Source organism: Gouania willdenowi, chromosome 12, assembly GCF_900634775.1.
Source record: "Gouania willdenowi chromosome 12, fGouWil2.1, whole genome shotgun sequence".
Taxonomy (NCBI): domain Eukaryota; kingdom Metazoa; phylum Chordata; class Actinopteri; order Blenniiformes; family Gobiesocidae; genus Gouania; species Gouania willdenowi.
In genome coordinates this window covers 28,380,710-28,524,888 of record NC_041055.1, presented here as the reverse complement: position 1 = coordinate 28,524,888, position 144,179 = coordinate 28,380,710, and the positions used below count along the sequence as shown (strand labels likewise).

At 37.0% G+C, this 144,179-nt stretch overlaps 5 protein-coding genes across 14 annotated transcripts in view; 3 read left to right on the top strand and 2 right to left on the bottom strand.

The window, feature by feature from the left end:
* The first annotated feature begins 43,139 nt into the window (after positions 1-43,139).
* On the top strand, positions 43,140-110,999 carry rapgef1b (Rap guanine nucleotide exchange factor (GEF) 1b). Of its 7 annotated transcripts, none has more exons than XM_028462102.1 (27): positions 43,140-43,455; positions 77,270-77,415; positions 79,635-79,813; positions 82,411-82,567; positions 84,060-84,148; positions 84,218-84,364; positions 85,575-85,625; positions 87,055-87,169; positions 87,260-87,440; positions 88,550-89,065; positions 91,133-91,335; positions 95,841-96,002; positions 98,307-98,453; positions 100,019-100,111; positions 102,147-102,232; positions 102,928-103,036; positions 104,548-104,623; positions 104,744-104,828; positions 105,984-106,076; positions 106,172-106,357; positions 107,153-107,237; positions 107,319-107,413; positions 108,042-108,120; positions 108,205-108,306; positions 108,386-108,483; positions 108,569-108,697; positions 110,295-110,999. In XM_028462102.1, the coding sequence occupies exons 1-27, from the start codon at positions 43,428-43,430 to the stop codon at positions 110,443-110,445; spliced, it is 3,588 nt and encodes a 1,195-aa protein (XP_028317903.1). In that variant the 5' UTR covers positions 43,140-43,427; the 3' UTR covers positions 110,446-110,999. The 7 variants fall into 7 exon arrangements, with proteins under 7 accessions (XP_028317903.1, XP_028317902.1, XP_028317905.1 ...); XM_028462101.1 differs by having other exon boundaries at positions 84,215-84,364; XM_028462104.1 differs by lacking the exon at positions 85,575-85,625.
* Positions 111,000-115,140: 4,141 nt separating this feature from the next.
* uck1 (uridine-cytidine kinase 1) lies at positions 115,141-119,688 on the bottom strand. The gene is made up of 7 exons (XM_028462108.1): positions 119,498-119,688; positions 119,108-119,267; positions 117,776-117,872; positions 116,675-116,817; positions 116,495-116,589; positions 115,744-115,792; positions 115,141-115,654 (listed from the first exon to the last, which is right to left on the bottom strand). Exons 1-7 carry the CDS (start codon positions 119,585-119,587, stop codon positions 115,458-115,460), a joined length of 831 nt encoding a protein of 276 aa, XP_028317909.1. The 5' UTR covers positions 119,588-119,688; the 3' UTR covers positions 115,141-115,457.
* dnlz (DNL-type zinc finger) lies at positions 119,584-123,163 on the bottom strand. Of its 2 annotated transcripts, XM_028462110.1 has the most exons (4): positions 122,815-123,163; positions 120,776-120,915; positions 120,511-120,671; positions 119,584-119,696 (listed from the first exon to the last, which is right to left on the bottom strand). In XM_028462110.1, the coding sequence occupies exons 1-3, from the start codon at positions 123,067-123,069 to the stop codon at positions 120,518-120,520; spliced, it is 549 nt and encodes a 182-aa protein (XP_028317911.1). In that variant the 5' UTR covers positions 123,070-123,163; the 3' UTR covers positions 119,584-119,696; positions 120,511-120,517. The 2 variants fall into 2 exon arrangements, with proteins under 2 accessions (XP_028317911.1, XP_028317910.1); XM_028462109.1 differs by lacking the exon at positions 119,584-119,696 and having other exon boundaries at positions 120,339-120,671.
* A 788-nt stretch (positions 123,164-123,951) lies between these two features.
* On the top strand, positions 123,952-142,755 carry lrrc8aa (leucine rich repeat containing 8 VRAC subunit Aa). 2 transcript variants are annotated; one of them, XM_028462813.1, is made up of 4 exons: positions 123,952-124,130; positions 124,464-124,539; positions 131,683-133,807; positions 137,355-142,755. In XM_028462813.1, exons 3-4 carry the CDS (start codon positions 131,693-131,695, stop codon positions 137,628-137,630), a joined length of 2,391 nt encoding a protein of 796 aa, XP_028318614.1. In that variant the 5' UTR covers positions 123,952-124,130; positions 124,464-124,539; positions 131,683-131,692; the 3' UTR covers positions 137,631-142,755. The 2 variants fall into 2 exon arrangements, with proteins under 2 accessions (XP_028318614.1, XP_028318613.1); XM_028462812.1 differs by lacking the exon at positions 124,464-124,539.
* An 843-nt stretch (positions 142,756-143,598) lies between these two features.
* phyhd1 (phytanoyl-CoA dioxygenase domain containing 1) overlaps positions 143,599-144,179 on the top strand; it is a 9,854-nt gene continuing 9,273 nt past the window's right edge. For both annotated transcript variants that reach the window (XR_003675266.1, XM_028463302.1), the window contains exon 1: positions 143,599-143,748. Coding sequence is in view for 1 of the 2 variants with exons in the window: in XM_028463302.1 (XP_028319103.1) it covers positions 143,716-143,748 (33 nt within the window). In the remaining variant the exon portion in view is untranslated. The remainder of the gene's footprint in view (positions 143,749-144,179) is intronic.

Below are 144,179 nucleotides of genomic sequence, written 5' to 3'. Positions count from 1 at the left end.
GCCCTTGGGGTCCGGCGGGCCTGGCCGGCTGGCCGGGCCGGTCCTGGCGGGGGTCTTCCGGGGCAGGTGGTGCGGGCCGTGCCCTACAAAAAAAAAAAGAATGTGGAGCTAGAATAGTGACATCAGTGCATTCTGTACAGTCACTGGGAGCAGTGGTTTTCAACATCTTCAGCTCGTGACCCCCAAAATAAAGGTTCCAGAGACCGGGGATCCCCACTGTACCTGAAGGGGTTGGAACACAGACAATAATATTGAAGAACAGTCATGTGGAGACAGGGTCATCTATAAGGCGGAATAAAGGGGAGAGATTTTTGGGGTCCATCCATAGAGTCAGCAAAATATATATTCTTTGTTTCTTGAAGGCATCTGGCAACCCACTCCTAGTGTCTTGCAACCCCAAATGGGGTCTTTACCTCTAGGTTGAGAACCCCTGGTATATAGAACCATTCTGCAGATATGTGCCTTTAATGCACAGTTGCAATGCATTAAAAAGAAGAATAACTTTCAACTATTTGCAAACTCTTGCTGGAGTATCATGACTCATTTCTATACGACAAGACTCGCAAACTAAGAAGCTACGACTTCCAACCACTGACTTCATCTGTGCTGTGAAAAGAATCTGTGGCTTTCACACCATCTAACGTAAGGAACAGATTTCACACTATGTTGACATAATTTTGGCTTTTGCTTGTCGCAAATGACACGCACAACAGTGAATACGTTTATCAGGTCCGTCTCATTTTAACAGATGGTGCCGAGGTTCACAAACATGTCGCAAAAACTTGAGGTGGGGTGTACAGAAAAAATCAAAAATGACTTCCTGTTTCCCTTTGCAATTAATGTTATTTAAATTTAAAAATGGTGGTTCTCGAACTTTTTTTGGTTCAAATACCCCCTTTCTCTTATTTCTGATCCTTTGTCCGACTCCTACATTTTTCTCAGAATACTATGAAAAAAGAACTATAGAACATAATGATGAAATGAATCAGTGATAATCCCATTGTAAATAACAGAATGAAACAGTATTTAGTGTCTCTCATGGGGCGCCGATTAAGTTGCGCATGCTAAAATAAACGGCAACTTTTTGCAATATTTAGCAACCAACCATGTTTAAAAAACATTACTGAATTTTTGACCAGATTTACAGTAATAACTGAAATTTGTGATATTTTTTGACTTGTAAAATTAATCTAAATCTTAATATTATATTTAAATATTAAATTTTACATCTAAATGGTAAATATAAATATAAATTAGCCCACTAATTGCATAACTAGTTTTACTACTTTTACTTTGAGTACTATTGAATTGAGCTATTATACACCTCTGCCCCTGGGGGTGCATGTACCCCCATTTGAGAAACACTGGTTTAAAAACAGAACAAATGTAAAGCTGTTTTAATTATTGAAAGCTTTAGCCTTACGTGAGCCTAATTACTGAAAGAAAAACGATGCATTATAAATAAATCACAGACACATTAACCTAATGCACAGAAGGATTATTTTGGCTCCGTATTTCTTCTCTGAATCATTTTAGAATTCCTTCTGTCTCCTCAGAGGCTCCAAAAAGCAACATGTAACGTTCATGTAGCTTTTTGGATGTGGCTTTTTTTAGGTTGGCGGTGTTTGTAGCAGAGAAGTGGGTCTGGCGAGGACACAGTGATAAGTGTGGGGTGGGGGGCTGGGGGGGTGAGGGGGACGGTTATCTGTCCTATGAGACAGATGGCGCGGGGGGCTGGTCCATGATGGGCTGCTGGTGCTGGACAGGCTCCATGTGCTGTAGTGGGTAACTGGGGGATGGGGGGTGCCAGGGTGGAACGTAGGCGGCACTCATGATCCTCAGCGCCGCAGTATTCCTCAGGCACAGGAGTCCACTTCCCCCGCCCATCTGTTCCCGCCATCGCAGCTATGGCACACGTTCCAATACCCTCATGATGCATGCACGTAAAAATATACACACACACACATACGTCAGATACCCCCCCAAAGACTGCTAAGCAGCAGCTTTGGGTTCAGCTGCAGTGCAACTTACAGAATTAGCCTCCGGGTTTAAATCCTTTTCCAAATCACACAAACTACTGTATATATACTGTACTGTATCACTTCACGTGTTTGCATAATTGCACATAGCATTACACACACAGTTGTAAAGAGTACAGGCATATCCTATAGTCACTCTACTAAGTAGAAGTACTGTTACTTGATTGAAATTTTACTCAAGTACAAGTAAGTCATATATCAAATACTCAAGTACAAGTAAAAAGTAGCTCAATTAAATAGTACTCAAAGTAAGTTACTAGTTACTTTCACCCTCCACATTTATTTTTGGTAATAAATCTTTCCACTGTTCCCTTGCATACAGTAAACATCTCGTGTATAAACTTAAAAGGAGAGACCAAATCTTACACAATTGGAACTTAATTTAATTGGTAAAACTTTACTTAGAGTTTTATACATAAAGGCTGACATTAAGCTGTTATTATTATGACATGACACCTGTCATTAGCATGAATAATGTGTCACGAAGGCTGTCATTAAGTGTTCATTACCCTAACCTTAAACTTAACCCTACCTAACCCCACTAGATCCCTCCACCTAACCCAAAAAAATGCCAACATAGCTCCAAAGGTGTCATAATTTAGCAAACAACACCTAATGACAGCATTCATGACACCTTATTCATGCTAATGTCAGATAATGACAGCTTAATGTCAGCCTTATGTGTAAAACTCCAAGTAAAATGTTACCATTTATTTTCCACAAATGCATTTGTATGAACTAAAAGGTTTGTCAAATGTATGAACTCTAAAAGTGTGCCAAGCCAAATGTGCCATGTGAGTAACAACATAATAGGTAGAAACCACAACCTGAACCAAAGAAAGTGGCTGGGAGTTGACTAAGAACATATTATGTTCAATGTGCCATGAAACAGAAATAAAAAATAAAAAAATCACAAAAAATAACAATTTACTCTGACGGTTGGGTGTAGAAATGTAACAAATTATTTACTTCCTTAAACACACTTAAATAGAAGCAAAATTACTGCTTTAGAAAGATATTCCAAGAACCCATAAAAGCAACTAAATTACAGTAACGTGAACACTGTACTCCCACACATACCTGTCATAGAATGCATCCTTTGCTGTAAAGTTATCCTGGTATCAGGGAATTAGTGTCTTAGCTCTCACCTGTGGGAGGTGTAAGTACAGGAGGAGAATGAGTACGTCTCTCAGACTGAGAGAGAAACGTTACTAGAGGGGAAACAGCTTGATTGTAAACAGCAGGAAAAACATAAGGTCACAGTGGAAGCCATTGTTGTCTTTGAGTTCCACATGCCTTCAGAGATTATCTGAATGTATTTAGCAATTTTCAATTACTAAATACATTATTCTCGTAGGAGTACTTATTATTTTTTTTTTCGGCAGCTCTTCTGCAACTCCTTTGTCCTGGAACTCCTCCTAGTATGTCATCTCATAGGAGCAATGTCAAGAATGTGCGGTACACCTTTTTTGGAGCCAAAAGGCCAAGGTCGCGTCAAGTATCAAAAAACTAAATTTTCCATATCTCTTCAAATATTGATCGTACAAGTTTAATGCTTACAATTATGAAAAGCTACGTCTTAAGTGGAGTATTTTATTTAACTGCACTGAAGCTGTACAACCTACCAGTAAAAAGATTGGTAGAGGTCAAAGTCCATGACGTCACAATAAAAATACTTTTTTCCCTATAACTTGGCCACAAATTGACTGCTCAGACTGGAACCATTGAACAACATTTCCTTTCAATGTGTGACCTTGACCTTTGCTCAAGGTCATATTTAAGGTCAAGGTCAGTCTTCTTTTTAATAAATAAATTGGAAAGTAATAATGCAGGAAAAACAGAACAACATAAAGGGACATTACTGAATAACAAAATACACACAATGAGATGGCTTTCACATGAATAATGCTATTTGCCAATTTTTAATTGCAGAATACGGGTCTTGCCTAGTTATAAATATTTTCATAATGACACCAATGAACCTGCGTTTACATGTAAACACTAGGTACAAGTGAGACACTTGCTATTTCTTGTTTTCTTTTCAAAGATTCATAGAAAAAAAGGAACTCTCTTGGTCACGCCATTATCCTTTTGTTGTCTCAATTAAAAAACTTCTTATTAAGAAATGTCTAATTTCCATGTTAATTCTCAATTTAAAGCTGCTATCCACCATAACTTTTTATTAGATAAAATCATAGTGTGGCTCATGGATCAATGAATCACATATCATTTACTCAAAAATAAGTTAAAAAAAAAAAGTTTGTTTTGATCTCCACAATAAACACTCTTATTGACATTTTTGGAAAAGTTTTGTCATTTGCATTGTGGGATGTGGAGTCCCATGAACGGATGAATAGACTTTATTCTTACCATGATTTCTTCTTGTTTTATGTCAGAAAAGATGGACAGTGATTTGCTTGACTTTTTTTTTTGTTGTAGTTTGTTCCTGGCGTTCCCCTTAATATCAATTCACTTCGCGAGATATTCAATTTCGGCCACATTCTAACCAATCGACGTGAACCCCAAAATAAATATCTGGCATTGCTTTGCCACAACCTTCATTCTGTAGAAGTTATTTTGGGGCCAATTTGGGGCAAACAAATCGCACTTGTATGCATCCGTCAATGGCACTCAACATCCCACAATGCAATCCATGAAACTATTTTTATTTTTATAAACATGCTAAGCATTATTCATTTTTGAATTAAAAACATTTGGCATGTGAGCATTTCACTCAAAGGATGAACTAAAAACTGCTGTTCTAGCAGTAGTTTTTTGGTTTTTTTTCAATGGTAACAGAGTTTAGCACATCCAAGGATCAAACAAGTACAGAAGAGGGAATAACAATATTACAAAGTAGATATGCACTATTAGGGATACTTTTCTTTGGGGAAAAAATACATTGGAAAGCATTGTGCTTATTCATTTATCTATTTTTCTTATTCACACACATTAACACACAAACAACATGTATGACATTCCTCTGACTCGAGTACTGGGCCTGACACGCTTTCAGAGAGCGGAGCCTAGCCAGCTGTCTGAATGCCAGTTAGGGAAACATTAGACCTTAAATATTAATACTGTAATATGGCATTGTTGGAATGCTTACTGAGCTGTGGGCTCCAGGCCTGCTGGGTTATTTGTCACACTCCAGAAAACTCACAGCAGCCAGAAAACAAACCTCCATGAAAGGATGATCACTTACACAGTTCAGAGAATAGCCTCGTTTTGTCAGGCTAAGAAGATAAATTGGGTTTTATTTTATTTTATTTTATTTTTGTGTAGTCTAACCTTGACTGTTATCTTTATCTGATTTTCATCTAAACCTTAACTATTGGTTTGCTCCTCACCATTTCAAAAGCAGAAGATGATACATGTTACTCAATGATCGAGGCTATTTTGCCCATTATTTTCTATCGCTGTGTGAATCTTTCAGCAACAGATGGCCAATAGAGAAATCAGCAACACATTTATTTTCTCAATACTTAGTTTTACCAAAAATGTGTCATCATTGGAAGATTACCCGAACATATATATTTCAGTTTCTAGAGATATTTTCATCTTACGTCTTTCGGGAAAACTGAACTCACACAGGAAGAAGCAGCTTTTGTAGAAATGTATTTTTGTGAACATAAAATGTCTTTTGTATTTTCATTGTAAAGTGTCTGAGTTAATGTTAATGATAGGTAATATTAGTTCATGTTAATGCTAGTTAATGCTTTTGCTAGCCAATGTTAATGTTAATGTTGATGCTAGCTAATGTTAATGATAGTTAATGTTAGTTAATGCTAATGTTAGTTAATGCTAATATTAGTTAATGCTAGCTAATATTAATGTTAGGTTAATGCTAATGCTAATGCTAGGTTAATGCTAAGCTAAAGCAATGCTAAGCTAATGCTGTGCGACGTAGGGCAGCCAGGGATTTTCTTCAGGAAGAGCAAATATTATTATTATTATTATCATTATTATAATTATTATTATTATTATTATTATTATTATTATTATTATTAATCACCACTAAACACAATCAGACACGAGAAGGCACACATGACAGGTTAAAAAAATAAAAAATCTAACTTTGGAGAACGCCTATAGCACAGGTTCGTATCGTATCCAAATGTTGTAGAAAAAAAAAACATTAATGAAACTATTTCCAAGATAATGGGACCATTTTTAATTTTTATTATTTATTTATGAAGTGAAGTTAAAGTCAGTCTTTTGACTAAAATGCAACTTTGTTTTAATCAAAATATAGTGATCAGGACTATTGAGTTATAATCTAGTTTTAGTCAATACATTTTAATTTTTTTATAGTTGTATTCTTGTTATTTTCACTTATGTAGTCAACTGACTTTTTTTTTTTTTAAAATAGAATTTATTGTCCTAAGACACATGCGTCAAACTCATGGCTTGGGAGCCAAATCCGGCCCTTTGGAGCATCCAATTCGGCCCAGCAGGGGAAAGTAAAAATGACAGAAAAAAACATGAATCATTGTGTAAATGAAACAAAATAATATTTTTGCAGGGCTCACAGTTTTCCCGGTGCTTATATCGCATGATTGTAGTCATTTTTAATGTTAAACAGTTTAAAAACTCAAAATTCTTACAAAATCTTTCAAATTTCTTCCAATTATTACATTGTATTTCTTTTAATTGAATAGAAACTGGTCACAAATCTAGAAAATGTACAGTAAAGATCCTGTTGGAACTGATATCTATCACTTATTGCTTGGATATGGTCGATTTCTTACACATTTTGTATTTTATGTATTAGTGAAGTGCAAACTAGGGCACAATCATGTTGCATAAAATCTGGTAAAGCTCCTTAAAGACAGGAAATAAGAATAGGAAATTATGAAGATTTTTCAAATGAGGAGAAAATAATTTATTTTAATTTGTTTTTTTTAGGTCTGTGTGTTTTAGGTTTCCATTCTGTTTGCGTGTTTATTTTGACATGTACTCTCTTAGATACTGTATGTAATAAAGGATGCTTGCATTGCAGCTGTACGTCATGTAGAAAGGTCAAGAGCAGGGGTTGGTGGGGTGAGGTTAGGAGGCACAAACGGCGAGGTGGGGGTCAGTGATGTGAAATGTATCGATTCCCGCCTTCCTGACAAGTGTTTAGTGATTTCCTGTCTGTGGCAGAAATATTGTGCTTGTTAATCCATTTGAGTCAGAGCAGCGAGGTGTGTGCGTGCGTGTGCATGCGTGCGTGCGTGTGCGGCTTCCAAAGACTACATTTGAAAGGTGGGGGTAAACTTAAACAGGATGGTAATGAATGTGCACTAATCAATGTGTGCTTAATCAGCTATTCAGCTCTGAGTGCTCACAGGAAGAACAGATGAGAGGAGCAGAGGGACAGTGTTCAGAGAAGTTCATGAGAAAGTGCAGGAAAGACCTCGGATTCACTCTTTTTGTTGAGATGATGTTTTCACAAACATTCCTCTGTGAATGCAGATTTATTTAGTGTTGGAGACTATGGCAGGAAACCAGGCTGTGGTGATGAGCTGTTAGAATTTAGAAGAAACTGCAGTTTTCTTACAATGTAATATAATTTAATGATACACCTAATACAGTCACATTTCAAAGGACATGCAATTGATGCAATTTACTTTAAGGATAGATGGTTGGAAAGACAGACTGACTGGATGAAAAACAACTAAATACTAAACATAATTGACTAAATAACTACATTATTATGTTGTCCTTACCTATCTTTAGCCTCCCATAGCCTAATTATAACTCCCTTTGCTTTAATTATATTTCAGGTGTATTTCAGAAGTGTCCTTGGGCAAGACACTGAACCCCAAGTTGCTCCGAGTGGTTGACTAGCGCCTTGCACTGTCCCACTGTTGTGTGCATGTGTGTGTGAATGAGTGGAATTGTGACCTCTGTCTGTCAAAGGTGCTAAAAAAATAAACATTACTTACTTATGAGGCAGCAGCAGCGGAGTCAATCAGCTGTTTTCAGAATCACTCACTAGAGCTGCTACGTCTCTTTTTCCTCCTGTCCTCTCTTAACCACAGGAATAGTCAATTTAAGGTGGTAAACATTTGTTTTGTACAATCAATGCGTCACATTGGGTCACAAAATGTCAGATCAAGTCAAAGGCGATACGAGGCAATATAACGGGTACTAAAAATGGAACTGCTCCGGAGGAGGAGTTTCCGCTAGGTGACGTCAGGTAGTGGGGAAAATCCAACTGTCCCGTTTGGGCACTAACGTTTTACAAAATGTGGATGAACAAGCTCAGGAGGAAACAGCCCTCTGAATGAGGCTAAAGGGATGTACTGTATTACTGTATCAAAACCTTTATAAAGTGATTTTTCATATTACCGCCCCACAGTTTAATCCATCTGTTAAGGCAGGGGTGTCAAACTAATTTTAATTCAGGGGCCAAATAAGGACCAGTTTAATTTTTAAGTGGACTGCAGATTTTAGGAGGGAAAAAGGAGCAATTTTAACATTATTGTGCTCTAATTTTCAATATCAGTCCCTGCAGGATATTTTCTTCATTCTTTATTTTGTAAATCATTTTTGTGTAATTTAGAGGAATTATTTGTGAGAAATTGCAAGATTTTTTTTGAAAAAATTTGATTTATTTCCATAATTTACAATGAAAAAACGGCCACATTCATGTGACGTACTAGTGGGAAAACTTCGAGCCCCTAAAAATATTGTGAGTTTCATTGAATTTGTGAACGTGACATATCTACAATTGAAATATTTGGTAATATACACAATAATTCATGTTTTCTTTCTTTTTTTGCTGTCTTCTGTGGTCCAAATTGGATGCTGTAAAGGGGCAGATTTGGCCCCCGGGCTTTGAATTTGACACGTGTGTTAGAGTAAGAAGTATATTAGCCAGTTAGTTGCAAAGGTTTGCAGTTTGATGTTGCTTTGCACCTTTCAGCACTTACTGTTGTTACAACAATCATTTATTCATTTTAAAAGCTTGTGTAGATTTTTATTTTTTTTATGTATCGGCACTGCCGCGATTGCATGTCTATCATAAGGAATTAATAATGCAGCTCTTTTGTTTATAAACTACATTATTTAACCCTCTTCCATCTGGCATTTTCTCAGCTTCTGTTTTCTTTTCCACTAACATGGGTTTTCCAAGGGACACACATTAATCCTGTGCTTTACCCACTCAGAAAAAAGCCATGGCTCAATCAGTTTTCTGTCCTCGGGAGCAGCAGCCTTTAAAAAATGACTCTATACCCCAAGTTGACAGCCCAAAGATGGGAAGTGAGGAATTAATCTCACACAAAGACCTGGGATATAAAAAAAAAGTAAGCAAGGGGGAAGGAGCTACACAGAAGCATGGGGAGGGTTTCTATGGGGAAAGCTGGCGTGTGCTTGAATTCCACACACATACTTTGGCACACAGTGTAACTGTTACACACTTCTACACACACACACACACACACCCATGTGTCGGCTTAGTGTAGCGATGAGGGGGTTGGAGGAAAAAAAGGAACAGGGATCAATCTGTATTATGTTCTAATCCGTATTGTTCGCAGGGTTTAGGGGCAACTTTATGAAGTTCTGTCAACATTTGGCCCCAAATAACATTGAGTTGTTAATAATCTGTAACAGGCAGGGTCAGCACACACACTAAGTTTATGGCAGACACTGTGATTTGTTCAGTATGACATAATCTACTGGAGAAAGAAAAACGAGGAATTTGATCGTAGCTGTAGATCAAGCTAACAGTGCTAATTTTGATTAAGTTTTAGTCAGTCTTTAGAATCAGAAATCAGGAATCAGAATCAGAAATGTTTTATTGGCCAAGTATTGTTTTTAAGACAGTACAATGAATTTGACTTGGTAGTTGGTGCGTGAAACAAAAAACAAAGAAACAAGCCAGCAACAATAATAATAATAATGACAAATATAAAGGATGAGGGATAAATAAAGGATATATAGAGAATAAAGAATAAATCTGATAATATATATATATATATATATATGCAACTTAGTTTTAGTGAAAAGTTAGTCATAGGAACTATTTCAGTTTTAATCGAGGGCATAACCATTCATCCATTCGATGAATTAATCAATTTAAATCCCTACGATCCAACTAAATTGATCTGTGCTCGGTAAGTTGGCCTGTATTGGAATTAAGCACAGGGGACTTTAAATGGATGTATTTATTAAAGAACTTTTGATATTATAGATGTTACCATCTTTGTTGGCTGTCTGTGACATCATTGCCATGCTCCAGCAGACATAGCGTAGCATGAAGGAGAAGCCGGCGAATGATAAATTGATCTTTGGACAAATTTAACCATTTACTTCTAAACACATTAAATAGGTCATAAATGTTTTCCTTAAAACATGTAAAAAGCCATTCAACCATTTATAATTTAATTGTGGAGCTAGGCTTCACAAACTGTTTCAAATTTCTGTGTTCAGGATTTAATGGACGGGTCAGAAATCATAGCTGTGTTAATTAACGGAGCCATCATTAGCATAAAGCCGACCCTGCTGCTGAAGCACACCAAACTCCCGTGGCTTCCAGCGGGCGCAATTCGGCCCCTAGCCAAAAACAAACCACATATTGGGACTCGGGGAATAAAACGTTTCCGCTGGTGCCACATTTTCCATGAAAGTAGCACTTTTTTTTGCACCGGGATTGTGTGTTTTGCCTCTAGCGAGCAAAGTTCTGATTCTAACCGGGAGAGATTCACATATTCGGATTCGGGCGGAGCAGATCTTTCCGCTGACATCTGGCTTGGCCCGATCCGAACACTTTTGGAAAACCAATGGGAGAAGCACTATCGACGGTGGAGCCACTTTCACACTGCTCTCTCCCATTGGCACAGTACACGGAGGCGGCGTCCTCTCGGCGTGTGGGCGTGGTTCCAGCACCTCTGGCTGACATGCCCCCAGCGTTTCAGAGCTGAGAGAAATGCTTGTTTTTCCATGATTTTGAGACCTGCTATTATGTACTTTGCGATTTTTTTAATCTTTCAAATTTGGCTCAGTGGTCACACATGTTTCTGTGGCGTGACAAACTCATAACACACATTTATTTCTGCTTAAAGCTTTTGCATAGTCAGAGATATTCTAAAGGAGTTGCACACTGTGTCCACCAGGCCCTTCTCCCACTGCAGCAGCACATGTTGCGTTAGCTCGTTAGCATTAGCTCTGTAGAGAGCATGATTCCCTTTCAAGAAACAACAGGAATCTATGAAAGCTCACCTGCACTGTCCAGTGTTCAGGTATTTATTTCACTCACACTGTTTGAGTGAAATCAACTGAATTGATTTGGATAGAATCGTTCTAAATGAACCAATATCATCCATGAATCTAATCGACAACAACAAATCGTAATTTGAATGGAATCGTTAAAATGAATCGTTACACCTGTAGTTGTGTTCTATGTGAACATTAGTTTATCAACACATTTTGATATAGTTTCTATTTACATGCATTTTTTAAATTAGTCATCGTCTCACTATTGTCACTTTAACAAAAACTGACCACTGCAAACAAGTGCTTTAAAAAGAGTTTTAGTTAGAAAGTGATCAGGAAACAAGAGTAGGGCTGATTCATGGAGGATGAATTGTAAAAAGATGCATCACAGGGTACAAAGCAAGAATCCAGAGTCACGGGAGGATAACATCAATCCAAGGGCATCGACTGTGAATCCCAAACGCCAAAAAAGTTCATCAGCTTTCAACATTCCTCATTTTATTCCATTGCTCTTTTTGATGATTTCACATCGTTTATACTGGGAGACATCAGCATGCACACACTGATCTCCATTTGATTCACTGTTTTGAAAAAAAAAAACATTAACAGTGGCTAACAGTTGTCACACACTAAATTCGTGACTGTAATATAAACGGCTCAGCTCTGATGGAACGTCGTTTGGCTTGTGCAAGAGAATATTTGATAAGGCTACATTATTACAAAGCCCGCTATCTATCCATGTTTCTATTTGGGAAAACGAGCCATGGTTTCTCGTTTTGAGTCGGGAAGCTGAGCTGTCATTAGTCCGTCTCCACATACACCCAGTAGCTCTAATGATGCAAAAACATGCCTGGCTATGCCTGAGCACGGAGCCTTTTTGAAGAGTGACGGGGAAAAATTAAATAAAATATTGAGAAGAAAGATAGATGTGGCAACTTGCATGTGTTTAGAGACGGGGATGGAGTACAGATGGTTGTGGTCACAGGTTGGTTTCTTTGATGTCCTGCTGTTTGTGTAAACCTTTGAGGGGGTTTGGGTATCATTAAGCACTTCTAATGACTCCCACATAAAATGATGACTGGATACGAAAAGTTTTTCATCATTAATAAAAACCTAAAGAATCACCAATGAAAATGTTTTTTTTTTATTTTTGAGTACAATCAGTTGCTTTGCACGTTATATAACAATTTAGCCATTTTCCTAGTGCAGGGGTTCTTTCTTTATTATTAGTGAGAATGCAGGAGGCATTCTCACTATTGTTATCTGTTTTTTCTTCCATTGTCGTTAACACCGTTTGTCCGATTTTGACAAATAAGCTATCAAAAAATTCAGAAGGTTCTCGAGATTTATGCTTGTACTTTTATAATTTGTAACTTTTACACTTTTTGACATATTACATGTTTTCTTTCTCATTCATTTCTTTTTCAACCTTTAACCCCTTCATCCCCAGCCATTCTTCAACTGATTTTGACCTTTCAAACTTTAACATGTTAAGTTACTACCTTCATCTCTTTTCCACTTTTTTCAACCTAATTGCTAATATTCAGCTATTGCTAGGTTAATGCTAAGCTAATGCTAGGTTTGTGCCAATGCGAGCATAATACTAATGCTCGGCCAATGCCATTGTTAGGCTAATGCTAACATTAGATTAATGCTAATGCTAGGTTAATGTCAACGTTAGGCTAATGCTAGCTAATGCTAACACTGTGTTAATGCTAATCTGAGCTAATGTTAATGTTAGCTAATGTTGCCTGTTATTAATGCTATTGTGAGCTAATGTTAATGTTAGCTAATGTTGCCTGATATTAATGCTAACTAATACTAATGCTATGCTAATGCAGTGTGACACGGGCCAGCACCTACTATACTCACTTGCATTTTCTTCAGGAATTGCAAATTATCTAGTTTAAAATTTTTTTTTTTTTTTTTTTTTTTATCAAAAAGTGCAACATATAAAATTCAACAGCTTAAAAATCAATAAGAACACTAAAATCTGCAGTAAAAACATTTAAAATCAACAATATCATTAAAAATCTCCCTCTCAATCATACGCAGATAGTGACTTTAACTTGGATTACACAAAATTACACCAAAAACACAAGCACTACGAGATAAAAATACTTACTATTATCAGCAACATACAAAACAACACAAAAGACACATTAAATGAGAGAAAAACACACAAGATCACTACAAAATACACAAAAAAAACAGAGAAACATACAAAATGATGCAAGAAAAAACCAAACGACACCAAAAACACACAATGATGATTAGAACATGATCTGAAAATATAAAGGTCAGTCTTGGTCCCACACCAGGTAGATGACCATAAATGATAAAAACTATTTATTCAGGAGGCATTCAATTCTGTTTCATTCCACTAATTTACAAAATTAGATTCTTTAAAATGTGTGTTATCACTCATTCGTTCCAACATTGTGCTCTATAGTTGATGTTTTTTCACAGAATTCTCAGCAAAATGTAGTAGTCGGACATAAAGGCGGTACTTGCATTCAAAAGTAAGAAAAAGGGGGTACTTGAGCACAAAAAGTTTGAGAACCACTGCCTTAAATCATTAGCGCCGTTGGGAAATTGTGCATATTTTCTTTTCTCTCAAGTTTTCTCATGATACAGCCTTGTATGTGATGCATAATGATGTGCAGATATTCACTGAATGGGAATGATATGAGGTTAATATGTGGGGAGCATGTGCACGCTTGTCACTATTAAAAAGGGAAAGCATGAGCAGAGTGAACCGCTGCTGAATCTGAAAGAGGGGGGTCGGTGGTGGTGGTGGTGGGGGGTGAGACATTAAATATTCTTTTTGATTGCATATCTTACCGCATATTCTCACAGAGGGATTCTGCTTTTAACTGAATATGCTGTACACAAGCACTTTGCAGTTTAACAAATATTTTTCCCCCCGGCAGTCGCAGCCCACCGGTAGCTAGTGCTCACAATCCTCTCCAACAGGTACACCAAGGGATGGGTGGGGATCTGACATCTGTACAAAGAAAATGATCCACACCATTAAAGACCCTGTTTAGGGTTGAAAGCAAGCAACAACAAATGTGTGGTTTTGATATTTTTAATCTATTATACATTCTTGTTTTATTAATAAAGTGACCTTGCTATGAAAATCAGGGAGAGCCGGTTTCAATGATGTAGATAGGAATACTCCGAGAAATACTAATGTTAGTTGAAGCAACATCTTAGGTCTCCTTATAGCCCTTTTTACCCCAGGTCTCCCCTATAATCAAGGGTCCTCTTCAAACTGCTTGGCCTCTCATCTTTGGCTCGGGTCTGAGAACTCATTAGGACCATGGATCAAAGGGTGGGCCAGGCTGCCTGTGTGCTGTACACCGTGGGCTATTTCCATCTATTTATCAATCATAAAGGGATAGCTTGGCACTAACTGGAGATCATGTACATAAAAATTGTGGTAAATTTTTCCTCTGTTGTGCTGACGTTTTGGTGACAACCATCAGCAATCATGCACCAATAGTTGTCTGACTTGTCTACTTTTTCTGTTTTGTTTAAGCTGTGGATGAGTAACATTTCATTTAAACCACCATTAAGCATGTTTTAAGTTATTGAGAATTTCATTCAAACCTCAGCCCGAGTCCGTTCAAATATGGAAACCTTGTTGACTTCCTCCGTTATTCTCTTCCACAAAGCGTTAAAATGAGTTCCTTAAAGCTGATATCTGGAGTTTCTGAGAAATGTGTTTATGTATGATTCATTTAAAATGTGAAAAAAAATACCTAACTAGTCTTTTACTATGATCTACTGCCGGGGGTCATTCATATACAATAATGTATATAAGTCCCTCCTTCGTCCTATAGACCCCTATCCAAATAGAAACGATCGCTGCGTGCACCCAGCCAATAGGCTTCGACTTCCTGGAGTGAGGACTGTCAATCAAAGTGAATGTGCGTGTTGCGTAAACTGTGCACGGAAACGAGGCCACACGTCTCAAACAAGTATCAGAGCGTCATAGAGGATCGCTCCCAAACTCCAAAGTTACCCTTTTCACATCGCCAACGTTTAAAGCTTCTACTAAAAGACAAAAGAAAAGTCTGGGTACAAAGCTTGTGGATAAACGTCTTTGTGACCACAACAGAGCTGCTTTTCAAATGGGGAGGGACTTGCTGATTCCGAATGGACCAGGATTTGGTGACATTGCACATGGACAGGTAATAAACATGTTTGAATCAAAAGTTATGGCGACTTTGTTATGTTTTGCAATGCTCGTGCACAAACGTAGAGGCGTGGCTTCTGGTAGACTGGTAGAGGCAGGGGAGGAAGTAGAGCCGTTGAGGGCGGGACATCGAGACGTTCTCTCAGCACGACCGAAAACCACATCTTTGTTTTTCTTTACCTCAGCTGTGAGGATGCAGATTTTTAGTTCGGAAATGTTTATTTTTTTGCCAATGTTTGTTTGACCTCAGTGGGCGGGGCCTGCAAACCAGGAATATTTAAGAGTGTAACATGTTAATGACGATCAAATTCAGCCGTCACATTTATCAACACCCAATCATTGGTACACTGTGATTGGTCAAATATGAACGTTTCATAAATCTCACATTGGTCTCGTCATATAAGACCAAATGTGAACTCAGATTTGCACCCGTTTTCATGCCAGGTTGATAAATGAGGGCTGTTCTGCATTGTTCTGTGTGGGTGTTGAATGTTTGTGTATAATTTTGTTGATTTGTGACTATTTCGATTTTTGTGGTAACAAAATCAAGTTTCTTAATATTGTTGTATTGTTTCTTCCTTGTCATCTGAGGGTCCTTCTTGTTCTTCATGCTGGATTCTTGGCATGGTTTAGTGCTGATAAAAGTAAACAAAAGAGACTGTGAGGATGTTGGTTTTAGTTAAATTTCAAAAGGTTTATTCTAAAAAAAATACAGCATTCTTCTAATTCTAACTGAATTTATTCTTTACTGTCCACTCCTAAGTGATAAAATTAGTTCTTGCCTGTACAAGGTACATGTAAGGAGCCAGGGTTGGGGTCAATTTATAATTGTAATCGCACAATTAATAATTAATTACAATTATTACAGAATTATAATTGTAGTTGTAATTGAAAAAATCTGTTAACGTTGTTTTTGTAATTGATTGTTTAGATAATTGACTTTGAATTTGTAATCGCCAAGAAAATTCTATAAAAAAAAATTGTCAATTTGTGTCAGTGGATTAGAGTTAAGATACAATGTCATTTAAATTGGGACGATACAATTTTGACAGAGTCACAATAGTGTGAATGCAACTGATGTTTATAGCTATTGCTAAATTTCAACTCTTGTCCCTAAACTGACACCATACATACACATACAATCATCACAAAATGACAAGCATATACGGTACAGCAAAATACAAACTACATGAGATAGTAAAGCGCTTTGGTGCCATGTGGGCTGCCTTTATATAAATGTACGTAATTGAACTTTTTAAATTGAGAAATTCATTAAATTTCAGGGGGAAAGTAATAATTGTAATTTAATTGTAATTGGAAAAAATGCATGTCACCGTAATCATAATTGAATTGTAACTAAACATAGATAATTGAAAACATAATTAGAATTGAAAAATGTAATTGACCCCAACCTATAATTTGCCACAGCAAATGCCTTAAAGCTTGACGTTGGGACAGGTGGTTCAACTAAATTAAGATACAAAACTAGCTTAGCAACTAGGCTAGGCTAATTAGCATGTACAAACTAAGAGGAGATAAAAACAAGGTACTAGGATATTTGCTCACTAAAAAGTTAAAAAACAAAAGAAACATTTTTCCACCACCAATAAAAAGTACAAAGTAAAACCTGGAAAATCCAAGTAAATTTATGTTTGGTTGGGGACAAACAACATCTAAGATGCTGATCCTAAATTAATTTAGAAATATATATGTATGCAAAGTAGATCATAAAGCAGCATGAAAATAAAAATAACAATTAGTTCTGCCATTTTTAGATACAGTTATTAATGGATATGAGGCCTGTAAATTCCTTTTTTTTCCACGGTCACCAGTTTGAAGGTTGCTGCAATTAATGCTCTGCCCTTTGGAAACTACATCATGCAACTTCTGTGACATTAAAATCACTTTTTTTTTCACAAGCTGACATTTCTAAAGGATGATGTCGAGTCAAAACAACTATAGGGGGAAAAAAACTGCAATCAATGACAACTTTAGTGGTTAGGATGCCCTATAAACTTTGATTTTTATCATTAACTTTACCTTGTGTCCATTATATTGTTTTCCTAGTTTCACATAAGTTATGAAGGCCACATTTATTTCATAATCACATTTCAGGTTTTTCCAAACCAACACACCTTGTTTGCAACAGCACACGCTTTCTATCAAAATATTGAACATTCCTCCAGACTCCGTCTGTTAAATGTAATAACTGGTGTTTGTTTTCCCAGATCTTAAAAGCTTCCTGCAGAGAAATGCATAAACATTATGCAACTGTTCATAAGCCGTCACCAAATAAATGCTATTTCTTTTTCAGTACAATCAGAACAATTTAGTCGTTTTCCTTGTGCAGGAGTTCTCAACCTTGGGGTCAGGACCGCATTTGGGTCGCAAGACACTGGGAGGGGGCCGCCAGATGATTCAAGAAACTAAGAATATTTTTTGAACAATTTCAGCCCATTTTTGCTTTTTCTGCACCTCCACCATACCCATTTTCATCACTTTTCTTGCCATATTTTGGCTCCTTTTAATGTATTTTTGCTACATTACTCCCACAGATTCTGTTCACAGCACAGATGAAGTCAGCATTGGTTGGAAGTTGTAGCTTCTTAGTTTTTAGTAGTTGGTCATAAAGAAATGAGTCACGATCCTTCGGCAATAGTTTACAAATAGTTGAATGTTATTCCTCTTCTTTTTAATGCATTGCAGCTACTGTATGTGTTTAATGCACAAATCTGTACAATGGTTCTGTATACCAGGGGTTCTCAACCTTGGGGTCGCCAGATGCCTTCAAGAAATGAAGAATAGTGCCCATTTTTGCTTATTTTTTTAGCCAGTAATATACTATATATAATATACTATAATACTACGCCAAACTTGCCATATTTTAACCTCTTTTCATTACTTTTTCTTGCCACATTTTTGCTCCTTTTAATGCAATTTTGCTACATTACTCATATTTCTGCCACTTCTACATCAAATTTCAATGCCTTTTCTGCACATTTTTTCCACTTTCAAGACATTTTTGGCACTTTCATAAATGCTTTCCACCACTTTTCCACCTAATGTCACACATGTTGACCCATTACTGTCACTTTTAATCTCATTTCACCATATTTCAGGCTTATTTTTGCAAATTTAATCACATTCACAATTAGTCATGCCCATTATTTGCCGATTTAAATTAATCGTTCCAATACTGACACTTTAAACCCTTTTTACCACTTTTTCTGTTCCTTTTTGCCCACTCGAATTTGCAGCTTTTAACCAATTTCTATGATTTTTAAAATACCATTTTACCACCTTTTCCACCTTTTTTGGTGACTTTAACCCATTTTTTTTTTTTTTTTTTATTAAAACAAGGATTTACAAATTTACATCATTAAAATGACTATATATTATGGCACAAACAATAATAAACTTCCTGGATGACTGGATATTATTCAGATCAATAAATAAATAAACAATGGACCATCATTTTACTGATTTTATGGATGGGCCCCATAAAGCTCTCCCCTTTAAACCCCTTATAGATGGTTCTGTCTCCATATGACTGTTCTTCAATGTTCATGTCTGTGTTCAACCACCTTCAGGTACAGTGGGGGTCCTCAGTCTCTGGGGTTACGCGCTGAAAAGATTAAGAACCACTGTCCTAGTGGATATAAATGAATAAGTGTTGAGTAGACTGAGTTTACCGTTAACATCTTACGTATATGGTGTAACTTAATGAGCTGTGGGGAATGAGGGCAGAGCCAACAATCTGCTGTATGTTTTCTACTGTTCTTCACCTGTTGACAAACCAGAATGCAGACGTGAATCAGTCAGTAAACGACGGCTCTGAGCAGGTGATGGGTACGCCATCTGCTCTCTAAGCGTGACCTTGAACATCCATGTCAAACCATACAGTGATGACAGGTGTGCTTTAACGTTCATTTGATGTTTCCTTCCTGTTCCTCAGTGCAAACACAGAGGAATAATAGGGATGTGCTGTACCAGGGGTGGAGCAGTGGTTTTAATAGTGAGGGTGTTCTAAGGGTAGGGTAACTGCCAATTTAGTTTATTAAATGAATTTACTAAAACCATGATAAAGCTAAGTCAGTGATGCTCAACATGTGGCTCTTTGTCTTTACTTTAATTATTATTCCCCCAGAAAACCTTAAACCTTTTTAACCCCTTTTTACCTTTTTTCTTTGACCATTTTGCATCTTCTTTTGTCCCATTTGTGCCCCTTTTCCAAAAAATGTCACACTTTTTTCTTTCAGATTTTAGCTTCTGTTTGCCAATAAATATCCATCCATCCATTTTCTTCCGCTTTATCCGGGGCCGGGTTGCAGAGGCAGCAGTCTCAGCAGAGATGCCCAGACCTCCCGATCCACGCACACCTCCTACAGCCATTCTGGGGGAACCCCGAGGCGACACCAGGCCAGCTCAGAGACATAGTCCCTCCAGCGTGTCATGGGCCTTCCACGAGGCCTCTTCCCAATAGGACATGCCTGAAACACCTCCCGAGGGAGGCATCCGAAACAGATGCCCGAGCCACCTCAGCTGGCTCCTTTCGATGTGGATGAGCAGCGACTCTACTCTGAGCTCCTCCCGGGTGACTGAGCTTCTCACCCTATCTCGAAGGGTGCGCCCAGCCACCCTGCGAAGGAAAGTCATTTCGGCCGCTTGTATCCGCAATCTTGTCCTTTCGGTCATTTCCCAAATCTCATGACCACAGACAAATAAATATCCCTTTTTCCTAATTTTTGTCCATTTCTGCAAGTTATTTTTGACACTTTTCATCCAAATATCTTTATTTCCCAACATTTTGCCTCTTTTTGTTCCACATTTTCACCCTTTTTTCACTATTTTGCTTTTTTTGTCTTTTTTGCCACTCTTGACTTCTTTTGGCCCATTTTAGTCACTTTTCGCTCTTTTCTTGCCACATTTTTGCCACTTTCGGACCATTTTTTCCCACCTGTCACTTTACTTACACTTTACTCATCGCTGTTAACTCTTTGTTCACCTTCTCGGAACGGCGGCTTCGTCAAATCGCTGGCTGTGAGGGTGGGATGAATAGAAAGTGAGGGAGATTTATTTTTGTTTTTAAGAAAGTGCGGCTGTCGCTTCCTCCACATCCCCCACATCCCCCACGGCTGTGCTGTATTCCTATTCTTTAATACGTTCTATTTCTCTGGCTTATCGTGTCCAAATCAAACAGAGAATGCACAGGCTGGTCTGAGGGGACTTAGTTGGATGACAGATGAGCTTTAAGGAAGCATCATGTGACAGACAGTGTCACACCGTGGTGACCTCTGAACATACATTATACATGACACACCTGCACTCCACATGCATATGCAGACGCTCACTCAGACCATTGTTTGTGGCGTCAACCAGGGTCGGGGTCAATTTTAATTGTAATCTTAATCTGTTGGTGTTGCATCGTAATTGGGTTCAGATAATTCACTTTGTAAATATAATTGACATGGATATTCTATAAAAACTGTCAATTACAATTTAATTAAATGCAAAACTGTAAAACCATGTTACGGTCCTATGGCTTACACATACAGTACGTAATTATTAAAATATGTTTTATATCAAGTTTGCCTATCAGTTCTCTTGAGGATCTTTTTACCATTTGAAAAAAAAAATTAAAATTGAAATCTACCAAAAATATTAATACCAATATTTTCATGGATGAGGAAGCCTAACAAGGTAACCAAGAGATGTAAAACAAATTGGATGATTGTGTATAGTACAGCTGATTTAAGACGTGGGTCAAAACCAGACCGTTATCATAAGACACTGTTTCTCAAATGAGGGTACGTGTACCCCAAGGGGTATGAGATGACACTACAGGATGTACTTGAAAGAGAGAGTGACTGGAAAATTACCAGATTGTGTCCCACCCCAGGTGTGAGAGGAACAGAAATGATTTAAAAAATAATCTATTTAGGAGCACTAAATTGGTGTTTTTCAACCTTGGGGTCGGGACCCTATCTGGGGTCGCCTGAAATTTCTAAAAATGTAAAATAGATTGTTGTAAATATATGTATTTTTTTATTATTATTTTCTTTAAATTGAAACAACACACAATCTGTATTTCTATACTTTAACTTTGTGAAATATAGATCTAGTTCAAATAAAATGCAGTTATACAGTATAGATATATGTAACACTTTAGTTTAGGGAACACCTATTAACCATTAATTAGTTGCTTATTAGAATGCAAATTAGTAACATATTGACTCTTAATTAGTCATTATTAAGTACTTATTAATGCCTTATTCTGTCTGACCTTATTATACAACCAGTAAGTCATTAACGAAGAGTTTTCCCTCATTAACTTCAGAATTATTGCTTATTAGTAGTAAGTAAGGAAGTTGTTGTATATGAGTTATGAGCTCAACATGCTCGGGTTAGGGTTAGGGTTAAAGTTAACCTTAATCCTAATCCTAATCCTAACCCTGTTTGGACTGAGGCATTAATAAGTACTCAATTAAGGGTTAATAGGTGTTCCCTAAACTAATGTGTTACTATATACTGTATATATATATATATGTATATGTATATGTATGTGTATGTATATGTGTATGTGTATGTATATGTATGTGTATGTATATGTATATATATATATATGTGTATGTATATGTATATATGTATATATGAGCTCAGACATGATCAAAAACTAATTCTAGAAAAAAAATGTCTTTGAGGTCGCCGGGAATTCTTGAAATCAAAATGAGATCACGATCCTAAAACAACAAATGCATTAAATACTGTTTTATTTACAAAATGAAATTCTTTAAAATGAATTACGCTCTATAATTGTTTTTAAATAGTTTTCTAAGCAAAATGTTGCAGTCGGACAAATAGGGGAGTCGTCAAAAAAGTTTGAGATGATATAATAGATGCTAACAAAGCTAACACAAGAGGGAGGTTACGTTTTATGGGCTTATTTATTTCAAGCTCAGTAATTGTGATTAATTAAATTTGAACTTTAGTAATTGAGAACGTATTTGTTCATGACTTTCAGGGGAAACGTAATAATTATCATTTTAATTGTAATTGGGGAAAAAATGCCTGTCAACTTAATCATAATTGAGTTGTAATTGGACATGAATGATTGAAAAACGACTCTATGTTTCCTACTAAGCTTTTCTTCAAAGCTTGACTGTAGACGCTGACAGCGAAGGACACAACGGGTTTAGTAGTGGAGTGAATTTCTGATTTAGTTGCAGTATTTCTGTTCCAATTAAACACACACCAATAACAAAACAATGCTGGAGTTTGGGAGTTGAGTGGCTCTCGGTTCCAGATTGCTGTCATTGCAGGAGGGCAGCACAAACTGGGTTACTCCGTCTACATAAAAAAACAATCCAAAGAAACAAGCTGATTGCAGAACATCAGAGCCAATGCAGCCAGAATAACACAGTGGCTGTCATTGGAGCACAACAGATGCAACTCGCAAAATCAGCTTTTGGAGTGTTGTCAACACAGCTTTGGCAGAACTGCTGCTTCTCTTCTTCTTCTTCTGCTTCTGCTGCTTCACCATATCTGTTAAAGCCGCCTTTTATCCCCTTGCTCGGACGTTTACTGTCTGCTGTCCGACTGAAGGGCCGATAATGAGGAGGATGTTGTTGCTTTTTCCCCCCTACGTCCTTGCCCTCCTTGAGTAATGCAGCACACATTTGTACTTTGTTTGTTTGTTTGTTTATTTATTTATTTGAGCAACATAAAAAACATGTTTTATGTGCAATACATCACACATATTCAAAAGAGAGAGTGCTCAAAAGGAGAAGGCAGAAGTTCAAGGAACTTACAGGTCTTTCAATATGTAAGAATACAAACATATACAGTGTGTGTATACATACATATTTTTATTGTTTATGTTCATTTGTAACAAAAAGTTATGGAAAAAAAACAAAATATTTTCTTTTTTATTGTTTTTGTTCATTTGTAACAAAAGCTAATGTGAAAATAAACCAGAATATTTTCTTTACCGTTTATGGTCGTTTGGAACAAAAAGTAATGGAAAAATAAACCAGAATATTTTCTTTTTTATCGTTTATGGTCGTTTGTAACAAAAAGTAATGTAAAGATAAAACAGAAGATTTTCTTTTTTACCGTTTATGTTCATATGTAACAATAAGTAATGGAAAAATAAAGCAGAATATTTTCTTTTTTATCGTTTATGGTTGTTTGAAACAAAAGATAATGGAAAAAAATTAACAAGAATATTTTCTTTATCGTTTATTTTTAACAAAAAGTAATGGAAAGATAAACCAATTTTTTTTTTTTTTTTTCTTACACAAAGTTTTATTTTCTTTCTTTTAACTTTTTAATATATAAATCTATGATATATCTGGTCTTCTAGATAGTTTTGTAGTGTGCCCTTCTTGTATAACTTTTTAAAGTGTTAAAAATGTGTACAGGCTTTGATATTTTCATTTAAGCTATTCCATAGGTCCATCCACATCTAGTGACACACACGCCTTTATTTACGACATACAAGTCAACACTTTTATTTCACGTTACCTGAAAACATTTGTGATAATTTAGTGTCACGCCTCTGTCTACCTACCATATGTCTATCAGCCCCTTCGTAATCACTACCATCTCCTGAGGGAAATATCCTGCCCGTTTTCAGCTAAACGCTTTGCTGTGTTCACTTGCTGGTCGTTAACTTTATGTCTGTCATTTGGTGCAGAGCAGGTAGCGAACAAAGGGTTTACCACGGTGTTTTATCTACAGACAGCTGCCAGTTCAAAGCACTGGAAACCAACCAGTGCAGCTCAATCCACTAAAAATATATTTACATTAATTTATTTTAACAGGGGTCTGTCATGGACTAGGATTTCAACATTAATGTGACCAAGTTTGCACGTCTTCCACATATACTAATTATTAGAGATGTAACGATTAATCGTAAGGCAGTTAAAAATCGATTCATAGGTATCACGGTTGATATTGATTTTCTGAAAATTGAATCGCACCGCCCACAAGTGTAGGCGGTGGGCGGAGTCTGCTAATACTTTCTTTCTGGCCGCCTTCTGCTCTTAAATATGTTAATAAATGATTCATTACCCCTTTAGCACCGAAAGAATATCTGTAATATTACTTGAATATCTGTAAAAGTCACGTTTTTTTATTAGCTCGGTCTGCTAGCATAGCTTCTCTTCTTCACTGAAAGATATCTGCATGCCAACCGACCACTGTATTACCAGCGCCCTCTGCTGGTCCAAACAAATATGACGTAAATCAGTGTAATCACGGTTTTTTTTTTTTTTTTTAAAGTCCAATTGTTAAGGCACAAAATACATTTTCAGTTGCACTTTTAAAAAGAAAAATAACTATTATGCAGTTTTGCATTGTTTATTATAGAACCAGAATTTAAATTAATAGGCTTCATTTTCATTTGTATTATTCCTTTATTTATTTCATTTAAGATTTATTTTTAGTTAAATTGCATTGTTTTGAACAGTTTATCAAGGAATTCTTTTGACAATGAAAAATAAAAGGAAAATAGTACAGTATTTTCTAGTTTTTTTCCCAAAAAAAAAATGTGTCTACAGTTCCATTTTGTAAAATAAATCGTGAGAGAATCGTATCGTGAATCGAATCGTATCGGGAGTTGAGTGACTCGTTACATCACTACTAATTATGTAAGGCGATGACGCTATCCAACAATAAGTAACAAATATTAGTCCCTGCTGGATCTTAAATAAAATTTCCTTGATTTTGCAACCAATTTTTCATTAATTTGAACAAGTATTTTAGCAAAATTAAGAGTTCATAAAACAATTAGATTAAAAATGACTGCCATCATGTGAAAGACACTGTGACCCCTGTAGAATTATGTGGAGTTTCATTGAATTTGTGTATTTGGTGAGACTGAGAAATCTAAAACTGAATTAGTTTACACAATAATTCATGTTTTTTGTCACATTTAATTTCTTCTGTGGGCCGAATTTGATGCTCTAAAGCAGGGGTCACCAACAGTCCAAAGGGCTACCAGTTTAAAAAGCACTTAATAAATACTAAATGTTCACATTTTTTACTGTAAATTTCAACATGCAACACTTTATTTCTCCTAATTTATGCAATTGTTTAATTTTCATTACGTTTTACAGGAAATCAACATGTTTCTTTTTGAGTAGCTGTACTAACAACTTTGAATAACCATAAAACATATAACGTGTTTGTACAATTTAAGCATTATGTAATATTTTACAAAAAATTACTTTTAATTTAAATACTTAGACTAAAATGTGAAGAGTGAGACTAGGATCAATAAACTACATTTCTTCATACCTAATCATACCTGTATATGTATTCAGCAGGGAAAAAAATAGTTTTAGGGTGGATTTACACTTTAACTATGGACAACATAAAGTTAGGCCATTGAAATTAAAAATGACAAAATATGGAAATCTAAGGGGGACCTACTGTATATGAATTAGTAAAATAGTTAAATGTTTGCTTTTACAATGATTTATTTCATCATTTCGACAGAGGTCAAAATAATTCCTTAAGTGAGGATAATAAAGTACATATTGTAATTTCTTATGTACACCATTAGAACTATCTATTGTTTAAATCGGTAAGCAAAATAAATTATTTCATTGTAAAAAAAAAAATAGATAAATGTATAAAATGAGTGGAGTTAATTTCGTCAACAGTAATTTTAATTTTTTTTTTTTTTTTTTAAACAGACAAAAACCAGATAAATGCATTGTGAGTAGAAAATAATACAGAAAAACTAATAAACAGAACTAAACTCAACTCAACGCAACAAGTTTCTAATTTTAATTCTATAAAATAAGTTTGCTTCATTTCTGGCAGTCAGGAATTATTGGATTGTCAAAATAAGAGCGCACCAGACAATGTCTGTCATTGGAAAGTAATAATGTCTTATGTTGTGTCACAATAAAATGCACTTGTTGCAGTTTCAAACATAATGAGTTACTGTAAATACATCACCTAACACTAATCTCTGATTCTTATGGATAAATAACATGTTGAATATACACTAAAACAGGTCTTTCAAACAATTACATAACTTCCATGAATGTTATTTGTGTAAATAACAATAAAGAAAATCAACAAACTATATATATATATATATATATATATATATATACATACTGAACGTGACAAAACGCGGCTCAACTTTTAAGGAATTATTATTCACCTCATTAAAAGTGTGTTGACATATCACTCTTGTTCCCTCTTCTTTCCACTGCTCACATGTCTGTACACATGATCCAGTGGATTAAAGATTCAAAAATTTCTCTCAGGAACGTGTACGTGTGTGTACATGAATGTGTATTTATCCTTCAATCTGTGTTAGCTCTGTGATAGAACGCCAATGTGTCAGGCTTACCATGCCTTCTGCTCCTTGCATGCATCACTTTACCACTTTATTACCTGCAAATATAATATCTAAGCATGGGCTAAATTCTTATTTCCCTCAAGAAGAAGAAGTTTTCTCTAATTGAGTTTAATATTTACACTGCTTACAACAAGCATAGATGCCTGTGTGTAAGTAAGTAAGTAAGTAGGACAGTCCTACATTAATAATATCCTGTCACTGTGTGTTTTTGGAGAGTGAGACGGAAATTATGCAGGGTTTAAACTGCCACAGTATAAATTACATTTACTTTTCCGCATGATAAATGATATTAATCCTGCCATAAATTTCTCCTCCAATGATGTTTTAATTGTTGCGTACCAACAGCAGAGTTGGGGTAAATAATAATTGTAATTGTGCAATTGATAATTACAATTATGATGTAATTAATTGTAATTTAAATTGGAAATATATGTTGCTGGTTTTACTGGTTATTCTGATATTTTTCTTTTACACATACTACTGTGTCATCTGGTTTACTAACTGGTTATACTGGTCTTTCCTGTTCTATTGCATTATCATTGCTATCGCTAGATTAATGTTATGTTAATGTTATTGCTAGGTTAATACTAATGATTTTACTAATGCTAAGTAAATGCTATTGTCAAGCTAATGCTACGTTATTGCTAATGGTAGGCTAATGCTAATAGTACATTAATGCTATTGTTAGGTTAATGCTAGGTTAATGCTTTGTTCGGCTATTACTAATGCTAGGTTATTGCTAATGCTAGGATAATGTTATTGCTAGGCTAATGCTAATAAATTAATGCTATAGCTAGGCTAATTATAATGTTAGGTTAATGCTAATTCTGCATTAACGCTATTTCTAGGCAAGCGCTAATATTACGTTAGTGCTATTGCTAGGCTAATGTAAATGCTACGCTAATGCTATTTCTAGGTTAATGCTAATGCAAGGTTATTGCTAATGTTAGGTTAATGCTAGGTTAATGCTAATGCTAGGTTAATGCTATTGCTAGGTTATTGCTAATGCTAAAATATTTTAAATGCAATATCTCAACTGTTTTTCCACCAATTTGCACCAAACTCACTCAGACCAAACCCTAGTCCCCAACAAAGATACGCGACATTGGGTTACCGACCTCAGCCACAATGTAACTGCACCCCAACCTTGATCAACAGTGCTGGCAATGAAACACCATTCAAACATCAAATGTTTTGTTCCAAACCGTATCAAACAACTGCAAAATGCATAAAGTTCGTACACAGAGCAAAAACCAAATTAAAATTGAGAGAATTCAAAGTATTATTGAGGATTAATTTAGTTGGCTGTGTAAATGTGACCATCTGTATTTGTGTGGATAATGCCATCTTGTCTTCAGAGTATGATGACAGCTGGGATTGGTTACTCTGACCAAAGTGTGTATAGAAGATGAAAGAAAAATAAAAAAGAAAGACGAATGGATTATATTACAACCCAAGCAAACAATTAATCCTCATTTGAAAAGAATAGAGACCAGGGACCCCCACTGTACCCGAAGGTGGTTGAACACAGACATGAACATTGAAGAACAGTCATGTGGAGACAGGACCATCTATAAGGGGGAATAAAGGGGAGAGATTTTTGGGGCCCACCCATAAAGTCAGCAAAATGATGGTCTATTGTTCTATGAATCTGTGATAACCACATTTATTTATTCGTCTGTATAATATCCACTGTTATCCAGGAAGTTTATTATTATTTGCACCATAGTATATAGTCATCTTAAATATGTAAATCATTGTTTTAATCAGAAATAAAATAGGTTAAAAGTGACCAAAAATTGTAGAAAAGGTGGTGAAATGGAATTTTAAAAATCACAGAAATGGGTTAAAAGTTGCAAATTAGAGTGGCCAAAAACAGACAGAAAAAGTGGTAAAAAGGTTTCAAAGTGTCAATATTGCAACAATTAAATTGGCAAATAATGGGCATGAGAAATCATGAATGTTGTTAAATTAGCCAAAATAAGCATGCATTTATGGTGAAAATGGGTAAAAATTACAATAATGAGTCAACATATGCAACATTAGGGGAGAAAAGTGGTGGAATGGGTTTATAAATGCTGAAAATGTCTTGAAAGTGGAAAAAATGTTCAGAAAAAGCATTGAAATTTGATGGAGAAATGGCAGAAATGTGAGCGATATAGCAAAAATGCATTGAAAGGAGCAAAAATATGGCAAGTTTGGTGTAGTTGCAGAAATAATTGTTGGAAAAAAACTCAAATCTTTTCCAAAATTATTTCTTCAAATTATTCCTCAAATTACTTTAAAAAAAAATGGCCACAAAATCAAACAATTAATTGAAAGTGAAGTGAGGATCCTGCAGGGACAAATATCTGTCAGTTATTGTTTTGATATTTATACGTGGAAGTGCAAACTAGAGCACCAGAATGATTGCAATTCTAATTTTTTCCCTAAAATCTGCAGCCCATTCAAGATAAACTGCACCCTATTTGGTCCCTGAGCTAAAATGAGTTTAACACCCCTGCTTTATGGTAATGTCTGTCCATCTGTTTTTACTCACACCAGAAGAAAAAAGAGTTAAATAATCTTTCCGCTCTTCAAAACGTCTTCATCGTATTCCACCCGAGTGTATCCGTGTTGGTTTTTGCTCGAGGCTGAACAATCCTAATTCAATTACAAGCCACTATAATCACTGATCCTGGTAAATGGCCCTTGTGTGGACTGTGAGTTGGATAGCTTTGCAGCTGAGCTTTTGCTGCAGGACATTTCAGGCCAGCGATACTGTAACCCTTTTTACTCAGCAGCTGGCATCAACCAAAGTGTGACACCCACGGACCAGACTGTCTCACTCCCCACCTAGTTCATAATAAGTGCTCCTGTCAAAACTGGGCCGAGCCAGTGTGAAGGAACGGTGACGAGTCATCCGCTATATTCACCGCTAACACCTGCCAGTGCAACCGACCAGCATTACAAACATGGGGTAGTGTGTGGACTTGTGTGAAAAGGCAATCAGAGGGCACATTTGTCAGAAGGAGACTGGAAAAGATGGATTCTTCTAGAAATATAACACTTAACTTAAATAACTTATTGAATAAAGATGCATGTAGAAGCTGAAACATAATAAGAAACCTTTTAAAAACAAAATATAAATTCCAACATTCAGCACTGAAATTAGCATTGGTGGGAGAAAGGAAGCTAACTGCCGTGTTGGAAATGTCATACTAACGTACTATTCATACTAAGTATGACGTTAGAATTAGTCTGTAGTGCGTTCACATTAGATAGTATGAAAAAGTTGAGTACACAAGAAATACCTACTGTATACTACATGTGGACATTTTTTAAGTATGCACAGTGGGCACACTAGTCATACTCAACCACCCCATGATGAATTGCAAGCGGAATGTAAAATCATCCAGGGACCGGCTTCAAAATAAAAGTCAAACATCTTATTTTCGAAATAAAAGCATCTCTTCTTGTCTTCCATTAGTCTTTTTAACACTTTGTAAATAGGGCTCTTGTTTTGAAGTTAACCGGAAGTTTTGTTAGTAGCTTAAAGCTGATATCTGGAGTTTCTGAGAAATCTGTTTATGTATGATTGTATGAAATGCGAAAAAGTACCTAATTAGTCTTTTACTATGGTCTACTGCTGGTGGTCATTCATATACATTAATGATTGATGTATACAAGTCCCTCCTTTGTCCTATAGACCCCTATACAAATAGAAATGATCGTCGAGTGCGCCCAGCCAATAGGCTTTGACTTCCTGTTTTTGAGACTGTCAATCAAAGTGAATGTGAAACTGTGCACGGAAACAAGGACGCGCGTCACAACAGCAAACAGGTAAATATGATTTTAGCTCTTACCTGTCCCATAGACCTATATCAATGCGACCCAATGGGACCTTGTTATGTTCTGCGATGCGCGTGCAGGGAAGTAGAGGCGTGGCTTCTGGTAGATTGCAGAGGCAGGGGGAGGAAGTGGAGCTGTTGAGGGTGGGATATCGAGACGTCCTCTCAGAAACTCCGGGTATCAACTTTAATGGAGGGTCTGAAATGAGTTTTATGTATCAAATGAGCACATGTTGATATTCTACTTCGTCACTTTCTCATTTCAAATGTTTCCAGAACTTTCAAAGGTGGAGATTCAACAGAAATAGTTAGCCTCAGTGTGATTCAGGTTTTTGTCGTTGTAGGTTCCAAATGCATCTTGGGAAACTTGGAAGTATACTGCAGTGAGAACGCTCATCATTGGTCATCATCCTAATCATACTTATAGAAGTATATAGTAGACAGTATATACTCATTGAGTTTGTGGAGCATTGTACGCAGTGTGCCATTTCAAACACAGCCTATGACTAAAAGAAAAAAATACATGTGAATGAAAACTGCATCAAAACATATTGATATTTTCCTCAACTAACAAAAAAAATCTATAACTTTGTCACATGGGACGAAATCCAATCAGAACTCATGTGATCATGTGATCTTACTCATTGATCACATCAAATCTGTCTGTGTGTATTTACAAACATTGATACCATCCCATATTATAGGTTGATCAATGGTAATTGAATCTTGGAAAAAATGCATCAACTTCTAGTCTTTTTATGATCCTAATGCCTACAGTTGACTAAAACTAGACTATAACTGAAATAGAGCCGATGGCTAAAACTAATTAGCATTTTAGTCAAAAGATGATGGCTGTGTTCGAAATGCCATACTGACGTACTATACACTACAAGCTTTTATTTTGAAAAGGGGGATGTTTGATCTTTTTTTTTTTTTTTTAAATAAATTATTTTCGTATGGAGCTCCTTCTTGTCGGTGTCTGGTGATTGTGTCCCCTTCACCATGAAGAAGATTAACTTGTCTATCATTTCTTTGTGGCGATGGAACCTCTCCTGCCTCGTATATTGAGCAGTTGTACATTTTTGTACAAGAAAATGAGCCATTCAGCACTCGTCAAATAACATTAGTTTTGAACCTTAGCTTTGAAATTAATTTTTTTTATCTCAGCACGGCAGAAGCAGAAAAAAGCTAAGCGGAAGTAGCATAAATTCATTTTCCGGAAGTGTGCATGCTCATAACCAATCTCAGACCGATGTGAACTCAGACCGTGACACCGGTCCCAGGATGATTTTACATTCCTCTCGCACTGCATCATGGGGCGGTTGAGTATGACCAGTGTGCCCACCATGCATACTTAAAAAATGTCCCCATGTGGTATACATCCGTATAGTATGCATCTCTCACGTACTCATTCTTTTCATACTATCTAATGTGAACGCACTACATACTACTACTTTGACATCAAACTTAGTATGAGTGATATGTTAGAAAGACATTTCCAACGGCCATAGTTTTTGACTGAAATGCAACTTAGTTTTAGCCATCAGAACTACTTCAGTTATAGTCTAGTTTTAGTCAACTACATTAAGATTATAGTGGACTAAATATTTTACAAATATAGTCGACTAAATTATAAACCAAAGGAAAATTAACAGTTTATGCATTTTTTAAAGATTCAATTATCTTGATAAACCTGATATGGGATGAAGAACACATGGTCACACGAGTTCTGATTGGAGTTCATCCCATGTGACAAAATTATAGATTGTTTTTGATTAGTTAAGGAAAATATCAATAGGTGTAGTTTTTGTTTACTTGTATTATTTTTTTTAGTCACAGTCTTGTTTTTGTCACTTTAAATAATGTAGTCCACTACTGCTAAGGCTGAAATAATCTATATTTAGCTATAATTGTTCCATGAATGCTGCCACATCACAGGGTTCCTCTGCACTCGTTTGGCTTTTTGTGCTTTCACACCCAGAGCTGTGGGTTCACCTCTCAGGCTGAGGGCCACACAGTCCCCTGGGGCTCCAGCAGCTAATGGAGGCACAACATGGGGGGGAGTGGTCGAGTCATGCTGTGCACTCAGTGGCCATTCTTATTTGATGCTCTTTGACCTTCTTTAACCTTGCCTCTGAGCTAAATGTCTACCAGCAGCAGTGGAATAACCGGAGCTATGAAAAAAAATAACTGTCCCACATTGAAGATGGGTTAGTTGACCTCGCCATTTTGACGTCCCATAGAAAATGGAGCGGGCATAAGGGAGAGTTTGGGCCGTTTGACCTTCACTGTCACAGCGATAGGACGAAGCGATGCTGAAAGACGAGCAGCTGTGTTTTCCAAAAGGCGGTACCGCTGCCCTGTAGTGCTGTAAAGAGCAGCACCGCAAAGCCCGTCTCAACACATAAATAATTCCTGTGTGTCGGAGCGTCCTCAAATGTGTGCACAGACACAATATGAGTGCACTCTCTCATATATACAAGCTTATTGTTACTTTATACCTCTGACACTGAGGGGAAAAGATTTGTCTTAATATACTCTTTTCATTATATCTGCAGCACCGTTTGTCGTCTGGTTCTCCAAACCTCGTCAGTATGTGTCAGGGTTGGGGTCAATTGTAATTGTAATCGTGTAGTTGATAATTAATTACAATTATTATGTAATTATCTAGTTTTTTTCTTTCATCTGCATTAACTCCTCATTCTCTGTTTGTCCGATTTTGACAAATAAGCTATCAAAACGTTCAGAAAGTTCCAGAGATTTATTCTTGTGCTTTTATCATTTCAAACTTTGAAACTTTTTGAGTTGTTACATTTTTTGTGAAACTGCATTGACTTTTCATCTCCGATCCCATGTTTATTGTGGACAGCTGTCAGTGACGTGCCGTGACCACTAGGGTTGGGTAGGCACATTGCAAATCGAGACCACCAATGACAATTTCATATGTTTCTGCTGGCAAGTGTTAATTCGATTCAAATCAACTTTATTTGTATAAAGCAATTTACAACAAAGTAATTTCAATGCGCTTATCAAAATATAAAATTCATAAGAAAGAAAAAACCCAACAAGATCCACATGAACAAATATTTAGCCATCTAACAAAATCAACATCATAAACACCATTAAAGAAACATAAACAATTATTTAATATAACCTCCATACTCGCCCAAAAAGATATATCTTATGACACGGCAGCGCATCCGTTGTTTGTGTTGGAAACACAGAAACACGGAGAAAATGACAACAACCACAACTCAGAAGAGGCGCATCCACAAAGTCAATCCATCCTTGTGTACCATTCACTGTGAAAAGTATGAAACATTTTTTGACCTTACCTTTGCTGAAGGTCTAAAGGCAGCGTAGAGAGCTGCCTTTGGACGTAAATGGTTGTCATGCGCAAACACATAAAAACACGCTATGGGAACAGAGGCAGAGCAGCTATGTGCTTTTGGGAGGGGCCGTGGCCTATGGTAGGTTAGTGTTAATTTTAGGCTAATGCTATTGCTAGATTAATGCTAATGGTAGGTTAGTGCTAGTGTTAGGCTAATGGTAGGTTAGTGCTAATGTTAGGTTAATGCTAATGGTAGGTTAGTGCTAATGCTAAGGGTAGGTTAGTGCTAATGTTAGGCTAATGCTATATGGTAGGTTAGTGTTAATGTTAGGTTAATGCTATTGCTAGATTAATGCTAATGGTAGGTTAGTGCTAATGTTAGGTTCATGCTAATGGTAGGTTAGTGCTAATGTTAGGCTAATGCTATATGGTAGGTTAGTGTTAATGTTAGGCTAATGCTATTGCTATATTACTGCTAATGGTAGGTTAGTGCTAATGTTAGGCTAATGCTAATGGTAGGTTAGTGCTAATGTTACGCGAATGCTAATGGTAGATTAGTCCTAATGCTAATGATTGGTTGGTGCTGTCAGTGCCCAATCATTTCACGGGCCAGATCTTTTCAGATCCCTTCAACGCATGAGCAAAACGCGTCTACGGCCTATTTTACTGCAGCTTGTGTATTAATTAAAAGGTTGAAACTATTTAAAAAGAATTAGAAATGTATGTTTTGAGTGAATTTGACTTATTTTGTTTTTTATTTTATTTATTTTTGATTGTTCTGTATTTTGTTTTGATCCGTTTTTGTATATACTGTATTGTCTTGCAGTGGGGTTTTTTTGTTTTTGTTTTTTTTTAATTAACAATTTAAAACACCGCAAAACAGTCACATATTTAAATGTGTACTATTAAAATATTTAACAAATGTCGTGTGGTCGGTTTCTATTCAAACATCACGTTCCAGCAGCTCTGCCGTAAGGACTGCGAGTGAAGGAAGTGACGTAGTCTACGCACATGCGCTGAAAGGATCTGAAAAGATCAGGCCCGTGAAAGGACTGGGCACTGACAAGTGCTAATGTTAATGCTAGCTAATGCTATGTTAATGCTAACTTAAACTAATGTTTGCTAATGCTAAAGCTAGAGAATGCAGTGTGACACAGGCCAGCACCTGCACCCTCACTTGCATTTTCTTCAGGAAATGCAAATATTCTAGTTATAATTATAATTGTAATTGGAAAATCAGTTGTAATTGTAATTGAGTTCAGATAACTGACTTTGTAATTGGCATAGAAATTCTATAAAACGTGTCTCTTTAGTAATTGAGAACATACTGTAATTGTAAGTGATTTTTAGGGGAAAATAATAATTGTAATGTTAAATATATTTGGAAAAAAGGCCCTTCACCGTAATCATAGTTAAGTTGGAATTGAACATGGATAATTGAAGACTTAATTATAATTAGAAAATGTAATTGTGTGTGTGTGTGTGTGTGTGTGTGTGTGTGTGTGTGTGTGTGTGTGCGTGTGCGTGTGCGTGCGCTTCAGTAACAGAGCGCTCTATTCTCATGCAGTATTGAAGATGTAACGACCTCGACATCTCGTCCTCCTCCTCATCTTCAGTCCCACCTTCTCACGTCCGACCCCGCTCCACGATATGTCTTCCTGTCCATCTCCATTCAGCTGTGAAAAAAAACTCTACTTTAAAGCACACATCACTTTGTGGTGAAAGGGCCAAAAAAACCACCAACAACAACAAGGAGCCCATTTGTTGTGAAGGTGTGTGTTAGCCTCTGTATGGGTTCAATATATTCAGTTTTTTTAAGCCTCTCTGATCTCCAGCTGCTTTCTGCAGCTTTCAGATGTGAGACAGACGAAGGGGCCCCGGCCGCAAGCCAAGGTTAACAGAGCCTTAAACTGTGTTTGAGCTCTGCGTCACACGCCCACCGCCGCACAGATCAAACGCTTCGCCTTTTTTGCAGCTCTCGCTCACAACTCTGGCTTAACAAAACTGTCTTCCTTCTCCTTTCTTAGCTCCGAGCAGACCTCAATGGATCCAAAACCCAGTGTGAAACACCCCAGTGGGAACTAGTTTGAACCTTCCCAAAGTCATTATAGATTTTAGTCCTAATTATCCAAATATAGTGACTGTTTGAATCCTGCAGGGGATTTTAGCTTTTATTATAGAAGTAAAGTATAACATTTTGTCACTCCGGCCATTTCTGATGGGGAAAATAGTTTTGGTCAAATCAAGAATGTGGTTGAAATGTTGAGATTAAAATTGAAATGCAGAGATTAAAGTCGAAATGTCAAAATTAAAATTGAAATTTTGAGATTAAAGTTGGAATATAATGTCGAGATTGAAGTTGAAAAGATGAGAATAAAGTCCAAAGGTCAAGATTCAAATTGAAATCTCGAGATTCAAATTTAAATGTCGAGATTAAAGTCGAAAGGTCACAATTAAAGTAAAAATTTCAAGATTAAAGTCAAAAGGTCAAGATTAAAGTTGAAATCTCGAGATTAAAGTCTAAAAGGTGAGATTAAAGTTGAAATTTCGAGATTAAAGTCAAAACCTCTAGATTAAAGTTGAAAACATCAGATTAAAGTCAAAATTTTGAAATTAGTCAAAATGTCAAGATTAAAGTTGAAATCTCGAGTTCAAACCATTTTGTTACTTATGATGGAATGACAAAAAGCAATAAAAGGTGTTTATCTATTGAATTTATGGGGTCACTACCTGATTATGGATACGACTTCCTGAAACCTGTACAAATGTCATCGTTAATTAACTTTAAATTTGTATATTGACTAAATCCTTAAACAACTGCTGTCATTCTGTCAATTTTGAAAGCACATTTTTAATGTAGTTTTAGTCTTTTGACTAAAATGCAATTAAGACAACTTATATGAAACTAACCTGATTATCATAGAGAAAAGCATCAAGATGGCTGTGTTTTGTTGAATAAAACTGTTTATGTATTTATTGTTTTAATAACAAGTCAAACAGATGGAGCTTTTCTTGATGGAAGCCTGTCAGGGTCAAAGGTCACAACTACCAGTTTATTGGTCCCTGCTGCTGTTGCACCCTCTACTGTCTGCTCGTATGAATGCATCTGGTGATGCTGCAGCACATTCATTGCACAATATTTACTGTAAGTAATTTATTCATCTTCTGTCCTCTCCTATTTTTACACAGGATCTTGATTTCAAGTCTATTTACCCATGTTGTCATTTAGATGCTGAGCTACTTTAAGTTATTCTTCTTTTCTTGTTACAATTAGTTTTGTATGGTTGAAGATAAAAGTGTTAGGAAAATGTCAAAATGTTTCATAACTTTATTATAAAATATGTAACATTTTAATCCAGGGGGAAAATCTAATTTTCTGTTCCCTCAGAGTCCTTTAAAATCTTTTTCTACATCGGTCAAATGAAATTTAAAGCAAAAGCACTTACTGCAAGACAAAATGAGGATCAGCAAGGTTGTGCATTCAGGGATTATTCTAAATATTTTGTCACATTCTCCTTTAGGCTTTCACACTTTTTATTCTTTATTTTTTTTATTCCCTTTGAATTAGCTTCAGTTGTTCAGAAGGAGGCCGCGACCTGCACACTTAGAAAAATAACAATCTGCCGTCTGTGAGTAAAATGTGCTTTTATTTTTTTGCTCAGAACGCTCCTCCAATGAGGGACCAAAGACACCTAAAGCTTTTAAAGGGAATAAGTAGAGCAAACAGTCAGCCTCGTCTATGATTAGGCTCCAAAAACTCAGAATAACGCAAGAATATAGTGGTTAAATGACAAGCCTCAGGCTCACCGCAAGCAAAACAAACCTAATTCATTTTTGACTTAAATACTACAATTTCTTCACAGTGCTAATGTGTATATCATATATTTAACTTGTTTTGACTCAGATTAAAAATAGATCCATGGACCTGCCAGGGTTCACTTCATTACAGAAACATGCTATTATATCTCCTCTGAGCATGAAAACAATGGAACATGAGCATTGAGCACTGCTCCTCAACTAACAAAAAGTAAACTCCCTTCATTTTTAACTACACTGAGGGGAAATAGATCATGATAAATATTCAGTAAATCTTCTTTTAAAGCAGCAGAAGGTACAACATACCTGTGTTTCTCCACATGCTGTGGTTAAAATTATTCAGATAGTCAATAAATGTTTTTTAATACAAATGATGTAGCTCAAAAAAGCAAAAATCTGTTTTAAAAAAAATGCAGAAAAGGGTAAATATAATAATTTAATTTTTTGTTTTCGTTTTGTAAAATTTTGATAGGCAGCTAATTCATCAGGTATCACTTCACACTTTATTTCATCACTATTTCTTGCCATATTTTTGCTCCTTTTATTTATTTTTTTTTTTTTTTATTTTTAAGGATTTTTTTTGGCTCTAGTGGCCTTTATATGACAGTTGCTTGACAGGAGAGGGGTCAGAGAGAGTGGGGAATGGCACGCAGGAAAGGGTCCCAGGCCGGGAATCGAGCCTGGACCCGCTGCGGGTGAGGAACTATGGCCTCTGTACATGGGGCGGGCGCTCAACCCGCTGAGCTAAACACCGCCCCTTTTTGCTCCTTTTAATGCATTTTTGCAACATTTCTCCAATCTCGGCCACTTTCCATCAAATTTCAATGCCTTTTCTGCACAGTTTTTCTACTTTTAAGACATTGTTGGCACTTATAAACCCTTTCCACCACTTCTCCCACCTAATGTTGCATATGTTGACCCATTATTGTCACTTTTAACCTCTTTTCATCATAATTCATGCTTATATTTGCTAATTTAACCACATTTAAGATTTGTCATGCTCATTATTTACCAGTTCAAACTAATTGTTCCCACTTTTAAGCCAATATTGACACTTTTTTTTCTTACCACTTTTTCTGTCTGTTTTTGGCCAATGAAATTTGCAACTTTTAACCAATTTCTGTGGTTTTTAAAATCCCATTTCACCACCTTTTCCACCATTTTTGGTCAGTTTCAACACATTTTATTTTGAATTAAAACAATTATTTGAATCTTTAAGATGACTATATACTAGGGTGCAAATACATCCTGGATAACAGTGGATATTATTCAGATGAATAAATAAATGTGGTTATCACAGATTCATAGAACAATGGACCATCATTTTGCTGACTTTATTGATGGGCCCCAAAAAGGTCTTTCCTTTATTCCCCCTTATAGACGGCCCTGTTTCCACATGACTGTTCTTCAATGTTCATGTCTGTGTTCAACCACCTTTAGGTACAGTGGGGGTCCCCGGTCTCTGACGCCTTTATTTTGGGGGTTGTGGGCTGAAAAGATTGAGAACATGTCAACTTAATATAATTCTGGTCTCCGAAAAGTCCAATAAATCTCTGTAGAATTCTATTTTTTACTCATAACGTCTAACTATACAACAGCAAATACCTCCTTTTCTGCATAATGTAATTAGTTTTGTATCAATCGATGCATACAATTGATTAAATTGACACATGTGCCAATAATATGATTTCTATCTTGCTGATTGGCATTTCATGGTTAACCAAGTCTTGAACAGATCAAAGCCATTGATTAGATGAGAACCAATGGCATTTGATTAGAGTTTAGCTCCAGGACATAAAACTGATTAGTAGCTCATGAGCCCCACCCTGTGGCACCATGTAAAATGAGATCAATGCTAACAAACATAGTGCTTTTACACTTAAGTGTAGAATTTAGATTACTGTGAGTCATTTTCTTTGATGAACGACTATTAAAGCTCAGGAGAGTTTCAAGAATTAAAAAATGTCTACAAACCTTAAGTTATAATTACTGCTTTTGCACATTTTCCCACTTGCATCATTTGTTTTCAATGACATCAGCTGCTGTCATATGCAAGAGGAGAAAAAATTACCTTAGCGTGCCAGAATTTCTAAACATTGGCTTTGGATTAAAGACAACTATAATCAAATGAACTAAATGTAAGTCAGGGAAGCCCAAAAGACTTGAAGTAAAGACCCACACTTTTCTAGCTGTGAGGTCGATTCCTGTCCTGACAAGTCTGGCCCATGCCTGGTACTTCATTGTCTGCGTTCTGTGACTTTATCATAGCCTCGGGACAGGTATTCCACTCCTTTTCTCTGTGCAACACACACACCCACACACACTTCTACACACAGCACTTTGCACTTGTTATCTGGGTGGGGTTTAGTGCTGTGCAAGCAAGAGCATAATGACAGCAAAAGCAAACAGGAATCTTTAGCCCTGGTAGTTTGATGGCTGATTAAATAGTGTTAGGGATGAGCTAAGCTAAGCAAAAGCCTAAAAGAATGCCACGATGTTGAGTATGAACCCATTATCTCAGTGTTTTGTTTTTTTGTCCATGCCCCCTTTTTTTCTTGACTGCATTGCTAGTGAACCAGCTGACCCAGATCACTCAGAGGATGTAGATCATTCTGTCAGTCGGATCAATTATTCATAAAAAGTTGACATCGTACGCTGACTTCTCCTTGATATGCCAGAGATGTAATATAGACGCTAGCTCCTTAATGGCTACGGGATAATGTGCAGCACTAAGTAAGCTTAAGCATGAGTCAGCAGTTTGTGAGAGTTGGGGTTTAGTCGGAAGTCATCAATTCCCCTTTCTTCTTCTTCTTCTTCTGTCTTCTTCTTCATGTCTTTTCTCCTCTTCTTCATCTTTTTTGTAGTCTCCTTCTTTATCTTGATCTTCTTCCTCTTCTTCTTGTTCTTCTTCATCTTTTTTCCTATTCTTCCTCTTTGTCTTTTTTTCTTCTTCCCCCTCTTCGTCTTTTTCGTGTTATCCTTTGTCTTCTTCATCTTTCTCCCCTTCTTCTTGTTCTTCTGCATCTTTATCTGCTTATTCTTCTTCCACTTTGTATTCTACGTTGTGTTCTTGTTCTTGTTGTTCTTCTACTTTGTATTCTTTGTTCTTTTTGTTTTTCTTCTCCTTGTTCTTGCTCTTGCTCTTGTTCATGTTCTTGTTCTTCTTAGTCTTCTTGTTGTTTTTGTTCTTCTTGTTCTTGTTGTTCTTCTTGTTGTTTTTCTACTTTGTATTCTTTGTTTTTTGTTTCTTCTTCTCCTTGTTCTTCTTCTTGTTCTTGCTCTTGTTCTTGTTCTTGTTCTTCTTCCAATTTGTATGTGTCTTCTTCTTCTTCTTTGTATTCTTCTTCTTGTTAGTTGTTGTTCTTCTTCTTCTTCCTCTTTGTATTCTTCTTGTTAGTTCTTCTTCTTCTTCTTCTTCTTCTTCTTCTTCTTCTTCTTCCTTCTTCCTTCTTCTTTTTGTTAGTTGTTGTTCTTTGTATTCTTCTTCTTCTGGCCATTATTACCGTAGATCAGACATGGGCAACTGACGGCCCAGGGCCCGCATGCGGCCCTCGGTCTTATTTTATGCGGCCTCCCAAAGTAAACACACAAAATGACAGAAAAACACACAAAACAAAAGTAAGAATGCATTTAAAAAATACAAAGAATTACAACATTGCAGGAAAATACAGTAAAAGACAAAAAACAACAACACAGAAAATACTTCAAAAACATACAAAACTACTATAAAAAATTAACAAAACTACAACAGTTATACACAAAATGACTCAAAAAAGTATGCAAAATTACAGAAAATGACAAGTAAAGTACTCAAAAATACAAAAAAAAAACACAAATGACTCAGCAAACCCACAGTACTAATAAACAAGCAAAATGACATAAACATAAAGACACAAAAATGACTTGCAAAAAATGCAAAATGACTCCAAAAAACATACATTTTACAGAAAAAATACACAAAATGACAACAGAAAGGCACAAAATACCTCATAACAAGCAAGAAAACAACAAAAATACACGGAATGACAGAAAAACACACAAAACTATGATAAAAACGCTGTTCTTTCCTGTGTTAATGTTCAAATTGGTCATTATTCTAAATACTGACATGAATGTTGATAATGTGGCCCTCCGATCAAAAAAACACATTTTTGTGTTAACATCGGTTAGGATGTTAACCGACTAAATCTGTTACAGATATAGTACAATAAAATATAAAGCATAAGAGTTTGTGAATTATTTTAAATAAATAAATATAATATAATTACCATTGATCAACCTGATATTGGATGGTATTAATGTTGAGATCAGAATCAGAATGTCTTTATTGTCATTATACAATTATACAACAAAATTATTTGGAATATAGAATATAAAAAAGCAACTTTAATTAAGGTCAGATGGACTATGTACGGTAGGAGTTATTTACAGGTAGCAGCACAGTAAATTATGAATAGATATTGCAGAATTATAAAATAAATATTTGCACAGTATGAAATGTAAACTGTAGCAGAAATATGAAATAAGAATGTTGCACAGTATGAAGTAAACTATAGCAAAAATATATATATTGCACAGTATGAAGAAAAATAACTATTGCCAAAATATAAATATTGCACAGTATGAAATGTAAAACTATTGCAGAAATATGAAAATATAAATATTGCACAGTATGAAATGTAAAACTATTGCAGAAATATGAAAATATGAATATTGCACAGTATGAAATGTAAAACTATTGCAGAAATATGAAAATATAAATATTGCACAGTATGAAATGTAAAACTATTGCAGAAATATGAAAATATAATTATTGCACAGTATGAAATGTAAAACTATTGCAGAAATATGAAAATATAAATATTTCACAGTATGAAATGTAAAACTATTGCAGAAATATAAAAGTATAAATATTGCACAGAACGAAATGTAAACTATTTCCAAAATATAACATCACATGATTACAAAAGTTCAGATAAGATTTCGTCATTTCTATGTGACGAAATTATAGTTTCGTTTTAATTAGTTGACGAAAGATATAAATCAGAATAAAAAATACTTTATTGATCCCAGGGGGAAAATACTCTCCTACAGAGGCTCCAGAAATATTTCGGGTGAGAATATATTTTGATATAATTTTTTTTTTTTTTTGTCGACCAAAACGAAAACTAAAACTTTTAGTCAACGAAATAAATTCTGACCCAAACAGAAGTGTCTGCTTTACTGTGAAGGGGAAACACGCCCATCCTCTTGTTGACAGACTGCTGTGTTTAATTCCTAACGGCAGGGGGCGCTTTAACACTGAATCACAGCTTTCTATGCTGGAGTCTGGGGTTCAAGCGTTAACGTGAGCGGTGTGTGTGTAGTATAGTGTGTGTTTCTGTGTGTGTGTGTGCGCTGTTTTGTAGCCACTGAAAAATACCCAGAGACGAACCAAGACAGTGTGAGCTCCGTAAATATGTGACATTTACTCCGGCTCAGAATCGTCTCCTGGACTCAACGGTGTAACGAAAATGAGGGAATAATTCTAATACTCGGAGGAAGACGCACACGGCGAGGAATCGTCTGTAGCTTCGGTTTTTTGTTGAACTGCGAGTGGGAATCACAGCTGCTGGCTACGAAAATGTCGAGAAAAATAGAGAGCAAGCAAGGTAAGGAATTCTGCCTTCACGGTCCTCCCGGATAACGGTCTTCACCTCACCGGGGTGCGGACGATTTTAAACGCAGTGTCTGTGGAAGCTCTACGCGGGGCGGGTTGTGTAGACTGTCGGGATGGTGGTTTAATAAATGGGCCTCATGGGTTGTTCTTAGCTCGGCTGTCCCGGTTCAAATATTAAGCCTAGCCGCTGCTGCCACCGCTGTGTAAGCGTTTAAAGCTCATGTTGAGTTTGTGTAATGAAGCTGTTAGCTCAGCCATTAGCCGAGCTACTCACACAGCTTCGTGCGATGAGCACTACAGGGAAGCTAGCACCGGAAAAAGCCATTTATTCCGTGCTAAAGCGTACACCCGGTGTTCTGGGTCTGGTGGGTCCACTGTTAGCTGGTGACCCACTTCCGGCTGCTAGTCGAAACAAGTGTTAAAAATGCGAAGAGAATGAGTACTTTTAGGTGTTTTCCCTGCGTTATTTCTGTTGTTTGACTGCTCCACTTACCACTACTATACTTTCCTATTGTTATTTACATGAATGAACATCTCTACTATGAGTGTGCAGTGATGTATTATACATGTGTCCATTTTATTTATCACATATTCAGACAGCCTTTCAACATTAACAGAGATGAGTGAGTTTGGGGTGAATAAACTTACAAGTCTGATCACTTTTAAAACAAATGTATTATTACTCTGGCTTTAGAACAACAATAGTTAGAATAGAATAGAATACAGTTTATTGCCATATGCATATACCACAAAAGAACAGGTACAATGAAATTCTTGTGCATGTCCCAGAGTCAGATTAAATTTACAAATGCAAACAACAACAAATCAGCCAAGACAGTATAATTAAATTCTAATTTAAAAAAAAAAAAAACTAAAAACTGTCTGGACATGATTGCTGTTTTGAAAACTGTTTTTTTATTTAGCCTGATTTCCTCAGATTTTTGTAGTCCTCCATACTAATTAAAGACTTGGTTTATATTAGTGGTTCCCAAACTTTTAACTTGAAGCCATGTACCCCCTACTCTTACACACTTAAAAAACATCATAATGTAATGTCAGATACAATGTAGCCCCTACAGGGAAATGTGTCTCTGAATTTTACCTATCCTGTTAAGGAATATAATATAATAAAAATCTGCAGGCACAGAATAAAACATCTTATTCTGAATTATCTCTTGATTTATTGAATTAATTAGCCTACTGGCATTTTCAGTCAGAAACAATCTTTTATTTTGGAAAAAAGAAATCTACCTATCATCTAATTAAATATATAGCAGTAAAACTTACATATATATATATGCGCATCACCCTAAATTTGTGTAATACAACTTGCTACAACTTTAATGAGAAGAGAGAGGTTGAGAGGATACACAGAACTCTGCAGTGTTTGGCTGAATTTGAGAGAGTTTGAGTCTTAAATCTAACTCCACGTTAAGTGTCTATATATATTCTATTCTAGTTTCCAATGTTGTCCAACTGTTTTTTTTTTCTTTCTTTGTCACGTACCTCCTATGATATTTTGCATTCCCCAGAGGTACCCGTACATACCCCACTTTGGGAACCTAGGGCCTATTTGTCTAGCATCGGGGCCAGACCTTTATACATCATATTTGTTGTTATAAAGTTGATAAATTCCCAAAATACTCTCCTAAACCTTGTTGAATGCCTGCAGCAGAGTTAAAACTGTTTGAAGTTTGCAAGGATAGGTCAACTCCATGTTACACTAGATTTTCTAATATTTTTTGGCAATGAAGGATAGCTCAATTTGTTTCCAACATGCTTAAAAGCAAGAACATAGACCTGTCTGGAATAGTGGTTGAAAGATGTTTAGTTCTGATCGGGTAGCACTGCTGTCTCACATCTCAAAGGTTTTGGTTGTGTTGAAGTTTTCTACAGGTCCCTGTGTTTTGTTTTATTTGTTTGTTCTTTTTTCTTAGTTCAAAATCATGTTCCTGTATGTTTGGTTTGGCCCATAATTGTTGTTACTGTGTTGCACATTTCCAGATATACCTCACGTTAGGGCTAGATGATTTGGACCAATATTCATATCTCAATATGTTTTCTGAAAATGGTGATAAACAATATAAAAAACAATTTTTTTTTTTAACTTTTACCCGTAATACAGATCAGGATTAAATTTTCTGATGCAAAATGCCACACAGGCACATTTATTAGAACCAAGTTCAAAATATGTGCCTCTTTTGGCTTTTTCTCCTGTAAGGGACAGCATGTGTGAGTGAGTAGTAGTAGTAGTGTGGCTTGTTTAGAGAAAGGTCTGGGTTAGGATGCACTCAGAAATCCATTTAACTGAGCTTTACATGCTGTTCTGAGAAGTAACAAAAGCAGTGACTCCTAAAACAAGTATTTATCAATTTATAATTTTACAACTTATTTTGTATTAGAGATGATATTATCTGTATTGCCAAAATAGAAACCTTGCTATATCTTGAATCTCGTTATATGACGATATCCAGCCCTTTAGAGCATCCAATGTGGCCCACATGAGAGAGACAACTTCGGATGAACTACGGCCTGGCCCGCAGAATGTCTCTGCGCCGAATAGCAAATAGCACGTACCATGTTCCCGAGAATTCAGTCAAATGACTCGGTTTCACCGAGTAAAAAATGTCTCAGAGAGGCTCTTGACATTCGCTCATAGAATATCCATGTCAAATTAAAGCCCAATTCAACGAGCATTAACAGAGGAGTAGTCATTTGAAAAAATGGGTAATTGGCCCCATTCATATATTGGTTTGTGTCAATGATTCGGTATTACCAACCGTCGCAATATTTGACTCACAAATAAATGAGAAATTGCCAAAAAAAAAAAAGGGTGAGGTGGGCCACCGGGCCCCTAATTGAATTATGCGAGGCATAATCGTAATCAACGTTAAATTAATTCGACTATGTGATAGTTGTGTGATATCTCACATGACTATGTTCCCATAAATTTGGAAATTACCGCAAATGGGGTTCCCATTGAAAAAGAAAAAGGCTCAAAGCGTCTCATATTCATTAATTAATTATTCATACCAAACTGCATTCCGATCTAACAAGAACTAACAGAGAAGTAGTCATTTGAAAAATGGGGCCCCCTGTGACACGTACGGTGGAATGGGCCCCATTCATATATTGGTATGTGCCAATGATTCTGTACCACCAACCGTCGTAATAAAGTGAGTGGTGTTTTGAGTCCGGTAGCCCAACCTAAAAACCTGAATTATGATTTATATTACCAAATTATTCAGGTGTAAATAACACCCATTCCAAATTCACAAATTCAATAAAACTCCTGAATATTTGCATGGCTTTAATCTGCAGTCATTTTTAATCGTATATTGTGTAAATAACTTAAAATATTTCTCGAATCTTGTAATTTCTTGCAAAATTGCCCTAATTTACACAAAAATTTGTCTCAAAATCAAAGAGTTTTGAAGTGAAAGTCCTGCTGGGCTGCGTTCTGTCACTTACCGATTACTTGGTGGTTCCTACATACTGTAGTGTATACAGTAGGGATGTTAAAAAAAATTGATTTGGCGATATATTGCGATATTACGTCCCGCGATTCTCGAATTAATTCAAAATGCATCCATATTGATTTTTTATTTATTTTATGTATTAAATTTTATTTAACTTTTATGTAACCAGGAAAGTCATTTCCACTGCAGGAGACATTGTAACTGGACAGAGAAGTGCTCTGAAACATGGGCATTTTGACCACTGTGACCAGCTTGTTTTTTTTCAATAAAATCTAAAAAGAAAGTACTAACTTTCTGCATTTATTTGTTGTTTTAGGCAAGTTGCACTAAAGTCAAAGTTGGTTTAAAAGCCACAGGCAGATTGTATGTTTTTTTTTAAGTTGTTGGCACATGGCATGTTAGAGCCAATGTTTTGAGTGTAAAATATGTCAATAAAATATATTTCATACATAATGTTCTCATGAAGGTATACACATTCAGCTGTTTTTTAAGTCATATATTAAAAAAGAAATCGCAATAATCGCCTTATACTTTAATATCGGGATATATCGTATCGTGATCTATGTATCAGGATACGAATCGTATCACCAGATGCCAGGCAATACACACCCCTAGTATACAGTATATCATTCTTTACGTGGAAGTGCAAACTAGGGCACAATAATGTTGAAAATGTTTTTTTCCAACCTAAAGGCCACGGCCCTTATGAGATCATCCTGGTCTGTATTTGGCCCCTGAACTAAAATGAGTTTGACAGCTTTGCTATAACACCTCAATGACCTCAGCAGGTCATTGTTGTGAGGAAGAGGAAATGATTGGTGGCTAGATTCATTCATGCATGTATAATCAGGTGAAATCTAAATACTTCCTGTTTTTAGGGAACTACCACATTTTTAGACAATGTTCCGGCAGTATTACTGTATCATGTTGACATATTATTTTAGTCTCTGTTATACTGGTTTTTCATTACTCAGTTTTGGCTGACTGGGTTTGATCACTTTTCTGAGAAAAATGATTCAGTAAAAAGCGCAGATGTTGTGCAAGTATGCAGTAGGGAAACTTTAAACCCCTCAGCCCAGCGACACGTGCATCTTGCTCCCCCAACTGTCTCATCGCTTCGCTCCACATATACAGTTTGGTACTACCCAGCCTGCAGTGAAATGGACTTGCACAGCTCCCAGTATCAGACTAAGAGGGAGCGTCATCCACCACGAGTTCAGCCATTCTTCACAGGCGTAAAAGTTTCCGATCCGTCTCGTGCCATGTGGACAGATGACTACATATGGTCACAATTAGAGATGCAACCTCGTTGTGAAGAAAATCGAACTGGAACTGTAGAGGAATTAGCGTTGCCATCAGTATTATTATTATGGTGTTGTGAATGATAAATGTCCAGCAGCTTTTATTGCATCTTTTATCATCCAAAGAGGATTATCTATGGATTTTATTTGTGACAGTGATACATGGCACTGTGTCAGCTTTGGCCTGTGTGGATGTGGACATCATAGATTCTCCTTTATAGACCAATAAAAGAAGAGAGGAACGCTACTTGTTTGTAAACATCTTCATACATCACACATCAGCATTTATTCTGTGAGCTTTCACTGGGTCACAACATAGCATCATGTACCTATTGGTTAATTGATTGAGCATAATGGGTGGGGGGTGTGTTAAGGCCAGACTGGGGCACCCATTGTAGCACTAAAAGCCATCAATAAATAGAAGTAAAGATTTGTGGAAACAGCCTGTTGTCTTGTTGTTACACAGGGGTTACTGGCAGGGTTGGGGTCAATTACATTTTTCAGTTACAATTACTTTTAAATTTACCCATGTTCAATTACAATTCAGTTTTGATTACAGTTACCAGCATTTTTCCCCAATTACAATTAAACTATAATTATTTCTTATCTTTAAAGTCGATTACACTTACGTTTTCATTTACTAAAGTTCAACCACAATGAATCTGAAATAAATAACCTAAGAAAAGTTAACCTTCCTCTCATGTTATCTTTCTGTTGGTATATCTTATGTTAAAGTAGTGCTGCATGATTATGGCCAAAATGATAATCGCAATTATTTTTAGCAATATTGTAATCACGATCTACTTTTAAACAAACAATGTGTGTACAGTTTCTAGTGCAAAATGAAGCTTTAAATAAGAATTATGATAAAAAAAGTGTTTAATAAAATTAACTCAAGAATTGAAAATGTACCAAAGGCTAACTGAATAAATACACTATTACAGAGTGCAGAGTCCGTATTATAAATGTAAATATTACAATCAGGTTTATTTCATCATGGCAACCAAAATCGTGATTAATTTTAAAATTTGTGTATTTTTGCAGTTCTATGATAACTGGTCCTAAATCAGCTATAAAACACACTAAAAACATCTATAATCATATCTATTGGTTACTGTGTTAGGCTTCCTAAGCAATTAACATATATGTAAAATATGGAAAAGCTTGATATGAAATGTATTTTAGTAATTACCTACATATGTGTAGAACTGTACATAGAGCTGTACACAGTTTTGCGGTAAATTATAATTGACAATTTAATTAAATGCAAAACTGGGGAACCATGTTACAGTTCTACACATATGTAATTAATTATTAGGGATGTCCTGATACAACTTTTCCACTTTCGATACGATACCGATATTGCAGCCTTGCATATTAGCCGATATCAGCACGAATCATACATACTTTTATTACTTATTTCGTAGTGTGGAATGTTAGAAAAGGCTTGATCAAGTGATGTTGCTCAAACAGAGAACAATAGTCAGCAACAGTAGGTATGTGAAAAACTGACCCATTTATTATTACCCAATTGGTTACATACATTTTAACCTTCAACATAATATCTATGGTATTCTACATTGAATGAATATAAGATATATTGGAGATGCACCTCTATTTAGACGCCCCATTCATTATGACAATGTGTTTCATATCAAGTTTTCTTACTACCCTTGAGAATGATTTTACCATTTAAAAAAAAAAAAAAAAAAAAATTGAATTTGAGGGGTATACAACAAAAACAAAATAATAAGTGAATAATATTTTTAGTGTATTTTACAGCTGATTTAAGTTATGATTAGAGTTGCTAACACAAGAGGATGATGATTGTGATTTATTGAATTTGAACTTTAGTAATTGAGAATGTAATTGGCTGTCAAGGGGAAAAAAATCTTTTATTTTTAATTGGAAAGAATGTTGATCACCATAATCATAATTGATTATTGACTTGTAACTGAACATGGATAATTGAAGGCGTAATTGACCCAAACCCTGATCAGCACACTCCTTAGTCACCATAGACTCCGTCCCCTCCTCTATAAAATAATGAACCCAGATGCACAGATGTGGCTTTTAAGTGTTGCCGCGGTGACAGCCAAAAAGAGTTAGTGGTTATTATTTATCTTAAAACACCCAAATGCATGCATTTTTTGCTCATGTGCTCATATGACCTCATCCCTCAGGCAGCCCCAACTGTAATCCATAAACAGATTCACCGTCTGCTAGTGCTACTGCAGCTCACAGCCAACTTTGAATCTCACAACCCTTGCTCAGAGAAAATGAGCTGTGTGCACTGTGAAGAGATATTTGGAAGGGTTGTGTGTTTCTGCTTCCCCTTGACACCCTGTTGTTGTCTAAGAAACAGACTGTAAAACAAAGGCTAACAGAGCAATGTGGAAATGGGCCTTAAACCAGAGAATGTTTTAGATGGGAATCTTTTGGTTAGTATTAATTTTTACTTTGTTTTAATGCACAAATGTTTGTGTTCCAACTTGTAGTTTTCCTACACACAAAAATGCCTGAAATGACATTTTCAGATAGCAGTCTTTCCTAAAACAGAAGCTGTGTTTGCAGTTTTTGCAAATGTTTCGACAAAGTAAAATTGCGCTTTGAACGTTTTCCCATTGAAGTTTGTTTTCGGAGCCTCGTAACTCATAATCTCATCCCGCGAGACTTTGTTGCAGATGGATGCAACGCTCCAAACCTCCTTATAACACTCCGCATTCCTTTGTTTGCCTTCTAATGTGGTAGTAATAATTTATTAAGTATAATGCTAAGAAATGTCTGTCTCACCATTGTTTCTCGGAGAGAAGTGGTCATGTGACCAGGTGTGTCACATTTTGTGACGTGTAATTGCGGAAAAAGTAATTCCATTACGCTTTCATGACACATTTCAATATTGAAACATCTGTAAAAACCTCCTCATGAAAACGTAAAAACGTTTTAGCGATATTTGATTGTTTTTTTCTCTCGAAATTAAGGCATTTCCATTACCAGTTTTTATTGCGCCATTTAGATTTTGCGCATTTGGAAACACAGCTAGGGATGTGCATTTTATCAGGACAGTTTTGTGCTTTCAAAATAGTTTATAAATAAAAAGTTCCCTACACATTCAATACAATGTGAGTATCTTGAAATGCATCTGTCCCACAGTGCTAAACCCACTTTATCATTCGGATTGAACAATCCTGTGCTAGGTGATCTTTTTTAATCATAGAATTAAGCAAGAGAGCCTAAGTCCATGAATCTAAATGCTATACAACTATGATTGCTAATCTGTGACAAGCCGGTAATCTTTGTTTTTAAGTCACTGTATTTATACAGATTATTGAGCAAGTTAAGCATTTACCGTTCGGTTTCATGATCTTTGTTCCCATAGTGAGTAGGTTTAGACATAGGCTGTGTTTGAAAAGTCACACTAACATACTATAAACTACAAACTCAATGAGTATATATCATCTACTATATACTATAAGTATGATTAGGAATACTTTCCTACTGAAGTATACTTTGAAGTTTCCCAAGATGCATTTCAAACCTACAGCGACAAAAACCTGAATCACACTGAGGCTAAATATTTCTGTTGATTCTCCACCTCTGAAAGTTCTGAAAACATTTTAAGTGAGGAAGTGACCAAGTAGAATATCAACATGTGCTCATTTCATCCATAAAACTCATGTATACATATTTAATTCCAATATGTCGGACATTAATCCATATTGTCCGCTGTTTACTACTGACAAAATTTCCGGTTAACTTCAAAACAAGAGCCCTACTTACAAAAGCGTTATTAAAGTAATGGAAGACAAGAAGAGATGCTTTTGTTTGGAAAAAGGGATGTTTGATTTTTAACTTGAAGCTGGTCCCAGGATGATTTTACATTTTGCTTACAATGCATCATGAGGTGGTTGAGTATGACTAGTGTGTGCCCACTGTGCATTTGTCCTGATATGGTATACATCCAGGTATTTCTTGCATACTCCATCTTTTCCTACCATCTAATGTAAACTCACCAAATACTCATTTTGACGTCAAATTTATTATGAGTAGTACTTTAGTATGATATTTCAAACACTGTCATTGTTAAATGCTAAAGGCCTAGAAGTAGAGAACTATATCTTTATCATGAGGACTCAGTGCTACAAGATGGTAAATGGTGGCAACCAGTCAATGCGTAACCAACCCATCAGTTCCAGTGCGGACGTGCATATTTTTCTGTTTGCCTTTGACAGGATTTAGGGGCAATAAAAAGTGTTTACTCTCCAAAGTTTACACCAAAGTGTAAGTTATTTTGATGGCTTTGTGTCTGCTTACTGGTCTTTGCAAAGCTTCTCTTTGAAACTTTGTCTGTCTCGTGTTCAGATATGGCAACCCCAGTGTGCCCTATAGTCATCAAGTTGAAGCACTTCTGATTACAAAAGGCGTCCTTCTGGGACAAATGGCTCTTTCCACATTGTTGTTGACGACTGATCCCACTGTTGCACAGGGCGAGCTCTGAGCCTCAGTTTGACATGCTGCAATTTAGAGGTTTGATGGCAGCAAGCATTTCACCCTCCTCCTACCACAGAATGACAGACTTGCTGTTTCCATATAGGTTTAGCTCTGTTGTAATTAGGCGTGTGTGTGTGTGTGCATGTGGGTGTGTGTGAGAACTGTGCATGGGAACAAAAAAGAGACAAGGCAAGGATCTCAGGATGAGCATTTAGGTGGAGAGAAGTGGCCAGATGATATGATCGGAGAACGAAATGGATGGATTACATGTTGTTGGGTAATGATGAGACCGAAGAAATCGATGTGAAGCGGAAGAATGCGAGAGTGGAGGGGGAATGATATGAATATTTTCAAGGCCATTCCAACCTTAAGATCTATAGCAGCATCTTCCAACGAGCTTAACACGGGACTACACATGGATTCAGATATCTCAAATGCAGTTCAGTACTACTTCTACGTGCAGATCATGCTCTTCGGAGCTTTTCTCCAGCAGGATCAAAGATGCAGCTTTATATGATTCCACTGATGAGTGTTGGCCTACATGCTAGACTGCGGATCATTTATTCCAGCAGGTGGCCTGCTGATTTCATTTGGGATATTGAGAATATTCCAACTTGGATACCTGTGGGCTGGAACTTGTTCAGGAACACAGTTTTTTTTTTCCTGTCCAGGACGATTTATCATTTCATTTTTTAAAGTGTTTATTAAAAAAACATGATTTTTCCCATGACTTCCTTCAGTTCTATTTGTGGGATCTTTTCCATTTAGGTGGCTGAGTCAAGTGAGTGTGGTCATGAGGACCTGATAGTTTATGACTAACTCTCAGCTGGGCAATAGACTGATTGCTGTAAAAATGCCAGCCTGACTAAGGACTCTCAGTATACAGCTGTTGAACCACCAGGATTAAATGGTGTAAGGAGTCTGGGCTTTTGGATGGGCAACATTAACTGGAGGAGCCAGTCCTCCTCAGAGAACGCAGACCCCTCTCTACAGGGAGATGTGGAGGAGGTCACAGGTAAAGATGATTTTTTTTTACAAAGAGCGTGAGATCTGTTGTTGCTTTTTAAAAATGTTTTTATGCTGAAATTATTCAAGTCTTCTGTAAAAGCTTTCCTCATGGATTAGATTTGTCATTTCCCTTTAAAATATACCGAAATTAAATGGATAAATAGGATTCTTTTCTCCAAAACATATTGCTCTCTTTCACCAGTGTGATTCCCAGAACAAGCTGCTTTTGTCCAGCGTTTTGTTTTAAATTCTTGCATAGGGCTGGGTGACATGAACCAAAATTCATATCTCAATATTTTGTTGTCAAAATGGCGATATACAAAAAATCTCAATAAATTTCATTTAAATTAAGTCTGACCAGAAAGACAACTTGCTGGGTTAAATTTGCTGATGCAAAATGCTGCAGACACATTTATTAACAAAAAGCTGCACATGATGTGGCACTTTTGCTTTTTTCTCCTGTAAAGGGCAGCACGTGTGAGTGAGTTCTATAATGTGGCTTGTTCAGGGGAAGGTCTGGGTTAGAACGCACTCAGAAATCCCTCTAACTGTGCTTTTCATGCTGTTCTGAGAAGTAGCAAAAGCAGCTATGCCTAAAACAAGTATTTTGATAGAAGTTAAGATATAAAACATATGTATATCGACATAGGTGATATTGTAATTTTCTATATCGCCAAAATAGAAATTTGATATATCTTGAATATTGATAGATATCGCCCAGCCCTATTAATTAGGATTCTCTTCTCCAAAACGCACTGCTCTCTTTTACTTGCATGATTCCCAGAAGAATCTTCTTGGATGGGGTCGATGTCCAGCGTTTTTTTTTTTTTTTAATTATTGCATACGTGCATTGTTTTTTGGGGACAATGTGGGCTCCTTTTGTCTCAGGTTTGTGTTGCTAGTTTTAGAGCTTTCATGTAAAACAGGATTGCTTGTGCTGGCAGGTTGAAATGCTAGGGGACATTCCTCCATGTGCTTTTTGTGTCGTGCGGTTTTATAGAAGGTGCTTATTTGCGCTACAGCAGCCTAAGGGTGGACCCAGGCTTTAAAGTATGTTGTGGAGAGCTGCAGTGAAGTCCTCACACACAGGCACAGACAGAGACAGCAGCTTCTTTTTGGCTTTAAACCCTCAATGTTTGGACAATATCAGGGTTAGGGTCATTTCATTTTTAAATTACAATTAAGTCTTTAATTATCCATGTTCAATTACAACTCAATCATGATTATAGTGAGTGGCATTTTTTTTACAATTCAAATTAAAATTATTTTTCCTCTAAAAGTCAATTACAATTACGTTCTCAATTACTAAATTTCAATTACAATGAATCACAATTACTACCTGGAATAAATAACCCCATAAAACTTAACCTTCGTCTTGTGTTAGCTTTCTGTTAGCATCTCTTATGATAACGGGTCAGTTTTGACCAATGTCTTAAATCAGCTTTAGAATATACAAAAACAAATATCCATCATCTAATTTGTTTTCCATCTCTTGGTTTCCTTGGTAGGCTTCCTAATCAATGAAAATGTAGGTTTTAATAGTTTTGGTGTGAGCGTCTGAGCCTTTTTTCTGTCTGTATACCCTTGATGTGAAAATTGACCATTTTTTTTAATATCTTTTCCATACCAATTACAATAACAAAATCAATTTTCTTAAGTCAATTACAATTAAATTGTGAATACAACAGCAGCAGTTTTTTCAGTTACAATTATAATTATGCCATAATTATAATGAATTATCAATTATGCTTTTACAATTGTAATTGACCCCAACCCTGGACAAAGTCGACCATGATAATCTTGCCTTGTCAGAGAAAATAAAGTTGTTAACAGAATGGCCTTGGTTATTGTTTGGCTCTAATAGTGTCATGTTAAAGCTGTCTGTGTCTGTGTTGCCTCTCTATATCAGCTGAGCGTGTTTGTTGACCCACATGATGGGTTTATCACAGCAACATGATTCAGAAATGTTTTGGTTTTTTTTTTGCTTGGGGATCTACAGTTAAGCTGTGTGCACACATCCATGTAGAGGCTCCATGATTCAGGTAGTTGAGTTCATCATTGTGTAATTACACAGCACCCAGCTAGCGCTATAATGCCCTGTTTGGAAAACACTCAGTGGTGTTTCGCTCCGTCTAATAAATCTTTACACTTCCATCCATCAGGCAGTTGGAGTTGGTGCTTAGCAGGGTGTGTGCTTTTTCTAGAGCTTTGATGACCCTCAGCAGGTATGGGTAATTTAGGCCAGCGTGCATTACATCCAATGCACTTTGGTCTCAAAACATTCTGACATTTTTACCAATTGTTCTGTGATTACTAGTGAAAAGCTAAACAACAAATTGTTTTTTTTCAATGTTTGCAAGTGGTGAAATAACCCAAAGTTGAGGTTCAAAAATAACAATAAAGAAGTCACGTGAAGAAGAAAAAATATATATATCCCAAGAAAGAGTAATCTTTATACTATAAATTAAAACACATCAGATTTTGTTTCTTGTATTCCCACATGCAGTTATGGGCCAAAATAGTAATTATTTGGATTTCAAGACACTGTCACCCAAGAACCAATGCATAAATATGACTTATCATTAGTGATGTGAACAGTCTATGTACATAGTTCAAAGCTGATCAAATTACAGGGAGCTGGGGCTTATGTAAAGTTGTTTACTGAAGGCCCAAACATGTTCCAGACCCAAACAACAAACATTTTTTCCTAATTTGAGGAGCTGGCATGTCCACCATATAGGATGTATAGCCAATGCTTTTTGTATTTTCTAAGAGAGTAGGTGAAGCTGTGTTACTATACTAAATTTAAATTTCCAATGTTATGTAGTTATAGATAAGAGATATTTGAAGCTGAAAATGGAAGAAAAATAACTACGCTAAATTGGCCATATCTCAAGAACTATTCATCCGATCAAACTAAAAATATAAAGTGTTTATTGAATAATCACGGTACAATTGGTACATGGAATGACTCGTCTGTAATGCATTTCATACAAATGATCTGAATACGGTGCAGATGTGGTGTTGTCAGCTCGGCCACTAATGTGCTGGGAATGAAAAGATGTGACACCATTGATAATTTTAAGCCATCTCTTAAACCAGACTTAGCTGCTTCTTTTAAAAAATGACAACACATGTTTCTCGACTGTTCTTAATGTGCTGAATCATTTACACACAAAACTTCTTTAAAAACCAGTGAATCTAAGTAGATGTGTGTTTTTTTTTTTATAAACTAGTTTATCTTTGCAGGATTTCATTGCTTGATTTAAACCTAAAATGTGTTAGAAGAACTGTGCTGCTTGCGTGATGTGTTGTAAGTCAGTCTAGTGTTTTTGTCAACACAGATGAAGTCATTGATGTGCAAAGTCAATAATTATTTAGATTTTAATGCTTTCACCCAATGATGTCCTGATGTCATCTAGGGGCGAACTTTAGAGCCATCAGCAAATCGTTCTGACCATCAATTCCACATTTTAATTTTTTTCAAACGAAGGTCCTGCAACCATTGGTTTCATTTGAGACATTCTGGAACAGCGTCAATAGCAATCCATAGCAGTATTACCAGTTGCATTTATGCTGGGTGGGAACTGGGAATAAATGTCGATGGTCTGACCGACACAAATGGAAATGTTGTTGGTCTGTCTGCTACTCCTTTTATTAAATGTTGGAATTATTTAATTTAAACAATGCACCATCTGTATGCCAGTGGGTGTATTTGCATTCATCTGCGTGTGTGTCTAGAGAGAGAATTTGCAGGAATAAACTAGGGAGAATTTGATTATCGGTAACCTTAAATGAATTTTTTTAATATAAATTTGATAAGAAAAAATGCAAATACAATTCCCTTCATCTTCTATGGTGGCATAGCATTAGCATCACAATAACTCTAGCTAATTATCTAAAGTCCATCTATCGGTTTTCTGACCCGCTTGCTCCTTTTTAATGGGTTCTGGGATAATTCTCTATATTGTTACTTTTTGCTGGTTTACGAGCTAGGAAAAGCAGGGAGGAGAGACTCAAGGCAGGAAATAGAAAGGGTGGGGAAGAATAGATTATTTTACAGTGAGAGTGAAATGTGAAGTTGTATTAGAACATATTGTGCTTATTATGTTGTGTAATCAAGCCAGTCTGTTGACAAGTGTGAAGCTTAGCTATAATGGTGGTGGCTGTGGACAGAGGGAAGGAGTGAGTGGGTCGTTTTCTGATCAACACCAATCTTCACCAATCTCTATTTGTTTTGAAGAACCCCAACAACATAGTATTTAAGGTTTATTTTCTCAAACTGTTTTCTGGAGTTTTAGCCCTCTGAAAAGTCACTTTCAGAGCGCTCCTAAAAACAGGCGGTTTTTGAGGCCTTCATGCACATGCATTAGTAGGTGTAAACACATATGCTACTTCAGCAAAACCATTATAAAGTGATTTTTTTCATCATACTGCCCCTTTAATGACAAATTTAGATTTAAAATATAATATGGGGTAGTAACCGTTAGCTAACATGAAGTTCATAAAAATCCTGAGTATTATAGCAGCTTTGATATTGGTGTTGTTGATACATGTAAGGATATCTGTGTGTGTGGCACATCTGCTTATTAAAAACTATGGATTCAGTGCAATCCCAGTAAGGCCATGGATAGGTCAGGATCCTGTACAGGGTGCGTCTCACACTCGCTCGTTTCTGACACCAGTCTAATTTAGATTAGAGGGAGAGAAGTTGAGATCTCTCTGTTGTTGTCAAACAGATGTGGATGTTTGCTCTCATATCCAGAGCTAACGACTCATATCCCTCTGATTTGATAGTTTTTAATGAAATTCAAAAAGTAATAATTGGTCCATTCATAGGCAGATGCACGTGTATTTCAGTCTTGACTGAATCTGGAGAAAGCAGATTCTGTCTGATTGTTTTCTTCCCACTTCGCTGACCCACTTCCTCAAGGATGTTCCTCCTCATGCCAACTGAATGAGTGAATAAGCTTTTGAAAGAGTAGTAAAACATGCAATACTGAGGGTTTATGAGCTTGTAAAACACTTTGCCAGTGAGAAATGAAATTGGTTCCTACAATCAGTGGTAAATGGTAAATGGACTTGATTTTATATAGCGCTTTATCCCCACACTGAAGCAGTCTCAAAGCGCTTTACATATCAGCTCATTCACCCAATCACTCTCACATTCACACACCAGTGGGACAGGACTGCCATGCAAGGCGCTAGTCGACCACTGGGAGCAACTTAGGGTTCAGTGTCTTGCCCAAGGACACTTCGACACATAGTCAGGTACTGGGATCGAACCCCCAACCTCTCGATCAGAAGACGACCCTCTACCACCTGAGCCATGGTCGCCCTGTGAACTTTGGTCAAGGTGTATTTCATTAATTTCACATGATTTAATTTTTTTTCTCCACGTATAGAATCTGAACCAGAAGGAGTCAACGATTAAAATAATTCTGTTTGTACACCATGATCTAACGGCACCTGAATTAGGTCAATGAGTACAGCTTTGGATCCTTTACACTGAGCACTAGCATAGTTCTATGCAACGACACAAACCTTTCACTGTTCCTGCTGTGAACAGAGACTCCTGTGTGCTTGACTTGTTTAGAGCGTTCGCTAGCTGTGACTTACGTAGTTAGCTTACAGCTGGAGAGGGAGCAGAACATGTGAATGCCATATTGTAACTTTCAACAATCACCATGTTTACATTAGCACTCAGTGTCTTTTCTCTATTTTATTTACAATGTTGCTTTTAAGGCTCGAATCTCCATAACTGTTTATGTTGTTTATTTCATTGACTTCATTATCAATTTATTACTAGATTAAGAAAGTGTAGTTTTAGAGTCCTTCAAATCCAGAAATGAAAAAGGAATACAAATATTTTTGGGTGATTATTTTAGCCCATCAAAAAGCCAAAAATGTTTTATTTGGATCTGTGGAACAACATGAAACTACCCTGAGGAAAACCTAAGGAACTTACAATTTTTAGCTAGAGGCAACATTTTTCTTTTAAGAAAGAAGACAATTAATATTTACATGTCATGATTTTAAATGTGCATAAATTCAGTTTATAATAAAGATGGTCAAACAAGTACTCTTTACTTAGCCGACTTACTCTCACATGGATTTACCTGCCATTGCCAGATTACAAGTCGTGATGCACCCAAAATTCGAGTTTTTGGCCGCAACACTTTAACTCACTGAAACAGGATGTTTTAAAGATGCAAGCTCACACCATAGACAGCATGCGCTTCTCTAGAAAAGGGCCAACTTGTCCGGACTTGCGGAGCGGCATTATTTCAATACATCTGAGCTAGTGATGCACCGAAATTCCAAATGAAACACTTTATTCACTGAAACCCCCCAACCGAAACAGGATGTTGTAAAGACGCAAGCAAAGACGGCGGACAGCGTGCGCTTGTCTGGAAACAGGCTAACTTGTCCGCGGACTTGCTGAGTGTCTGTATTTCATCACATCTGACCACTGCAGTTTCTTCTAAGCAGAGGTTGAGTGTGATTTATGTTTCTGTGTCACATGTGTAGCCCTCCATCAGCATAGACATATACACAGCAGACTGACACATGTCTGCGCATCAGAAGCATGGGTCCATCAGCGCACGTTTTGCTGAGATCTGCACTTTATCACGACTGTACTCGGTCCGCGCTTGAACAGATTTCACTGTGATAAAGCAGAGAAACTGCCCTTCATCAACAACTTCAATGCACTTTGTGTTTTAATGAGAAAACATATTTAATTTAACTCTCTTTCAGCAGCTCAGTCAGTTATAGTTATTATTATTTAATGTATGAGTGTGGTCAACTTAAACATTTTATAAATTAGTATTTTTATTGTGGTGCATTTTTGGTTTTCTGGCCGACACACTTTTCTCACTGAAAAAAGCCGTGTCATCACACAGGATGTTGTGATGACACGGCAAATAGCGTGTGTGTTTGTCTGTAAAACTTGTCCATGGAGTCATTTAGCGTCTGGACTTTATCACGAAAGTACTTCATCTGCGTTATAAAGATCATTACTTGGATGGGATTAAAATAAACCAGCGAGCGCAAGAAAAGATGCACGCAGCAGTCAAAGCACACGGAGCACACACTATGTGCGTCTCCAAGAACATGCTTGGGTAATAAATTAAAACGAAGTAGCTGATTTTCATCAATTACTTCAATGCACTTTGAGTTTTAATGATAGAACATATTTACTTTAACTCTATTTCAGCAGCTCAGTCAGTTATAGTCCTGTACATTAATATTGAATGTATGAGTGGGGTCAAGTTAAACATTTTATCATTTTATTTTATATTGTGCATTGTTGGAATGTCAGTGCTAAATATATATTTTCATAATTTTATTCTTTGAAGCATTAATATTCATTTATACAATTACAATGTTTTAATTTTAGTGAGGTTAGTACACATTTATACATATAAATGCAATGGTTTGCATAATAATTTGTTTCTGTTTTCTCCCTTGGTTTTTTTCGGTTTCGATTTTCGGTTTCGGCCGAGAAGTTTCATTTCGGTGCATCATTGATTTAAAGTGTTGACACCTTTGCTATCAAATCATGCTTTTAATAAGGTGTGAAAATGAAAATGAAAATGTTTTTTTTTTTTGTTTTTTTTTTTTATCCTTGGTGCTTTTGAGCTGCAATACGCTTGGTTCTCTTGGGCATCTGTATGCCTGTCTTGTCTGATAAAGATGTGTCGAGAGCATTACAAATGGTCCGCTGTACAGACGAGATCAGCTTTGTGCAGCTCATACTCAACACAGGCAGAAGAAATGGTAGCACTCCTCACTCCTCGCTGCTTTAGGCCGTTTACTGTCACCTTCGTTCCTCTGCCTCCTGATACGTCTTGTATACGCAGCAGCAGCGGAGTAATTGGTTCTAACTTCTCCTGTGGCTGTTTGCATGTTGGATCAGTTCTCTATCTGAAGTGCTTAAATGTGCCTGTTCAGTATCTAAACCACTGTCTCTAACAGCTGAATTGATCTTGGAAATATAGAGTTTTCCCTTCTGCGGTAATGTCTGTGTTTTGGTGCTGCTTGATGTTATAAATACTGACAAACTATCGGTATTTATATTTGTTTGTGATGTTATTGTAAGGACACCTTGTGTAAAGCAGTAGTATTTTAGGCTTTCAGGGGAAAGTAAGCTGTGTGTAGTTAACTGCCATACCAGGAAGGTCACTTGAAGGATCGCACTTCTCTAAATGTGTTTCTGCTGGGTCATTCTCTGCCGCAGTGCTCCTGTTTGTCTCATGTGACTTTATGTTGAGGTTTGCATCTGTTAAAGTAAGGCAGGGTTTTAGTGTTTAGTTTTTAAAGAAGGGCTGCAGGATTCTTTCCTGGCTGAGTACCAATAACCAGGTCTGAAACTTGATGAGGGAGGGGCTCCCAGTGAGATGGACATGGGACAGGAAATCACACCAGTGACCTCGGCGTCAATTGGGAAGGAACAGGAGGGGTACTTAGGATGGTGCGTGGATTGTGGTTTCCCATTTTCAACACTGCTTTCTGGCTACTAAAGCCTGTAGTCACATTTTTTTTAAAACATCTGCCAGATGTGGTGACCAACAGTTACATAATTGATGATTTAATTACAAATGATTGTGGGTCTGTTTCATCATAGAAGTGATGATAATTTGAGCTTCTAATACTGTCAAATATTTTATCCACTAGTGGTGAAATAACTGATGCATCCTTGTCTCAATTTATTTTTGTCTAATCATTACGGTCTGAAAAATGAAGTTAATTTAAAATAAATTGATCAAAACATTTAATAAACCATTGATCCCTGTGGGGAAGCTGGGTGACATTAATGCTACTGTAATAAATCTTTTTTAAGACAGTCAGGATAATCCCTATCAGTACATCTTTTATCTACAGTTACACATTGTTTTAAATTACATTTTTATTTTGACATGCATTTTTGTTTGATTATGGGTTTTTTTTTTGTTTCTGCACAAGAGTTGAAAACCAATATTTTCTATAAAAATTGAGAAAATATTTCTTTTTAAAAAAATCAGAATTAAAAAAAAATAATTGTCTGGAAAACACAGAATTTGGGAAATAAATACATTTATATATATATATATTGCAATATGAAAAGTCTGTCTGTGTTGTCTTTAGCTGTTTTTTTTAATGTTCTGGCTTTTGTTGTCTCACACTCTCCCTGACTTTACGCGTTTTGTACTTGTGTCAAAGTGTGTGGCTTTTACTGGTTTTAACATTTGGGGCTTCCCTTTGCTTTCAGCTCATGTTCTATTTGTTGTCAATGCAATGGAAAGCGGGCCCTGAGGCGTCCTTTCTGCATGCTTTTTACTTGTGGTTGAATAGTTTAGAGAGTCCCTTTGTCAGCTCATTTGTTTCCGTCTATAGACGTGAACAGGTCTGTGAATGCTGGTGCGTTGTGTGTACATGTGTTTCTGTTGTATATGGGACAATGGAATAAGCTGGACCTCAAAGTTTGCTCAATAATAGCTTTCAATAAACCCAGATGAACTGTATAGTTTTACCCACTACGACACATTAACCTCAATAGAAAATACCCTTTGGCTAAATCTACACATGTTTGGGATTCGTTTCATCTAGATTTTTTAGAATGAAGGTCAAAAAATATTTGCCAGCTGTGTTTTGTGTGAATTAACATCTTTAGGAAAGCAGCTGTTGTACAGTATATCCCAGAACAAAGAGGATAAACGTCGGCAAAAATGGCTCAAATTATTTGATTACTTAAACACATTAAACTAAACTTTTGGCATCTTTTATAACACACTCTCCGCTAAATCATTGAAATAAAATGACTTGCTTGCATTCTCAGCAAATGGTGCCACAAAGTCACAAAACAGGTATTAATAACACTAACAAATCTATTTCCATTTATGGTGGGGTTGCGAGTTAGAGGCTTAGGTTCAAGACTTGTGCAACAATGTAATACATAAACTGCAATCCTCACTGTCTGTCCCACAGTAGCTACAGTAACTGTATGCGTCACACTGCATTGCAGATATTGCAGTTTGCCCTGCTAGGGTGGAGTGTGTTGCGGGATTTGAATTTTTCTTTTTTCTTTTTTGAAATTCTTTTAGTTTTTTCTGCACACACACTGCACCAGTCTGACTTACCATAAGTCATTGCTTTTAAAACATGGCATGCATTGCCAGGCAGTGCACTAATCTTATTTGTTACAAACTCATCTGCTTCCAAAAATAGTTACAGAAGACAAAACAAAGCAGTTCCCTCATGTTTTGAACAAAAAGTAGGAGAAAACAGTTTTTTTTTGCTCATTGCTCAACACTCAGCACTGGTGGCATTTAGGCAGGGTTCACTTCTGAATAGCCTTTTTTCAGCATTACCACTTACTGGAGGTTGTTTCATTGCATCTTTTATTGTCTAATTTTACAAGTTATTGTTTATAACTTGTGGGAATTAGGTGGGAAAAGTGGTGGAAAGGGTTTATAAGTGCCGGAAATGTGGGAAAAATGTGCAGAAAAGACATTGAAATTTGATGGAGAAGTGGCAGAAATGGGAGTAATGCAGCAAAAAATGCATTAAAAGGATTAAAAAATATGGTAGGAAAAAGTGATTAAAACATGGCAAGTTTGGTGGAGTTGCAGAAAAAGGGGTTAGGGTTACATTTATTTATTTAACTGAACAATATCCACTATTATCCAGGAAGTTTAATATTATTTGTGCTACAGTATATAGTCATTTTAAAGATGTAAATCTTTGTTTTAATCAGAAATAAAATGGGTTAAAGGTGACCAGAAAAGGTGGTGATATTTTTTAAAACCACAAATTGGTTAAAAGTTGCAAATTAGGGCTAATGTAGGAACAATTAGTTTAAATTGGCAAACAATGGGCATGACAAATTGTGAATGTGGTTAAATTGGCAAAAATAATTAAGCAGGAAATATGGTGAAAAGAGGTTCAAATTGACGATAATGGGTCAAGAAGATATGAGACATTAGGTGGGAAAAGTGGTTGAAAGGGTTTATTATAAATGCTGAAAATGTCTTGAAAGTGGGAAAAATGTGCAGAAAAGGCATTGAAATTTGATGAAGTGGCATTAGTGGGAGTAATGGAGCAAAATGCATTAAAAGGACCAAAAATCTGACAACAAAATGTGATGAAAACAGGTAAAAATTTGGCCGGTTTGGTGGAGTTGCAGAAAAAGGATAGAAATAAGCAAAAATGTTTCGCAACCCCAATTGTGGTCCTGACCCCAAGGTTGAGAACCCCTGCCTTAGAGGAGGCCATACTCCCACTAGACTTATAAAAAGACAATATGGCTAAAAGCGTCTCGTCTCGTGGAGTCTGTTCCTCAATAAGACTATTTTGGGTGTTCTACAGTTTTGCAACATCAGCTGTGGAACAACATACCAGTTTCTGTAATGTAGGAGTCATTATTACTGCAGCAAATACACAAGAGTGAAGGAAACTTGTCTTCCTTAAGATAAAGTTTACAGTTGACTTCAAAATCAGCCAATGCCAGTTTTTTTTCTAACATAATCAGGGTGACACATGATTGTCGATGTACAACTTTTTCATTACTTCCTATGCTGACAGCCTTAGACTATAGGTCAGAAAGTATTGATTAAATGTGTAATGAAATGGAGAATATTGAATATCCATTTAAATCAGCTGCATTTTTAATTAGCAAAGAGGAGACTTTGCATTTTATGAATCCCACTGGAGTTGATCTAATGTAAGTCCAACTGCAGTCTGATGTGCTACTGTTTGGTTTTGGGTTTAAAGACTTTTCAAATTTTTCAACCTTGGGGTTGGGACCAAATGTGGGATCACCTGAAATTGAAATGGGGTCACCTGAAATGTCTAGTCATTGACAAAAAAAAGATCAATTTTGAATGGAATTTTTAAATTATTCTTCTTTATCAAATAAACAAGCATTAGATACTTTCACTTTCTCAAATATAAATAGTTAAAATAAAATACAGTATTTAAAAAATAAAATACAAATAGAATGCAGTATAAAAATATCTGAGTGTGCACAACTTGTCATTTATCCTGGTTACTCTTTATTTGCAACACATGATAATAAAAATATTTAAAAACTAATTCTAGAAAGAGAAAAAAAGTCTTTGGGTCACATTTGTGACATTGAAAAAAGGGTCACGATCCAAAAAAGGTTGGGAACCACTGGAGTAAAACCACTTCCTGTCAAAGTGGAAAAAAAATGTGACGAAGAAGAAGAAAAAGTAATTATGATAAGTTCTCTGTAATTTGCATTCAAGGGGAACAAAATCTAATAAAATGGAAACTGTTTTTTCCCTAGGCTGGTGGTTTTACGTCTTAAAGATCAAATCTGTGCTAAATTTAGAGCAGAATGAACGATGAGTGATGTGCATGAGTCGGGGGAGAGTAACCACTACTCACTGATACGTCATTCACCACATTTGTAACAATCTTTGTCATTTTATGCATTTAGATGCTTGAAGCAAGGGGGGTTGTAGTTAATTTAGAAACCTAACTACCAGATGTAACATTTATAACACGTACGCATCCACTGAGTGTGATTGTTTGTGTCCCATTAGTAAACCTTAAAAAGGAGAAGTTTTTTTGGAATTGTCTTAGAGAAACTGGTGTAAACTGGTTGCTGGTTTGGTCGTAGAATAGAGGAGGCTTTGAGGCACATGTTTATCACACCACACTCAACCTAATGGTCCACCTTCCTCTAAAACACCAGTTTTCATAGGGTACATGTGTAGCTTTGGGATGTTTTATTTTGAAAGTTTGAAAATGATATGCTCATGCTTAGGAATGGGAAATGGCAGTTGCCAACACTTTCAAGATTGTGTCATATACAGTAAGTCGGGCTGGGTGATATGGACCAAAACTCATCTTGATAGTTTTTTCTCAAAATGACAATATACAATATAAATCTTGCTAATTTTAATTCAAATAAACTCTTACCAAAAAGACAATTCTGGGTTAAATTTTGCTGATGCAAAATGCCACACAGACACATTTATTAACAAACAGCTGCACAATATGTCGCTTTTGTCTTTTTCTCCTATAAGGGACAGCACGTGTGAGTGAGTTGTGTAGTGTGGCTAGTTTAGGGGAAGGGTTAGGACTCACTCAAAAATTCATCTTCCGGTACCTTTCATGCTTTTCTGAGAAGTAGTGAGAGGAACGACTCCTAAAACAAGTATTTTGATACAAAATAAGCTATAAAGAATATATACATCGATATAGGCGATATTGTATTTTTCTACATCTCCAAAATAGAAAACTCAATATATCTTGAATCTCTATAAATCTACCAGCTCTACATATAAGGGTGTAAGAAAAAATGGATTTGGCGATATATTTGACAGTTTGATAACATACCAATTGTTTTTGATGGTTACCATTTACTTGTTCCCGCAAGTTTAAAAAACTTGAAATAAATTGTATTTCATACCATTTTCTACTTGTAAAGGTGAAATTTATAATTATTGATAACAATATATTGCAATATATATCGTATTGTTTAGTACCGGGCTATATCGTACAGTATCGTCAGATTTATGGCAATGAACACCCCTAGTATCATAGCAACTGTTAAAGATAGATAAACTATTGCTATAATCTATTGTTTTCAAAGTGAGTCAACCTCTGTTGTAGTTTTCTATCTTTGTGTTAAACTGAAAAACAGTAAACATTGAGGGTTTTTTGCAACATAAACATTCTGACCTATATTCAAATTGTTTTGTGTTGATATTATCAGATTTTACAAGCCTCCTATCATCACACTATATATTATTAATGTGCTTGAGTCAAAGGATACAAAGGATAACTTTAATAACTTCTGTTTAGCCTGGAATCGTGCATAATGCAAAAGCCCTGTGCTTTCCTGAGGTCGATGATGAATTGCGTGCCTGGATTTTTGGAGCTGACCTACTACCCCAAATTTTTATCTCCTCATCCACCACTTCTAATCTTCCCCATGTGTAGCCGTGGAGCTGCTTAGTCTCCTGTAATGCTTGAATCCTTGAATTTGAGCCCAGAAATTGATCATGAGTATAAGCATGACTGTAAAACGTAGTTTGGTTTCACAGCAAACTTTATTTTACGGCATTTGCCCCTTCATGGTTGTTAACATAGGTGTGAGACATTGCCTCAGCATTATCATTATCCCTCACCACAAATGTGGAAGGGGGATATAGGTTTGAACTCCCTCCGTCCGTCCGAGTTAAAGGGGACAGCTTTTCTTAGAAACCGTTTAAGGTAGGATAACCAAATTTGCTGTGTGGCTTCAGGGTATCAATACCTTGATGGAGTTTTTTTTACTCTTTTGGAGAAAACATTTAATTTTATATTCTGATGTGATAACATTTTTTTATGTATACATCTAAGTTTGATTTAGGACATTTAGGAAATGGCTGTGAGTTATGAGAACCAATCTGGCGGGGGATGTTGATGACTGTCTTCTTGTTAATCCTGTCCCATAGAGGAGAAAAAACCAAAAGTGCCACATATTGTGAAGCTGCTTGTTAATAAATGTGCTTGGGTGGCATTTTGCATCAGCAAATTTAACCCAGAATTGTTTTCGAAATAAAAAATATCAAGATTTATGTCGTGCATTGCCATTTTATGAAATAATATCGATATGAATTTTGGTCTGTATCGCCCAGCCCTACTACGCATCACAAGAGAACGTTTGGTACGAGTCACTTGTTCTCATTCATACTGGCGCACACAGCTTTTCCGATAGCACTGGGTTATTTGTTCCTGATCACTGACCCATGGCTGGTAGGCCTGGTTTACCAGTCAATGACACAATTAATGACATGTTTGTGTAACTGGGACATTCAGACCTGCCATTCACTGTTTTACATTTATTTAGAAAACGTGTCTATTAGTCGTCCTGTGGCCAATAGATAAACTTCACACTCTTGAGCACAGCTGCAACACTCATCATTAGATCATTCCCTACGTTACTACCCTAAATCAGCAACATTCCAGAATAGTGCTTCTATCAGTTTTGTGGCCTTTCCTGTAAATGTAGAGCCAAAGATAGAGGTTGGAATACCTCCCTGTGCTCTAAAGGTGCTATAAATGATAACAAAGGACACTGGATAATTAATTTTCAACACTGAGCAAAAAACAGCCAGCAGGAAGAATCCACCGAATAGGAGGGAATGAATAATTCACAGAGCACTTAAATATTTCCTGTTTAATTTTCTTTCTTTCTTTCTTTCCTCTCCAAATGTCCCTGCTGTTCATTTTACGATCACATTTTTCCTGTGGGAAAGGGATAGTTGGAATAGTTCCCTCATGTTATTTTGCTCACACCCATTTGTGTCATTTTAAAAAGATTATGCAAGGGCTCCAAGGGTCACATTATACAATCAACAAAAATGTTTTGCATGCATCAGTAAAAATGTCAAAAACACATTACCAGTGGCAACAATTTTACTTTGTATTTAACACAACCCTAAAGTCACCAAATGAATTGCCTCTTAAATAATGGCTGCTGAGATTTATATCTAGTCCTACATGCTGATAATATGAAGGAAAAAAATCTAGCACAGCTTTTTTTTAAAACAGAATTTACTTATTTAATTTAATACAATTTTATTTATATATTCATAGATTGTATTTGGCCTCATGAGTATGAATAAGCCATATTATTGCTCCTGTTAATGCATTTTAGCTAGATTACTCCCATTTCTGCCACTTCTCCATCAAATTCCAATGCCTTTTCTCTACATTTTTTCCCAAAGGGAAGACACCAAAACATTTCCCCTGCAATTTAAACCTTGGAAAATTCTACCTTTTATTATTTCCTGTTTGTCTTCCTTCTACGCGTGAGGGTTTTTCACCTGTCCATTTTTTTCTACTGCTGTCACGAAATCCTTTTTGACTCTTGTGGTCTCACATTAACACGGTGCTCATGCACACTTTCACTGTTCATCTCTTCTGAGGAAGTTTAACAGCAGGTGACAGCTGTTTACCTTCAGCTGTGGTTCTTCCTTGTCTTTCCTTTCTGTTTTTAACTTCTGAGCTGCTGTCAGAGCTTCGCTGAGCAGGAGCCACATTAATGTAGTCGTTTGTCTCTCACCAGATATGCTGTCAGTCTGAGTCACTGTATGATACCACTATGGCTGTGTTTGAAATGTCATACTAACGTACTACTCATACGAAGTCTGATGTCAAAATTAGTATGAAGTGCACATTAGATTGTATGGAAAAATTGAGTATGTGAGATGTATACTATATACCAGTGTTTCTCAAACTTTTTTAGCTCAAGTACCCCCTTTGTCTGACTACAACATAACACACATCTTAAAGAATCTCATTATGTAAATACATGAAATTAAACGGTATTTAGTTCCTCCTAAATAGATTTATTTTTATAGTTTATATCCTTTCTGGTCATCTCCCACCTGTTATGGGACCAAGAATGACTGTTGTGTTTTAAGTTCATGTTCTAAGCAAAATAATTTCTATCATTATGATTATCATATTGAACTAAAAATAAACATTTTAAAACCCCATATTCATTTGTTAATTTTCCAATTTTTCTCTCTCAAGAACCCCCTGTAATGCCATTGTGTACCCCTAGGGGTACATGTACCCCCATTTGAGAAACACTGCCATTTACTATATATATAGTATATGAAGAATGCACAGTGGACACACTAGTCATACTCAACTGCCCCATGATGCATTTGGAGCGGAATGTAAAATTGTCCTGGGACTGGCTTCAAGCTAACACTCAAAAATCCCTTTTTCAAAATAAAAGCATCTGTTCTTGTCTTCCAACACTTCTGTAAATTGGGCTCTTGATTTGAAGTTGATCGGATGTTTTATCAGTAGCACAATGGGGGGTCTCCAAAATTTTGGTATGAAATGTGTTTCAGTGAATTTTATGGATGAATGGACCACATGTTGATATTCTACGTGGTCACTTTCTCACTTAAAATGTTTTCAGAACTTTCAAAGGTGGAGAATCAACAGAGATATTTAGCCTCGGTGTGTTTCAGGTTTTTTGTCGTTTTAGGTTCCAAATGCATCTTGGAAAACTTGATGGTTCAGTGGGAACGCTCATCATCCTAATTATACTAATAGTTTATAGCAGACAGTATTTACTCATTGAGTTTGTAGAGCATTGTACGGAGGGTTCCATTTAGAACACGGACCATATCTACCCTCATTTCCATAATATAAACTCATGACTATTCCAGCTTTTCGATATACATCTTTTTTAGAATTACTTGAATGGTGTTAAAGATGGGTTTGTTTAGTTGCTTCAAATAGTATTTATTTCAGCATTTTGTTTGAGTGTAAGAGTACAGGTAGTCATTGAGTATGTGAGACTGCAGAGTCATGTTCATGCTGCTGGGTAGGAAACCCCAGACTGAGTGTATTTGTGTGCATACCTGCCTCAGGGAATCTATGCATCACCTTAAGGCAACAGAAAGAAACCAAAAGGTTTCCAATTCCACAGTTAAGAAATCTGACAGAAAGTACACAGAAAATCAATGTAAAGTGCATTGATTGTACACACCAAACCTGGAGCACTGTTGGCCTTTGCCAGAAGCAGCGATAAATTAGCACCGTGTGTGTGTGTGTGTGTTTGTGTGCGTGCGTGTGTGTGTGTGTGACAAAGCCATCAGAAGGTACAGCAGCTCAATAACTCCTGGGGTCTCCATAGTGTTGTGAGAACTCTTCTCAGGCTTTGTTCAGGAGCCACTTGTAGTGTAGCGTTTGTTTTAATTGTCCCCGTGGCCTTTCAGAGCAGCAGTAGCAGTGATGAGGCCATTTAAATACTGGACTATTTACTTTTTTTAGTTCAGGGACCAAATATGAACCAGTTTGATTTCAATTGGGCAGAGATTTTAGATGGGGGAACTATTTTTACACCATTGTACCCTAGTTTTTAATATCAGTTCAATTAACTTAAAAAAAATTATTAATTTTGTTACCAATTTTTGTGTAATTTAAGCAATTTTGTGAAAAATGTGGTTCTTTTGACAATTGGCAATAAAAAATGACTGCATTCATGTGATATAAACAAAGGAAAAATGCAAGCCCGTAAAAATATTGTGGAGTTTGATTAAATTGGTGAATTTTAGATATCTACAACTGAATTATTTGGTAATTTACACAATAATTCATGTTTTCTCTGTCATTCGTACATTGTGATTAAAATGTCCATTTTTAGTTTTGAGCAGTATTTTAGCAATAACAAAGTTAAGATTTAAGCATTGTATACTTTATTAAAATTATTTTAGCCTTATGTACTAGTAAATGTAACAGCTTTTCTTCTTTCAGTAATAAATTGAGATATTTTCAGGGTGTATACTTGTAAAATGAAGTATGGCTTTAATGTTTTCTTGTTTTTTGAGAGTACCATGATACCTCAAGAGATTGGATTAGAAATGTGGTGTTGCTGCCAACAAATGAGTTTTCTGTTTGTTTGCCATATCTGCTCTCTATAGTCATCTCTCACTCTGGTTCTGCAACTGCTCCAGGACCAAATATAATAATCATTAAAAAAAAAAAAACACACTTTTTTACAAAGAGAGGAATTAATCATTGGTTTTCATCGATCGCACCCACATGGGGATGACTTTGGAAAGGTGGAGAAGGTGTAGTAACGTAAGCTTGGAACAGCTAACTGTTGACGATAAGCAGCTGAGCCACAGCTGTAGTAATCACACGTCTCTCACTCATTGGTTTGCTGTACAATCACAGTCGCAATGTTTTCATGTCAGCTTTGCTTTGCTCATCCTGTGTCACTGTGCAGATATCTGAGATTACCACTGGATAATATCACACAAGGGCTGCTATGCACTATGTACATCCTGGCCTGTGGCAAAACTAGCTGATACCTTTAGCCCCAGGTTACAAAAGAAAAACATGCTTGCTATTTTCACTACGGCAGGGGTTCTCAACTTTGGGGTCAGTACCCCATTTGGGGACGTAAGACACTGCGGGGAAGTCGTCAGATGCCTTCAAGAAACCAGAAATATTTTTTTAACAATTTTGAGCCCATTTTTGCTTATTTTTACCATTTTTTTGCAACTACACCAAACTTGCCATATTTTAACCTATTTTCATCACTTTTTCTTGCCATATTTTTGCTCCTTTTAATGCATTTTTGCTCCATTCCTGCCACTTCATCAAATTTCAAACCGTTTTCTGCATACTTTTTTCCACTTATAAACCCTTTCCGCCATATTTACCCACCTATTTTCACCATGTTTCCTGCTTATTTTTTTCAACAACATTGGTTTGTCATGCTCATTATTTGCCAGTTTAGACTAATTGTTTCTACTTTTTCTGCTACTGTTAAGCCAATATTTACGTTTGAACCCTTTTTTTTTTTTTTTTTACCACTTTTTCTGTCCTTTTTTGATCATTTTAATTTTAATTAAATTTTGACAACCTTTAACCATTTTCTGTCATTTTTAAAATCCTATTTCACCACCTTTTCTGCCATTTTTGGTCACTTTTAACCCATTTATTTATTTACATCTTGAGGATGACTTTATACTATGTTGCAAATAATAATAAACTTCCTGGATAACAGTGGATATTATTCTTATAAATAAATAAATGTGGTTATCACAGATTCATGGAACAATGGACTATCATTTTGCTGACTTTATGGATGGACCCTGAAAAGCTTTATTTTGGGGGTCGCGGCCTGGAAAAGTTGAGAACCACTGCACTACAGGACTCTTCATCCTTTGCGGCCAAGCTACTAAAGTATCGATCCAGAGCTGCTGAGATAAACTTTCTTTTTCTAAATGTCACTCAACGTGTTCACTCTGATAAATTCCATCTTAACCTTTCTTCTTTTCCCTTATTCCTGCCTTCTAACTGTTCTTTGACTTTTAGTCATTGTGTTTCTGTTGTATTGATCTAAAATGAAATACATTATAAAAGCATTATTTATAGTAGAAGTCACCACTTTAAAGTCACTTATCGGATCAGCATGGTGAGCAAAAGAAGCTTCTGGGCTGAGATTTTCATTCCAGTCGTTGTATTTTCTGCACCGAGCACAAAAAATCACTCGCTGAGCAGGCCTGGTTTTTCCCTGGTTATTCATTGTAAATGCAGGCACACTGCTGGTAGTGTGACTACTTTCAATGGATCATTAAAGGTATATATTACAAAAGTAACTTACTGACTAGAAAATTCAGCAGTTAGTGTTTATTTTACAAATTTCCAAAGCTATACTGGACTTTGCTCTGCTTCATCATTTCCAAATGCCATTGTTAAAATGTTTTAAATATGCACAAATACAAAAATATATACATATATATTTTTCTATATCTACACTACATGTAACGCAATTTTTTTTGTGACGACTATGCATGATTTATTCTTGCAAAAGAGTAAATAATACATGTATTACACTGCACAGTTGTGATAGTGGCCCTAATTAAGGGAATGCTATATTTTATTATTATTATTTTAACAGTCTTTTTCTTATATATGTTGTCTTTTTCCTTTCTTTATTTTCTTGCTGTGACAGTATAATGGCATATTCAGAGAGATTATTGGAGGGGAAAACATCCCAATGCTCAGACACAATGAAAATGAGAGTGACCGCTCATGTTGGACCAGAAATATGATGGTTATGTAGGTATGGGATGCTAAGGTGCTGCCAGGCACGAGAAGAGAAAGGCCAGTGAGCAAGTTGACGGATGCAGTAAGGAAGGAGGACATAATATTGGAGGAAGTGGAAACTCCAAAATGCAGACGGAGAAAGAAATATGAATAGAAAACACTTACTAGCCATGTAGCTTAAAGAAAAAAGGAAGAAAGGTTTTTCAAGTTACGAAAGAAATATTCTGGGAAACCTACAGCAATTTTATGAATAGATTAACTTCTCGTTAAGCTTGAGATATTTCCAGATGCTTCAGTCTAACTTGGTGACTCTGTCCTGACTCCTCCTGACTAGGGTTGAGCTGAAATTTCGGCCACCAAAACATTTTTGGCTGAAAATAGCCCAAAAGGGCATTTTAGGTTTTAGGCCTAAACAGGATGTTGTAAAAAGTGAAGCTGATCTCCATCTATAAAAGTGGTTCCCAAACTTTTCACAATCCTGTAGTTGTACCCCTTCAGACATTTAACCTGAAGCCATGTACCCCTGACTTCTGCACATTTATTTTGCAATGTCATATACATTGCAGCCCTACAGTGAAATGTGTCCCTGAATTTTGCCTATCTTGTTGAGGAATAATTTATAAAATAAAAGGAATAAAGAATAATCATCTGTAAGCACACAAGAAAACATGTTATTCAGAGATATCCCTTGTTTGCTTTTATTACTTTCTTTTTTTTTTTTTTTTGTGAAAATGAATCTACCAAACATTTGTTGATTGAATATAGCAGTAATACAACTTCTTTGAAACTGAAATACAAGTTGAGAGCATGAACAGAACTCTGCAATGTTTGGCTGAATTTAATATTTGTGCTTTTTTGGGGGCTCTGCATGTGTCATTTGTGGCAATGCATGGAGGCTCCTGACTGCTGGTCTATTTATATTCTAGTTTCCAATGTTGTCATGCTGTTTTACATTTTTATTCACTTACCCTTTATGACGATTTGCGTTCCCCTGGGGGTACCTGTACCCCACTTTGGCAACCTAGGATCTAGAACTTCAATGCCCTTTGTGTTTTAATGAGATAACCTATTTAATTTGACTAACTTTTTGCATCTCAGTCAGTTATAGGCCTAAACAATATTATTTAATGTACACATAAGTGGGCTCAAGTTAAAATTTGAATTTTTTAATTTTATATTGTGCAATGCTGCAATGTCAGTGTTAAATAAATATTTTCATATGTTTAATTGATTTATTAATATTAATTTATACAATTGCAGTGTTTGGATTTTAATGAGGTTAATACACATTCAGCAATGGGACTAATAATTTGCATAATCATTTGTTTTGGTTTTTTGGTTTTCGGCCTTGGTTTTTCCTCATTTTTGGTTTCGTCCCAGAACGTTCATTTGGGAGCATTTCTACTCCTGACCTGTTAGTAAGAGATGGCAGACAGAGTAACATCAGGCTTAACTTTGCGTACATACAATTGATATCATTTGGTAACTAAGAAGAAGTAGGTCAAATACAGATTAAAGATGAAGAGTGATCGTGAGATACACTTCCCACTAACCCTGAAGTTTATTTAATCAGCCACAGAACAAGAGAAACTTAGAGAACTGGTTGTGTCAGTTTATTTTTACGCAGCTCTGAGATTTTATTTTAATTAATCTTTTTTATGAAAATGAGCGTAAAACAAAAGCCCAGAGGGTCAGCAGGCATGCCTCTACTCATGATGTTTCCGCTCCAGGACTAAACCTCAGTGGAAATACCAGCGTTCTAATGAAAAACACAGTTGTTCTTGGCTACTATCGCCCTGTGAACTCTGCCTCATGTTGGAAAGGATGAGGATGAGGAAGAGGGGAAGGGGGAATAACTAAGGCATAGGGTGGAGATGTGATTGGCATGTTAATCGATGGTACACATGAAAGGGCTGCCCTGCCTCAGTGCTGCTTTTACTGCAGTGGATTGCTTTCCAGCATTCTGATTGTGATGGAAGTGAAACACCAGAGCATGCTTTCATGGAGCTGAGAGGTGATGATTACATGAGATAAAGGTGCAATTTTGATGCTGATAAAATGCCTCGCTTCCGTTCCTGCTGTGTCGCTGCTGTTATTAGCATTGATCCAGTGATTTGGTTTTGTGTGGAGATGAAAAGGCAGAAAGAGGTCGAGAGACGCCATTATCGTAAATTCACAGATCCGGGATCGCAACTAGTTGAAATCTACTAAATTACACTTTAATTGGAAGCTCCGCATGGATAAATTATAGGATCCTTTAACTCCACCTCACCCCGTGTCTTTGTCACACATGCACACCTGTGTACAAAATAGACTGCTCAAAGACGAGCAGCTTCCTGTTCAAAACTAGGACAATGGAATTAAAGGAATCTGGAATCATGTTTCACTGAACCACATCCAAAATGACAGAGAAAACATAAATCATTGTGTAAATCACCAAATAATTCAATTGTAAATTGTTGTTAAAAGAACTTTTTCCCAAATCCCACAATTTTTCTTAAATTATTCCACAAAATCTCCCCAAATTAATAAACAAATTGGTTTAAAAAAAAATAAAAAATCAATGAATCAAAAGACATTTAAGTATCTGTCATTTATTGCTTAGACAAACCCTGCCCTGAACGCCTCCCTAGTGAGGCGTTCAGGGCACGTCCCTCCGGAAGGAGGCCCCGGGGAAGACCCAGGACACGCTGGAGAGACTATGTCTCTCGGCTGGCCTGGGAACGTCTCGGGGTCCCCCCGGAAGAGCTGGAGGAAGTGGCCGGGGAGAGGGAAGTCTGGGCCTCCCTACTGAGGATGCTGCCCCCGCGACCCGGAAACGGCTAAGCAGAAGAAGATGGGATGGATGGAATATATAATGCAGTACCTGGAAAGAGTGCAGATTATATTCTCTACAATTGACCTCTCATCACCCTTTTTTTCTACCCTCTTTGTACAGACTCGCAGCGGTCTCACCTGTCCACCCTCACCATGATACTGAAGGACAAGTTCCACTCCCCAAAGATCAAGAGGACTCTATCTAAGAAGGGCAAACAGCTTCAGCCAGAGCCAGCAGCCAGATGTGCTGAGAAACCTGCCAACAAGGTGTGTGCATGTGTTTATGATTTATTTTATTATTTTTCCAGAACGTACTTATGTGGGAGTCGTGGGAAATCAGATCTCCACCTATTTCTGTCTGTATTTGTTGGACTATTGTTTCCCTGTATGCTGTTTTATGCTCCTGTTTCCCATTGTGTCTATGACTAACCTTGCTGGTTCCCACAGCCTCCCAGTAAAATGTGGTGGTGGCTCTGCAGCAGGTGTCATAACCTAGAAATACATAAATAAAACCAGAATTAACTTGGTTCCTCAAAGGGATTTTGGTGCATTAAGTACTTTCCTCCAATTGAAAAAGCACTTTGCAGTATTTAAAAACTGCTAAGCCACCTCACTGGATCTTTGCGATAGAAATGTGTTAATACCAGTAAGCCATAATAGTTTTGGCATTTAAGTATTTTGGTCTGGTCCTTGCCTACGTACATGCTTTTCACTTTAAAAGAGGAACAGAATTGAGGGATGTAAGAATGTGACATTTTACTTTAATTTAAAAATAAATAGAAGCAGTTCAATATATCTGTTCTTTACGGAAGAGGAGTAGGGCCACTATAAAAAAAAAAAAAAACAACCAAAAAACAGAGCGACAGTAGTGCAATGCTGTCAAACTCATTTTAGTTCAAGGGCCAAGGGCAGGTTTTTAGGTGGGTAAACAAACAATTTCAACATTAATGTGTCCAAGTTTGCACTTCCAGATATAAGTAAGACATAATGTATGGAAGGCATCAACAATATCTTTGCAATAAGTGACAGATACTTAGATGTCGTTTGATTGTTGTTTTGTTTTTTACTAATTTTTATTTAATTTGGGGTAATTTTGTGGAATAATTTCAGAAAAATTGCTTTTGGAAAAATGTAGTTCTTTTTATTATTTGGTAATTTACACAATGATTCATGTTTTCTCTGTAACTTTTACTTTCTCCTGCGGGCCGAATTGAATGTTCTGAGGGGCCCGATTTGGCCCCCCGGGCCTTGAGTTTGACACTGGTGCAGTAGTGGAAGGAAAAAAAAAAATCACAATTGTAGATTTTTTTAATTTTTTTTTAGTCTTAATCTTTTTTGTCTTGGCACATTTTTATATTTATTTTCTTTGTCTTAATTTTTACCTTTTTTTCGTTTTGTTTTGACTCTTTTTTTCCAGTCCTGTTTTTTTTTTTTTTCTTTTCCCCCCCGCTTTCATCTGTTACTATTCTGGGACACCTGTAAGCTCCTCCCACACACACCACAGGTGGAGGCAGCAGCAGTTTTCTGAGCAGCTGGAGGAAGAAAGGATTGAGAATGAATTGAGTATGACCACTAAGAGAAGACGTTTCTCAGGAAACTCGCTAATGCAGAAAATCCCAGGATCGGATCTTGAGTTTGTCACCTGTGTTTTAAAGCCTCGCAAAATAGGAAGCTTTTAAATGAAATGACTAAATACTAAATGTACAAATGTGTGCATTTCCAACACTGAAAACCAAATTAAAATGAGAGCTTTAGCTCTCTAAACCAGGGGTGTCAAACTCATTTTAGTTCAGGGGCCAAATATGGACCAGTTTGAGCTTAAGTGGGCTGCAGATTTTAGGTGGGAAAAGAGCAAATTCAATATTAATGTGCCCTGGATTGCACTTCCATGTATGTAAATTATACATAAATGATGAAGTATGTGGTATCTCAGTCCCTGGAGGATCTTCACTTAAATTTCCCTCATTTTGTTAATTTGTAGAAATTTCGAGGAATAATTTAAGGAAAATTTCCCAGATTTTGGAGAAATTGAGTTGTTTCAACAGGTTAAGATTGAAAATGACTGCCATAATATGATATAAACTGGAATACCGTTACTGGAAAACTGGCAAATATTGTGGATTTTAATAGATTTTTTTGAATTTGGAGAGGCTGAGATACTGTGTTTTTTTTTTTTTTATAATTTTTACTTTCTTGAGCGGGCTGAATTTGATGTCTCTAAAGTCCAAAGAGCCGGATTTGGCCGCCTCAACCTGGACTTTGACACATGTTTTTATCCAGTTTCAGCCACACTTAATATCTTGCTTATCTTTTCATTATGAAGGTGTTGATTAATATGTCTACCGTGTATGAGTTCCAATACGTCATGTTTTTGCAGCATGTTCATGTTGCAGCAATGATGAGGAAAATGTTTGCATTTTGTTTTTCATTGTCAGATCTTATTTCTTTTGGTTCTGTGTTAATGTGCTTTTGTGTTTGGTTTTCAGAAGGTCAATCGGCTCGAGGAGCACGAAAAGGAGGTGGTCAGCGCTTTGCGCTACTTCAAAACAATCGTTGACAAGATGGTTTTGGAGAAGAAGGTTCTGGAGATGCTCCCAGGCTCTGCCAGTAAGGTGCTGGAAGCCATTCTACCTCTGGTGCAGGGCGAGGCACGGATACAGCACAGGTAAGGTCATATGGTCTCATAAACAATCTGAACTATTAGATCATGATGACATTACATCATTAGGGTTGCAGGTGATTAGTTGGAACAACAGTTCAGCAACCTCAGGATTTCCAACTGCGTACATGTTGGAACGAGCTCTCAGTATGTTCTGTAGTGGCAGACGTTGCCTTAAGGCTTCTCTTCCCTGATACCCGGAGCTTTAAAATCCACATTCTCCTGTTGTTTCATGGTAATGTGTCGTGTTAAGAATGTTATCTTTAAGGAACACAAAGTATTTTCAGTGCTCTGCAAATGTATCCCAAGTTGGAGTTTAGTTCAGAATATTTTAAAGCTTCTGTGTTGTGATTTTAACTTTGGTTAAATCCGGATGTATGGTCGCCCTAACCTAGACATGTAACAGACATGTCCTCTTTTCACATCTTGTCCGAGCAGATTTTACAAACCCATTAAATTGTCCGGGCTTCCCAGGGACCCTGAACACATCTCGGGGAACAAGTTAATTTAAATGACTGTAACCCTGCTAATATTTGCTCTATCTGAGAAATTCCACCAGTTTCAAAGAGCTAAAGAGTTCCTCTTTACAGCAAGTATCATCATCTTTACAGCAAGTATCATCTTCACATGTAATTTTACTCACACGTGACTCAATCATTAAAGATACCGCTTTGTTTTGACGAAATTGTCACACACGAGGAAAAGAGAAGAAAGACTGAAGTCCAAGATGGATTGAAATAGTGAGATTTAATACTGGTGGATTTAATTAAAAAATATGAGCAAGAAGATCCTCCTGGATGATAAAACCTCATCACCTCCACGTCTCCACAGGCGACCGACAGAATAAAGCTCAGTCTGCGTTATTGAAGTGTATATTTAATGATTATTTACTGTTTTGTAAGCCTTGAGTTGTTTTCTTTTATTTAAAAATATATATATTTTCCATTCCACGAAGCGATGTTTCTCATTGTTTCAATTATTTGACAGATTTTAAGTACAATTTCAAGTACAGATTATTAAAATGCATAATTAAGGTTATTGCCTCGAGTCATTCATTTAAAGTCTTTGTTATAAAGAGAGGAATTCATTTTTAAACCTTATGGACATTAACAACGTATCTATTTACTGTATCTACTATGTTGTATTTTGTTTCAAGAAAACTACTTTGAGTACTTTGAGTATGCCATAAGAGTCCCCTTTTTTTGGAAATCAAAATATGGTCGCCCTATAGTTTAGGTGCTTCCAGAGGTGAGGGGTTTCATATCTTATGGCTCTGTATTTCAAAACAGTCAATGACAAATAGCTTAAATGCAGCTAATAGATTATAGGTGGAAAATAACTTTTAAACCCCAGGATACATACAGCGAGATCAACGTGTGATTTCACAACTTCCACTAGTGTTTGTTACCTTTAATATAATTGGATGGTTGCTGTAATTCCTTTTTTTCTCCCTTTGTCTGCACATGCTGCACATCTGGTTGCTGCAGTTCTAATAATTTTAATCCAATAATGACATCACAAGTCACTAACTATAATTTATGTGGAGAAAAGAGGCTGTAAGCATCCTTAGAAGCTCTAATCCAGTTAACTAAAGTTATTTGCTTTTCCTACACCACCAAATGTTTTCAACCAGCACCATTGAACCTTTTTCCTCCATTCATCAACCCAGCAGCTTTACTGTAAGGCTAAGTCACGCAGAGACAGACACTGGGAGGATGATCCAGCTCTGTGAATCACCTTTAGCATGTCGCTGCAGGTCTAGGACACACCTTAGTGTGAAGTCTGAATGCACGATCTGCAGGAGGGAGAAACAACACCCCGTTTATCCTTGTGGTTACACATTCCTCTGTCTGCAGCAGGAGCTCATGTGTGCATGTTCCTCAATAAATGCCCAAAAATGCAGTTCAAAGAATGCAGGTTGTTGAGAAAGTGTCAAATATTTAATCTGATTCTTTTTTCGACTTTGTGTCCAATGTGGAATTTTCTTTCATCTCTATTTACTCCTCTCTTCTTACTTCTGCCCTTTATCCTCGCCTCCTGCATGCTGAGTGTCTTTATTACGGAATAGGGTTAGGGACACTAGAAAGAAAACTTCAAAACAAGAGCCAATATTTATTTATTTTTTTGTATTATCATTATGACTTTAATCTCAGTATTTTGAGTTTTGACTTTTTTCTTAGAATTCTGACTTTTTTTCTGAGAATTCCTTCTTTATTGTGAGAATTCTGACTTTTCTCAGAATTTTCACTTTAATCTCAGAATCCTGATTTCTTTCTTGAGAATTCTTACTTTAATCTCAGAACTTTCAATTTTTTGTCAGAATTCTCACTTTGACTCTTTTCTTAGAATTCTGACTTTTTTTCTGAGAATTCTGACTTGAATCTGAGAATTCTGACTTTTTTTCTCAGAATTGACTTTTTTTTAAGAAAAATATTTTTTTTCTTAAAATTCTGACTTCAAACCCAGTATTCTGAATTTTTTCTCAAACTATTAATGATAATAACATATTGGACCTTGTTTTATTGGGGTTTTTCAGTGGCCCTAATCCTCTTCCATACTTTATTGACCTCTCACTCATGTATAACCTCATACCTCTCCAACAGTTCGGCACTGACTTCCTGCCACAGCCGTGTGTATCAGAGTCTGGCTAACCTCATTCGTTGGGCCGACCAAGTGATGCTGGATGGCATCGACCTTGAGGACAAGGAGAACGTGGCGTCTGTCACCACGGTCATCAAAGCAGTGCTGGATGGAGTCAAGGTGTGTCTTTGAGTGCTTACTGCCTATAGGAAAAATAAAAATACCTTTGGTTTTAATGACTATAGGACAATGGGAGGTTGTGATCATTTAAAAGGTTTTTCATTTGGTTCCTTGTTGTCCTGTGTATTTCTGACTAGTTGGATCATACTAGAATTGATAATTGGAACAAGTACCGAAGCTTTTCCCCCCACATTCTGCATTTGTTTTCATATCATCATGAAGATGTTTGAAAAGAGGGGGAAAAAAAATCAGTTCTATAGTAGGAATTTAGGCATTTTAATTATTGCATTTCTGAGTTTTACATTAAAATTTATTAATGTAAAATTTTAAATAATGTAATAAATGATTTATTACTTTTTATGTTGAAAATCCAGGGTAAATTTAGTCCAGCGGTCAAGATAAATTCTTAGCCCATTGTTTGTTCTTTTGTTTTTTTTTGTTTTTTGTTACATGCATTTTTGTCTTCATTTCGTAAATCTGGCAAAGTATTTGCAAAGCGTGTTCTCTGTATTTACCCCACATAAAAAATGTAGAAACTGAAACATTAAATTTTTATGGGTCAATGACGTATAAGCATTTCACTGCATAGTTCATAAAATGGGCATTACTGGGAAAGGTTTGCATGAATATTCTGATGGAAATATCTTATACAATAACAGGACTATGATAACTAAAATAGAAAATAAATCTGAATAGATTTGGTCATTTTAAAGATTTTTTCAAAACACTGGTCATGGCCAGATAGTCACACTACATGATATTTTGACACATTGAATAACAGAATAAATTACAGAAGTCATTTCATAAGTAATATATGAAAAAAATCAAAGTGAGCTCATATATACTGTTACTACATGTTTGGTATTTTTTTTATGCATTTATTTTGTTATTTAATTTTTATTTATTTTAAATAAACAACAATCCAACACAAAGACAGAGACAATTACAGAAAAGAACAAGGAAAGAAAAATAAAAAAATGCTGACCATGTTTTCAATTTTTATACCTTATAATACAGTAAGTGTGTGCGTGGGTTTGTTTGTGATATTATAATAATTATAATAATGGTATTGTGTTATTAGTGGGTCAGGGGAGGAGACAATAATAACAGGTTAATAATAGACAAATACGTGGGGGAAAGGAACAATATATATATATATATATATATATATATATATATTCTAATAAAATTGAGAGAAGAGAGGGAAAAAAACCTTTTTATGCTTTTAAATTATTTTTTTACTAAAATAAATGCAGTTGGACCAAATATTTAGGTATCATGTCATTGACACTATTACAGTTGTTATTGTGTTGAATAGATTAGCCTAATGTAGAACTAATTTTGGGTCTCTAAATGTAAAATGAACTGCATATTTAATGGGGTTGTCCTAGCAGGTTTAAAGCAGTGACATGTAGGTTTGCATAAAATAAACTAAATGCCATAATGTTCATAAAGAAAGCTGAAACTGACTGATTTTGCTGTCCTTTTACAGGAATTAGTAAAGCTGACAATAGAGAAACAGGAGCAGCCATCACCCACTACCCCCAGCAAACCAGCCCCCCCACCCATCCCAGCAGAAAAGTGAGTGCACATGAATCTAAAGCTTTTAAAGCAGCAGGTTAACTTATACGAGGTGTTTGTCTATAGCAGTGCATCGTCAGAAATGCCTTCTATAGATCGGGAGCAGGACGTCTCAAACAAGATGGCTACGCCAGCAGAAACTGCACCTGAAGTACCCGAGGAGGACGTCGCTCCCCCCAAACCTCCTCTTCCTGAAGCCAAGATGGCAGAGCTCAGGTAAAGACTACAAACATGTCCTCCAATAGTATTTGTTTAATTTTTTCTGAAGAGGAAATACTTTTAAAAAGCTACGATGAACTGTTTCAGAGAGAAAATTAGGAATGTGTCATTTAAAAAATTATTCTGGGCATCCCACGTACTTTGTTCTCAAAAAATTCAGAATGTTTTTACCAATTGTTCAATGAATATTCAATAGGCACACTGTACATTTTTAGTTTGATCGGATGAAGACTTTTTGAGTTATGGACAATTTAGTGAGGGGTATGTGTTGAATTTTGCGCGTCTTTAACTATTTTCCATTTTCAGCTTCCAATATCTCAGGAACTGAACCACATAGGAAACTGAAATTTGGTACAGTAATACAGCTCCACCTACTCGCTCACAATATACAACAAGATCTGCTATACAGCCTATCTGGTGGACATGCCAGCCCCTCAAAATTTGAAAAAAATATGGGCCAATGAAAATAGTAAAAAAAAAAGTTTTGGGGGGATTTCAAGAGACTGTCACCCAAGAACCAATGCATATATATGACCAATCATTATGTGTTATGTGAACAGTCTATGTTCATTGCTCAAAGATGATCAAATTACAGGGAGCTGAGACATGTACTAAGTTGTTTACTGAAGGCCCAAACATGTTCCAGCCCCAAACCCTGACACACTTTTTTCCAAATGCGAGGAAATGGCATGTCCACCAGATAGGATGTATAGCAGATGTTTTTATATATTCTGAGAGAGTAGATGGAGCTGTATTAATATACCAAATTTTAGTTTCCTATATGGTGTAGTTCCTCAGATTATGGAAGCTGAAAATGGAAGAAAAATAAGAACGCACAAAAATCGACACATACCCCCCTCACTAAATTGGCCATATCTCAGAAAGTAATAATCCGACCAAACTAAAAAATGTAATTATTAAACAATTGGTAAAAATTTCAGAATTTCTTGAGACCAAAGTGCGTGGGTCATTTGTTAGAATTACCCAAATCGAAAAGGCTGTAAGAATGTTGCTTCCTTTCAGCTTTCGGCTTTGGCTATTTTTTCATTTGTATACTTTTTAGTTGGCTTCTTGGATTTCACCACAATTTTCACACTTCAAACTTAAAGTCTGGATCACTTTAGTCTGGCTCTTTCTTTGCCTTTTCCTCTCTTACTCTCTCTGCTGTGTTTCTCAATGTTTCCCTTTTGTATTCTGGGGGAAAAAGAGCACAGTTGAGTGCTGATGCCGGCCAAAGGAGACCCTCTCGGAAGGAGAAGTATGTCAGCCCGCAGGATTGTTGTTTACGTATAATAACCCCCCCTCCCTCCCATAAGCTTCTGGATTGAATGGAAACGTGTTTCTGATTTGCATGGTTTGCATCATCCCAAAGTTTATGTCATCCTGGGGGTTCCTTGACCTCATCCAGTCTGAAGATTGTCCAGTGCATGAGAGTGTCTGACTGACCGATGGAGTTTTGTCCTCACTGGCCTTCATTTATCATGGTCCCATGTAGTGCTGTGCGATATGGAGAATATTATTATTATATCACGATACAGGTAGATTTATATCCTGATAACTATATATATCCCAATATTTTTTTTTCCTTAAAATTACATGATATGAATGGAAATTTTTTTATATATATATAAAATAATTTTTATTATATATAAAAATCAACAAAAAAATTACAATCTTTCTGCAACTACACCAAACTTGCCATATTTTAACTTATTTTCATCACTTTTTCTTGCCATATTTTTGCTACTTCCAATGCATTTTTGCTACATTAATCCCATTTCTGCAACTTCTGCCATCAAATTTCAATGCCTTTTCTGCACATTTTTTCTACTTTTGAGACATTTTTGGCCCTTATAAACTCTTGCCACTCATTTTACTTCTGATTAAAACAAGGATTTCTCCCTTAAAATTACATGAAATGAATGGAAAATTGCTATTCGTTATTTATTTTTATATGTATAAAAAAAAACTATAATAAAAAGAAATCCCAAAATAAATGGTGCTACTCCTTTAAGAATCTTCTCAATGAAGGAATATTTGTGACTTTTGCTCCATATACTGTTATCACGTGTCCTGATTTGTATGTGTAAATGCCAACCTGGGGCACAAAACCAACAATAATGGCTACTATTGTTTTTAACCGTACCTGTAGTGAATTTTACTTTCAAGCTCCATCTAACATCATGTGATAGTAGAAGTTTTGTAAGGTTATATTCTTCAAAAGTCTGTATAAAGCAGCAGGAGATAAATTCACACTTCCAAGGCCACACACATTGTTAGCCTTATAAACTGTGATAGAGAGTTATGTCATACGGTAGACGTTTTTGTATCACACTACGATATATATATTTATATATCGCACAGCATTGGTCCCATTATTGCTCATTTTCCTGTTTGACCTGATTTTAACACATTGAGAGACGTAGGTTTGTCAGCCAGGGAGCCTTCATGTCATAGCTGAGTGGCTAACATGAAAAAAAACTTTATCTTCGTCTCACTAGTGCACAGGGGAGATAATGAGTGCGTGTGCTCATGTATCTATACATGCCGTTGTGTTGCATACATGTGATAAAGATTGTCCTACATGCTTGCCTGTTTTTTTCTTTTTTTTTCCCTCACTGATTTTTGCCAACATGATGAATTGGATCCAACATTCAGTCATATTTTTTTTGTTGATTTGTCAACAGTCCTCCACCAGCTCTCCCCCCTAAAAAGCGCCAGTCCGCCCCTTCCCCTACACCCATAGCCGTAGTCGCCCCAATGAGCCGAGGCTCCAGCCTGCCGTGCAGTGACCACAGACAGGTGAAGGATTAAATTATTCATCCATTCTGAAAAATGCCAAATTGTACTGTATTAACAATGAATAACTAATAAATGTGTGCCTGTCTACAGGAGTATGACCAGGAGTGTCTTCATAGGCGTTTCTCAGGAGGTAGCCAGTCCTACGGGGGCGACTCTCCGCGTCTGTCTCCGTGCAGCAGCATGGGCAAACTCAGCAAGTCCGACGAACAACTGTCTTCCATCGAGCACGACAGCGGCCAGTGCTCACGAAACACCAGCTGTGAGACACTGGGTGAGACAGGATTTAATCATGGGTAGCAATTCATCATGGAATGTTTAACCATTCAATATCTACATGGGCCAACTAAAGTGCAGCATACAGCCAAAGTATTTTATTCATCCAGTATTATGTGGAAGAAAAGAAAGCCAATAGCTTGTTTCAGACTACCAACATGTATACTAGGGGTGTGCATTGCCATGAATCTGGCGATATGAAACGATTCACGATTTGCATGTCACAATTTGATATATCCCGATACTAAACAATACGATATATTGTGATATCAATAATTACAAATGTCACCTTTACATGTACAAAATGGTATGAAATACAATTTATTTCATTTATTTAAACTTGCAAGAATAAGTAAATGGTAACTAATAGTAATTCAAGTACAAATATGAAAAACAAGTGGTACTTTTTTCAAACTGCCAAATTACATTTTTTTTTTTTTTTAAATTTCACTTTTGCTTCTACAACAGATTCCGATTCGTTTAAGTTCTTAAATACTTTTTTCTTTTTTTCTTTTATTTAAGTAACCACATACATCTATAAAAGTGTCCAGTATGTTTTATGAAAATAAAGTGCAATCATCTTCCAAGCTAAAATGCATTTTGGAGTGAGGTAGTTTAACAAGTTTTGATGCGGTTCACTGACACCTAGTGACAAAGCGTTTACGTGCTATGCATATGTTAGTGCTATTAAAAGTTTTTTTTTTGTTAAAAATACATAATTTAAAAAAAGGATTTGGTCATTTTTTGGATCGATACGATAATCACATGGTGACATATTGCGATATATATTGCGGAATGAATTTTTTCTTACACTCTTAGTAGTTTAAGATCTGATGTGGTTTACTGACGCCTAGTGACCAGGTCGTTTACATGCGATGCATATGTTAGCGCAATCAAATGTTTTTTTTGTTAAAAAAACATGATTGAAAAAATCAAGTTGGCATTTAATCGTATTCTAAATCATCAAACCACTGATTTGAAGTTATTATTAGTTTCAAACCATGCATATCATCTACAATGGTTTCCAAAGTGTTAAATTTTGTGGAAAAGTTGGTATTTAATTCTTTTTTAGTCTTTATATAAATATTGTTTTTCCTACTTTGGCAGATAACACAGACAACTACGACCCAGACTACGACTTCCTGCACCAGGACCTGTCAGCTGGGGAGCATTTACCCCCAATCCCAGTGGGGGGCTGCCTAAGCCCCCTCCCCGAGTCCAACAGCGAGTCTTCATCGCCCGTTCCCGGACAGCACCCGTCACACCCCCGCTTCAGCGCTCCACCCCAGCAGCCAGAATACTGGACCCCACAGTTAAACCAGACCAACCCCTTATCGTCCCGCATCAGCGCCCCCCCCGCCCTGCCCATGAAGAAGAGACGCAGCACCCAAGCACCCCCCTTCTCAGACGGATGCTCCAGGGTGCTGTACGAGCGCTACCCCTCCCAGTACGACAACCTGTCAGAGGAGGAGATGCACCTGACGCCGCCTTTCCCGCTTTTCACACCCATCTCACCCATGCCCCAGACAAACGGGGGAGTGTTTGTCGCTCAGTACATCGCAAGTGAGAATTCAGACGTCCCAGCCAGTCCACCGCCGCTGCCAGAGAAGAAAAGCAGACACAGTAAGTCATCATCTCATTAAAGGGTACCTGTTTTGAAAATGTATATAACAAAAAATGTTTAATGTTTTACCAATAAACAAATTATGTGCACCTTTTAATTAAAAAACAAACCTTTTTAGAACGATTTTATACCTTCAGACGTAAACTATGGAGAGTCGCCATTTTGGTCAGGATGTGACGCACTTTTGTTGATTCCTGTTCTGTTGGTCTACGGTTTCTGAACAACGGCGGAGTGTAAAGCAAATGGTTGCTATAGCAACAACAGATAAACCCCACAGAAACATTTAGTTTGCGTCATTAAGCCATAAAACGACATTAAGTCAGAGTTAGCCAGACATTGGCTCCATAATATCGATACGGGATACACACTTAAAACTTTTCTGTTTCAGACGAAATTCAGTGATATGCGAGGACTGCTTCAAGCCGAGCTGCTATGCGGGCTAAGCTAAGTGGCTAAGATAATGGGCACAAAGCCAAAGTTATGTCTAAAATCAGACGCGGTCCCGAAGTCTCAATGCAGCTTGTAAATGTACTTATCCTGTTTTCACAGTTACTCGCCATATTTGTGCACTTCCAACACAACTACTCAGCCATGTCTCGTTTCTGCTGGTAACAACAGCTCTGTCCGTTACGCTAATTCTTCTTGCTAAGTGGGTTCAGAAAGGCACACAAAATGATATTAAAAATATAAAAATTGTTCTAAAAAGTCCTTTTAACGTGTTTTTTATTTTAATAAAAAGGTGCACATATTTTGTTTATTGATAATACATTGAACACATTTTTGTTATACATTTTCGCTTCAGGTACCTTTAATGCATATAGTTCATGGAAGAAAATTATTCCTGGGCCTATAGAAACAGGAAGTGAATACCAGGATGTGCTACAATAGTTCAGTCTCTTGGGACACTGAGGGTAGCTTTTGTTCATTTCCTCTCTCCCACCCCCCCACCCCCACCTGCTACATCACTTCCTCACCAGCTACTGCATTACGTCACAGATGTTACAGTCAGCCCTTCCTGCTCAACCAACCACTTTAAATTCACTTTTTCCACATAAATTTAGTGTTCACTAGCAGGATTTTAAATTTACCTTCTGATTTATTCATTGACAACAAATTAATCCTCATTTGTGAAATGTTTTATCATGTCTAAATAGTGTTTTATGGTTTCAAATGTTAATATATAAATAATACTCAAAAAATTAAACAAGTAATAACATCAAAGTCAAAGTTGAAATTCCTTCAAATATTAAGGATTAATTTATACAGACTGTTTTTCAGGAAATGTACTTGTCTATTTATATTGTAGTTTCCAATGTTGTCAAGCTGTTTTTAATTTTTATTCACATACCCCCTTCACAATTTGTGTACCCCACTCTGGGAACCTAGGCTCTAATGTGTTTGTAGAATGTAGACTATTCATTTCATGTATTTAAGTTATTGAGGAAGAGGTAACGGCAGAGGTTTTACTTCAGTCATGTGTTTTTAATGTTTTTACTCTTATCTTTTTTTTTTTTTTAATTATGTTGACACTTTAAAAATAAAGAAAACAAATATATAATATGGAAATTCATTTATATTTGCAGTATAGTGTAACTTTTTCCAGTCCTAGCAGCTTCTTAATTAGAAAGAACATCTTTATCTCATGATGTGAGGGTCAACATCAAAGTCAGTGATTGTTTGTTGCAAGTTTGAGGTAGTGACAAGCAAACAACAGGAAGTGACATTTTTCCTGTGAAATGTAGTTTGTCTGCGGTAAACACTTGGTTTTTTTTTGTTGCAATTATCAAGTGGATATAGTGCACATTTCTTTCCACGTTGACAGTTTCTAGAAATACTGCTATATTTCCATATTTAAATAGTAAGGTGTAAGAAAATCCCCTCAGCGTTCATTTTCAGTAAAGAAGACGAGTCATAAGGGTTGTAATCTATGTACTCCCCTCATGCTTAAACTAATACAAGGTTGTATGTAAAGAGGTGAAATCTATGGACTTGTTCTGTTCTTAAACTCAAACATTTAAAGCCATAAAGAAGAATTAATAATCTTCTCCATTTTCTGCCTCCTCCAGTACTCCAGTACATGCAGTTTGTAGAAGACTACTCGGAACCACAGCCCTCAATGTTCTACCAGATGCCTCAGAGCGAAAGCATCTACGAGCAGCGCAACAAGCGCTTCCAGGAAGTTTACGGCTTCAACGACTCCTTCAGCAGCACTGACTCGGTCCATGAGCCCCTGCAGCCCCCGGCGTTACCCCCAAAGCAAAGACAGCTGGTAAGAGACCCCCACTACTGCTTTTTAAAGAGTCACAAGCTTAATGTACGGTAACCCTGTATTAAGTTTTAAATGTAGGCAAAGAAGAAAAAGGTAAACATCTGGGTGTTTTTATTAGGAATGTATTAATCCAGTGGTTCCCAATCAGGGGTTCTAGGAAAGATTTAACAATTAATTAAAAAAAATATTAGGGAAATTCGTTCCTTTTTAGGCTTTTTTCTTTTTTTGGCAAATTCACCACAAACTAACAGTACTTATAATATTTTAAGGTTTTATTTACTCAGGCAACTTTTTTCAGTAAGTTTACTTTGATCTCCTGACATTGCCAATCTTCCACAGAGTCGTCTGCTGATTGCTTTGATGTGTCCATGATTTCCTCGCAATAATTCCAGCAAGTTAATTTTGTCTTCTTTTTAAACAATATGTTATGGTTTTATTTATTCGGACAACCTATATGAATAAATGAAACCAAAACATATTATTATATATTTTAAATTTTTACGTCAAAGCGATCAGCAGACACCTCTACGGAAGACTGACAGTTGGCCGTCTAAACATGTCAAGAGATCAAAGTTCATTTCTTGAAAAAATTTGTCCGAATAAGTGAAACCTTCAAATATTATTCAGAAAGAAGACAAAATTAACGTTGCTGTAATTATTAACAGTACCATTGCTCAATAATACAATATTTTCTTGTATTAATTTATGACACAATATACTGACAATTTCATTTCATTCATTTTTTTATTTCGCACACCAAACATTTAAGGTGCAAGGAGGGAACAAAGCTCCACCCCTTTCAAACTTAAAACATATACATACATTACATATAAGGGTTTAGGAGAGCTCGCTGTTCCACAAATTAAAAAGAAAATGACACTATGGAGAGGGTTGTAATGATATGAAGGGGGTACATGGGACAAAAAGAATTGGGCTTTAAAATATTTAGGTCACTTTAGGTTGAGTAGATGCATTGGTATTATTTCCACACTACTAGGTCAGCGTCCCACTGTCTTCCTACTACAGGCTATGATGCAGCTTGTATTCTGAGTCAGTTGTGATCCTCATCAGGTTTTTTCTCCCAAGCGTTCCTGCTTATCTTGTTATCTCTCACACCTATTCAGCTTCTCGCTCCAGCTCTCTGTCTATCTCACTACCTTGTGCTGTTCTGTAGCCACATCCAGACATTTGGGCAACCACAGGGGTGTTTGGTCATTAATGTGAGGTGAGACGGGCCTCTTATCAGGCCCTCATCAGATGCAGTCCACTTATCTTAATCTGGGTCGATGTCTGGGTTAATTAAGACAACCGTCTGATGGCGAGTCAGTAGGGACACGATGTAGGGATGAGGCTGAGGAACAGCTGCTTTATATAGGTTCAATGTTAAGCCTTCGATTTGTCCTGAAGTGAACTTCAACAGAGAATTTCCCACTGAGATTCACGACTTCTAGATTTCTGTGTCAACAGTTTAACTTGAGCTTTTGAATGCTGTAATGTTGTCTCTCCCTTTAATACACGTGTAAAACTCGAGGCGCAGGGGCCAAGTCCGGCTTTTTGGAGCATCAAATTTGGCCCTCTCGAGAAAGTGGAATACAAAAAAATGGAAACCTGTAAACTATCAAAAATGTAATATTTGCAGAGCTCAGTTTTCCAGTTTTTATATCACATGACAGCAGTACATTTTTTCTTTAATCTCAAACTGTTGAAAGAACTTTTAATTTTTTCAAAATCTGGCAAATTTTCCTCAAATTATTCCATTAAATTTCACCAAATTCCCAAAATCAGGGAAATTTAAGTGAAGATCCTGCAAGGACTGATATACTCGCATGCTTTATCATTTATTTATCATTTATACGTGGAAGTGCAAACCAGGGCACATTAATGTTGAATTTCCTCTTTTTCCCACCTAAAATCTCTGGCCCAAATAAGCTCCAACTGGTCCGTATTTAACCTCTGAACTAGAATGAGTTTGACATACCTGCCTTAATGTAACCCTAAACATACTGGAAACTGTGGCGAAGAGTTATGGCCAAGCTAAACAACAGCTGTTTTTTGTCTTTTTTTATTTAAAAAAAGTTTTGAACTTTTTCAAGCAACCTTTAAATCTTTTATCAAGTGTCAAAAAGTCACAGCACCACAAACCTGATTAGTTAAAGGTATCTCTCTTTAAGCACATGGAAATAATTCGCCTTTGACTAAACTTGTAATATATTATGAATCTGCAGGACAAACAATAAAAAATTTGAAGCATTGAGAAGTGCCTGCATTCCTACTAGATCAAACAGCTGGCACAGATCGTAATCCTTACACCTGCATGCAGTTTATAAGACTTAGACTTTTGTCCAAAAATGTACTGTTTTCTTTATAAAATACTAGTGCTCTTGCAATGAAAAACAGATCAATTCATTTTTAAAAAAATTTAGATTTAATATGTTATGGTTTCATTTATTCAGACAACCTTTTTCCAGGAAATTTACTTTGCTCTCCTGACATGTTTCGACAGTCCACTGCCAGTCTTCTTCAAAGGCGTGTGCTTATCACTTTGATGTGTCCTTCAATTCCGCGTAGTAATTAGAAACATGTTCAGCGCGAAGGGGATGTCACATAAGTCGGGCCTCGTCAACCATCCGATGTCTTATGTTTTTGACTTCACTTCCTGTCACAATCACGACTTGTAGCATTTAAAAAGTTTGGTAAAATCGGACCAACTGTTGATTCCAAGATAAAGAGATTAAAATGCAATAGAAGTAGCCTTAAAAATATCATGTTTTTGGATGATCTTCTTAAGCCTGTGTGAGGTTCACAATGCTGTTTATTAACATTTATGACATTACATTTAGTACATTTTTAATGCATCCTCAATTGTGGGCTGGGAATTTAGGTAATAATTCCAGCAAATTAATTTTGAAATAATGTGTTATGGTTGCATTTATTCAGACAACTTTTTTCAGGAAATTTACTTTGATGTCCTGACTTGTCGATCAGCAGACGACAAGTCAGGACATCAAAGTAAATTTGCTGAAAAAAGTTTCCTGAATAAATTAAACCATAACACATTATGAGATTTTAGTTATTTAATGCTATTTCATGATAAATAAATACTCATGCACATTAAATAGTTGTTATGGTACTCTTCTTACAGTTTAGTAAAAGTGAATATTGGGTTACTGTATAAATGTATCAGTGTTAGTCCGACCCAGCCACCTTCTCCTCCGAGCCTTTGTACTTGGCGTCTATTTTTATCGCTGTTTAGTGTAAGCGTAGTCGGTGCGTGTAGTCAGACTGCACTCATCACTGCTCAGTGCTCACGCCACCAGGCCTAATCTGGCCTCATGGTTTGGACTGGATGAGCTCGAGGGGGGGGGGGGCAGCGGAATAAGCCTGTTTGCCTCCTACATAAACCCGTGTTTCAAGCTTACAGGCTTTGGTGACTTTCCACAGCTTTGCAAAAAAAGAAAAATAATTTCAGTTGCTGTGTCATAAGGAAATGGGTGAGCGGATCATACTGTGCTGTAGTTGGCCCAGTTTCTGTAAAGCCCTTAAATCCAAAGCATTCCAAGGCTTATTGAACTATCACACTGATGAAAAAGGTGTGTAACCTTATTACGGGATTCTATGAAGAACTCATACTGGAATCTAATCTAATCTAATCATTTAAAAGGATCCTCCTGTTTTTACAAATATGGCCTGAAATCTTTGAGATGTACAAACTCTGAGAATAGAAGTCCTTTTGGGTGGGAGTCATTTTGCTAACTTCAGCCACCAGAGCATCAACCAAGCACTGTTTAAGGGAGAGTAAAGGACACTTAGGAGAGCTCTTCTTCTCTGCTTTGTCTACTACCAAACCGCAGAGTCTGAACTGTCGCCCCCCTGAGGTCATAGATTATTTTTTGGGTCACAACTGTTTTTATCCTCTTTCGGTAAACAGGAGGTTTACACCGACATTTTTCACTTTTCCTGATTATTAAGAGCAACCAAAAGCAGCACAAGTTGTCATTTTGACTGAAAAAGCTGCTAAATGATCATAAAAGTAGGCTGAATGCTTCACTCCAATAGGAAACAATGGGATATTTACAGGCACTGGAGCCATGTGACATCATCAATCACACGATTTCAAGATGGCAGAACACAGGCTCTAAAACTGTAAAGTAGTCCCATTTTTAAAATAAAATTAAAATGAATATGGTGCAAAACAATGCATTTTGTTAGGCATGGATCTTCAAATCAATACATTTAAATCATTTTAGGCCACATTTGTAGGATCTATTTAAACCTGCAGCCATTGATATCTCTAATCTGATCTTTACAAAACTTTGACAGCTTTTCCACTTTGGTTTTCACTGCTTCACTTTGAGTAATTCTGCTCTAATGACCATTGTAATCAACATTTACCTCCTCTTCCTCCTCCTCTAACACCCCGTTTCCCCCTCCTCACCTGGCCTCTACATCTGTCGCTCTCACGCCCTGCCCTGTGCTCTTTCTATTTTTCTCTGTTTACCTCCCAGGCTTCCCACTCTTCCTCCCCTTCCTCCTCCTCCTCCTCTTCTCTCTCCTGCCACCTCCAGCCGTCTGTAGCGGCCCTGGAGGAGGCGGGCTCTGGGCTGGGCCTCAGCATGTCCGTCTCTAACTCCTACCTGATTGGCCAGGCGTCTTTGACCACGCCCACGGTGAGTTGGTGCTGTGTGGACCCGAGCCGGTCCAGCAGTGGCCGGACCCGTCCATGCTTCAGCTGTCTTTGTTTCCCATTTCCACTTCTGAGGCTTCTGGCAGTCTCACCCTTCTTCCAGTTTTTCAATCCGTCGACCCGTGTGTGCGTGTGCGTGCGCGCGTGGCTGTTTTTTTTTGCGCTGAGGCATTACACATTGTGAGATTATTGTGATGAGTTGTGGTTTTGTGGAGTTCTGGCCAAGTTTGTGAGTTTGTGTGCTGAAACGTTCCTCCATATGTCACGTAATTGTTTAATTTTTTTGCTTCCTTGGCTCTAAGTGAAAATATATCCTTTTTTTTCTTTTTGCTCACATTAACATTTTATTTGTATTGCAGTTTGTTTCCTAGTCGAGTTTTGTCTTTCGTGTGTGGTTTCCATGTCATTTCAACAAATGGTCCTTGCACTTCAGTGATTATTCATTGGGCACGCTGTACGTTTTTAGTTTGACTGGATGAATACTTTTTAAGATATGGCCAATTTAGTGAGGGGGGTTATGTGTTGATTTTCACGTCCCTTTTTTTCTTTCATTTCCAGCTTCTAATATCTCAGGAACTACGTCACATAGGAAACTGAAATTTGGTTTAGTAATACAGCTCTACCCACTTTCTCATAATAGACAAAAATATCTGCTATACATCCTATCTGGTGAATATGCCAGCCCCTCAAATTTGGAAAAAAGTTTGTCAGGGTTTGGGTCTGGAACATGTTTGGGTCTTCAGTTAATAACTTAGCATATGTCTCAGCTCCCTGTTATTTGATCAGCTTTAAGCTATGTACATAGACTGTTCACATCACTAATGATTAGTCACATATATGCATTGGTTCTGTGGTGACGGTGTCTCTTGAAATACGAAAAAATACTTTTTTTTTTCTATTTTCATTGGCCCATAACTGCATGTGGGAATATAAGAAAAAAATCTGATCTCTGTTTTCATTTATAGTATAAAGATTAAATTACTCTTTCTTGGATATAAAACAAATTTTTTTAAGCGACTTTTTTATTTCTATTTTGGACCCCAACTTTGGGGCTATTTCACCAATCGCGACTATTGAAAAGCCTCTATGTCTTATAATTATTTATTGTTTCAGTTTTTCACTAATAACATAGGAAATATATAAAAACCATCAGAAAAATATTTAATTTTGAAAACATAATGTTCATTATGAACAAATCTTACTAAATACAAATAAAGCAAAAACAATCCTCCTATTATTCTGACATTGAAAATAAAATGTAGAGAACAGGTTCAGGCCTTGCTTGTGGATGGAATAAGATCCAGATTTTGACCCCAAGTTTATGATCATTGGACCCCATGTGTTACAATAAGGGTCAAAAAGATGCAAAATGTTTCAGTCACATCTGATGAACCAATGATGCGTCAGTCGTGCTAAAATGTTGTAGAAGACAGAATGCAGCGCTACACAGACCTAATGAGGAAAACATTTAGCATTTCTCCTCCTGACTTCATCCTTTTCCACATCTTCTTCATTCTCGAGCATCCTTTCCGCTCTCCCTGACACTGCCTCTGTCAGAGATTCCTCCCCTCGTGAAATACACACACACACACACACACACACACACACACACACACACACACACACACACACACTCACTCACCTCCACGCCTCTCATTTGTCTGTTTCTGTGGAATGTTTGCATTCCTCAGCTCCTTAGGGCATGATGTTTTGTGTTAGGAAATGTTACAGTGGAAGAAATCCATGCCTGGAAAAACACTTTCATGTGGAAAAACGAGAGAATAGGTCAGAAAAAGCGAGGAATCCCCAATTTAATTATTCATTTTTGGGGGAGATTTTTGCGCTAAAAAAAAAAAAAAGCATCACAAAATCTTTTCTTGACCTGGTTTTTCTGTGCATGAAAGTGTGCCTTTGTGTGTTTTTGTGCATGAGTGTGGTTTGTGTATGAATAGGTGTTATGGTATGCTCACACAGGGCTGGTATGTGTAACATGTTCATACAGGTTACTGCTGCTACTTCTCAGCTAGCAGGCTTCTTTTTTTGTGGCTGGCCACACACAAACACGCTTTTTTTCTGTCCCATGATGCTCCTTGAGTAAATGTGTCTGTGCATGTTGAGGTTCAGGCCCATTGCTGTCATCATCATTCAGGCTTTATTGTTAAAAACGCCTTCCTATTTATTCCGCTTCTTTTTTTTTTTTCTCGACTTGCCTCGATCTTAGTCCTGTCCTTTTTTCTTTACTTCTCTATTTTTTCCCCTTGCTTTTTGTTCTCTCTACCAATCGCAGAGCTTGGACCAGGGTGCCTTGACCAATGCCACCACTCTGGATGGCGGCGTGGGCGAGCCCAACGGTTCCCTGACGGGTTCTCTGGGTTCTGTGGCTGTCTGTCTTCCTTCTGAGTCTTCTCTCACTGACTCTCTCCACACCTCAGCGGTGAGCTTCACTTTGGGGGTAGACGTTGAAAACGGGACACTGACATGACTTGGGTGACCAATCCATACATCCGGTTTTACCCAGACATTTCCTCTTTTCACTTCTTGTCCATGCTGTCTGGCGATGTTTTACAAATTAATGAAATTGTCCGGGCTTCCCATTGACCTTAGACTTATCTTGGGAACATGTTAATAAAGGAGACTGTAATTCTGCTAATATTTGCTCTATCTGCAAAATTCCACCAGTTTCTGAAAGCTAAGGAGTTGCTATATGGTTCTTTATTTTAATCACACGTGACGGACTCATTAAAGATGCTGCTTTGTTTTGACAAAATCGTTGCTCGTGAGGAAAAGAGAAAGAGGAGGAAAGTCCAAGAGAAAGAGGCAGAGAGATTAAAAGAGACCAAATAACAGTGGATTTAATTGAAAAGGTTATTTATTGAAGTGTATATTTAATGATTATTTACTGTTCTGTAAGGATTGAGTTTTTTATGTTTTCATTTCTTGGAGGAGAAGTTTCTCATATTGTTTCAATGATTGAGAGATTTTAAGAAGATTTTTCAAGGATAGATTTGTTAAAATGCATAATAGGTGATTTACTTGAGTCAACACTGATTCCAGATTTTTTAAAGTCTTTATTATATAGAGAGAAATGAATTTTTAAAAATAATGAACAATAACAACTTATTTATTATTTTTATTTTGCCGTCACAAGGTAGATTCAAGAAAACGGCGAGTATTTTTAGTCCTATGCGGGGTTTGCACGAGATTTCATTAGTTTTTCCAAATTCTTTTGAAAAAGTCTTAATATAATGTACATAATTTGGCATTTAAGTGCCAGAAAACACAGTGACCGTACAAAATAAATACAGTATTTAACTCAGGTGTGTAATATAAGTTTTCAGTGAAATGGTCCTGAACTTGCGAGACTTTAGGTTGGTTCTTCTGTTGTGCAATTCTTCTTCACAATGTAAATGGTGAAGCGACACTGCACCCAGCAGATCATTCTGGTCTGATTTTATCATGAATTTACAACATTAAACGACGCGTCAAGGCGCGTTTGAAGTCAACATTATCAATTATGTTTCTAATCATTCCCCCCCGGCAAGAATCTCAAATTCCGCCTATGGTTTTTGTATGACGAGGTCGGCCCAAGTGTCTTTTTTCAATCAAAATATGGTCACCCTAAACATGACCCAATACCTATGGCTATACTGGATCCCCCCCCGGTCCCCCACCCCCAGCACATTACTGTAGCCAGACTACAGCAGCTATGTTGCTCATGTGACTCATTCATTTCTTGGTATTTTTTCATCAATATTTCACAGTCCACAAATTCTCATCTGATTACCAGTGCTACTAGAATCTCAGTGGTTGATCTATCTAGTTCTACCTCTAAGTGGCACCTTCTAGTGCCCCCTGGTGGACTAGTAGACAAAACTCTCCTAGTTTAGCTGCTTTCTCAGCCACATTCTTCACCTCTTGTTACACCCTGACCAAACACGCCCGCTCCTCTCTCCGCCGTCGCCTCACCCCTCGGTTTGTGTCCCTCCTCTCTCCCCATAGAGCGAGAGCGCGAACGACGAGGGCGGGGAGGGGGAGTATGTGAACTTGTACTCCTCCAGCCAGGCCAATGGGGAGCTGCCTCTCTCTCTCAGAGTAAGTAGCTGAGTTCCAACGGGTGAACGAGCAAATCCATCCACACGACCCCCATCGCCGCTGGGTATGAATCAATCCAAATGCATCGATAGAGAGCCAGGATTGGGATCAATTATATTTGTAATCATAATTGAAAAAAAATGTTGCTGTTGTATTTGTAATTTAATTAAACTGGGGAGCCATGTTACAGTTCAATGGCTTACACATATGTGGTTAACAATTATTAAAATATGTTTCATATCAAGTTTACCTGTCAGTTATTTGGATTATCTTAACATTAAATAAATAAATAAATAAAGTGAGAGGTGTACTGATACAAAAAAAGGCTCAGACTCCCACACCAAAAATATGAAAACCAATATTTTAATGGATAAGGAAGCCTAACAAGGTAACCTAGAGATGAGAAACAAATTAGATGATAGATCATGTTTTTTGTGTATTTAATAGTTGATTTAAGAGATGTTAAAATAAAGCTAACACAAGAGGAATGTTACGTTTAATGAGCTTATTCATTAAACGCTTAGCAATTGTGATTAATTGTAATTGAACTTTAGTCATTGAGAATGTAATTGTAATCAACATTCAGAGGAAAAATAATTGCAAATTTAATAGTAATTTGAAAGAATGCCATTCAACTTATTCGTAATTGAGTTGTAATTGAACATGGATAATAATTGAAGAAGTAATTGTGATTTTAAAACATAATTGACCTCAACCTTGCATGTTTTACCATGTTTTTTATAATAATTTTATGATATATTGTAATAAATTAGTTTCATTTATTGACATTACCCAAAAGTGGATCGCGGACCTTTCCTGGGTGGGTCGTGGAAAGCTGGTCGAAAAATAAATAAATACTTAATATCTCTCATATTGGACTTGTCTTTTATTTTGAAAGACACTTTTTTGACAGGCATGCTATGAACTGTATGTTGCACTGGAAAATATATAGATTTACGTTGTTAAAAAATAATAATAAAATATATATGTGTGTGTGTTTTCAACAGCTATTGTTGAAAAACTACATTAATAAATTAAAAAATAAAATTAAGAAATTAAAAACAGTAGGTCGCGATTTATTGACTATGGCAAAATGTGGGTCCCAGGGTGAGACAGCTGGTCTAAGATTCAAACTGATCTTTTTATGTTTTTGTCAAATAAAAGTTTTTGCTTGTAAGAAAATGATGTAATTGTAATTTTTAAATATAATTGACCCCAACCCTGATGGAGGTTTGATAAATGAAAGTCCACCTAAGCTAGCTGGCTTATGTTACTCCCAGATTCTGTTGCAGCTTGTTTTGATTCATCTCTTGGACAGACGATGCAAATGCAGAAAAATCTTACCCAAGCATGAATGCAAGGTTCACAAGGTTTGCTTTGCAACAGGACTTTGTTTGCTTTGCTCCGGTTTGGTTTGGTTTGGTTTGGTGTCTGTGGCTGAAATAAAAATGTCCATCTGTGTTCTGTTACGAGTGCCCGGCTGGTTTTGGATGTCTCGCTGGCTGCGCTTCAACTTTTTATGGGCATTTATTTAACCCTTTTTTCCCTGACTTAACATCTTAAAAAGTCCCTATTCCAAATATAGATTCTTCTTAGTAGTTTTTCGCTTTCTAATAACTTTCCTCCATAACCGCTTTTGTTGTGTGTGTGCGTATGTGTGGTTTCTTGTGCTGCTTCTGGGATGTATTTGTAGGGAACTGTTGGGAAAGTGATAAAAAAGACTGTGTGTGATTTGTTGCGGTGACGATGAGAGTAAGCTCAACCCTCTGGTGTCGCTCTGATCTCATCTATTGGGGGTGAAAACATTGCATTTTTCCCACAATCCTCCATTCAGTCTGTGTCAGCACTGATGAATGTAACATTCTCCGTAGTGACGCACTCTATCTCATTCTTCCTTCCACCGAGTGCTGCATGAGATCCTGGTGGATCATGTGATCTGGTCAATAATTAGCTTCCTGCATGGTGGCTTTCATCACCAGTGATTATCAATAGAACTCAGTGTAAAAAGGGGTTGATTTTCACACTCATCCATTAGGAAACCATCACAGCCGATGACGCACTTCAAGACCCCGCCCCCCAGATGCCATCCACCAATAGCAAGGAAGCTTTGGAAAAGGAAAGGTGAGTAATGTCTTTTTAGTTTGTCATTCATTCATTGAGGAACGAGGAGTGTTTAAAGCCGTGGTTTCCAACCTTTTACAAGTCGTGACCTAATTTTTATATTATACATTTCTGGCATACATTTTAAACTGATTCTTTTTCTTTTTTCAAATAAAACTTTTTGTCTGTGACAAATTTAGAGATGCAAAGAAAGAGTTTTGAAAATGACTGGTTTGAATTATTTGTTCTCCGATGTTCTGAGCCAGCAACGACAGAATTTGTAAATAAAGCTTTGATGATACGCAATATTATAGTATATGTGGTTTAATTTTTTGTTTTTCCAAACATGGGGTCGCCTGGAATGTCTAGTAACTTGTAAAAAAAAAAATATATGATTAAAATCATTTATTCATATATGTTTAATAATTATTAAATTACTATTATCATTCTTTACCACACACAATCTCAAACAAAATTATTCTATACTATATCCTGTGTAACAAACATGATCAAAAACTAATTCTAGAGGAAAAATGTCTCCGGGTTTGCCAGAGATCTGCGATTAAAAAAAAAATGTCAAGACCCGAAAAAGGTTTTTTGAACAACTGCTATAGGAACTTGCTGATATTGTGGGTTTGATTTGAATCCCACAGGCAATGAATGGTGTCTCCCTAAAGAGGTTGTTTATTGTACTGATGTTGATCGATATTTTCCAGGAGGCAGAAGTCCACGGAGTCGGCAGCAGAAAGTGATGAAGAGGACGTGGATGAGCTTTCCCTCATCGACCACAAGGAGATCATGAGCAGGATAACATTAAAGCAAGAGGTTAGACAATGAGAGCAGCAGTAGTAGAAAAACCTTCATATTTTAGGACATTCTCAGGTCTCAGAGCGACGTATCAGTAAAACCTCTGTCATTTGACCAAACAAGACTCATGACTCAGAAAATCCTGACGAGACTGAACAGACTACAGTCGCTTCAGTCGCCCATGATGAGTCGCTTGAACATAGTGGTGCTTTTGGGTCGGTCCATCACTTCATCGCTCCAGTGACGTAATGACCAGGGAATAGTGTGTGTCTGCGGCAGCAGCGCTGGGAGGGCTGCTGTTTTGAGGGGGCTGATCACTTCTCCTCCGGTTGTACGTTTACAACACTTATCATAGACACAAAGGATGAGTTCACTCAGAATTTAGGCTTTTTCAAGAAATTTACCGCATTAATTTTGCCCCAGTAAGTTAAGGAAGTGTATAGCCTCCCGCTGCAGCCGTCTCACTGTAGCGGGGGGAGGGGCTGCTGCCTCGGCTTTACAGACTGTGACGGCCGGGGCAGTTGTCACTTGAAAAGTTCACATTTTTCAACTGGAATCGTACAAGTCGTGTCGCTCGAAGGGAGGTCGCTTGATGTGGCATCATTTACATTGATTTTGAATGTAATCTAATCGCTTCAGTCGCACGGTGTGAATGCACCTTCAGGCCGTAAAACACGACATGACGTATTTTGAAGAAACAGGAAACACACAATGTTGTCAACATGTGCTCCTTTGGATTCTAGAGTAAGTTGAAAGCTTTTATTTTTTATAAAGGTTAAGATATATCAACGTTTACTTAAACTATATATTTATCAATCAAATTAAAAAATAAAATAAAGGGAAAGAACGCTTTTTTTCATGTGTACTTCTTGTTCCTTCAAAATAAAACGGCATGTCGTGTTGAGGCCATCGAGTCTGACGACTTTTATTTTGAAGCCTGAGGCCATTTCATCTGATGGAGGTTTTGCTGAGTCATGAGTCAGTTTGGTCTGATAAATTACAGAGGGTTTCTTTATACCTGACTCTGAGACCTGAGAATGTCCTAAAATGTACACCATACCACTATGTAATGTACAATCTTTACCCATAATCGACCTCTGGCTTCATGTCCCAGTCACTCACTCACATGTGAAATGAGAGCCTTTGCTGCCCTCTGGAGTTTAATTTTGAAAATTGCGACAAACATGATCAACCTCCCTCCTCCTCCTCCTCCTCTTTTCCTCCTGCCTGGTGCAGTCTGTGAAAATGCTGCTCTTTCCTCCCCGTGAGGCTCGGCTAAAGTGGCTTCAGCGATTAACAAAAGGAGATTTGGGGAGATTCAACAGTAGAGTAGAAAGACTGAGTGTCAGCAGTGGCTTTTAGACAGATACAGATATGGAGTCCTTTGTCTTCAGGGAGGCTGGTGCAGGAAGGACAGGGAGGAGGGCTAGTGGGAGGGTTTGCTCCACTTTGGGCTGGACTGCATCACTCACGATTAAAACACAACCACTCTCCGTTTCATTTAATTTGCCTCTTCCCGCTCTTTCCAGAACGACGATGGCCCCGACGTCCGTGCGGGATCAGGAGACATCTTGTTAGTCCACGCCACAGAGACGGATCGCAAAGGTGGGTCGCATCAGACGGTAGCTGGACAGATGTTTTATGCACATATTCTGATTAATCTGTGTGCTGGTGTTTTCTCATATAAAGTTAAATCAGAGTACTTTGTTCTGCTTGTGTCCATAGATCTGGTTTTGTACTGTGAAGCTTTCCTGACCACGTACAGGACTTTCATAAGCCCAGAGGACCTCATTAAGAAGCTCCACTACAGATATCCTTTTACAGCTCACTGACCAATCACTGATACACACAGATGTAGTGGGTAATGTTTCTGCCTGATCAAAATAAGGCATTGGGTTTGTTTTTCTTTATGTTTGCATTTACGTGGAGTTTGTATGTTCTCATGGTTTCCTCGTCATCAAAAATCTCAATTAAGAATTCCTTTTGTGGTTTTCTTCATTTCATGATGACAATGATGTGTCTTTACCTTCATGTTATTCAACCTCAAAGCCAAAACATTCAAATGGCAAAAACACACGTGACAAAAAAAAACCAAAAAAAACTGACAGACAAAAAAACACAAAAAAAACCTCACAAAATGAGAAAAAAACCTAAAAAAAAAAAACTCAGAAAAAGACAAACAAACATTTATTGTTTGTTTTAAAAGTCAATTTCATTAACAATGAAATTTAATTGAAATGAAGTTTTCTTAATTATTTATGTCAACATTTCAATTATTTTCTTCAGGATCTTGCGGCATATTTTTGGGACTATTGCATCAAAAAAGAAAAGAAAAATTCTCAAATTGAAATGACAAAAGTAACATTTTATATTTATAGATAAGGATCCCTACTTTTGGTTATTATTCAGAAACATCTTTCCAAAAAATTGAACTTGCACACACTAAAACAGGCTGCTAGTTTAGCGCTAGTTTAGCATTAGCTTAGCATTAAAATCAGCATTAGCATTAACCTAGCCTAACATTAGCTTAGCACTGGCCTAGCCAATGAACCCTGGTTGAAAAACCATATAAAAATTAGCTGAAAAAGTTGCAGAAAAATTAAAAAAGCTAAAGAAAGTTGAAATACAATTAAATATTGAAGAATCTTTGCATTAGTTTAGCATTAGCCTAACATCACCGTACCTTAGCAGTAGCTAAACCAAGCATTAAAATTAGCTTAGCACTAATCTAGCATTAGCCTCGCCTATCCAATGAACCCTCTGTGAAATAATGCAGAATATATGATGAACATTTTTTAAAATAAGTTGACTTTTTTGTTAAATACACCTACTGGCAATTGAAATACTTTAGCTGAAATGTTGAGAGTTGAACCAGGATCAATCAACAACACTACTTGACACCAAATACATTTGTTTTTAGCAGAAAATGTCTGTGTTCTACATACTGTCCTTAACCACAGTGCACGTATACAACGTTCTGTCACAGTCCAGACACGTTTAAGAAGAGGGTGAGCAAGAACACCTTCTTTGTGCTGGTCCGTGTGGTGGATGAGCTGTGGTGAGTTAGATGCTCTATCATGCTAACATGTAGCCACGTGTGTGCTAGTGATAGATGGTAGCATTGATTCTCTCTCACTGTCTCCACCCTCTCAGTCTGGTGGAGCTGACGGAGGACATCCTCAAACAGCTCATGGACCTTGTCTTCACACTGGTGTGTAACGGCGAGCTCAGCCTGGCTCGCGTGTTGCGTAAAAACATCCTGGACAAGGTGGAGCAGAAGAAGCTGCTGCGCTACACCAACTCCCTCAAGCCCCTCGCTGCACGAGGAGTTTCTGCAAGGTAATGGGGAGGGGGGCGAGATCTGACTGTTTTCAAAGAGCATTTGGGGATCTCTCTAACTTTTAGTCTGCTGATTTGTGTGAGGCAGCAAAAAAGTATAATTTCAGGCAATTTTTGCTTATTTGTACCCTTTTTCTGCAACTACATCAAACTTATACTTTAACCTATTTTCATCACTTTTTCTTGGGATGTTTTTTCTCCTTTTAATGCATTTTTGCTACATTACTTCCCTTTTTGACACTTTTTCATCAAGTTTCAATGCCTTTTATACACATTTTTTCCACTTTCAAGACATTCTGGGCAATATATAAAGAATCAACATATATCATGATTTCTGTTTTGGCAATATTTGAATTTTCTATATCGCCAAAACAGAAATCACATTAGACTCTTGACTATAACGATATATTTTTATTTTCTAGCTTTTTTTGTATTAAAATACTCATTTTAGGAGTCGCTGCTTTTTCAAATTTTCAGAACAGCCTGAAAAGCACATTACCCCACTCACACGTGCTGTCCCTTAGAGGAGGTAAACATCCAAAAATGGCACATATTCTGCAGCTGTTTGTTAATAAATGTGTCTTTGTGGCATTTTTCGCCAACAATTTTAACCCAGAATTGTAATTCTGGTAAGACTTTGAGTTAGAAATATCCAGATTTATATTGTATATCGCCATTTTGAGGAAAAATATTGATATATGAATTTTGGTCCATAAAATTTTGTTTCAAAAGTGGTTTGTGAGTTAGGCTTAAATAGTGAGACACTGTAAAAGCCTAATTTTCTCTCTTTAACAGGCCTGGAACGCTCCATGACTTCCGTAGTCACGAGATAGCCGATCAGCTCACTCTTCTAGACGCTGAACTCTTCTATAAAATTGAGGTACAGTTACTGCCACTCACTCTGTCGCCTTTTTATTCTAAATTATACAGAACTCTCACTATCTCACCTGTTTCTGATCAGATTCCTGAGGTCCTGCTTTGGGCGAAGGAGCAAAATGAGGAGAAAAGTCCCAACCTGACTCAGTTCACAGAGCACTTTAACAACATGAGCTATTGGTGAGAAATAACGGCTAAATCAGACAGAAAACACATTTTCTGTGAGACATGCATGATGTAACGGTGCAAGAAAAATCAATTTGCCGATGTATTGCAATATTTTACCGCGCAATTAAATCGATCCAAAAAAGGTCCAAATCAATTTTTTCACTCATATTTTTTTTTTTTTTTTAAATCAAAAAACCACATTACACCTTGTTGAACTACCTCACGCTTCAGTGCATTTTAGCTGGAAGTTGATTGCACTTTATTTTCATAAAACATTCTGGACACTTTTATAGATTTATGTGGTTACTTAAAAAAAAAAATTAAGAACTTAACAGAATTTGAATCTGTTGTAGAAGCAAAAATTTAACTTTTTTGAAAAATGTCATTTGACAGTTTGATTTAAACATACTACTTGTTTTTGATATTTGTACTTGAATTACAGTAAGTTACCATTTACTTGTTCTCACAAGTTAAAAAATGAAATAAATTGTATTTCATACCATTTTGTATGTATATCGTATTGTTCAGTATAGGGATATATCATATCGTGACATGCAAATCTTTATGGCAATGCACACGCCTAGTTAACAGTGAAGAGCCAGACGTAAAGCAGTGATTTGATGCAATCTGTGTCCTGCAGGGTGCGCTCTTTGATAATTCAACAGGAAAAAGCTCAAGACAGAGAGAAGCTGCTTCTCAAGTTCATTAAAATAATGAAGGTCAGTGCGTTTTATTCATTAACTGCTACCACGTGTTGTTTTAGCACTGCTTTTACACTTTATGTTTGTTTGTTCAATTTGCAGCACTTAAGAAAGTTGAATAATTTTAACTCGTACTTGGCGATACTGTCAGCACTGGACTCCGCTCCAATCAGAAGACTGGAGTGGCAGAAACAGACGTCAGAGGTGAGTTTCTCTGTTCCTCAGCTCATGTTTTCCTCATCAAACTGTGTCTTATATTTCTGTGTGATTTCCTTTAAATCAGGGTCTGGAGGAGTATTGCACGTTGATCGACAGCTCCTCCTCCTTCAGAGCGTACAGAGCAGCTCTGGCTGAAGTGGAGCCTCCTTGTATCCCCTATCTGTGTGTAGACGCTCTATCCAACGCTGCTGCTGGTTCAAATCCTGCTGAGTTCTTTATTGATAAGTGTTTGTGCTCCTTTCCACAGGGGCCTCATCCTCCAGGACCTGACCTTCGTCCACTTGGGAAACCCTGACCTCATTGACGGGAAGGTGAATTTTTCCAAACGCTGGCAGCAGTTCAACATCCTGGACAGCATGCGGCGTTTCCAGCAAGTGTGAGTTCTAGTGAAGAAAAGAGTTCTTTGTTTGGCACCGAATGTTCTAAATCAGTGGTTCCCAAACTGGGGTATGTGTACCCCTAGGGGTACTTGAACACCTCTCAAGGGGTACACAGAAACATTTGACAGTTTGTTTTTTAACATTATATATATTTTTTTTTTCTTAGCCATCAATAATAATTTGTGGCACAACTCTTTAAAATAAACCAAAAGGTGAAGTTCAAATTCTAAAACATCAGAAATAAATGTATAAAAAGGCCTAAATTCAAGGTTAATGTTGGACGAGACACATGAGCTAAGGGGTACTTGTGATAAGAAGTAAAGGCTATGGGGTACATGGGGCAATAAAGTTTGAGAAACACTGTTCTAACTGTAAACATTGCTGTCATGTGCACACAATGGCCCTCATTTATCAACCGTTTGTATGACGGGGCGTACAACCGTATTCACTCAAGTTTTGGTATTTATCAATTCTGACATGATCATATTCTGCGATCAGATCTCATGTCTGGCCTGATCTCGTTTACGCAAACCTGGGTGTGTTTGTGGTTCAGCAGCAAAATCTGACTAAGACTGAAAATAAAGTATTAAACAAGTCTCAGCTGTTATTAAAGCATAAGCAGACACGTTCAGGACTGATCTAAATGGATTATGAAAACAAATTAAGCCAATCAAAATTAATTTTAAAGAAGCCCACATTATTACTGAGAACACTTTTTTGTTTTCCTTCCATGGAGTACTGTATAACCACACTAATATACTCGGCTGCCGTGCAGAAGCACATAGGTTCACCCAGTGCAAACACATGGGATGGGATGCAGCGCTGCTATGCTCTGTCTTAGAGAATGAGGTCATATTTCCTCTGTACGGCACATCACTGGGGGCTGTACGGAGAAAATAGGACCTCATTTATGCTTTTAAATGTAAATAGTTCATTCAACTTTCACAAATGTGCTGCAGTATTTAATTATTAATGTTTTCAAGTATAGATGAAATTGGCTGAAGGCATAATAAACACGAAATGGACATTTAGTAATTTTTAAGCCTTTTTAAAGCGTTTTGATCGTTAAATTATTTTAATGTGATCTTTAGCGTGCGTACAACTGAAATCGATATAAACAACACATCCATGTGTGTCTCCAGGATCTCTGTTGTGAAGTTGTTCTCAGCGCACACAGGGGGGCAGACGTCACCTGCTCAGTAGCTGATCCTCTTTCACAGAGCTTTCAAATGCACTACTTTAATTACACTTTTCACACATTCAAAAAGCACATCTTTGAAGATGCCAATTTTCATTTTGGAAAAGTTTCTTTTCTTGTTTGACCTCAGTGGGCGGGGCCTCCGAAACAGGAGGGCGTAACAAGTTACTGACGATTGAATTCTGCCAACACTCGATCATTTGTGTTGGTCCTGTCGTACGACACAATGTGAACTCAAATTTACACCCGTTTTCATGCAAGGTTGATAAATGAGGGCCAGTGACTTTAATGGAAACGTATCAGATCTGTTGCTGTTACGCATCCAGGGGAAATCACTGATTTTTGGAAAAAGCTTACTAATGAAATATATTCTTGTTTTTTTTCCTAATCCTCAGACATTATGAACTAAAACGTAACGAAGACATCGTCTGCTTCTTCAACGACTTCAGCGACCACCTGGCTGAGGAGGCGCTGTGGGAGCTGTCGCTGAAAATCAAACCTCGAAACATCACCAGACGCAAAACAGACCGTGAGGAGAAGACCTAAGAGACCACGCCCCCTCACCCCCCACCGCTCTCCCACACTGACCCGCCCACTCCAAACTGAGGGAAACAACTGGGAGCTTTTCACTGAAGCTAATGGGAGAATATTTCATTGTTGGAAATCGAGAGCGAACTACAAACCCAGTGACACAACGCTGAGGTTTACTGGGAGCTGTGGGAGATTTAGACTGGGATTACGGCTGCTCTGGGATTCAGGCGGAGCTGAGATTGAGAAGGAGGAGCCATGTATGTGCCATGTGACGGTCGGTCGCCTCCCCCTGAATAAACTGTGATGTGTCCACGAGGGGCCAAACTTGAAGAGAGGACGGCCTTTTTACAGCCTGGAACCTGTGCTTTTTTTTTGTGTTAATCATGTATGGTTATAAAAATGTATTATATATACAGTGCTCCTTTTGTTCTTAAAAAGGATGTTTAAATGCTTCAGAGAAGAAGAGCTGAGCTTCTCCCCAGGTGCCATACGTATGTGCACTAAAAAAAAAACAACAGCTAAGCAAAAAGATGAAAGATGCTGTGATCTGTGTTGCATCATGACTGAACCATCGAGTGCCGTGCTCAAGTGTAGGAGATCACATCTGTGTGTGTGTGTGTGTGTGCGCGTGCGCGCGCTCGCGACTGAGTCATCTGGCCCCCTGAATGTGTGTGTATGTGTGTCATTTCAAAACGTGCTGTTGTAAATCATGTCGATTCCTTTTTTGGAATTCTGGTCAAAAACCAACACTTCACACTGTGGTCGAACTCCAATAAAAAAAACTGCTCCGTTTTTAACACGTTTGTTTGGGAGAAAATTCTGTTTCGACTGGAAAAGCTGAAGTTTTTATTGTAATTGATGATCTGGACCTGCTTTTTACAGATGTTTCACCTCTCGTCCAGAAAGAATTCCTTCCTCCGGACCGACTCGTTCCATCTGGGATTCATGGTGAAGGTATGTGGTCAACTATGGATCTATATTATTTGTTTTTCTGTTAACAGGATTACATCAAAAGTACCAAATATAGACCTTACTAAAGTGTTTTTCAAAGTACAGTTATTCATTGAAAAAAATCCCAAGAACACCACCAACCGTAAATGTAAAAACAATGAAACTTTGTTGCCTATTTTAACAATATACAGTTGTTCTTACAAAGTGTCTTGAATAGGAAATAAACACAAAGAAATAGTTTTTATAATTTTTAATATTTCTTTATTCAAATAAAAAAATGCAATTAACAATCTTCAGTTATACTTATCAAAGTGTCTTGAGATCAAATAAATAAATGTATATATAATTTATTTTTTTCTCTTCTTTCATTGTTAGCATACTTGATACATGTCATGGGACAGATAAAAGTACATTTAAGAAAACATGATTATAACTACAATTGAACTTCATTCTGTTGAATATTGTTTTGTTTTTATTATGTATTTTTTACAATATATAATTTTAAAATATTTTTATATAATAAAAGCTCACAGCAGCACAATGGCATATTTACAGACAATAATAATTAGTTTTCAAAAATATTTTTAGACTGAATAGTTGAAATTTAATAATTTCCCGTGGCACACTACCTCACTCCATGGAAGATCCCTTTAAACCAGTGATTCCCAACCTTTTTTGGGTCGTGACCCCATATTTATATCAAACTTCTGGCTAACCCAAGAACTTTTTTTTTTTTTACTGTGTTACAAATAGTAATAGTAGTCATAATTACTGCACAAAGTGACACTATTCACCAGCTCAGATATTTTTATACTGCATTTTATTTGAACTAGATTTATATTTGAGAAAATGAAAGTATATAATACAGTTTGAGATTGTGTGTGGTGTTTATTTTAAAAAGGATTATTTAAGCTCTTTGCACTGTATATCTATTTCTGTGATATGCATTACTTTTTTAGTTGTGCAAAAATGGGATAAATAAAAATAAATACAATTTAAAATACATATATAAAATATTATTTGAAATCAGTAATATGTTTTATTTTATTATTACTACTTATTTCAGGCGACCCCCGAGGTTGAAAACCCCTGCTTTAAACTTTGGAGGTGATGTTGATCTATGTACTGATTAAAAATCAATTTTAAAAATCTAAAAAAAAAAAATCCCTTTCTGTCATTGGTGAAATTTAAAAAAAAATATCTTGGTTCATAATTGACCGATCTTCCTCAAATACCGCACAGAGTTTCATCTGGATCAAACCTAGATTGTGAAATTCATTGCAATTTTTCGGGGAAAAAAAATGAAGTACCATGCCCATAAATTTTAATAGTACTAGTAATATATCTACTAGTAGTACTAGGGACATATTTTGCTTCGCTAGTAAAGTGTACTCGTGCACTAGTAAACCAAAATTGAATACTAGTACAGCTATGATTGATATTTTTCCAATTTCAAATGTATGTTCTTAATGGCTTTCCATATTCATCCAACTTTAAAAACAGAGACGGACAAGTGACGGATTATTTATTTATGTATTTATTGTCACACAGAAGTAAACAATCCACTTTGAGGTCACACTTCATTAATAATGTGGATTGTTTGTGACGAGCACAGTTAATGCACACTTTACAATCATCTAAGGTGCAAACTTTCAGCAGACATTTATCAAGGGTTTTGCTACAGTTTTTACTACATGTATCTACAAGTTATTGTTCTCTCTCTGTGTGTGTGTGTACGTCACACACACGACAAGTTTTTCTTGTTTTTATTACATAAAGACCAAAAATATTGGTTATGGAGATGGCTTTCACTGTTGATGGCAGTTTTTCCTCCATATTTACTTTATTAAAAAAAAAGTAAGTTACTTAGCATTAACCCTCCTATTATCCTTGGGGTCAATTTGACCCCATTTAATGTTTATTATATCATATCACAGCCAAAAGGGTATTCAAGATAAATGATCATTTAAAGGTTTGTCCTGATGGTGGCGCTAGAGAAAAGGTCAAGGTTTCATAATGGGGTTATTTATGGATTCAACAAAGTGCCCGACGCAAAATAACTTGGTCAACAATTTTTTGGAACCAAAATGTGCTGGTAATATTTGAGAATAACAGGAGGGTTAAACAGGAGAAGAATCAATCTATTACCAGGTATGTGGCAGTGATGTAGGACGTTAAGAATAATTATTAAGGCATTGATACAGTGGAAGATGAGTCGAGAAATTCCTACTAAAACACTTTTTTTTGGTATTTAAAAAAAATAGAATCAAGCTGTGTAACAAGATGAGTTATGTTTTTTGTTACAATATAATTCAAATATATATATTAATATTAACCTATGAGAAAGTCTCTGTGCAAAAAGCATGCGCGAAGTTCTGGATTGCAAATCAGTAACGCATCACATTTAAAACAGTGCCATGGAAGACTGTACAAGAGACAAAGAAAAATACAGCAAATATTAATCTTCAGATGCATCAGAAGAATCACAACAAGGCAAAAATATTTTGATTCTGCACCAGGAAAACGAAGCACGCATCTAGGGTGCGTCCCAATACTCCCTCCTATCTCCTTTCCTATCCACTTTTCCTTAACGCCCGGAAGTGTTTAAGTGGCGGCCATGATAAGGAGCGTCTCCAATGCTCTAAAAGCTAAGGAAAGGAGGCTCAATGCACCTCTAGCCTTGGAAACGCTGATGCATCCTTTACCAAAGGAGAACAAATAAAGCTGACCCATAATTCCTTGCGGCGACAACATTTAAAGGGACCGGCACATCCGAGTGTTCACGGAAACTCATGACTGAAAAGCAGGGGCCAAAAATGCTCCAAAAGTGGCAAGAAAAGAGTGAAAAGTGACTAAAATGGGCCAAAAGCAGTCAAGAATGGCCAAAAAATGGGCAAATAAAGAAGAACCAGGTGGTATTTGATGGCTAAGGATAGCTTATCTGGGCAAAATGTGGCAAACGATAGTGAAAAAGGGCAAAAATGTGCAACAAAAAGAGGCAAAATGTAGGGAAAAAGAAAACAAGTTGTATTTATTGGGTAAAAGTTAGCTTATTTGGATGAAAAGTGGCCAAAAATAAAAAGCACTCAAATTGGATTTGCAAAAATGAACAAAAGAGGAAAAAGCGATATTTATTGGAAAAAGGTAGTTAGTCTAAAAAAAAATGTCAGAACTTTTTGAAAATTTTGAAAATTTGTAGTTTTGTTTTTCACCACGGGTCGGCAGACGTCACGAACCTTCACCGCCGTCGGATTGTTACATCACCAAGTGGAAGAAAAACAACTTAATGGCCTTTCCCCTAACTCCTTTAGGATGTCTCATAACTCCTTTCCTTGACCGCGTGGATAGGAAAGGAGATAGGAGGGACTATTGGGACACACCCCTACAGTTAGCAGCACTTTCAGGTCAAAGCCAGGGTTGGGGTCAATTACATTTTTCAGTTACAATTATATTTTCAATTACCCATGTACAATTACGATTACAGTGACCAGCATTTTTTATGATTTACAATTAAATTACAATTGTTTTTTTATGCTCAAAGTCAATTACAATTATGTTCTCAATTACTAAAGTTCAGTTACAATTAATCACAATTACTGAGCCTGAAATAACCTAAGTTAACATTCCTCTTGTGTTAGCATCTCCTATAACAGGTCTTAAATCAGCTGTAAAATACACTAAAAACAAATACCTATCATGTAATTTCTTTCCTATCTATTGATTACCTTGTTAGGCTTCCTAATCAATGAAAATATAGATTCTAATATTGATGGTGTGGACATCTGAGCCTTTTTTGTGTCAGTATACCTCTAGATTTTAATTTAAATGTTAATTAAAATGGTAAAATGTGATATGAAACATATTTTAATAATTGTTAACACAGCGTAAAACTGCACGTAGAACCGTAACATGGTTCCCCAGTTTTAGGTTAAATTTTAATTGACAATTTTTATAGAATTTTCATGACAATTACAAAGTCAATTATCTGAACTCAATTATGATTATGACAGCAACAGGTTTTAAAAATGACAACTGACCCCAACCGTGGTGAAAGCTCACATTCATTCATCCATTGATCAGTGAGGCCTACTACTGGGCTCCAGCAGCACTCTCTTCCCTGATAGGTTGACGGCTCCGTTCTGCAGGTCGCTCTGTTCGCTCATGCCTCGCTTCAAGCTCCGCCCCTGACTGCTAGCGGCGGCTCGCTGCTGCCATTTGCAGATGTCTCCGTTGAGAATGTCCTGGATGTGCTGCACGATGAGGTTGATGGCCACTGATGACGGACATGCAATGAGTTCATTTCATTATCAATACTTAAGCACTTTGGCAGAAGAGTTGATGGAATAATGAAAACTGGCTCACCCATATTGTCAACACCCCTTGGAATGATGACATCAGCATATTTCTTAGTCTGGAGAAAGTAAATTATCGCATAATTCCAGCACGTTAATTTTTGTCTTCTTTTGGATTGATGTATTACGGTTTCATTTATTCAGACACATTTTTCAGGAAATTTGCTTTGATCTCTTGACATGTTTTGACTGTCAACCGCCAGTCTTCTTCAGAGGCTTCTGCTGATTGATTTCATGTTTCCTTGACTTCTGCGTAATAATTCCAGCAAATTTATTTTGTCCGCGGAAGTCAAAGACACATCAAAGCGATCAGCAGATGCCTCTAAAGAAGACTGGCAGTTGACAATTCCAGACACATTTCCTGACATGTTTTGCCTGTCAACTATCAATCTTGATGGAATTATTACACAGAAATCAAGAAAACATCAAAGCGATCAGCAGTCGAAACATGTCAGGAGATCAAAGTAGATTTCCTGAGGAACAGTTGTCTGAATAAATGATACCTTAACATATTTATTCAAAAAGAATCTTGCTGGAATTGTCAACTGCCAGTCTTCTTTAGAGGCATCTGCTTATCGCTTTTATGTGTCCTTTGATGTTTCCTTGACTTCCGAGCAGAAAGATTCACAGTCAAAACATGCCAGGAGATCAAAATAAATTTCCTGAAAAATTTGTCTGAATAAATTAAACGTTAACATATTAAACATCTAGTTAGTGCTTTATTTATAAAAGTAGCGTTAAAAAAAAGACTTCATACTCACAGGCAAACAAAACTCCTCAAAAGCAGGTTTCACAAACGTGGTGTACTGGCTGAGAATCTGCTCCAGGTCTCGGCCTAGGCTCATGTCACGCAGAACTGTGACGACGTCAGACCAAAACATTGAATGTAACACACAATGAAAAACTGCAGTGAAAAAGGTCATTTAGACGCTGCGTTGTACCTCTGCGAGACAGTCTGACGTCTGAATCTGTGTCTACAAAGAGCTTCATGTGGAACATGTCGCGCACGTTCTGTGGGTAGAAAACAAGGATCCCTTCAAAAAGGACGACATCAGCTGGGTACACTGTGAACCGGTCATCCAGCCTGTAAACACACACACACACACACACAGAGATTGATGTCTTTATTTCCAACATGTAAAATTATAACAGAATAGTTTAAAAACCCAAAACATGATTAATTACAACAGCAGAAAAAACCATTGATTTGATTCACAAACACTTAAACCTCTCAATGTACATGTGGAGTAGGAAGAAGTAATTGTCTTTTTATTATAAATACAACTAACAATACAATTAATTACCCAAATACCATCATACAAACAATCTACATATTCACAAAAAGTTCATAGCCAATCAGTGTTACTCAAAACAAAACAAAAACTGATGATTAATAAAGCCCTTCATTCCTGTACCTCGGGAAAGTAATTCCATTATACCTGTTTTTAAACTGAATTATGTTTAAACATGGTTTTACTCCACAAATTGACAAACAAAAACTTTTTAATGTTGCTCAAACACTTAAAATCTTTGAATATAACTTTCCCCTTCAATTATGTCTCACACAAGGCCCAGGAGCCTGTCAGAGCATCCAATTCGGCCCGCAGGAGAAGGTGATAATGACAGAGAAAACATGAATCATTGTGTAAAATTACTAAATTATTCAGTTGTAAATTGAAAGAACTCTAAATTTTTCCAAAATCCCACAATTTATTCTCAAATTATTCCACAAAATCTCCCCAAATTAAATAAAAATTGGTCAAAAAATGTAAAATCAAAGGACATTTTTAAAGTATCTGTCACTTATTGCTAAGATAATGTGGATCCTTTCCTACTGTGGCTAATTTATCACTGGAAATGCAAACTTGGGGACAGAAATGTTGGAAGTGTTCATTTTCCTGCCGAGATTATTTCTTGCTTTGTATAAAATCTTTGCAGTTTTAAATTTTGCAAGGTCACAGAATTATAAAGTTTTAGATTATAGGAATAGGATGATGAAGGGTGAGGTGGGCGTGAAACCAGGTGGAAAGCATCCTTCGTACCTGGAATGGGTGACAAAGTCATACGTCGGTACTTCAACCACGCTGCCTTCCACAATGTCCTTTAAGGTTTTGTACATGAGGTCTGTGTCGAACGCCTCTGAAAAACATTGATATTAAACTGGATTAATTAAATACACAGTTTGTGTGGAGCAAAAATTGATTTGAAAAATCCTAACTGTTTCTAAATATTTATCTAGTCCATGTTTCTTTATCAAAGTGTCGAAACAAATAGATAAAGAAGAACCCCTGTTGTTTGTTATGACATCACTGGATGGGTTAAACGTTTGCTTTCAGAGTAAACAAAGTAAAGATCACTGGTGGTGGCTTGACTTTTTTCCACTTTACCTATTATCAAGTTATTACAGGAGATGCAAGTTGGTTCAGTTTACTGAGAATGTTACCATGGTGACAAATACTCAAAACATACCTCACCTTCAGGAATGGAATGCTCAGTGATCCTCATTTGAGCCCAAACATACTCAATTTGAACATAACCTGCTTTCTGAAATACCCCTCTGGCACTGCGGGTCTAATTTTGTGGTACACCAAACAAATCTCCCGAAAATAGTAATTTAAGAAGTTGGAATATAAAGCCAAAGATAACACAAAAAAAAACCCCACAAAATGTCAACGAAACTACACAGTAACAAACAAAAACACAAAACCACTTAAATCCACAAAATGATGACAAAAACACACAAATCAACAGAATATATACAAAAAATACTTCAAAGACACACAAAACCAAAACACTATACAAAAAATGAGTCTAGAAATGAACACGAAATTACAAGACACCCACAAAATGACAACAAAAAACTCCATAAAAACATTTGTTCTTTACTGCATTAATGCTCAAAATGGTTCGTATCAAAAAATCACATTTAAGTGGCCCATGCTTTGATAAAAGTTACCCATTCTCACGTAGAGGAAATACACTTTAGAGAGAGAATTTTGAACAAAATGATTGAATGAGAATTTTCTAAGTTTATGATGCATCTTTATTTTTTTTTTTAAAAAAAAAAAATGGCATGATTTTTCTGGTCCACAACTAATACTGGAGTTTTCTAGTTAAATATCTGTAGTAATAGTAGATTAAAGGCAGTGGCTATCCGTCTCAATACACTGACTTCTATCCGTACGCAGCGCCCCACATTTGGCAGTTTAGGTCACGTGACTAAGACTAAACCTAACTATTGTTGCGACATAGGGTTATCACCTAAACCAACAACACATTTCTTAATCTAACCCTACGATAACCGTACGAATAGACACTTTCTAGGTGAAACCTGACTTTTTGAACGATCAGAGGGAGGAGCCATGATTCCGTACCTGGGTGATCAAAGTTGTACTGTCCTTTCAGAGCTTTGTTCTTCTGCTCTGCAGTGAGAACTTTATAGAAACTGTCCTGGCTCACTATCACTACCTTCCTCTGACGGTGGTCCACTTTGTTCTGACCCAGGAGCTCCATGATCTTAGCACAGACCGTGGACTGGAACACACAAACCACATAGAATATTAGTGTTTCTACGCTATGGTCAGTGAACAGTAAAAGTTACGACTGTTCTAAAATATTTAAAGTATGATGGCAGAAAATCTGTGTTGTGCAGCATAACAAATATTTACACACAGCTGGCTGTTATAATGCGTGTTGCGTTCAGGGGTAAGCTAGCACAGGTGGCTAACTTCTTGCTATAATAACGCTATAAAACAAAGCCTGACCTTGCCGCTCGCAGTTCCTCCGCTGACCCCGATTAAAAAGGGACGATGTTTGAGCTTTTCCACGTTGTCTAAATGTGTAAAAAAGTCCATGTTGTTCAGCGGGAAGATGATATAAAAAAGTAGAGAAAAGCACAGAATCCTGCAGCTTCAAGAGGAACCCAGGGTGACAACATCCGGTGTTCTCGCGAGACCTGACGTCCTATCAAAATAAAGTCGTTTGATTTTACTTTTTTTTTTTAAACCTATATTCGCTTTATTCTAAAGCAAGAGTTATCAACCTTGGGGTCGCGATACACAGGTAGAGAGTCACCAGATGCCTTCTTTAATCAACAAAGAATATATTTGTAACAATTTGAGCCCCCCTTTTTTTTTTTAACCCTTTTCTGAAACTACACCAAACTTGCCATATTTTTGCTACATTTCTCCATTCCTGCCACTTCTCCATCAAATTTCAATGCTTTTTTCTGAATATTTCAGCTTTCAAAACATTTTCTGCACTTTCGACCACTTCTCACACCTAATGTTGCATTTGTTGACCCATTATTGTCTGTGTTTTAACATCTTCAACATATTTCATGATTATTAGCCAATTTAATCACATTCACGATTCGTCATGCTTATTGTTTGCCAGTTTAAACTAATTGTTCCTACTTTTTAAATGACATTATATATATATATCATAGCTTTAATTCATATTTCCTGTAATTTTTATAATCTGTTTAAAAAAACATGACAGTGTAATAACTTGCATTTCTTGTAAAAGAAAATTACCTCATGAAAATGTTCAGTCACAAGAAGTTTACAGAAGCATCTTAATTCTTTGAGACTTCTTCCTGTTGTATGTTTTATTTGGCACTACATAAATAAAGTTGAATAGGATTTATTCAAATGTTCTTCATTTACAGAATAATAACAAAAAAAGGTAATTATGTTCCATTTGATCCCCTCATTTTTTTCTGCAAAACAGAGTTTTTCCATTTGTTTCTCAGCTACAACACAGAAAAAGTGCATACCGGTACATTATGATTTATTTGTCTTATTGTCTGTATTCTCTGCATCTTCATCAGGTTGTGACTTGTCGTTAATGGTTCCATCCATCAATATCTCCACCACCGTGCTTCCTTCTATCCTCCGAACGGTCTCTCCTTTGGCAGCAAGAATCTCCTCAATGTTTCTGACTCAAAAAAAACAACAATAGTCAGAGGCCAAAATACATATTTAACATAAATTAAAAATAAATAAATAAATTTTAAAAAAAAAACAGTGAGCATCACTGACCTTTTTCCCTCCAGGTCAGAGAACCACTTCAGGTTATCAGCGATGATGTGATGATTCTTGCATCCTGGGCATGTTACTATAACTACTCCTTTATGATAGGCCAACTTGGAAATCTGCTCCTTTGACCTTGTTGAGCAAACCTGGAGATAAAAGGTAAGATGTAGCCTGTGTGTTAGATTATATATTATTTAAAAGTAACTTAAAGCCTCTAAAGTTTGCAGTTATGAGAATTAGATGGAATGATAACTTAATGGTAAATGGACTTGATTTTATATAGCGCTTTATCCCCACACTGAAGCAGTCTCAAAGCGCTTTACATATCAGCTCATTCACCCAATCAATCTCACATTCACACACCAGTGGGACAGGACTGCCATGCAAGGCGCTAGTCGACCACTGGGAGCAACTTAGGGTTCAGTGTCTTGCCCAAGGACACTTCGATGCATAGTCAGGTACTGGGATCAAACCCCCAACCTCTCGATCAGAAGACGACCCACAACCACCTGAGCCACGGTCAGGTGTTAGTAATATGTTGTAATATTTTAGAATTGATCTTGGAAGCTATTTATTTATTCCTCACAGATTAGTTCAATAAAATATGTCTAAGTGGCTGGTAATAACACTGTTGTTTGAGCATGAAAGTAACAAAAAATTGATTTTGCAATATATTGCCATATTTAACTGCGTTATTGTATCGATCCAAAAAAAAATTCAAATATATTTTTTAATAATGTTTAACAAAAAAAAATCCTCAAATACTATGTTTTTGAAGTTCTTAGAACAAATTGAGATAAGTGAAAAATAGCATGACATGTGACCTTTAAACTACCTCACTCCTCCATGCATTTTAGCTGGAAGTTGATTGCACTTTATTTTCATAAAACATACTGGACACTTTTATAGATGTATGTAGTTATTTTTTTAAGAATTTAAGAAATTATCAGAATATGTTGTAGGAGCAAAAGTTAAACTTTTTTGAAAAATGTATTTTGACTGTTAAACAAAGCACTAGTTTTTGATATTTGTACTTGAATTAGAGTTAGTTACCATTTACTTGTTCTCACAAGTTTAAAAAAAAAAGAAAAAAAAAAAACAAATAAACTATTTTATACCATTTTGTTCTTGTAAAGGCGAAATTTGTAATTATTGATATTGCGATGTACTATATTGTATTGTTTAGTTTCGGGATATATTGTATCGTGACATGCAAATCATATCGTCCGTTTCATGGCAATGCACACCCCTAGTGTTGTTAGTCCACAAAAGAACCAGACCACACACGTCTGTTTTAAACCACAGGTTGAAAACCAGTGCTCTATTAGAAAGGCAGATGTTAATGGAGGTTTTCATTTATCCAGGTCAAGTCTATTATACTAGAATAGTAAAAGTGGGTATTAAAATTAATATATAAATAATAATAAAAACTCCAAGTAAGTCCTATCCAGGTGCCATAATAATAACAATAATAATTCCATCTGCAGTAATACCTTAAAATAACTGATAGTATTCCAATGCAGTGATGTCTTGTAAGGCTGAATGATTAATTGCATTTGCGATATTATCGCGATATCATAAAATGTGATTTTATAATCGCAAAGGCTGCAATTTTTTATTTTTGTCTTGTACTGTCCTGTTAAGTTCAGAGAGTGTATAGGAAGTGCAGCCCACAAGTTTACATGTTTCATGAAATTTGAAGTTAGCTAGATATGTTGAAGAGGTAAAGCCACAGATTTGTTTGCTTTATTGTGGTAATCTGTGCTTTAAAAATTATATTTTACATTTATTTAAAGTTTAAATAAATTGGAATTTTTTTTTTTTTAAATTTATTATGAAACAGATTGATTTATTGATTGTGTTCATTGAAAAATACATGACAAGAGGCCCTTGAAAAAATAATCATATATTAAATCACAATACTGAGGGAAAAAAAATCGCAATTAGATTATTTTCCAAAATCGCTCAGCTCTTAATCTTGTTCATTTAGGGTTTTGCATGAATACAATGAAAAGAAGTAAAGGTAAAGAGTAAATGTCCTATACCTTGCATGTGTACACCAGTTGATAATGCTTAGCCTGAATTTTTCCCAGAGCTTCTCTAAAACTCAGTGAGGTGGAGAATCCTCTGAAGCTGAGCAGAGCTGCAGGTGAATCTGTCTGGAGCCTCCATCGGTTCTCTGAGCTCAGCCTCCCCGTCCTCTGGCCGCTGCTGGTCGGACACTGACACTGAGCTGTGAGGCCTCTGGAGACGGTTAAAGAGAACCGGAGACACCGCGTCTTCATTAAAGTACTAAACATAGTTAAAATGTCACTCAGAGGAACCACCGTGTTACACGATATCAATGATATCACAGGCTTTCAAAAGTTGCATCAACAAATTTGTGGTCGCGGAATGTTGACGTCAGAGAGACTTTTCAAAATAAGGCTTATTTCGGTCAAGCCCTCTAGAGCCAAAGAATGAATAACAAAAAATGATGCCCTAAAAAACAACACAATAACACTTCATTCTATATATTAATCCAGAAACTCGGTGCACCTTTAAGCAGCAAGATATTGTTCTTACCAATTATTAATTTCAATCTAGATAGATATGTACAGAGAAAGATACATAGATAAGTATTAATAGTGACAGAGATACATGGAACTTTCTGTTTTGTATATTTTTCTTTTTTGTGTGTATGTGTTCTTTTGTGCTTTTTTGTTATATTTTGTATAATTTTCTAGTTGTGTGTGTGTGTGTGTCATTTTGATTTTGTTAATCCTATATCAATTGCTGTTTTTTGTGTATTTTTGTTGCCACAGTGTTTATTTTTGTCATTTTGTGTTTTAGGAATATATTGTGTGTTTTTGTTGTATTTTTTTTTTTTTTTTTTTTGTATTTCTGTTCTAATTTTGTATATTTTCCTTGATATTTTATAGATTTTATTATTATTATTGATATTATTATACTGATTTATTTAGGTTTTAGTTTCATTTTCGGCTTAGTTCTTTATTGTCTGAGTTGCATATTGTGTTTTCATCAGTTTTTGTATATTTTGTAAATGTGCTTGTTTTATGATAATTACATTAAAAAAAAAATTTAAAAAAAAAAAAACGAACAGGTGAAAATATCATTTTGCGTGACGACATTTTATTTTGGTATTAACAGGTTGTTATATTTCCGCCCGGCCATCCCTTCAAACACCGTGCAGCTCACTCGGCTCCTGCCTTTGTGCGCTCGTCGCTCTTTCGGGTGTTTCCGTGAGGCTCCGGCCTGCCGTGAGACCGGCCTGAAGCGGCTGAGCTGAGGACCGAGTGGGAAATGTGTCTCCGGTGTGTGGCGGAGGAGGCAGCGACCCTCGGTACCTGGACCGGAACCGGTGAGTGAACCCAAAACGACTAGTTTACTGTCACACACACACCGAGGCGGACTTTCACTGCCGCATCGAAATACCGAGGCATCGTTTCCCGTCCGCCCAGTGAAAGGTCGCTTCTATGATCCGATGTAATTCCACAGCACTGCGCGTGCCACTGTCACACATTTAATCAGTCTTGATTAGAAGCAGATGATTTCTCTTTATTTACCATTAGTAGGTCCTTTATGATTGGCCCGTATCGGCTCGCAAGGTGCAACGCTGTCCAGACACAAACAATAAAAACACGGACTCTAGACAGAAACTGGAAATAAAAACACTGTTTTTGTTTATAATTAGGCCCTGGTGTGAAATCTACGACTCGCGGGCCAAATGTGAGCCGCCAGTGTTCAGATCGGCTCGTTAAGAGCTCAAGGTAGGACATTACTTTCATTATTCCTCTTAAAATAATGATGGCTCAGCATTGCACCAGCCATTATTCATTTACACATGTTGTAAAACAACACAATGGTAATACATTTAAACGCTTTTACATTTTAACCACTGATAGCGAAAGTATTTCCTTGCCCCTGCTTATATATATATATATATATATATTTATATTTATATATAGCCTCTATAAGTGTACTGTTTATTTTATCTCCTTTTATTGCACTATTTTTTTGGGTGTCTTTTGGATATTCTGTGTGTTTTTCGCAAATAAAGCTACTCTATCTATCTAAAGTTTAATGTAAGTAATTGGGCTAATTATTGTGCTTGAAAAAAAACAAAAATATGTAGCTTATAGAATACCTTGAATAAGAATTCAAGGGATTTTATAAGCCACATTTTTTTTTTTTTGTCATATACACACAAATATGTTGAGCTATTTATGTATTTGTAGTGTCATTTGCACATTTGTTGTTTTTCTTTCTGTTGTTGTTATTTTTTTCTAATTCATGTATGTCCTACATTTTGCATAATTATGTTAGTATTTATGTTTGTTCTTACTCTCTGCTCTTATACTGTGTTCTATTCTATTTTTCAATCACAGGAACATATGACCACATTAGTGAATAAATCAGTTCTTATGGGCAATGCCTATTTTTCTATTGCTAGCATGTAGCTCGAGCTACTGTTGCTTCATTTATTGCTGCTTCTCCTAAAATGTGTTTCATAATAGATGGTGCATGACAGTGGATTAGATATGGATTCATATGGACACAATACGATACGATATATCCGATACGCAATATCAATAATTACAAATTTCACCTTTACATGTACATAATGGTACACACACACAGTAAATTTGTATGTATCCACTTCACCTATTGTCTCACTGTGTATGTACTGCATTATGTGTATCATGTGTATGTAGTTTTCATCATGTCTTGTATGTTGCAATCAAAAAATAAAGACTGTAAGTAAAAAAAAATTGATATTTAGCGCCAGTGAATTGGTAACGTATCGAGACGAAACCTCACCATACATCGTCTTATGGATATTTTGGCACACCCCTAGTTGGTGGATAATAAAAATAAAACACTGACTAAATCACTGTATCTATTGGATATTTGCATTACTGTGATTTACGAGATTGAAGTAGATAGTAGTGCAGGAGTAAACATTTAAAAGGTTATTTAAAAAATTGAGCATGAAATGTATTTTTGTTTGTCTGTAAATGTTTGATTTCAATCATATGGATGTTGTTGATCTGAACAACACTGAGATTATTTATCTCAACGCCCTCAAACGCCCTCAAAACCAGAGGTGGACTGATACTTTTTTCAGATTTTCGCTACCTTTTGTCAATAAATATCCCCTTTTTTCTTATTTTATGTCCATTTTTACTAGTTCTTTATTTTGGCCACTTTTCATCCATATAAGCTAATTTTTGCTCAAGAAATACCACTTTTCTTTTTTCCCTACATTTTGCCTCTTTCTGTTGCACATTTTTGCCATTTTCACTATTGTCACATTTTGCCCATTTAAGCTACTCTTTGCCATTACATACCACCTGGATCCTCTTTATTTGCCCATCTTTTTTGGCCAATTTAACTGGTTTTGGCCCATTTTAGTAACTTTTCAGACTTTTGGACTATTTTTGGCCACCTGTTGCTATGTCTGCCTTCACTTGCTCGGCCCACTTTGGGTCGACAGCCCACCAGGACGATGCTCGGTATGCTAGATGGCTAGTCCACCCTTTACTCGAGCAGAGTCAGACGTGATGGCAAAACAAAATGCATCGCTACGATTTAAATCGTTTAGGCTAAATAAAGCTTGTGGCTCCTCTCCAGTCGAGGCCTGACTCTATGCACATATTTTTATGTTTGGCTTCATCAGAGACCCCAGTGTCCTTGAGAGGAATTATTGCTGGCTCTGGAGAATATTGGCTCACACAGCAGCAGTCCTTGCCAGGTTCACCTGCATACCTTTCAGCTCATGTTTCAGATCCTCTTTGACAACATCCTGCTGCACGTTGGGGGCCAGGGTTGAGGAAAACGAAGCGAGATGCACCTTTACCTGTGGAGAAAAACAAGTCAATCTCAACATTTTTTTTACTTTCACTGCAGAACTTTATATTATTAGTAAGGACTCAGGAGGCATGGCTAATGCTGGGTTAGTGCTAATGCTAGGTTAATGCTATTGCTAGGTCAATATTAATTGTAGGTTAATGCTATTATTAGGCTAATGCTATTGTTAACGCTAATGCTAGGTTAGTGCTATTGCTAAGTTAATGCTAGAATAATGATACACTAATGCTATTGTTAGGTTAATGCTAATGTTAGGTTAATGTTACTGCTAATAATAGGTAAATGTTAAGTTAATGCTATTGCTAGGCCAATGTTTATGTTAGGTTAATGCCATCTCTAGGTTACCGCTAATGCAATTTGTTAATGCTAATGTTAAGTTTGTGCTCATGCTAGGCAAAGGTTATTGTTAGGTTAATGCTAGGCTAATGCTAATCCTAAATTAATAATGTTAGGTTAAGATTATGTTAATGCTAATGGTATTGCTAAGCTAATGCAGTGTGACGCGGGCCAGCACCTGCATCCTCACTTGCATTTTCTTCAGGAAATTCAATTAAATTGTATTTATATCGGTCAAATTACAACAATAGTCATCTCAAAGCGCTATCAACATATAAAATTCTTAAGAACATAAATCATCAATAGTGGGGAGAAAAAGCTTCCTTTTAACGGGAAGAAATCACCAGCAGAACCAGGCTCAGAGGAGTATGTGTTTTCAGCTCATAGTTGTAAAATAGCAGCTTTTAAAGTTGTTCAAGCATGAGTTTATTTACAAGAGGTCAGCCATTAAATGTCTGCAGCAGGTTGGAATGTGTATTGGCGTCACAGCTCTTCCTGTTGTCACTGAATGTCCTGTGAGTGGCTGGAATTGGAGGTATCTTCTTGGCAGCTGTTGTGATCACTGTGAGCCGTGATGTCTGACTAAAGCAGAGGCCAAAACAGAGAAGCCTCACAGTGAGTGGCGGTTGTACCGGTCTGCACCGGATTGCACAAAAGCTTGTTTTGTGAACCATTTCACTTGTCCAGCTACTGTATCAGCTTTCACTGTGTGAGTAGGATGAGCAAACAAGAGTTTTCTTTTCCCCTGTATCCTTCCAGCTCTGCTTAGACAACATAAAAGCTTTCTAAGTTTGTATTTTTGGCTGCACGTCTGTGTTTGTCCTCTTCAAACAGCTGAGTCTTGTCTTAGAAACAGCTGAGGTTGACTGTGACTGCTTACTTATTAGTTTTTTTTCTTGTGTTACTCAGACATTTGCACTGTGTAGAAGTGCCTCGGTGGTGGTTGCAGATGTGTCCAACTATAAGTGAAAGCACATGGCAGAGGTCTTTTTGGTTTGGGTGTTTCAGATTTTTAAGTGATCAGCAACATTATTGCTTTATCAGTTTACTCCCACTTCCCCTAAATTGACTTTTTTTAGTGTTCAGCACTTACTTTATTTGTCCTTGGGGCATTTTACTTTATCAGATATATTGCACCATAGAGAACACGACTAAAATCTCATAATTCCAAAACAAGCTGTTGCACATCTGCACGAAGAGACAAATGTGTGTAAACATGCTAGGATGTAACTGCAGTTGCTTGAAAGATCCTTCACAATTTTTAAGATTCATTGGCCTTCATTTATCAACCGTTCGTACATTCAGATCTGAACGTACAACATGCGCTCGACCAAATCCATGCAAGTTCCGGTATTAAACAAGGCAAGGCAAGGCAAATTTATTTGTATAGCGCATTTCATACACAAGGCAACTCAATGTGCTTTACATGATAAAACATTCAATTGTTTAAAATCAATACGAACAATTAAAATCACCAGTAAAATCAATTAAAATCACCAGTAAAATCAATTAAAATCACCAGTAAAATCAATTAAAATCACCAGTAAAATCAATTAAAATCATCAGTAAAATCATCAACAAACACATGACATCAACAACATGACCAAAAATCTCTCTCTCAATCATACGCAGTAGAGAAAAAAACTGCCTTTAACTTTGATTTAAAAATGTTCACATTAGATGCTGACTTCAACTCTGCTGGAAGTTTGTTCCACTTCTTTGCAGCATAACAACGAAAAGCAGCATCACCATGTTTACTGTGAGCTCTGGGCTCCACTATCTGACCTGTGTCCATAGATCTGAGAGACCTGCTGGGTTCATACCTGACTAACATGTCACTTATGTATTCTGGACCAAACCCATTCACAGATTTATACACCAGCAGCAGAACTTTAAAGTCTATTCTGAAGCTGATTGGGAGCCAGTGTAAAGACTTTAAAACTGGAGTAATGTGTTCTGACCTCTTTGTTCTGGTTAAGACCCGAGCTGCAGCGTTCTGAACCAGCTGTAGCTGTTTGATTCTCTTTTGGGGGATTCCTGTCAGAAGACCATTACAATAGTCCAGTCTGCTGGAGATAAAAGCATGGACCAGTTTCTCCTGATCTTTCTGAGTCATTAAACCTTTCACTCTGGAGATGTTCTTTAGGTGGTAGAAGGCTGTTTTTGTGATAGATTTGATCTGACTGCTGAATGTAAGATCTGAGTCAATCAGAACACCAAGGTTTTTGACTTGGTCTTTAGCTTTTAAAGATCGAGACTCAAGATAATTGCTGATAGCAGTCCTCTTTTCCTTGTTACCAAAGATAATCACCTCCATCTTCTCATGGTTTAGTTGAAGGAAGTTTTCACTCATCCAGCAGTTTACTTTTTCTAAACAGTCACACAACACCTCAATGGAACCATAGTCATCTGGGTTCAGTGATATAGTTGTGTCATCTGCATAGCTCTGATAATCAACCTTACAGTTCTGTAAAATTTGTCCTAAAGGAAGCATATAAAGGCTAAACAGAAGGGGTCCAAGAACAGAGCCCTGAGGAACCCCACAGGACATTGGTAATCTGTCAGATTCAAAGTTTCCAATGCTTACAAAATAGCTTCGCTCCTCCAAGTATGACTTAAACCATTGCATTACTTTTCCATTTAGTCCAACCCATGTTTGCAATCTGTGCAACAAAATTGTATGATCTACAGTGTCAAATGCAGCACTTAGATCCAATAGAATGAGAACAGATACTTTTCCTGAATCAGTGTTCAACCTTATGTCATTGATCACTTTGATCAGAGCAGTTTCAGTGCTGTGATGAGAACGAAAACCTGACTGAAATTTATCAAATATTTTGTTGAATGTTAAGAATTGACTCAGTTGGTTGAAGACCACCTTCTCAATGATCTTGGCCATGAATGGAAGGTTGCTGATTGGTCTATAGTTAGCCAGTATAGAGGCATCCAGTGTTCTCTTTTTTAACAGAGGTTTCACAGCAGCTACTTTCAGGGATTTTGGTACGGTGCCTGATTGGAATGAGCAGTTAATTATCTGACACAAATCAGTGACAATTGACTTTACGACAGTTTTAAAGAAGTTTGAGGGTATTGTGTCAAGGCAACATGTTGATAGATTTAGCTGTTGAACAGTTTCCTCTATTGTTTTTGGGTTCACTGTAATAAACTCTAACATTGTAGTTGACTTATCCCTCAGTGGTTGAAGCTGTTCAAGCGTTTTGTGATTTTGCTGGTTTGTTCTGATGTTTGACCTTAGTGATTGTATTTTTTCATTGAAATATACAGCAAATTCATTGCATTTTCCAGCTGACAGTAATTCAGGGGCTATCTGATCTGGGGGGGTTGTGAGCTTTTCAATTACAGAAAACAACGTACGAGAGTTGTTGACATTTTTGGCAATAATTTCAGAAAAGTATTGCTTTGAACAAGCCATCATTGAATTTTCGCAGACTTATTTTGTATAGTTCTAGATGAATTTGGAGTTTTGTTGATCTCCATTTACGCTCAGCTCTTCTACAGTCAGATTTCAAATTCTGCATTATCTCAGTCCTCCTCCAAACAAGTACGCTCATGTCAAGCAAGTTTGGCATGAGTGTACGGATTTCCTTTCACGGAATACGTGGGCTGAAGCAGGCATAATAAACATGGAAGGGACAACATTTAATCACTTTAAAGACTTTTTTATAAGTTTAAAAAACCAATCAATTCGATCATATAAATTCAGGTTGTTTTTTTTAGGTACCGACCAAATTCCTTAGTTGTTACCAGATACAGATTTACGGAAAATCAAACAGTACCAATTTTCGGGACCTAAACATAGCCTTGAGACTGTGTGGGAGTGGAAGAGTTAAATAAATAATAAACAAAACAAGCGTGCACACACATTCAAAGACGCAGACACTAAAAGCAGACGCTGCCCCCGCTTTCAGAGCCGGTAGACTAGAGAAGAAGTCCGGCACTCAGCCGCTCCGCTCCAACCGAGAGACATTTTGGCCATTTGTGCTTAGGTTTTCACCTTTGTGCACAAATGCGAGTGAAATAAAGCCGTGTCACGTAAAGCAAACAACTCTTCGGTGTTAATGAGACAATAAAACAATGCAATGAGAGCATCTTCTGAAAGTTTGCTCACGACAATGACATTGATCAGATCATCAAATTCAGACCTTACAGCGATCACATTAATTGCATAAAATGCAAAATATTGGCGGATCCTATATAGCCGATCAGATCGATGTAAAGCCCAGTTTTTTAATTTGATATTTATTGCTTCGGCGTGCAGGCAACTGAGGTCGATATAAACATCGTTCCGTGTGTCTATTTAGGATTCTCTGTTGTGAAGTTGTTCCCAGCGCACACACGGGGGCAGATGTCACCTGCTTGGTAGCTGATCCTCTTCCACAGAGCATTTAAAAGAGCTCCTTTAAGTCCAGTTTTCACACTTTCAAAAAGCACATCTTGGTTGTGCTCCACCTCAAATGTGAAGATGCTGATTTTCAACTTAGAAAAGCTTCTTTGCTTTTTTGACCTCTGTGGGCGGGGCCACCGAAACAGGAGGGCGTAACAAGTTAATGGCGCATTTATCAACACTCGACCATTTGTATTGGTCCTTTCGTACGACCAAATGTGCACTCAGATTTGCAGCCGTTTTCATGCAAGGTTGATAAATGAGTGCCATAATGTATCCCGTCTCCTTCTTCTCATTCCAGATAAACCATCATGATCCCCATTACCGAGCTCAGGTACTTTGCCGACACTCAGCCGGCGTACCGTATCCTGAAGCCATGGTGGGACGTTTTCACCGACTACATCTCTATTGTCATGCTGATGATCGCGGTGTTCGGTGGGACGCTGCAGGTCACGCAGGACAAGATGATCTGCCTGCCCTGCAAGTGGGTTGTCAACATGTCCTGCGACACCATGTCGGTCTCTAACGTAACCATTCCTTTGGCGCCGGAGCCCAAAGGCATTCAGTATGACCTAGACCGACACCAGTACAATTATGTGGATGCCGTGTGCTACGAGAACAAATTGCACTGGTTCGCAAAATATTTCCCCTACCTGGTGCTGCTTCACACACTCATCTTTTTGGCCTGCAGCAACTTTTGGTTCAAGTTCCCTCGCACAAGTTCCAAGCTGGAGCACTTTGTTTCCATTCTCCTCAAGTGCTTCGACTCACCATGGACAACAAGGGCTTTGTCAGAGACGGTCGTGGAGGAGAGGGACCCCAAGCCTCTGGGGAAAATGAACGGCTCCCTGGACAAGAAAGCATCAAGCGTGAGCGAGGACGTGGAGGCCAGCGTGCCAATGCTCCAACGAACCAAGTCCAGGCTTGAGCAGGGAATTGTGGAGCGTTCCGATACCGGAGTTTTAGATAAAAAGGAGGGAGAGCAGGCCAAAGCACTTTTTGAGAAGGTGAAGAAATTCAGGATTCATGTAGAAGAAGGTGACATTGTGTATCGCCTTTACATACGTCAGACCATCATCAAGGTAATCAAGTTTATATTGATAATAAGCTACACAGCTTATTACGTGAGGTATATCAGGTTCAGTGTGGTATGTGCTGTGAACATTGAGAAACTAACAGGGTACAGCGTGTTTCTTTGTGCACACCCATTAGCAACGCTTTTCAAGATCCTGGCCTGTTTCTACATCAGCCTGGTGGTGTTCTATGGCATAATCTGCATGTACACGCTCTGTTGGATGCTCAGCCGCTCCCTCAAAAGATACTCTTTCGAATCAATACGTGAGGAGAGCAGTTACAGTGACATTCCAGACTTGAAGAATGACTTTGCCTTCATGCTCCACATGATCGATCAATATGATCCTCTGTATTCCAAGCGCTTTGCTGTGTTTCTTTCGGAGGTGAGCGAGAACAAGCTACGGCAGCTCAACCTGAACAACGAGTGGACGCTGGACAAGCTGAGGCAACGCATCACCAAGAATTCCCAGGAGAAGCTGGAGCTGCATCTGTTCATGCTCAGCGGGATCCCCGACACCGTGTTTGACCTGATTGAGCTTGAAGTTCTGAAGCTGGAGCTCATCGCAGACGTCACCATCCCACCGATAATTGCCCAGCTGTCCAACCTGAGGGAGATGTGGCTCTATCACACCCCGGCTAAAATCGAGGCTCCAGCTTTGGCTTTTCTTCGGGAGAACCTGAAGTCCCTCCACATTAAGTTTACAGACATCAAGGAGATCCCTCTGTGGATCTACAGCCTGAGGAACCTCATTGAGCTCCACCTGACTGGGAATCTGAGCTCTGAGAACAACCGATACATTGTCATCGACGGACTCAGAGAGTTGAAAAGCCTCAAAGTTCTGCGTCTGAAAAGTAACCTGACGAAGTTGCCGCAGGTGGTGACGGACGTGGGCGTGCACCTTCAGAAGCTCTCCATCAATAATGAAGGAACAAAGCTGATGGTGCTAAACAGCCTAAAGAAGATGGTTAACCTGACAGAGCTGGAGCTTGTGCGATGCGATCTCGAGCGAATCCCGCACTCCATCTTCAGTTTACACAACTTGCAGGAAATCGACCTGAAGGACAACAACCTGAAGACCATCGAGGAGATCATCAGCTTTCAGCACCTGCACCGTCTTGTGTGCCTGAAGCTGTGGTACAACCAGATTGCCTACATCCCCATCCAGATCGGAACGCTCACTAACATGGAGAGGCTCTACCTAAACAGAAACAAAATTGAGAAGATTCCCAGCCAGCTGTTCTTCTGCCGCAAGTTGCGCTTTTTGGATCTGAGCCACAACAATCTGACCAGCATCCATGCTGACGTGGGCTTCCTCCAGAACCTGCAGTACCTGGCTGTGACGGCAAACAGGGTAAGAAGCTCTTCTTTACACACTATGCTTGTGCTCGTGTTTTTTAACACAAGACCCAACTCTTCCACTTCCTCACAGTCATTAGGATGCATTTAGGTCCAGAAACATGGTACCATTTGATTTCCTTGACTCTGTATCAGGTAGTACCAAAGGAATTTAGTCGGTACCTAAAAAAACATGATTGGATGATTGGATTATATGATTGGATTAGTAAACTTTTTTTTTAAGCTCACTGAGCGGTGATTGGCCCAAAAATCTTGATCGTGTAAAGCCTAATTTCGTGGAATAATCTGGGGAATATTTACCAAATTTTGGAAAAATTTAGGGTTCTTTTAACAATTTCAGTTTAACAGTGATTGTCGTCATAGGATATAACTGGAAAATTGAGCTCTGCAAATATTGTGGATTTTAATTTAATTTTTGTACTTTGAGGGGCTGAGATATCTACAACGAAATTAGTTGGTAATTTTACAAAAAGTTTCATGTTTTTTCTCTCATTTTTGCATTCTTGAGCATGCCAAATTTGATGCTCTAAAGCAGTGTTTTTCAACCTTTTTTGAGCCAAGGCACATTTTTTTCATTGAAAAAATCACGAGGCACACCACCAGCCAAACATGTTAAAAAATGATACTCTGTAGCCTATATTAACAATATAGCCATTCTCATCAAAGTGTCTTGAATAGGAATCAAATAAACACAAAGAATAAAGGACTTTATCATCATTTGTATTTCTTCTTTCAAATAAAAAGTGCACTTAACATGTCCACTTCAAAAATACAGCTTGAACATAACAAATGAAACAACAATGTAGTCTTAAAGGTAGTAGAAAACGTCAAAGTGTTTTGCAAACTCTAATTCTGTCCAAAATTATACCATAGCACTGTTGGATAGCTTCTCGCCACACACCAAGCACAACGGGATCGGTGTCGTTGCATCCCCGGTGGAAGTAAATCCAAATGAAACATAACTCTCGCTGTATTGCCTCGAGCTCACCGTCTTTGCTTTCTTTCCTCCACTCATACTAGGGCCTTCTTCTGGGTCCGAATTTTGTCCAGGGCCCAGTTCGGAATTGGTATTTTTCCTCTTCAAAAACTTCTCCATCACTGTCACCGTAGTTTCGCTTACCCACAATGCTTTTACCGCCAGCTGTCACTTTCATGCCTCACTAATTCTCTTGTCTCAACGGACAATGCAATTCGCTACCTGCTGCCATCTAGTGTTATGGAAGAGTTTTACATGATTACGCTCTCAAGGTGGGTTCACACCGAACGCGACTGAAGCGATGCGATTACATTAAAAATCAATGTAAATGACGCAACGTCAATTTATTCCCCCCTCAGCGACGCGACTTGCATGATCAAAGTTGAAAAATTTTAACTTTTTAAGCGACGTGAAGCGATATCTCCCGTCCTCCACTGTCTGTAGAGCGGAGGCAGCAGCCCCTCCCTCCCTCCCTCCCGCTCCCGCTTCAGTGCTGACGGCTGCAGCGGAGGCTGTTCTACTTCCTCAAAGTATCAGGTTCAAAATTAAAGCGGTAAATTTCTTTAAAACCACAGTAACTACTGATCAAACACATTCTGAGTGAAGTCATCCTTTAATATCTCCGTTAAGTTGATCATTTAACCGTAGAAGCGGAGCAAGAAGGAAAAAAAAAAGACGTCATCAACACACTCTCTCTCTCTGTCTCTAACCTGTTACCGGGGCCACACACACACACACACACACACACACACACACACACACACACACACACACACACACACACACACACACACACACACACACACACACACACACACACACAGCTCCCTAGTGATCGCGTCGCTGGAGCGATGAAATGATGGACTGACAAAAAAGCACCACTATGTGCAAACTACCGATCAGGGACGATTTAAGGCAACGGCATCGCTTCCGTCGTGTTCGGTGTGCACGCACCTTTAGTCACTACTGCAGCACGGACACTCGACAATGGTATATTATTTGCAGATAATAATTAATATGTTTTCAAAATTTTTTTTTAGACCAATTAGGTGAAATTGGATAATTTCCCACGGCACACCTGACGATCTCTCGCGGCACACTAGTGTGCCGCGGCACAGTGGTTGAAAAACACTGCTCTAAAGGGCCGGATTTGGCCCCGGGCCTTGAGTTTCACACGTTTAAATGTTCTTCAAGAACGGGTAAATTAGTTGGTTTTTTTTTCTTCAAAAAAAACAGGCAATTAAAGACTGAAATAAAAGCTGTGAATTGATGGCAATGATGTCCTCTTCAGAATGAGTCACACATTCTACTTTTAGTCCTTTGTCCTTTTTTCAGTCCAGTTTTTGATGCCTTTTGTTCCTTCTACAGTATAATTAAAGCTCATTTGTGTCTTAAGCTGTCTTGTGTGCTTGCTTCGTCTTAGGGCATTGGTAGTATTTTCTCTTGAGTTGCCAACTGCTCAAAGTGAAGTTTATATTACATTTTGTTTGATTTATTTGCTTGATAACTTGCCTTTTGATGATGGAGAGAACTTGTAGCCACAATGTGATGTTGGGTTTTCAGTGAAGGAGAAGCACTTCGTTTTATTGTGAGATTTCAGCCAAGAAAATATCCCATCACCCTCTAATAGCTGCTCATGTGTTGTTGTTTTAGTTTTTTGGTAAAAGTTGCTATTATCACTCGCGTTTTACTGCGTCGTCTTGTGTGGTTTCACTTTTGAAAACGGCTTCCATCTGGTTTGTGTGCTGCTGCAGAAAGCTCCAATAAATGGGTGCTCACCAGGTCAAATGTGCAATAAAATCAGTAGTTTTATTAGATGTGATGCCTAAAGATCTTCTCTACATTCAAACACAGATCTTGAACAGAATATTAAATCTTGAGTAGATTTGTGTGCTTTAGTTGATCAATGTTTTTCAATCTTTGATTTATGTTAAAATTACTATTACACACCATCAAACATACTTTCACCTACTGGCTTACTGGAGTATTTAGTTTTCTTGCATACAAATGTAGGATTGATAGCAATAAGACATTTTGTATCCAATCAAGAAATATTTGACTTTTTTTTTTTACACTGAGTACCTAATAATCTGTGATGGAACATTCCTGTAGGAAGGTCAGACATATGATTATGATTAGTTAAAAAGGAACAGTTAGATACGTTGAGCTGAAATGGATTATTCTACCTTTTAATTGTAGCTTACACATGGTTTTAAAAGAACATAAGTTTTTATTTTTACCTAATTATAGTTTTATTTTAATATTATTTATTTGTTTCCTCACAGGAATATAAAAGTAATGTTTTCTGAAAAAAATTATATACATTTCTATATTAAAAAAAAAAAAAATCAGAATAGAAAAAAATAATGTAGAAAATATGGAATTTGGAGAAAAAAAATATAATGGAATTTGGATTTTAAAAAATTGATTTCTTAATGCCCCAGGTTAATGTTTAACATCTGTTGGTCTTACTTATTCCCTTTTTTGTCACATTTCTGTCCTTTCTCACATTGAACCACTCTGCCATCTTACACGTGATTATTCTTCCTCTGATTCTCCACCTCAGATCGAGGCGTTGCCACCAGAGCTGTTTCAATGCAAGAAGCTGAGAACTCTCAACCTGGGGAACAACTGCCTGCAGACACTGCCGTCCCGCTTCGGCGAGCTGACCGGCCTGACCCAGCTGGAGCTGCGGGGGAACCGTCTGGAGTGTCTCCCCGTGGAGCTCGGTGAGTGTCGGCTGTTGAAGAAGAGTGGGTTGGTGGTGGAGGAGGACTTGTTCAACACGCTGCCGTCGGAGGTCAAAGAGCAGCTGTGGAGGGCTGACAAGGAGCCAGTCTGATGGAAGTATGATCACAGAACCAAAACCAAGAGAAAGGATGGATAGAAATACAGGTACAGAAATTAGAGGATACATACTAAGCCCAGAAAGAATTTATTTTCTTTTGTCATGAAAGGAAGCCTTTGAAATGAACGATGCTTTTTTAATCAAAGCTGGTGTACGGATGGTCCTGAGGCTGATGCATGCCACAGTAAGACTTCTCTTCACGAGCAAAAACATACAGGAACATTTTTGCATGACCGAGCCTTGCCACTGAAGTAAAAACTCCTCTGCTAATCACAGGAAAACTGCACAAATCATTTAAAGCAGTGTCTGCCTCACCGTCTGGCCTCTGGTACACAGATCTCACCTTTTTTTGCATTATTTTTGCAGTTTAGTTGTACCTGAGGTAATACTTAAGAGTCTGATAGTTTCAAGTTTTAGTTTTTTTCAATGGGTTGAAGATGTGAATTAAGAAGTTGCTCTACAGGGCCCAGTTTTTGTAAAAGTAAGCAATTCGGATTCTGGATAACGGAGTGGATCAAATATTGAAAGTGGGTTTTTCGAAAGAAAAAAATGGATTATGTAATTGGATTAGATCACTGAATCCAGTCTTGGTTTTGATCTGGATCAAACCTTTATTTTGGGTTTTTTTGAACTTTTTAGAAGGATTGGAATCACTGTGATCCATATCATTTGGACTAAACTGATCCCATCACGGCCCCGTTTTTTTTTTAATAAGTAATCAGCTCAGATTCTGGATAATTTGATCAAATTTTGAAAATGGTTTAAAAAAAAAACACTCCCAAAAAAATCGGATTATGTAATTGGATGAGATCACTGAATCCAGTCTTGGTTTTGATCTGGATCAAACCTTTATTTTGGGTTTTTCTGAACTTTTTAGTAGGATTGGGATGACTTTAATCCATAAAAATCTGGATTAAACTGATCCCATCAGAAGGGTGGATTCAGTGCGGATTTCAGGCCCAAAATATAATGAAACTTTAAAAGTTTATCTAATAATACTATATTTGGATTATGCAGTAATGTATAGCCGACAAGATTACAAATGTATTCATAAGGTTTTAATTTAATTTGTTCATCCGTCAAGCTACAATGATTACACAGGCTATATTACTATAAGCAGACAGCAAAGTAGAAAATAAAATAATTCCCCAAACAGATGTCAATATTAACCACAAAAAATATATTTATATTTGTGACTAATTTGTGTGTATTCATCACAAACAGAAAATATTGGGTTTTTTTTTTAGATTATTTCTTAGTGATGCATGCAATGATAAAACAGGATGTTAAACAAATCCAAATCAGAAATAGTGTGTAACTATTGCGTATCAAACAAAGATGAGCACTGGTTATCCAGATTTGTTGATCCTGGAACAGTTTATATCTGGATCAGATTGATCCAATCCGATGTTGCTTTGAAAAACCAGCTCAAAAAGTAAGATGGTAGAAAGGATTACCAAATCTGGATGTATTTTATCCGGATTAAACATTTGTCAAAGATTAATTGGAAATTGCAGTACAATGTCTAACGCCCTGCTGTTGGTAATTTATAACTACAACCCTTTTTTTTCTTTTTTTATTTTAGATTAATCTTCATCCATGTCATGTTTGGGTGCCACATTGACTGTTCATTATTATTGTTACGTTATGATCGTGTGCTTCTTCTCAAACTCTGTGGACAGATATCTTAAGTGACCTTTGTTCGATTCCGGGGTAATATTTTGCTACAGTGACTAAAATGTACTGACACCATGAGTCTCAGATAATGCTCAGGTGCAGCTGATCACGTTTTTTTTTTTTGGTTTATATCTTAAAGCTTGCACAGTGCTGAAGAAATAAGGATGATACAAAATGAAAGATTAATTGAGGAAACTTTTTTTTAAATGATCTGTTTTGCAGATATTGGATGAACTGTAGAATTGTCACAGCAGCCAGCTGTTAAAAATAGAAGCTGTGTATTGATTATGCTCAGTTCACTCCAGGACAAAGTGGACAATAGTCAGCAATGCGTTTATACCAGTGTTTTTCAACCTTGGGGTCGGGACCTCATGTGGGATTGCCTGGAATGTCTAGTAAGTATAGAAATACAGTATCTGAGGTGGCGCACTTGTCACTTTGTGTCCTAATCCTGGCTAAAACACTTTAATAAACATGATCAAAAACTTTTTCTAGAAAAAAAGAAATGTCACCAGACTTTTGTGATTTCAAAATGGGGTCACGACCCGAAAAATGTTGGGAACCTCTGGTTTAAACCTTCAGGAGGCACATGAGGACATGAGAAAGTTGTTTTTACCGACCTTGTCGAGCTAAAATGTGATTTCCACCTGCTTGAAACGATTTTCTTGTTATAACCACAGATTTACTAGCATCGTTTTCACTACATCTGTTAGCTTTACTATTGCCAGGGGTCTTTATTTGCAAATACAGCCTAGGATTTTACAAGCTGTAAACCATGGTAATGATCACAACCCTCATCTTGTTTTTTATGTATTTATTTTTTTCCCCCTCATGTTGTAAAACGTATAGCCAAACATCTTTGTTTCACATGTGTGGGATGTGCAGTGTGTGTGTACTCTCGTTTCTCACCAGCTGTTTCTGTTGCATTTCAGACTTAATTGGAATCTAAAAAAGAAGCTCTGGTGCTTTTTACACAATTGCACTTTTGTTTGAAACGCCCTTCAGGGGGTCAACGTAGAAACGCACCAACACGAACAAAGTGCAGGAAAAACAGGCCCCAGCCTTTTAGATGGACGGAAATCTGATATTTACGGGCCTTAGAAAGGAGAAAAATCTACTTTATTTCTCCTCATTCTGTTGTACGTATAATTTCTGTGTCTCTTTTCGAACAGAAAAGTGCAGGTGTCAAATAATGATTCAAATGTTCTATATAATTTAATGTGTTAACTATGAAACATGTGCTTATTTCAGTCTTAATGTCCTAAAGCAGTGGATCAACGTGTTTCTATCAATAGGTCAGTTTCAGGAGGAAAAAACCGATTATAATAATAATAATAATATCCTTTATTGTTTAGTTTACAGTGAAATTCCTCAGCATTTCTACCCATTTTTCCCTGAGGGGTAGCAGCGGGTTGCCACATTTCAGACGTCCGGGGAAATGGTCAACTATGTCAATTTTACATGCTTTATCAGGTGCCGGTTTTCAAAATAAAAGCGTGCTGAGATAAACAGTTCCCATAGCAGGCGGACCTCTCTTCCACAGCAAAGTTTGTAGCAGGACACACAGTGCCCGATTGTTATCATATCTAGTTCTGGTACCTACGCCTCGTTATATTAAGGCCAAAGCAAAGTCAGAAAAAGCACTGGGAGATGAATATTCATTGTTTGTCACATGAAACTCCATAATATTTGCAGAGGCTCACGATTCTTTCATTTTTATCATGACTGCAGTCAGCTTTAATCGCAAATTGTGGAAGTAACTTACTCTTTTTTTTTTTTTTTTCAAAAAATCTTTCACATTTTCATAAAATTGCCCTAACTTACACAAAATTGGCCACAAAAGCAAGAATTTTTGAAGTTAAGATCTTGCAGGGACTGATAACTATCTTTAATGCTTAGACATTGTTACATACTGGATATTATAATTTTATCATTTACATATGGAAGTGCAAACTAGGGCACAATTAAGTTGAAAATGTGGCCCATTTGAGATAAAACTGGTCCGTATTTGACCCCTGAACTAAAATGAGTTTGACACCACTGTAAAGAGTTAGAACCAGAGAACAACGTCGCGTAAATGTGTTTTAAACTGGTGTGTGTATGGACATAGAGTATTTAGAGTTTTTAAAGTAAAAGTCCTTGTTTGAAGTTTAAAATTCCAGTTATAAAAAACTAAATATCTGGTCCTAATTGTTTGATATTTAGCCATTTTTGGTGTGTGCGTGTGCGTGTGTTAGACAGAACAGATGCACTTTATTTTTATGTTTGAATGATGGTTTGACGTGTTAAAGCAAAAGTAACCCACAGTAGAGTATTTATTTATGAATATAAATTTATTGCAAATGAAGAGTGCCATAAGGACTTTCAGTGGGAGCTCACATCTGAGCAGAATAAATGGAATTAATCTGAATCAAAGCCTTAATTATTAATATAGGAATCATTTCAGAATGACTTACTCCACACAGGCCCACAGTTGGATACCACTTCTTGTTTTTATTTTACTGGTCCACTGTCACTGTAAGTGTGTCATTCACTCCTTACTGTATGTCAGGATTAGTCTGTAATTCAGGTTTAGGAACATACTTGTGTAAAGCAGAAAGAAAAAACTCCAGCACTTTTATTTATTCAACATCATGCCAGACATGGTTCATCTAAACAAGTACAATTGTGTCTGTGTCGGTGCATCATTTGTTTTTTATTTGCGATTGTCGTGTTTTTCTTCAAACTTTTGCCTTTTTTAATTCAATGTGATCCCTAAATGTGTTGGTTTTGTATGCCTTAAATACTGTTGGTTTGTATAAAGCAGCATGATTATGATTGATCTTTTTTCCTCCACAGCAGACGTTTAGCTGCACTGTTAAAAAAAAAAACAAAAAACAAAACAAAAAACACAGCCACGTCTCAGAGCTGAGCAGGAACTGACTCGTGACAATCTTTTTTTTTTTTTTTTTTTTGTTTTTTTTGTTTTGCTAGAACGACGTGAACACACTTGTTAGTGTGACATAATCTCCTCTGGATGCACGACGACGTATTATCACTTAAATGAAATCATACAATAATCATTGCATTTAAACTGTGTGTGTGTGTGATACAGTATTTTGGGGACATGATTGTATTCGATGTGTACAAATTTGTGTGATCCCATGACGTTGATTGTTTTTATTAGAATGTCACATGCATTTCATCAATCAGCACCATTAGACTCTAAATGCTCCAAAAACTCCAGCTGTGTGCATGATGAAAGTCACCATCTGTATCACATGTAACAAGGCCTTTACAAACACATTTTTGCCAAGTGGATGGAGCACTTTTTCTGTGTTTTTTTTTTTTTTTTTTTTTTTTTAAACAGGACGGCCTGTAACTCTGATTAACTGAACTCTGATTTCCTAATGTTCAAACCCTACTTTTGTACACCATGTTAATAAAATTAACATTATAATCCTGCTACGCAATGTGTTTTTTATTTGAGAGCCCTGCTGATACTCATTGGTTCTGATTATTGCTTAGAACAGGGGTTCTCAACCTTGGGGTCGCGAGACACTGGGAGGGGGTCACCAGATGCCTTCAAGAAACTAAAAATATTATTTTTAAGCATTAGAGCCTCTTTTTTTTTTTTTTTTTTTTTTTGCCTATTTTCACTCTTTTTCTGCAACTTTACCAAACTTTCCATATTGTAACCTATTTTCATTACTTTTTCTTGCCATATTTTGCTCCTTTTAAAGCGTTTTTGCTACATTACTCCCATTTCTGCCACTTCTTCACTTCTCCATTTTCTACTGTCAAGACATTTTCAGCACTTATAAACCCTTTCCACCACTTTTCCACCTAATGTTGCATATGTTGACCCAATATTGTCACTTTTAACCTCTTTTTATCATATTTCATGCCAATTTAACCACATTCACAATTTGTTATGCCCATTATTTTGGAGTTTAAACTAATTGTTCCCACTTTTAAGCCAATATTGACCCTTTGAACCTTTTTACCACTTTTTCTGTCAGTAATTTGCAACTTTTAACCAATTTCTGTGTTTTTTAAAATCCCATTTCACCACCTTTTTCACCATTTATTTTTTTTTCACTTTTAACCCGTTTATTTTTCACTAAAACAAGGATTTAGATCCTTAAAATGACCTTATACTATGTATGTAATATAAATATGCATTTCTGAAGCATTTTTACAGATTATTCGACCCAAACAATCCAGCAGGGGGCGCTGTTTACATTTATTCATTCCCATGTGTGTGACAGCAGTGCCACCTACAGGTCACTATGTGTTACTGCTACAGGCTCTAAAGTCCAAATCCTCTTAGCTCGTCTTTCTGTGTGATTTCAACGTGTTTTCTCGTAGAGCTGCACTCTGATGAGACGTTGTGTGTCCTGGACGTGTTTGTGCAGAACAGATGGACTTCATGACTGATCGAGATGTGGAGAAGGTGAGGATTAAAATCATCAGTTTGTGTCTGAGCTGCTGCTGCTGCAAAAAAAAACACAAAACAATAAAAGCCTCACATGTGGATCTGACTTGGTCTCAGTGAGAATAAAAGAGTTAATAGAATGCCTTTTGACTATAGTTTAAATCCAAAGTATTTTTTGTAATGTATTTCCTGTAAAGTACACGATCCATCATGATTACGTAACATCAGTGGTCCTCAATCAGGTCCTCAAATCCTCGTGATTTACAGCCTTAATATGAAGATATTAACATCAAACTCTGCTACAGATAAATAGAAAGAATAAGTAAAACTAACTCAACTTATTTGTGTTTATTTAGCTTACCGGTTCCCAACACGGGGGACGCGCTCCCCAAGGGGGCGTGACGTCATGACAGGGGGGGGGTGCGAAAGAGGGTTTATTTTTTTGCACT

What these genes read in the sequence shown, in the direction of transcription:
- rapgef1b (XM_028462101.1), top strand. Translation starts at nt 43,428, where the DNA reads ATGTCGAGAAAAATAGAGAGCAAGCAAG. An exon ending in CTGAGAAACCTGCCAACAAG is followed by an intron (nt 77,416 to 79,634) that starts GTGTGTGCATGT and finishes TTTGGTTTTCAG; the next exon opens with AAGGTCAATCGGCTCGAGGA. An exon ending in GCACGAGGAGTTTCTGCAAG is followed by an intron (nt 106,358 to 107,152) that starts GTAATGGGGAGG and finishes TCTCTTTAACAG; the next exon opens with GCCTGGAACGCTCCATGACT.
- dnlz (XM_028462110.1), bottom strand. Translation starts at nt 123,069, where the DNA reads ATGTTTAGTACTTTAATGAAGACGCGGTGTCTCCGGTTCTCTTTAACC. An exon ending in AACTGGTGTACACATGCAAG is followed by an intron (nt 120,916 to 122,814) that starts GTATAGGACATT and finishes TTTTATCTCCAG; the next exon opens with GTTTGCTCAACAAGGTCAAA. An exon ending in TCTGACCTGGAGGGAAAAAG is followed by an intron (nt 120,672 to 120,775) that starts GTCAGTGATGCT and finishes TTTTTGAGTCAG; the next exon opens with AAACATTGAGGAGATTCTTG.
- uck1 (XM_028462108.1), bottom strand. Translation starts at nt 119,587, where the DNA reads ATGGACTTTTTTACACATTTAGACAACGTGGAAAAGCTCAAACATCGT. An exon ending in GACTTTGTCACCCATTCCAG is followed by an intron (nt 116,818 to 117,775) that starts GTACGAAGGATG and finishes GTGTGTTTACAG; the next exon opens with GCTGGATGACCGGTTCACAG. An exon ending in AAGGGGTGTTGACAATATGG is followed by an intron (nt 115,655 to 115,743) that starts GTGAGCCAGTTT and finishes GTCCGTCATCAG; the next exon opens with TGGCCATCAACCTCATCGTG.
- lrrc8aa (XM_028462812.1), top strand. Translation starts at nt 131,693, where the DNA reads ATGATCCCCATTACCGAGCTCAGGTACTTTGCCGACACTCAGCCGGCG. An exon ending in TGGCTGTGACGGCAAACAGG is followed by an intron (nt 133,808 to 137,354) that starts GTAAGAAGCTCT and finishes TCTCCACCTCAG; the next exon opens with ATCGAGGCGTTGCCACCAGA.